The sequence below is a fragment of the Microtus pennsylvanicus genome, chromosome 1 (assembly GCF_037038515.1).
Source record: "Microtus pennsylvanicus isolate mMicPen1 chromosome 1, mMicPen1.hap1, whole genome shotgun sequence".
Taxonomy (NCBI): domain Eukaryota; kingdom Metazoa; phylum Chordata; class Mammalia; order Rodentia; family Cricetidae; genus Microtus; species Microtus pennsylvanicus.
In genome coordinates, this window is record NC_134579.1 from 188,202,269 (window position 1) to 188,324,164 (window position 121,896).

Consider the following 121,896-nt stretch of genomic DNA (forward strand, 5'->3'; position numbering starts at 1 on the left):
TGTGTGTGTGTGTGTGTGCATGTGCATGGTGCATGTGTATGCATGTGTGTGTGTGTGTGTATGATGTACATATGGGTATCCACATAAGCCAGAAGATGATGTCAGATCCTATGGAACCTGAGTTATAGGCAGTTGTATGGTATCCTATAGGTGCTGAGATTTGAACTTGGGTCCTCTGGAAGAGGGAGAAGTACTGCAGATCCATTTCTCCAACTCCAATATGTAAAGTTTTAAGATTGTATAAGATCACCAGAAAGTGTAGATATAATAGAGTCCCCGTGGCCATGGTATCATTCAATCACCATTAGTTTCTGTGTGTCTGTGGTGAAGAAATGATAAGTATACCTTGTAAAAAAAACTTTGTAGTTACTGTTTTTTAGTAGAGTAACAAGTATGGTTGGTAAAATATTTCTTTCGGAGTTGAAAAGAGTTAAGGATCTGAGCTGCTTCATGAAATGAACCAGAGCAGAAGTGAAGAACTTGAAGTCAGATTTCCAGATTGCACACTGCAGCAGTATCACTGTTTGCTGCTTCCATCCATCTCACAGGGTTCATCTGACCCAAAAGTTACACTCTTCCCCAGCAGTAAAGGGCTACACTCTTCCCCAGCAGTAAAGGGCTACACTCTTCCCCAGAGGTCAGGCTTCGGGTGTTTTGGTCAAGGAAAAAGGGCTGCCAGTGCTCCCAAAATGTAAAAAGTTCACAGAAGACTGTAGGAAGGAAGTTCATGCTACTGAAGGTCCTCGCATTCTGAAAATGATTGTATCCAGCCCTGGAATAAGACTGACATCATAGGTGGCACAGGAGAGACCTAGATCTTGTTTGGTATCCCTGAGACGTGGCATTAACCAACACAGAAAACCATCCTTCTGTTGTGGGAGCTAAATAAACATCCTTGTTCTAGTCTTGATTCGTGCACTCAGTGGGTGCATCATGAGTGTGGTGCCCAGTGGGCTGTCCTTGGCCCTTTGTTTCTTTGTTTTATGAGGTGCAGTTTCTCTGTGTAGCCCTGGCTATCCTAGAACTTTCTCTGTAGACCAGGTTTGGCCTTGAACTCACAGATCTCTGCCTGCCTCTGCCTTCCGAGGGTTAAGATTAAAGGCATTTGCCTCCACTGCCTGGAAGTCCTTGGCCTTTTAAAGACAATAGGAGGAATGTTGAATCTAAGTTTGACCCAATTACAATATTAGCAAGAGACTGGGACATCCTGCTCAAAAGATGACTAGCTTTTGCTTGACTTCGAAACACATTTATAAACCTTCAAATACGGGTAAACTCAAAGTGGAAAAAACTGTTTAAGAATTTTCCAGCAATTCAAACTCTCACCCATAATGAATAACAAAGGACAAAAATTAAAAGAAGGTGCTTCCAAAATAAAACAGATAAATGCTTGGGAGTAGCTAAGTCAAAGTACATGGCTATAACATCTCACCACGACCCTATCAGACTCCTATTGTCCCTGACTGATTGCTCATGGTTGCCTTTCATTCATCTGGTTTTGTACATTTGAGAATTCATGAATCCACATGTGCTTGTGAATTCTTACCATGTGTTCCTTCTTACCATGTGTCCTCTTGTAGGTATAATTGATGGAGGAAGGTCATTGGCTAATAAAAAAAACTGCCTTGGCCCATCTGATAGGGCAGAATTTAGATAAGTGGAGTAAACAGAACAGAATGCTGGGAGGAAGAGGAAGTGAGCTCAGAAATCATGCAGCTCCTCTCAGAGCCAGACGCGATGAAGTAAGCCGCCAGGTCAGACATGCTGAATCTTTCCTGGTAAGACTGGTGCTACACAGATTATTAGAGATGGGTTGATTGGGATATGAGAATTAGCCAGTAAGGGCTAGAGCTAATGGGCCAAGCAGTGTTTAAAAGAATACAGTTTGTATGTTGTTATTTCGGGGCATAAGCTAGCTGGCAGCCGGGGTGCCGGGGACGCAGCCCCGCTGCTCCTATTACAACAGAATGGTGCCACTCTGTAGTAATAGGAGCAGCGGGCTGCTTCCCGCCACCCGCTCCTGCGCGGCAAGCTTTACCCCAAAATAATCACACGGAAATTGTATTCTTTTAAACACTGCCTGGCCCATTAGTTCCAGCCTCTTATTGGCTAGCTCTTACATATTGATCTAACCCATTTCTAATAATCTGCGTAGCTCACGAAGTAGTTTACCAGGGAGGATCATAACCTGTGTCTGTGTCTGGCAGGAGATTCATGGCAACTCTCTGACTCAGCTTCTTTCTCCCAGCATTCTGTTCTGTCTACTCCACCTACATAATTTTCTGTTCTATTAAAGGGCCAAGGCAGTCTCTTTATTTAACCAATGAAATTAACACAAAACAGAAGACTCTCCCCCATCATATAATTATATGACAGATGAGGAGAGCAGGGGTCAAAGAAGCCAGATAGCATTGCAATGTTAACTCAGCCTACAAGGAAGGAACTTCATATTTGGTAGCATATCCTAGTTATTCAGTGCCAACTTTATACAGTACTTAGCTTGAATGGACATTCATCACTTACTTATTGAGGGGTAGCTGAGTCTTCCTCAGTTCTACTATAGAGTCACATCGTACAGACCCATATTTAAATCCTACACCAGTTCCACACATTGTCATCCTGAGAGGATGGCTATTAGAACCAAAGGGAGAGGAACAGGATGTTTGCACAAATAATCTCTAATACACTGTCATCGGCTTTGCGCATAATAACCCTGGATATTGTCACCATGACAACACACTGTCCTTAGTCCTATTCAGACCATTAGGCATATGTTATAAATAGAATATTCAGTCTCGTTCTAGCCATTTGTGTCTTTACTTTTATTATAATAAGAGAAATAATAGATGACATATTAGCTTTTTGCTCTGAAACCTGTGAATTTCATGAAGTTCTTATTTAATAAGTAATGTAGCCACAAGAGGCACACATAATTATTTCATATTTTTTCTTTAACAATTTTTTTAATTAATTTATTTTTTAAAAAATAATTTTTTCTCATTTTACATACAAATTCCAGTTTCCATTCCCTCCCCTCCTCCCATTTCCTCCACCTTTTCCCACACCCCATCCACACCTCAGAGAGAGTAAGGCTTCCCATGGGAAGACAACAAAGTCTATCACATCACTTTGAGGCTGGACCAAGGCCCTCCTCACTATATCTAGACTGAACAAGGTATCCCTCCAAAGAGAATAGGCTCCAAAAAGCCAGTTCAATCATTAGGAATAAATTCTGGTACTACTGCCAGTAGCCCCACAGACTGTCCCAACTATGCACCTGTCACCCATATGCAGAGAGCATAGTTTGGGCCTCTGCTGGTTCCCCAGCTGTCAGTCCAGTCAGTGAGCTCCTGTTACCTCACGCAAGTTGTTTCAGTGGGTGTCCCCATCATGGTCTTGACCCCTTTGCTCATATTATTGTTCCTCTCTCTCTTCAACTGGACTCTGGGAGCTCAGTCCAGTGCTTCACTGTGGATCTGTGCATCTGCTCCCATCAGTTGCTGGATGAAGGAACTATGATGACAGTTAAGGTAGTCATCAATCTGATTACAGGGGAAGGCCAGTTCAGCCACCCGCTACACTATTGCTTAGGGTCATAGCTGGGGTCATCCTTGTGGATTCCTGGGAATTTCCCTAGTGCCAGGTTTCTTGCTAGCCTCATAATGGTTCCCTCAATCAAGATATCTTTTTTCTTGCTCTCTATCTCTGTCCTTCCCCCATCTTGTCCATCCTATTTCATCTTGTTCTCCTCACTCCTCCCTTTTTCCCCTCTTACTCCCCTTTCACACTCCCTTCTCCCTCTACCCACACATTGTCAATTTTGTCAGGAGATCTTGTCTATCTCCCCCTCCCAGGGGGATCAATGTATGTTTCTCTTATGGTTCTCCTTGTTACCTAGATTCTCTAGGGTCATGGACTATAGGCTGGCTATCCTTTGCTTTACATCTAATATACATTTATAAATAAGTACATACTGTATTTATCTTTCTGGGTTGCCTCACTTGGGATGGTCTTTTTCTAGTTCCAGCTACTTGCAAGCAAATTGTGGTCCAAGGGTAGTGTTTCCCAGCACCTTTCTCCTTTGGAAGCTACATGGCATCTCCTTGCCTCTGCCTACTCTTTCCCTGTATCTCTGTTCAGAATTCTTGACTGGGTTTACTAAGACATTCGCTGAAATAATTTCTTTAATAACCAATGGTAATAAAACATATTCACAGTATACAGAGGGGTATCCCACATCACCTCACCTTTTCAGGCCAAAGGAAGGTTTAAACTTTAACATAGTAAAATTACATACAACAAAACAGATATCAAGCAAGAATTACAGTTACAATATTTAGTCTATTTGTATCTGACAAAATTAAAAAAAATATACTAACATCTATTTTATCTTTCTGAGTCTAAAGTTTCATATTTAATTTATCTTTTATCATAACTAAGGAAATCTATATCTGTCTTCAACTCTTCAAAGACCCCAGAAGGACATAACATTACCTAAGTAAACAGAAAATACATTGTAAGCAATTTCCAAAGTTCTAGAATTGACAGAGACATCTCGCTGCCTGGACAATAACTCAAAGTTCTTCTGTAACATTGGGGCATCCAGCTTCAGCCTACTAGCCCATAGTACCCAGCAGACTTTTCCATAAAGCAGGAAACTTGACAATCTCTTCTGTCTTTTAATGGCAAAGTTCATCAGTTGCTTTCTTCTGTTTCCGCCAAATGCCTGGCAGACTCTTTCATAAAGCAGGAAACCTGAAGGACTGTCTAACCTTTAGGCAAATTCAGCAATTATATCTGTGGGTACTGCATGTCCAGTTCATACAGCATACCATCAAGCAGTCCAGGCAAGAGCAGTTTCTTGCCCAAATGGCTAGCAAACTCCATAAGGAAACTCTTCAATGCCCATCTCCCTCTTGAAGTAATTTGTACTGCCAGAAGCAGATATGTCTCACTGTCAAGAAAAGTCTAAGTTTTTAAAACATTTTAAATGCCATATTCCATAGGTCTTTGGAGTGTTGAAGATTATTTATCTAACTGAAATATATCTCTGTACATCGAGAAAACCTAACTAACATGACTACAAGTTTGACTACTATAAAAGACTACCTATTAATCTGTAATTTTTAATTATATATTTTAAATGAGTTGTCTACATATAATACCTTAAACAAAACAGAAATATATATAACAAAATGACCTTAAATTATATCAATAGACCAACATCCACACCAGTGCAAAATAATCTTCTCTATATCATATCTCCCTTATGTTTTTTTAAAGTTATTGACTATGATCATTAATGATTTATATCCAAACCCTTTTAAATGAAAACATTTATAAATAATCATTTTGGAAATTTGGGTTTTGTTTTCTCCAAACTGTTTCCTATTTTTTGTTGGGCAAAGTATTTTTAGGGTTCACGGAGATCTTTTGTGGGATCTTGTTCCATCAAAGCACATTAGCCTGGAAGAAATTCACAGGTTCTTGTCTTCTTTAGAACCAAAAGCAGAACTTCTTTTCCAAAGTAATATATCCTTAGACTCAAATTTTGAAGTCAAGATACCTTTAAAATATGTATGTTGGTTTAGCTTAACAGCCTGTATAATGAAATTTTTCTCTGCAGTTATTAATTTAAAAAACACAATAATATGCAAATACAGACTCTGTGTATTTTCCATCTTTTGTGGCTTATTTTTCTTTATTCCTTTAATCTATGACTATTTACTATCTCTTTAAAACTATTTACTTTTTTGTAATGTCTATATTCTTTTTCCTCTCTCTCCCAAGCCTATACATTTTTTCAACACACTGTGACTCATTCAGAAGTTTATTTCTGTCTGAATATGCCTGTATTGCATATCTGTAATGATTTTCTGACCAGGAGACTTTGTTTTTAATGTTAAGCAAGCATGGCTAGGACCAACTCTATGACTCTGCCTGTTCCACCCAGTCCAATATGGCGGAGGCATGTTCACTGCCTCTGTGAGTCATGCTTACTGCCCCAGCTCTAGAGACACAGTGGGTCTACGTTGTCATTAAGCAATTTGTAACATGATGTTCACAGATCCCATTTAAGTGCAGGAACTAATGAGAAAGCCAAAGGTTGTTCTGCTAGCATGAACCATAAAGCCATTTTTTAAAGAAGTTTTTGTCACTAAAACTGAGTCAGGAAACCTCTTAAAGGAGCTGCACCTCTGCTTGCCACCAGCAAACAAACCCTATCTGAAAATAAGCTGCCACCAAGAATCCGTGTTTAACTCTGTTCTTTTATGTCTAGAAGTCCAAGGTCTCTCAGTTTTTATGTGGATGTAGTTGCCCAATTTCCCTGATCCAAATAATCACACAGAAACTTCATTATTTACAATACTGCTTTGCCAATAGCTTAAGTGTATTTCTAGTTAGCTCTTATATTATTCAATTGCATCTTATTTTATCTTATATTAATTCATTTTTATTAATCTGTGTATCACCATGAGGCTGTGGCCTACTGGTAAGGTTCCAGCTGGTGTGTCCTTCTCCTTTGACAGATACATGGTGTCTCCTTGATTCTGCCTATTCTCTATATATCTCTTCCAGCCTGTCTATATTTTGTGGTGCTGTAGGCCAAAACAACTTCATTCCTTAGCCAATAAAAAGAGCACAAACAGAATGACATCCCACATCATTGCTCTAGTTAGAACTTCAAGTACTATGTTGAATAGATATGGAGAGAGTGAACAGCTTTGTTTTGTTCCTGATTGTAGTGGAATTGCTTTGATTTTTTCTCCATTTAATTTGATGTTGACTACAAGCTTGCTGTATATTGCTGTTATTATGTTTAGATTCATTCCTTGAATTCCTGATCTCTCCAAGACCTTTATCATGAAGCAGTGTTGGATATTGTTGGATGCTTTTTAGTATCTAATGAAATAATCATGTGGTTTATTTCCTTCAGTTTATTTATGTGGTAGATTACATTGATAGATTTTCATGTGTTGAACCATCCCTGAATCTCTTTGCTAAAGTCAACTTGATAATGGTGGATGATTTTTTTAAAATGTGATCTTGGATTCAGTTTGCCAGTATTTTATTGAGTATTTTTTGCATCAACTTACATAAGGGGGATTGTTCTGTAATTCTCTTTCTTAGTTGATTTTTGTGAGATTTGGCTATTAGGGTAACTGTAGTCTCATTAAAAAAAGAGTTTGGCAATGTGCCTTCTGTTTCTATTGTGTGAATCACTTTGAGGAGTATAGATATTAGCTCTGATTTGAAGTTCTTATAGAATTCTGTGCTGAAGCCGGGTGGTGGTGGCGCACGCCTTTAATCCCAGCACTCGGGAGGCAGAGGCAGGCGGATCTCTGTGAGTTCGAGACCAGCCTGGTCTACAGAGCTAGTTCCAGGACAGGCTCCAAAGCCACAGAGAAACCCTGTCTCGAAAAAAACCAAAAAAAAAAAAAAACAAATTGTAGAATTCTGTGCTGAAACCATTGGGTTCTATGCTTTTTTATTGATTGGTAGACTTTTGATGACTGCTTCTTTTTCTTTGGGGGTTATAGGTCTATTTCATTTGTTCATCTAGTTTTGATTCAACTTTGGTATGTGGTACCTATCCCTTAAAATTGTCCATTTCTTTTAGATTTTCCAGTTTTGTGGAGTACAAGTTTTTGAAGTATGATCTAATGATTTTCTGGATTTCTTCAGTGTCTATTGTTATACCCCCTATTCATTTCTGTTAATTTGGATTTGCCTTTTGATTAGCTTGGATAAGAGATTGTCTATCTTGGTGATTTTCTCAAAGAACCAGCTCTTTGTTTCATTAATTATTTTTTGTTTTTATTTATATTTTATTCATTTCAGTCTTCAATTTGAATATTTTCTGTAATCTGCTTCTCCTGGGTGAGTCTGCTTCTTTTTGTTCTAGATTGTTCAGGTGTGCTGTTAAGCTGCTAGTGTGAGATTTCTCCACTTTCTATATGTAGACGCTTATTTTTTTTCCTCTTTTTAAAATTACTTTATAAATAATACCAATCAAAATTCCCACTTTCTCCCCTTCTCCCACATCCCTCCTACCCCCCCATATTCTCCCTTCTTCACTTATTATTATGAACATTCCTCTTAGCATTGCTTTCATAGTGTCCCATAGGTTTGGGTACATTGTGCCTTCATTTTTTTTTAATTCTATGAAGTCATTAATTTCCTTATTTATTGCTTTCTTGACCCAGCAGTGATTCAATTTAGCACTGTTCAATTTCCATGAGTTTGCAGGTTTTCTGCAATTAGTAAGGTTGTTGAATTTTAATTTTAAGCTATGGCGATCCAATAAGACTGAGGGGTTCATTTCAGTTTTTTTTTAATTTGTTGATATTTCCTTTGTTACTGAGTATGTGACCAATTTTAAAGAAGGTTCCATGAGGTTCTGAGAAGAAGGTATATTCTTTTGTGTTTGACTGAAATTTTCTATAGCTGTCCATTTGATTCATGACATCTGTTTATTCTCTTCTTTCTCTGTTAAGTTTTTGTCTGGCTTACCTGTCCATTGGTGGGAGTGGGGTGGTGAAGTCACCTACAATTAGTACTATTGATGTACAATTCAAGCTTTATTAATTTTTCTTATACATATGCAGATGCACTTGTATTTGGGGCATAGATGTTCAAGATTGAGACTTTATCTTAATGAATTTTTCCTGTGGTAAGTATGAAGTATCCTTCTCCATATCTTTTGATTGATTTTAGTTTGAAGTCTGATTTGTTAGATATTATGATAGTTACATCTGCATGTTTCTTAGGTCATTTGGATTGGTAAATCTTTTCCCAACCCTTCACACTGAGGTAATGTTTGTCTTTGAAGTTAAGGTGTATTTCTTATATTCAGAAGAAGGATAGATTCTGTTTTCATATCCATTCTGTTGGCCTGTGTCTTTTTATAGAATGAGTCCATTGATATTAATGAACAGTGATTGTTAATTCCTGTTATTTTTTGGTGGTAGTGTTTGTGTGTTTCCCTTCTTTGGGGCTTTCTGGTGTGACATGATCTGCTCCCTATGTTTTTGTTGGTGCAGCATGCTTCCTTGGGTTGGAGTTTTCCTTCTGGTACTTTCTGTCAGGCTGGGTTTGTGGATAGGTTTTGTTTAAATCTGGTTTTATTATGGAATATCTTGTTTTCTCCATCTAGAGTGATTGAAATCTTTGCTGGGTATAACAGTCTGTGCTTGCATCCATAGTTCTTAGTGTCTGCAGTACATATGTCCAGGTCCTTCTGGCTTTCAGGGTTTCCATTGAGAAATTGGGTGTAATTCTCATAGGTCTGCCTTTATATGTTACTAGGTCTTTTTCCTTTGAAGCTCTTAATATTCTTTCTTTATTCTGTATGCTTAGTGTTTTGATTATTATATGGCAAGGGGACTTTATTTTTGGTTTAGTCTATTTAGGCTTCTGTAAGCTTCGTGTACCTTGATAGGCATATCTTTCTTTAGGTTGGAAAAGTTTTCTTCTATAATTTTGTTGAATATATTTTTTGTGCCTTTGAGCTAGAGTTATTCTGCTACTTCTATCCCTATATTCTTAGGTTTGGTCTTTTCATGGTGTCCCAGATTTCCTGGATATTTGTGTTAAAAATTTATTGGATTTAACATTTCTTTGACCAATGAATCTATTTATTTCCTCTATTGTATAGTCAATGCCTGAGATTTGTTCTTCCATCTATTGTATTCTGTTGGTTGTGTTTGCATCTGTAGTTCCTGTTCATTTGCCCAGATTTTCCATTTTCAGAATTCCCTCAGTTTGTGTTTTCCTTATTGCCTCTATTTCAGTGTTCAAGTCTTGAATTGTTTGAACTGTGTGCTTCATTTGCATGATTGTTTTTTTTCTTGTTTATTTTTTTTTTTTTGGCTTTCTTTAAGAGGTTTATTGATTTCTTCCAACTTTTTGCCTTTTCCTTTATTTCTGTAATTTTTCATTTCCTCTTTAAGGGTCTCTACCACCTTCATAAAGTTATATTTATTGGTTGTTTTCTTCTGCTTCTTCTGGATTAGGATGTTTAGGCCTTCCTGTTGTATGACCACTGGATTCTGGTACTGTCATTTTGTTTATTAGGTTATTAAATGTATTCTTGCATTGGTGCCTACCTGTCTCTTTATCCAATTGGTGCAGGCAGTGTCTTTGCCTCTTGGTCCAATCCCTATAGTTGGTGTCTATGTCTCAGGGATCCTCTCTTGGACTGATTATTGCCATTGCTGTCTGTGTCTCAGGGAGCCACTGAGGTAGCAGGGGGGATAGGTAGGTTTGGAAGTGGAGAGGGACTTGTAGATTACAGGGTCCAATAGATGGGGGTGTTGAGCAGCCCACTTGCAGGTGGCTTGCCTGTTGGCCAGCTAGTACAAATGAAGTAGGTGAGAGAGGGGCCTAGAGTTTTTGCCCCATTTCTTAGGCCTTAGATACTGGACTATCCAGCTGGGGAGTTGGTCACTCACTTCTTCATCTTCTCTGTGTGTTGACTAAAGTTTTTCTGTTCCACCTGGTCCTGCAGCCACTAAGTCCCAAAGAATTACACAGAGGACTACATTAGTTATAAACTGATTGGCCCATTATCTCAGGCTTCTTATTAACTATTAACTTATATAAGTTATAATATAACAATGTATAATAATATAACTTATTAACTTATATTAGCCCATAATTTTTTGTCTGAGTTAGCCACATGGCTTGGTACCTTTTTCAGCAAGGCAGTCACATCTTTCTTCCTCTGAGGCTGAGACACCACTGCAGACTATGATTCTCTCTTCCCAATGTGCTCATTGCCCCACTTCTACTTCCTGCCAGGTTACCCTGCCTGTACTTCCTGCCTGGCTACTGGCCAATCCACATTTTATAAAAATAATACAAGCGACAGGATAAAAGACCATTGTCCCACAGCACTCCCCCTTTAAAAAAAAACAAGAACTCTGAATCCAATATACTTTGTTTAGCTTTTCTCCTGACCATTATCCATAACAACTTGTAACCAACATTCTAAACAAAGAAAAATATTTATATTTCATTTTGGGGGAATGTGGGCATAGTTTTCTAAGTTACTTCCTGCTATTGGGGGCACTGATAATCTTATAGGGACCTAAAGAAAATATAGAATTATGACCAAGTACTGACTGGAAAATTTTGTGAGGCTTGAACATCTCAGGCAGCAGTCTTTAATCTGTTCTTGGTGTAGAACTCAGACATCTGGGCCATCTGTTCCTATAAGAGATTTCTCAGGGGGTCTTCCTTGATAAAACCTGATTTTTATTAACCTGGAATGAATCCACAGCCTCTCATTTCCTGTGGAAACAAAAGCAAAACCTCTTCTTCAATGTAACATATCTTTTGTCTTCAATTTTGAAGTCAAGGTATTTTCAAAATACTTATCTTGGAATAATTCAGCAGCATTTATAAATAAATATCTTTCAGCAGCTGTTGCTTGTTCTCAGCATTCAAACAATTCACAGAGAACATAATAACATACAGTATCTATATTCTCTTGTTTTCCATCTTTATGTGACTTTATTTTAAACTCTATTTCTTTCCTTTTCTTTTTAATTATTTGAGACTAAGCTTCTCTGTGTATTATTGACTGTCCTGGAACTCACTCTATAAACCAGGCTGTCCTTGAACTCACAGATATCTGCCTGCTTTTGCCTCCCAAGTGCTGGGATTAAAGTTGTGTGCCACCACAACTTGAACCACCAAGATCTGTCTACCTTTACCTCCCAAGTGTTGGGATTAAAAGTGTGTGCTGCCACACCCAACTATTCTCTTTTTTCTATTTTCTTTAAAGGACTTTAACCTTTTTCTCTTCTCTCCCAAGCCTTCATATATTTTTAAACACACTGTAAAACATTTAGAGATTGTCTTTGTCTTTGAATCTGTCTTTACTGTATATCTTTCTTTTTCTGACCACATGAGTCTTTAATTTGCTAAAAAATATGGCTAGGATTAAAGCCATAACTTTGAGGCTGAATCCAGCCCATTCTTTAGCTTTCTGAGAGTCTAGCCTAATGGCAGAGGTACTGGCTGGAGCGATGTTTATTGCCACAAGCCTATGGCATTTCAAGGTCCCTGCCACCACTGAAAAGTGTGCAGTCAGCTTTTCATCAACACCATTTAAATGTTTCGTGGCAGGACCTTTTAAAAGAGCTGCAGGATTTTGCAGCTAAAGCTGAGTCAGAAAGACTCTCTTAAATAAGAGTGCTTGCCTCTAGCAAGCACAGCCCACTCAAGAAAGTGTTGCTATCAATAAGCCATGCTTGACTCTATTATTTTATGTGTAGAATTATTTCCCAAGCTCTCTCAGGTTTTCTGTGGATGCAGTTACCCCATGTTGGGCACCATTCTGTTGACCGAGGTTTTTTGTCCTGCCTGGTCTGTTTAGTCCCAAAGAATCACACAGAGGTCTACATTAGTTATATACTGACTGGCCCATTAGCTCAGAGTTCTTAACTAACCAATTCTTATAACTTATATTAGCCCACAATTCTTGTCTGAGTTATCCATGTGGCTTGGTACTTTTTTCAGCAAGGCAGTCACATCTTGCTTCCTCTGAGGCTGGGTCATGACTGAAGACTGTGATTCCCTCTTTTCAGCATTCTCATTGTCCCACCTCTACTTCCTGCCTGGTCGCCCCGCCTATACTTCCTGCCTGGCTACTGGCCAATCAGTGTTTATTAAAAATAATACAAGTGACAGGGTAAAAGACCATTGTCCCACAGATCTGTGCAGTCACAGACTGCTGCAGAGAGTTTTCTTTAACAATTTCAAACATCTATACAATGTGTTTTGATTGTTTTTACTATTCATTACTTTCTTTTATCTTTCCCTCCTGCTAATCCCTTCTCAGTAAGTCCCCTCTTCCTTCCATCAATTTCTTTTGGTGTTCCACTTGCATGGTTGTGAGTGGAAGTTTATTTACTGAAACATAGGTAACTTGCCAGTGGCTACACTACTGAAGAAAATGACTCCCAGCATCCATTAACTGCTTCTGGGAGGTGTATGGACTCCTAATCCCCTTCCTGTTTCATTGTGGAATGCTGCTAGTCTCAGCCTTGGACAAATCTCCTGCAGGTAACCACGGCTTCTGTGAATTTGCATGTACACTTGCCATTTCATGTCCTGATATTTCACAGCTTCCCTCCCCATGTTCTGGTTCATACATTTTTTGTGTCCACTTTTATACAGTGTTCCTAAGTCTTGGAGGAAGATCATTTCACATTTAAAACATTTCTTGGCCCCTTAATGAATAATAAATAACTCATCACCTTTTAAGTAAAAAATCACATGCCAAAAACACAAAGGTAAGCCATAAATGGCGTGTAGTGCCAGGACATTGACAACACATAAGCCTATGTTCCTATGCAAGGACTGTGAATCTGCAGACTTTAAATTAGAGATCATGTCACATAGCATTACAGTCATTCTCTGTAATGCTGACACAACCAATTATCGACATCTCTTTACATTTTTGGTTTGTTTTAGATCTCATTCAGAGAATCTCATCCTGTCACAGCAGTGAAGAGCTTGTAATGTACCAAATGGCCAGCTGGCCAAATTAGGGAGCTAGGGTTTTTATCACTGTGAAGAGACACCATGACCACGACAACTCTTATAAAGGAAAAACATTTAATTGAGGTGGCTTACATTTTCAGAGTTTTAGCCATTATCATCACGGTGGGAGCATGACGGCATGGAGGCAGACATGGCGCTGGCTGTATCTTGATACAGAAGCAACAGAAAGTAGATTGTGACTTCTGGGAGGAGCTTGAACATAGGAGACCTTAAAGCTCACCCCCATAGTGACACACTTCCTCCAACAAGGCCACACCTCCTAATAGTACCACCCTTCGGGGGCCATTCTCTTTCAAACTACCACAAACACATTAATTCTAACCAGCAGATTGTCTTTCAAAATGAATTTCAAAAATTCAAAAACAAATTTGATAAGGAAGCATCTTTATGTATTTAATGAGATGTGCTCCAGGAGAGTGTTTGTGAGTTTTATTTTGAATTTTAATTATGTGGATGGGTGTGTGTCTGTGTTGGGTTTGTGCACATGAGTAGAGAAGGCATCAGATACCCTGGAACCAGAGTGCTTGTCAATCATGCAGAAAGGATGCTGGGAACCGGACCGCAGTCTTCTGCAAAAAGCAATGTGTTTTCTTAACTTTGAGCCATCTCTCCAGTTCCTAGGAAAGTCTTAAGAAAACAAAAAAAAAAATCTGCATTACTTAATTATATCTCCTAGTCAGCATTGATAATTGTCTTTCTGATTTTTCTACGAATAGTGAAGGTGAGAGCTGGGTAGAAGTGGTAAATGAATAAACTGCTATGCGTTAGGCATGATTTTGTCTGTCTGTTTGTACTCATTAATCCTTGTAATACTCTACTGAGGAATGCATCGCCACCCAACTCATCTTGACAGCGAGGCACTCAAAGTTAAAAAAAAAACACTCAGCCACTTGGCAGGTTCCTAGTGAAGAGGCACAACAGGAAATTCTGGACTTTACTTGTATTCATCTTCATTGATTTAAAAGTCCACTTTTATTCAATTTCAAGATACAGACCATTTCTAGAAGAATGTCTGCAGGTGACCATCAAACAAAGACATTTATTTTGAATCCTTTGTTGGATGACTTGGATTATTTGCTTGTATCATGGCATGAGTAAAACCTGCTTCCTCTCATTCTACAGAACCGAATGTCTGTGCCAGCCTCTGCATGGGAACCAGGGGTCATTGCTGTTTTAGTTCAGGTTCCCAGATCCCTGCACATGTCACGGTCCATGCTAATGGCTCCAGGTGGCAGTGGTGCAATTGGCTTTGCTTAATGAGACCATTAGCTGTCAGCGCCGCCACTGCTGTGGTGGATGCAAAAACAACTCTCAGTTTGGAATTAAATCAAGATGCTTTCTGGACGCGAAGGCAATGGAAAGAATCAAAAATATAACTCTAAAAGGGACCATTAATATTCCCTTAGAGATTCCCTAACACAGAAAGGTCATTAAAATACTTAATTCTTGACTTTCCATGACTGTGACACACTTCTTGTGTTAAAATCCTAATCAAACAACCCCAAATCTGACCTGACATCAAATGGAAAGAGTCACTCAGAGTCTTGCAGATAGGGAAAGAAGAAAAACCAGTTAAAGATTTTTTTTTAAAAAAATTAAAAAGCAGAGGTCTTTAGGATTTCAAAGTGAATGGTGACCAGCGAGGGTCCTGATCACTGGAGAATAACTAGGGTGGCCACTGGGACGTCCAGCGCTGGTCTAGAAGGAAGGCCAAGTATTCTGATCTGTGATGATGCTGGGAGGGGCAGTGAACAGGCTGTACACAGCAGTCTTGTCTTCCATAGTGATTAAAATTGGTGGTCACTCCAACACATAGCTCTACAGCCTAAACAGGATTCTCAACCATGACCCAATGATATTTTAGCGAAATAACTTTTAGTGTGTGTGTGTGTGTTCCTGTTTTTATATTAGAATATTCATTTCCCCGATGTCTTACATACTTTTCTTTTTTTTAAAAGATTCATTTATTTATTATGTATACAGTGTTCTGCCTCCATGTATGCTTGCAGGCCAGAAGAGGACACCAGTTCTCATTACAGATGGCTGCGAGTCATCATGTGGTTGCTGGGAATTGAACTCAGGACCTCTGGAAGAGCCGTCAGTGCTCTTAACTTCTGAGCCATCTCTCCAGCTCTTACATACTTTTCTCAATGCATGGACAAGCATACTTCCCAAGGGAAGTAGAAAAAGACAAGATCTCCTGAGTAAACTGGGAGCATGGGGACCTTGGGAGAGGATTGAAGGAGGGGGAGGTAGGGAAGGGAGCAAAGAAAAATGTAGAGCTCAATAAAAATCATTTTTTTTAAAAAAAAAGCATACCTCACAGTAAGTAATCATTTTTTATGACCATCATGGTAAAGTATCAGGGATGGAAGATGGGATGGCCACATTGCATACACAGTCAGATAGCAGAGAGGGATGGGTGCTTAGCTCTTCCCTTTTTATTCAGTGTAGGGTACCAGTTTATAGTACAGCATCACCCCTACTTAGGGTGGGCCTTCCCTCCTCAGTAAAACCTCTCCACAATGCCCATCTGAGATGTGCCCTGATGTGAGTGTCATAGTTGATTCTAAATATAGCAAGCTAACTGTAAATATTACCCCCTCCACACACACAACCCATCATTGTCTTTCCAGACCACAGCAGATGGCCTTCATCCTTGCCATAGACGTCACCTCCAATCCTACACCCCTCCCTCCCTAGCTGCCTGAGGGAACTCTGTTGAGCATGATCACACTGCTTGTCCTGAGCAGGTGACAGCTCTCTCTTCCCAGACACAGTTACCAGTTTTGACTGCTGTTCTATGTTGTATTGATTCTTGACTCCCATTCCACACCTCTGTGAAACATCCCTTTAGTTCACTGTCCTTAAATCATTAATTTGTGCTTTTACTTTGTCTGGGAACCTGACCAAGGCAGAAGTATATAAATTATATGTGTCATTCAGCCACAGCCTGGAAATGGATGGGAATAGCTCAGTGGAACATCCAGTCACAGTGCTAAGTGATTGAACTAATTGGACTAATAATTACCATCTCTGATGGTATCGGAACTGTTTGTTCTGTTTTGATTTTTGGATTGCTTGCAGGGTTCAAGTGCACACTAAATATGCAACATACATAAGAACCTCACGCAATGCTTGGGGTGCGATAAAGGTTCTATATTATTTGTTTTGATTAAGAGGGAAAACAAAAGGGTCAGGAAAGGGTTTCTGAAGTAAAGAGGTTTTTTTTGCTTTTTTTTTTTTTTTGCTATTGCAATAATTCTCAAGCCCGCAGTGCTCTGCAAACCCAATATTACCTCCAATCTGTTATATTGTAATGGAAATTACACCACAGAAAGCCTGATCTGGACAGCAAAGATATGGGAAATTATTTAATGGATCGATAGGGGCCCCTCTCCACTGTAATGTTCCTCTTGGTTGTGTCAGCAATCTCTCATCAGAAATGCCTTCCCAGCGCTTTGTGAAACATCACAGAATGAACTAAGGAAGAAGCTTAGCAGTCTCCTGTTTGCCTGGCATGCACAAGGTCTGGGCTGGATCCCAGAGAGTATCATGGTGTCCCAAGGGAGGGTTAATAGGAACTGGGGACTTTCTCATTGGCCCAGTGAGGAAACAAATGGAATCATTTATTTGATGATGCTCCTGTTTTGGGTACCTCATAGAAAAGAAAGAATTCTCTGCAGATTTTAAAGTCCAAAGTACCAGACACTGGTCTATCAACTCTATTTCAGGAGCCAAAGCTCTCTGGGAAAGGAGCTAGATAAAGATAAGGACTGTGAAATGGTCCCTTACTGTTCAAAATTCTGCTTTATTTTTTTAAATTTTTTTTGTTGAAACAATTTCCGCCTCCTCCCCGCCTCCCACTTCCCTCCTCCTCCTCCCACTCCTCTCCCCCTACCCCTACTCCATTCCCCCTCTCTCTTGAGTCTGAAGAGTAGTCCGGATTCCCTGCCAAAATTCTGCTTTTAATTGGCAAAAAGTACATTATAGAATCCAATTCAGAGAAATAATAGCATATTATTGAATTTGATCATTTGAAGAAGTATTCAAGATATATAGTTTCAAAATGGACATGCAATAGTTTCGCAATAGTCAAATTCATAGTTTGAAAACAGCCATAATAGCTAGTTTCAAATAGACCTTAAATACGGGGTCACTCTATTAGATCGCCGTGTGGTCCTCCTTCCTGACCAGTATTGTCAGCTAAGTATAGGGAACTTCTGATGAGCATATCAAAATTAAGCAAACAGGAAAGGGGTAGAGATTATCTGGATGACTTATTAAAAGTTACTTCAGGGTGCTGGGGAGATGGCTCAGTAATTAATAAGCACTGACTGCTCTTCCAGAAGAACCAGGTTCCATTCCCAGCACCCTCTTGGACACTCACAACTATCTGTACCTTCAGTTCCAAGGGATCCAATGCTCTCTTCTGGCCTCCAAAGACACCGGGCATCCAAGTAGTGCACAGACATACACATAGCAAAGCACCTACACACAGATGCATACATGTAACAGACTACTCTGCCTAAAACAACAGATTACAGCATAACAATATTGCACCCTCAGCAGGGCTGTACAATAGACTATAGTATAACATCACACCCTCAGCAGGGCTGTACAACAGATTACAGTATAACATCGCACCCTCAGCAGGGCTGTACAACAGATTACAGTATAACATCGCACCCTCAGCAGGGCTGTACAACAGATTACAGTATAACACTGCACCCTCAGCAGGGCTGTACAACAGATTACAGTATAACATCACACCCTCAGCAGGGCTGTACAACAGATTACAGTATAACATCACACCCTCAGCAGGGCTGTACAACAGACTATAGTATAACATCACACCCTCAGCAGGGCTGTACAACCAATAGCAGTATAACAAACATGGCACCCTCGGCAGGGCTGTACAACAGATAGTGGTTTAACAAGTAACCTTCTGTGGAACTGAAATGAACATGTGTTTGAAAGAGACCCCTTGGCACGGCAGTGGACCTGCTGTGCACCAGGCACCGTGTTCCATGCTCCACAGGCTGCTGTCATCGAGAAGCTCACAAGGGTTGATAAAAATAAGTGGGTGGTCAAGGGAGATACCCAGAGGAGTTGACAGAGTAAAATCAGCTGGATATTAAGCAGAACCAGAAAACCAATTGAAGAGAAAGGGCAGAGACGGAGAAAAACTTACAAAAGAAGAAAGACTAAAAAGCAGACAATATTTAATACTTGTAAATATTTGATCTGTGTAAAGTACAAGCATTGTCTCATCACATAGGAATAGTGACCCTGCTGTGGAAGTGAGAAAACTGGATCTCAAGGTTGGGAATTTAGATCCAACTCCACCTCCTCCATAATCCACACAACGTAAGGAATAAGGACCAGTAGTAAAAGTCCTGGTTACTGGGATGGTAAGATGGCTCCTTCGTGAGAAGCACTAGGTGCTAAGTAAGCCTAACGACCTGAGTTCAATCCCCAGGAACCACATGGTGGGAGGAGAAAGCTGTGTGCTATGGCGTGGCACACACATGTCACGCCACATACACACACACACAGAACACACACCACCACCACCGCACACACACAGACACCACACACACCGCTTACACCATACACACATGTCATGTCACACTATAAACACACAGAACACACATCACCACACCATACATACACACCCATACTACACACACTGCTTACACCACACACACATGTCACACCACAACATACACAGACACAGAGAAGACACACCATCACACCATATACACACACATACCACACACACTGCTTACACCACACACACATCACACCACACCATACACACAGAGAGAACACACACCACCACACCACACACACAGAACACACACATGCCATACTATACACACACAGAGACCACACACCACCACACCATATACACACACATACCACACACACCGCTTACACCACACACACATGTCACACCACACCATACACAGACACAGAGAAGACACCATCACACCATATACACACACATACCACACACACTGCTTACACCACACACACATCACACCACACCATACACACAGAGAGAACACACACCACCACACCACACCACACACACACACACAGAACACACACATGCCATACTATACACACACAGAGACCACACACCACCACACCATATACACACACACCACACACACCGCTTACACCACACACACATGTCACACCACACCATACACAGACACAGAGAAGACACACCATCACACCATATACACACACACACCACACCGCTTACACCACACACACGTCATGCCACACTGTATGCACAGAGACCACACACCACCACACCATACACACACACACACCACACCACTTACACCACACACACATGCACCCCCACACACATCTAATTTTAAAGAAAACAAAAAATAAATTCTGTGTTACTTATCTTTGAAAAGTTGTTCATTCATTACCCATGGGAGACTTGACCACAGTAATGGGATTTACCACTGTGACCATGTTTTCCTCTTAGGCTTTATCTGCAGTTTATGATATTTTTTCTCTTAAATGCAAATCTTTATATTCTGAGTGATTAAACTAGGCAAATTTGAAATGATGCCATGAATGTTTCCATACATTTGTTCCTATTCCTAATTTTTTTGCTGATTTCTTTTGCCTCAAAGTCCCTATAAATATCCTGGCAGGATGAGGTGTGAGGATGAGACTTGCAGGAGGCAGTGTGTACTACCCACTATTCCCGTCCAGATTTAAACCGAGCCACCATGGAAATGAATAACCTTTTTAAGGGCATGCTTCAGCACCAGTAAGGTTTACTTAATTTATTTTGACAACTGCCTCTAATTGCTTAACAGCACATATTACATGGGTAATAAAAAGCTTAATAACTTGAGACCTTAATGCTATTTCAGATGAAGTCATAGGAGTGTGTTTGCCAGGCATTTATGTATGGTGCTGTGTGTGTGTGTGTGTGTGTGTGTGTGTGTGTGTGTGTGTGTGGTGTGTGTAATGATTTCTGGCCTTTACTTGCATGTATACACACATGCACAGCCATCCATATAAACATGAAAAATCCCATACAAAGTCAATTCAATGGGTTTCAATAAACTATAGCTCTCTCTCTCTCTCTCTCTCTCTCTCTCTCTCTCTCTCTCTCTCTCTCTCTCTCTCTCTTTCTCTCTCTCTCTCTCACACACACACACACTCTCACACACACAATCAGTTGTTTCTCTAGAGGACCCTGACTGATACCAGGGGCATCTGTGAAGATGAAGGCAGGACTGGTCCAATGGATGCTTCTCTAAACTAAGGTACCCAAAGTCACCAGCACACCCCAGAAGCTGGAGAGAAGCAACCTTTGAAGAGAGCATCCCTGCCGATGTATTTCCAAACCGTGTATGTGTGGGGATTTATTCAAAGACACTGGGGTTTGCAGATGTGAAGAGGTTATGTGAGGAATGTGTGAAAGATTCTGCAGCAAGCAAATATTTCCAGTTCTCAGCTGTGAAACAATGACTAAAATGTATGTTGGTCTAATCTTAATTAGTACATTGGTCTTTGTATGTTAAACTAGCGCCCTCTTGTGCAATAGGTTTTAATAACAAAGTTTGAAAAGTTACTACCTTTCCATATCCAGTTACTAAAGGAACATAATTATTAGATAATATTGTTTTGTCTTTTTTGTTTTCAAATTGTCATAACAACAATATCAAAGTGAATAAGACCAAAGTTTACCAAGTCAGCTTCCATGAAAACAGCAAAAGCCACTTTTCAGAATCAAGACATTGCTCTCTTTTTTAAAGTTACCTCTTTTTTGATATTATAATATAATTACATCAGTTTTCCCTTCTGTTTCTGCTCTCCAACCCATCCCATATGCCATACTTCATCCTTCAAGGAAAGTCTCTTTTTCAACAGGCAGAGACAATTACATGAGACCACAGCTAATCAAAATGCAGAGTTGTGGAGCTAAGTCAGGAGGGATGCATCAAGACATTTCTTAATAATAACTAACTCACTCTCAAGAGAAAGGGGGAGAATATATTTTGTAGTAAAATGTAATTAGTTTTGGCGGATTCTTGAAATTTTAGGGCAAAATGAAAATGCGTTGCTTCAGCGAGAGGCAAGAAGTCAACGGCAATTGTCTCTCCTGTGTGCAGTCACTGGGTGGGGCCCGCACCAGTTTTATGACGTTAGTGCTTCCTGCCTCCTGTAGTGTAGCGCCCAACCAGTGCACCAGTTTCAGGAAATGTGATAGATAAGAAACAGGAGGAGTGACATGGCTCTAGTCACAGACAGGGTGAGCCCCTGTGTGCAGCACCCTCCTCTGGGTAGTGACGGAGGACTGTGACGATCATGAACCCTGTGGCTTCTTTAGATGTCACAACTTTAAGTTTCCTTTCCCGGAACCATCATGAGTTGAATACGTTGAAGTCTTAACCCTAATGGAATGTGATCCTCCTTTTGGTTTTTTGTTTTTGTTTTGTTTTGTTTTGAGACAAGGTCATACTATCTAACACAAGCTACTTCAAACTCTTTGTCATCCTGCCTTAACTTCATATAATTGCAGGCAGTAGCCATTACAGCCCAATTTGGAGAAAGGGTCTTTATGGAAATAGTTAAGTTAAAATGAGGTCGTTTAGATGGGCTTCATTCCAACACAGTTTATAAATAGGGGAACTCTGACCTGGGTGTGGCCAAGCAAACCTGTAATCCCAGCACCTGGGGTGAGGTAGAAAGATCAATCGTTCAAAGTCATCCTTCAAGGTGAGTTTGCATTTATAAGAGACCCCATGTTGTGGGGTATTCACCAGAGAAGACTGCTTGGGCATGGGTTTGAGCCAAGAGTAAGTATTTATTAGTTGGCCAGCAACTACATTGGGTGTTTGGGAGCCCAGTGTAACCCGGAGTCTTTCACAGGCTGAACTTTCAAGCATAAAAACCATGTCCTGGGCTGACATATTTCAGTTAACAAAAACAGTTAGCCAGAAGTGGAACTACAGAAGCCAAAAACAAAGTAGTACATTCAGAGACTTTCCCGGAACTATGGACTTTGATGGATTAGATTTGTGTTTTAAGTTTTGGCAGGTGGTGCTGTCTACGTGCTGAGTTTTGCAGCCTGAATCGTACTTCCATCGTGGAGTCAGTTGTGCTAAGGCCCGGAAGCCCTCTAAGGTCCAGGTTCCTGTTATACCTGCCCCACTGGGATATGTGATCGTTCTCGGCTGTCAACTTGACTACATCTGGAATTAACAAAAGCCCAAGTGACTGGGCAGATTTGTGAAGGATATTTCTTGATTGGATCATTTGCAGGTAGAAGATCCACCTCAAATCTGGGCCACACCTTCTGCCGGCAGCCTATACAAGGGACATGGATGAAGAAAACTTTTTGCTATTTGCCTGCTTGCTTTTCCTTTCACTGGCAAGTTCATTTCTTCACTGGTGTTAGAGCCTACTTCTTTGGAATTTTGGCATATGTTGAAGACCAGATGAGACATCCAGTCACGTGAACTAAATAACTCCTGGATTCTTGAACTTTCCGTTGAGAGACAGCGATTATTAGACTAGCTGAACCATAGCCTGTAAGCCACTCTAATAAATCTCTCTCTCTTTCCCTTCTTCTTTTCCCCTTCCCCTCCTCTCCCTCTTCCCTCAGTTATTTCTCTAGAGAACCCAGACTAATATAGAGGCATCTGTGAAGATGAAGGCAGGACTCGTGTGATCAATGCTTCTATAAACTAAGGCACCCCAAAGTCACCAGCACACCCCAGAAGCTGGAGAGAGGCATCGAACCGTCTCTACCACCTGCCGAAGGAAGCCACTCTGCCAACATTTGCTCTTGAATTCTAGCCTGAAAAACTTTGAGAGGCATCTCTTCTATTCCAGGTCTCCAGGATGTCACACTGAAGGGGGAGACAGAGTCATGAAGCAATGTTACGAAGCATTCACCAATAAACACACTTGAAAATATGAAGTTACACAAAAATAAAATTTAGCTAAAGGAGCATTGTCTCTGTTGGTTTAGAGAAGTCAACGCTGCCTGATGGCCACTGATTAAACCCACAGCCTCTTATCAGGGAGAGCATAGTTCTTCCAGATGGGCAGGGTGAACCTGCCTAATAGCTGCCCTGGGAAAAAACATCCCTGGTCTGTCTCAGAGATAACTATGGCAGTATTTTTACATCGTAAATCTCCCCATTTGTCCAAACAACCAAGCTATGGAATTACTGTCTCTCTAAAACATGTTTGATTGCTCACAGTATGACTGGGGGATGCTAACCCACATACATTGACAGGGATTTCTGTACTAAGTGGGTTCCTTTCTGTGCATTAGCCTGAGTCAGTGGTGCACTGTTGTTAAAGAGATTTTCCTTTTTATTAATCTCTGAGTTCTTGTAGTGATCCACTGGGATGGTACAATAAAACCCTAACAGCTCTTAGTTAAACAAATATATCACTTTGCCATTAATGGCACAGGGTTTCCTCGCTGCTACGAGGACTAACACAACCAACTCAGAGTTAGCGTTAGGGCGAGCGATCAAAAGTCCCCATAGATATGAATGTGGGAATTCTGGGCTGTCTTTGAGACTGACAGAGACTTTCTTGGCTCTTGGTGTGCTTTTCTTGGGGTACTAGCATCCCAGAAATCTCGAAAGTGTCAAAAGCCACTCCATGTTTGTGGATTCTTAACTCTTGAATTTGAAAAAATTCAAACTTGTGGAGCACAGAGCTCCAGAGAGAGAGCAGACAGTGAGTAGCCCCCCGGCCCCCAGTATGGGGGGAGAGAGAGCAGACAGTGAGTAGCCCCCTGGCCCCCAGTATGGGGGGAGAGAGAGCAGACAGTGAGTAGCCCCCCACCAGTCCCCAGCACAGAGGGAGAGAGAGCAGACAGTGAGTAGCCCCCCAAGCCCCCAGCATAATGGCCTGGGAAATCTGATACCACTGAGCAGCTGGTCTGGGGGCTTTCTAAAAAAACTTACGGGAGAAACTGGGCAGAGGCCCAGGAAAGGATATGAGCTGGCCGGTCCAGTTGGCCCAACCATGAGGTGTCTGGGTGCCTTGCTCAATTTCAGTCACGTCTGTCTCACACAGCCTCCAGGCAGAGGTGCTCATATGGGACGTGACAGAGAAACTGGAATCAAAACGATGTAGGGCATTCCTGGCTTTCACCAAGGGTGTTCTCAGTCAGAACTCTTGCTCTGGGATCCCTGCCCTACCTGACCAGTTCCTGTCTCAGTTTCTCATCAGCAAGAAAGCTTCCAATACCGTGCAAAGACGACAATGTTCTGTTATAAAAATAGCTCACTGAGAAAATATTTCCTTCTAACTGCCTACTAGGTTTCTAAAACTTTCATAGTTTTAAAGGAACTTCTAGCCATTAATGCATTTCACTATTAATATTTTGGTTACTTCTTTTTAAAATGGAAGTGTTTTTCCTATGCATAGGTGAAGCAATATTTTCTTCTAATTTTAATACTGATAATAATCAGTCCATCATTAAAAAATTCTCTCAGTGTCTTCTTGATCCTGTATACTTGGCTTGTTCAAAGGGTGATCTGTTTTGAGACTATACGTTGCTTCTGTTCTTTGACCTGGCCGGCACTGCCTTACACAGTGAAGAAAATATCACCACTCAGATTTTGAGTCCAACTATTTCATTCCAGTATTGTTCAGCTTATTTCTATAAATGAGACAGAAAGTCTGTGTTCTGCTTAAATGTTTGAGGCTAGTATTCACCCTGCCTCATGTGCTACCTCTTTAATGTCAAATGCTGTCTTCCAACCTGGAGATGCCGAGAGAAGCCACTGGGGTGAGCAACATGCTGTTCTTCACTGTAACCAGAAACCAGTCTCTGGGGTGACTGTGGCCCCAAATGATGCCTAGTTCCCCAGTAGTCATTTATTTAAGAGTCACCATGAGTTCATAGGTGGTCTATAATTTAGGCAAGTATGGTCCTGTCTGGGGGCCAAGCCTCAATAACTGGCCCTTTGGGTTGGCCCAAGGTACAGCCTTTCTCAAAAGTGATTTAAGGTTTATCTTTTGTCCTTGCTCCAAGGCTAGGTGTTAGTTTCCAATAGCGAACAGTGAGGTCTTCCCCCACCCTACCACAGTCCTTCTCATTACTATAATTATGAATTCATGAGATCTTAGCACACATTCTATACATTTCAGAAGCAAGGGAAATAGGCCTGCACAAGCACAAGTCACTGAATTCTATTCTCCACACTCCTGTGCGGAAAAATGAAATGGCCAGTTATAGCTCTGGGGAGAGGAGAACTGGTCGGTCAGACAGCCTAGCCTAATCCATGATACATTAGCCCCAAACCAGTGACAGACAAATCCGATGGCTCCAAAGGCCTTCACTTGCCTGAATACACACACACACACACACACACACACGCACACACACACACACACAAACTTGCACAAACCCATACAAAGTAAATTCAGTGGGTTTCAAGAAACTACAGACAATGGGACTTCTTAAACTGGTGCCTTCCTAAACCCTTATATAGAATTCCATTCATTTTTGAAGAGTCTCTTTGGTGCACAAACTCTAGATGTTTTTCACAGAGAATACTACAAAAAGCTAAAATCCAAATGCTAAGAGAGGCAATTGTTAATGTAGTGACATTATATCTTAGACGTTTGATGCACAAAATTAGAAAAATACATATGTCATAAAAATATGAGTTCATATCGATATAACTTCCAACTAACATTTATCATTCCAGCATTGTTTTTGAGACAATGTTTCATTATACAACCTTGGGTAGCTTGGAGCTTACTATTCAGATCAAGTTGACCTTGAATTCACAGACATCCTCTTGCCTCTGCCTCTTGAGTGCCAGGACTACCAGTGTGTAGCATCACATCTGATAGTTTCAATTTCTTAATTTTATACATTTATCACTTACTTATATTTATTTGCCTAAAACATAAAGACTCATTTTTAAAAGACTTTATCAAGGACTAGGTAAACTGCATATTAGTGAAAAAGCTCACTGTGTATTCCTAAAACTTACATAAAAGATAGATGTAATAAACACATATCTGCAATGCCAGTGTTTCTACACAGACATGAGAGTTAGGGATGGAAAATTTTCCAGAGACTTGTGGGTCAGGTAGTCACAGCAGTGAAAAACAAGAAACCCAGTCTCCCCAAACAAAGTGGAAAGCAGGACTGAAATTCAAGGGTGTCCTCATTCCTATTTAACCACATTATTCCAGGATTTGCTGTGGGACAATGATCTTATACCCTTTAAAGATTTGTCAGTTGTATTGTTTAATATAACTTAATTTAATAAAACACTTATTGGCCATTAGCCAGGCAGGAAGTATAGGCAGGGAGACAAGACAGAAAGTAGAGGCAGGGCAATGAGAACAGGAGAATTCTGGGAAGAGGAAAAAGTCAGTCTGGAGTCATCACCCAGACACAGAGGAAGCAAGATGAGAATTCCTCACTGATGAAAGGTACTGAGTCACATGGCTAACACAGACAAGAATTATGGGCTAATACAAGTTATAAGAGTTATAAGAAGCATGAGCTAATAGGCTAACCAGTTTATACTTAATGTGGACCTCTGTGTGTTTCTATGGGACTGAATGGCTGTGGGACCATGGGGGACAGAAGCTTTGGTCAACAAATGCTGCCCAGTGTGGACAGATAAATCCACTTAAAACCTGAGAATTTTGGGGAACTAATTTAGACACAAAAAAAGAGAGTTAAGCATGGCTTCTTGGTAGCAGCATTTTTCTGTTTGCTAGAGACAATCACATCTCATTTAAGAGAGGCTTACTAATTAAGCTGTAGCTACAAAAACCTTGCAGTTCTTTTAAGAGGTCCCACTACCAAACACCTAAGTAATGTTGTTGAATAGCCAATAGCATGCTTCTTGTTTGTGGCAGGGACCTTGAAATGGCATAGAGTTGTGACAATAAACATGGCTCTGACCAGTAACTCCACCATGAGGCTAGACTCTCAGAAAGCTAAGGAATGGGGTGGATCCAGCTGTCAAAGCCATGGCTTTAATCCTAGCCACATCGCTTAGTAAATTAAAGACTCATGTGATCAGAAAAGGAGAAATATATGGTAAAGATAGATTCAGATGAAAAAATCTTCTAAACAGTTGTATGTGTGTGTAGGCTTAGGAGAGAAAAGAAGAGGCAGATGGATCTCTGTGAGTTCAAGGTGTAGTGGCACACACCTTTAATCCCAACACTTGGAGGCAGAGACAGGTAGATCTCTGTGAGTTAAAGGACAACCTGGTCTACAGAGTGAGTGCCAGGACAGCCAAAGATACACAAAGAAGCCTAGTCTCAAAATAAAATTTAAAAAGAGGCCTGGGTCTGAAAAAGCATGGGATAAAATCAGACTCACTGAACATAACGGACAATGAGGACTACTGAGAACTCAAGAACAATGGCAATGGGTTTTTTATCCTACTGCACTTACTGGCTTTGTGGGAGCCTAGGCAGTTTGGATGCTCACCTTACTAGACCTGGATGGAGGTGGATGGTCCTTGGGCTTCCCACATGTCAGGGAACCTTGATTGCTCTTTGGGCTGATGAGGGAGGGGGACTTGATTGGGGGACGGGGACTTGATAGGGGGAGGGCGAGGGAAATGGGAGGCGGTGGCGGGGAGGAGGCAGAAATCTTTAATAAATAAATAAATAAATAAAAATTTTAAAAAATTTTAAAAGAAAAAGAAAAGAAATAGAGTTTAAATCAAGCCACATAAAGATGGAAAATACACAGAGAGTCTGGATATTGTATGCTATTGTGTTGTCTTTGAATTAATTGAATACTGAGGAAGAAGCAACAGCTGCTAAAAGACATTTGTTTATAAATGCTGCTGGATTAATCCAACATATGTATTTTGAAAATGCTTTGACTTCAAAATTTAAGTCAAAAGATATGTTACTTTGGAGAAGATGTTTTGATTTTGTTTTCATAGGTAAGGAGAGGCTGTGGATTCATTCTGGGCTAAGAAAAATCAGGCTTGATCAAGGAAGACCCTCTGAGAATTTATGATAGGAGCAGATGGCCCAGATGTCTGAGTTCTACATCCAGAACAGATTTAAGACTGCTGTCTGAGATGATCAAGCCTCACAGGATACTCTAGTCAGGACTTCATGATAATTCTAAATTTTCTTTTGGTCCCCATAAGATTATCAGTGCCCCTAATCAGCAGGAAGTAGCCTAGAAAACTACATACACATTCCCAAAAAAATGGACTATGGATATTTTGCTTTGTTTAGAGTGTTGGTTACAAGTTGTTATGGATAATGATCAGGAAGAAAGCTAATCAAAGGAGATTAGATTCCAAATTCTTGTTTTGAAAAAAAATGTGAAAATGTTGTGGGACAATGATCTTATACCCTTTAAAGGTTTGTCAGTTGTATTGTTATAATTTAATAAAATGCTGGTTAGTCGGTAGTCAGGCAGGAAGTATAGGAGGGGCAACCAGGCAGAAAGTAGAGGTGGGACTACAAGAGCAGGAGAATTCTGGAAAGAGGAAAGAGTCACTCTTTAGTTATCACCCAGACACAGAGGAAGCAAGATGAGAATGCCTCTCTGATGAAAGGTACCGAGTCCCATGGCTAACACAGGCAAGAATTATGGGCTAATATGAGTTATAAGTTATAAAAGTTATAAGAAGCCTGAGCTAATAGGCCAATCAGTTTATACTTAGTGTGGACCTCTTTGTGTTTCTATGGGACTGAATGGCTGTGGGACCAGGGGGGACAGAAACCTCTGTCAACATGAATTCATACAGGAGTATGCGTGCACGAGGTGCATGTGCAAGCACACACACACACATGCACTCGTACATGCACACAGGCAGGCATAGAATAGAAATTTTTTTCCCTTAGAATTCATGTTGTTGACCAATCATACTAAAGATACTTGATTTTAAAGTTATTTAAAGTTCCCCCAGATTTCCCTTAACAATTTATTATTATAACCAGGCTCATTTGCTTTGCTTGGCTTTAATTTAGAAACTGGAATTTTAGTTAAATTGTACTAGTTTAGTAGGCAATGATATATCAACAGAATCCAAACTGAAAGACTTTCTTACTTCTCACTCTTCTGTGTCACGGCACCCTAACAAAGAGACACACGTCTACCACTTCCCTTCTTCTTTACCGGGCTAATGTTTTTTTTTCTTTTTTTTTTTTTGTAGTTTCCTTTTTTTTTCCTTCACAAAGGGCAGTATATTATATATTTAATTGTTCTTATTTATTGTTGGATTCCCTTGCTTACATCCTGGCCTCCTCTCCTTGACAGTTTACCATCTCATCTGCTCTTTTATACCAGCAAAGTAACTTGGTACTAAGTTGCCTCACACAACCGCTTCTCAATACTCTTGCTGTGCTTAGGGAGAACACGATTCGGAAAGAGAATCCAGAAAACTGGATTCTCATGCTGCCCCTGGCAACAGTGGCATACATCAGTCCCTTACTACAGAAGAGGTGGGTTCCTAGACCCCCCCACGTATATGAAAACTACTGATGCTCAAGTCTTTCCTATCAGATGGCATGGTATTTACATATGAGTTGGACATATTATCATGTACGCTGTAGATCACCTCTTGATTACTTGAAGTCCCTAACACAGTGGGATGTCAGTTGTTGGTACACTGTGTTGTTTGGGCAACAGTGACGACAGCAAAGGTCTGTAGATGCAGATTTTTCCCAATTATTTTTCCTCTACAGCAGGCTGCGTATGAAGACAGAACCTGTGGGTGCTCTAGGCAGATGCAGATTTGTTTCTTTGACCCATCCAAACATAAACGCTCTGATCCAGAGATAAGTACTTGGGTCAGAAGGCTCGGCCTGATTCTGCTTTGTCTGCTGTTGGTGGCAGCTGGATGTTTGGCTTTTGATCTGATCAGGTCTACTTCCTGGCAACAAAGTAAACAGCAGCATCTGGTCCTCTGTGGGCAGTAATTGCAAAGAGAACCTCCTACTCAAACTCCAGGAGTGACGTTTGGGCTCCAGAACTTGATTTTCTAGTCCACCTATTATTTCTCCCTGTGATCCTTCTAATAAATTCCTTTTCCTGCTTGGTTATGCATAGAACTCTGACCTAAATACTCTTTATGAAAAAGTAATGGCTCAACAATCCTAAAACGAGAGAGAGAGAGAGAGAGAGAGAGAGAGAGAGAGAGAGAGAGAGAGAGAGAAAGGGAGCGGAGCACCTGTCCCTACTTTCTTGATAATAAATGAACTTTGACCCACCCTTGGTCTTTCCTTGACATTTTTTTTCTTTTCCCTTTTCCTGATTCTTCTGTTTAAAAACAGAGAAACAAGATCCCCAAACACTAAGAGTTTGATTCCCATGATTCTCTTCTGTGCATGAAGATGGCCCCTGCCGTTGTAAGAGGAGCTTTAGGCCTCTGCCAGAGTGTGTGGGCATTGGTCAGGTCCCATGTGTCTTCCCTTAATGAGCTTCGGAGATGGCTTTGCCTGGCACTGCTCTCAAGAGAGGACCTGTGTGGAGAAGAGCTGCATTCTTGAGTTAGCGTTCCTAAGGAAGTCTAATAAATCTTCAGTAACTGACAATCCAGTCTGTAAAACAAGACTTTTGTGCCCTAAGCTAGATAATTGAGGGTTTCAAGAAATTTGGTTGGCTAATTTTATAATTAAAAGTTCGAAGCAAAGCTAGAACTTCCAGACTCACTGATGCTCAGCTAAGATGTTGTGAGACTAGAGGACATCAGAAGAAGCGGCTGGGTGCTCCTCTCACTTCTAAAGAAGACATAATTTGTGTGCTGGTGGGCTGGCTGTCTTTAGGTGTGTGGAAGGACAGAGGTGAACTTAGTACACCTGGATGCCCAAGACCAGAACAGAATCAATCATCAAGAGATTTAAAAAAAAGCATAGCTGCTCCTGCTCCACTGTGTTTGTCATGGTTGACTTGGCCCCTTCCTGAATTGACAGAGCCTTGTGACACTTTCCTTCTTTGCTATGTTACCAACATTATTATGAAAAGTTAGGACCAAGCCTTGACCAGCACTGAAATGAAGTACATGTCTAATTAGACTTCTGGAAAGACCATTCACTAACTTCCCAGATAGCATCAGTGCAAAGTAGTGTCTTGGACGAATTCAGATGTTTTGGGAGGGGCAGAGTTTGAAATGAAGTAGAACTTGGATTCTGGGGACCCAGAACTCCATATCCTACTAGTGACTAGTCCCTGGGGCTGAAGGAGCTTTGGCTAGCCTGGATATGGTCAAGAAGAGAGAACAATAAAAAGTCCCATGAGGCTTGTGGTACAGAGAGCTCAGACATTTCTGAACCCCAGGGTCAGACCTGGATAAAGCCTGTTGTAACCTCAACAAGGATAATCACCAGGGTCTTAATTTTTTTCCAGACCCTTTGTTCCTGTCCTGTATCATATGGGTGATCTAGGATGCATTCTAATGGCTCCACTCTCTACATACTAACTCTTCTCTTGGGGCTAGGAACCTCCAATATGGGGATCCTCTGATTAGCACCTTAAGCTTCAACTCTTTGAGTTTTCATCTCTTGATTCTTATCATTAATCTGTAGATATTGGAATCAACACACATACTTATAAATAACAATGGCTGGGAACTTGTACTCCTCATGAAGAATTATAGGTCCCATGAGATGGGGAGTCCACCACCTATGATACACATTACACAAATGGATACTCTTTAAATGTTAACTGTCTGACGTCTATGCCACTCAGTTCTGATACTCTGTTCTCAGCGTCAAAGGTGGAAAAGTCAAATAGCACTAGATGTTCCGAATCTGTTTGTTTTGCTTTCCCAAGAGAATCACCTTGCACTTCCCTGGGCAGTTTCACGGGGTGGTTCAGCAAATCATAACCTGATCCAACCAAGTTTTCTGGCAAGTGACATTCTAGAGCTGAAGTTAATAACCGTTAGGACAAACCAGGGTCTCTGACTTTATCTATTAGGTCAAAGATTCTAGAATGCCTGTTCTTGTTCGCTTGTCTTTTTCCCACACTTTATTTCATGACAGACTTTGCATTGATGAAGTGGTAAGGCTTATACGATATACATATACAATAACAAAGAGAGCTTTGACACCAAACAGGAACTCTCTGTGTGAACAAGTCTTACTGTCTGATCTTGGGAGAGGACATGCTATTCACTGTTCCTTGATGTAATCCTATCCCACTCTGTTGGAGAAAATAGAAATTGTTGCATATGCCATGATTAGAATTTTTGATATGCTCCCCTTTTCCCTGCCGCACTTATATTCTAACACAATTGAAAATATTACCTCAGTAAGACTCATATGAGAAGTAGGTGCAGTCTCTATGCATTATTCAAGGCCTCCATCACCCAGGAAGCGCTGGCCTAGTTTCTCTCCTCCATAGGGACAGTCTGCACAGCTCGTGTGCAGTTTGACTCTTAGCAGCCATGGCAGGTAGGATTTTTCAGCCAAACCCACACAACCGTAATTTAATGAGAAAGTTGAAGGCTCTTGGGAACTGATCTGTAAGAAATGAAGCATCTGTTCTGTTCGGGAAGCCTGACATCCAGAGACGACTCCCTAAGGAGCCTGTGATGTGTTTCCAATCAGGAAAGTGTGCGGGACACACTGCCTGGTGTCACACTGGCTTGTCCTTTAGTCAACCAGGAAGTGGTACCCTTTCTCACTAAAGAGCTCGGACTGAGGATGGACCATGTAATGGCAGCCCAGTCCAGTGATTCTCCACTTCATCTGCACCAAACCATTGGTGAAGTTTGAGAAATCACACAATCAAGTCTTTCTTGGGTAAAGAAGATGCATTGCATAGGGGAGATGGAGGTCCTAGGCATCTGCCTTTTAAACTAGCACATCAGGTGATTTGTCCACAAGATCAACTGTGAGACACACTGGTGAGCTATAGTCACAATGCTCCATTCAGTGTGAATCACAGAGTGCCCAGGAGAAAATTCCTGCATGAGGAACAAACAGTGTAAGCCCGGCAATAGACAAGAATACTAAACGCTAGCAGTGATCCTTTCGGCTTGGCTCATCATGGGGTAGCTTTCAGAGCACCTTCTCAGGTGATGTCTCTGTATCAACTGTGTGAGAGAGGGAAGGTGGTGACTGACATTCCATTTCACACATAAAGAGAAAAGGAGGGGGAGAGAGAGGGGGACAAGGGAGGGAGGGAGGGAAGGAGGAAGGGAGAGAGTGCTTAACTTCCCCAAAGTTCCTAAGTCTGATACGTGAAAAACATAAATTATACACAAGACTTTTGAAATCTTCTGCTTAAAGGAGGGAAACTATAATAAATACACAAAAGCCCTGAGAAACAGGGGCCCAAAGCTCTACTTGGGGGACATTTATTGTTGTCTTTATCATACTGAAAACTGGGGGACACTCTATATGCTCATCCATAGGGTCCTAATCAAAGAAGAAACAAAGTGACTGTCATGCAGTTGGAAGTTCTGAAAGGTCATTGTGTGGGGTTTTTGGGGGGCACCAAGAGAGAGAAAAAGACTAGAATAAGATACAAGGGAGGGGAGGAGAAACAAATGCAGGAAGGAAGGAGAAAGTTGGCTACTGCTCTTTGCTATTTCCTTTGGTACTATTGTGAATAATCACCTTTAATTTAACATCCACCAGCAGAACCTTCAGAGGATCCTAAATAGAACATAAAATCTAGGAGATGATGTCTCTAAAACAAATTTTATATGAATTTGAGACATAGCTGATATAGAAAAAGAAAGAAAATCCCTTAATGTTTTTGTGAACATCTTAGTTCTGTATTACCTATAATTATACTGCTTACTTTATCTTATTTCATGTACATATATACACACAAAATAATAGTATAGAAAAGGTATTGGATTATATAAACTTTATATTATATAATAAATATGTAAATATAAGAAAAACATGAGTTTTATGTTATAGAGTTTATATTATGAAAATAAAATATAATTTAAAATGAAAATTATTCTGCATTTTTGAGATATAACACATTCAGAGAAAAGATTTTTGTCTCATAGAAGTTGAATCTTTAAGTCTTGAAACAGGGTTTAGAGTAGAAGGAAGGAAATACATAACAACACATATTTCACTGGTGACCAGTCGAGAAAACATTTCTGACTGATCACTACCATGCACCATGATATTGAATCTTATTAATATTGACTGTATGATTTGTCAGAATTGAGTAACGTTCAAATTTCAACAAAGCATTGTGTACCCTGTTCTGGGAAAGCCATAGAGGTTCCAAGACAAGAAAGTGAGGTCTCAAACTCACTGGGTAGCTGATCTTGAGTCGTAACTGTGCACCACCACCCTTGAACTACTTGTTTTTGGCAAAAATAAAATTGAGGGTGGTATATGCCTATCAACCCAGCGCTTTGGAAGTAGATTCAGAGGAATCAGGAGTTCAAAGCCAAGGCTAGCCTCAACCACATAAATGAGTCAGAAAACACAGACAAGACCAAACCAAAACACAAAATAAAATGTTCTTTGTGAGTAATTGTCATTACCAATTTTTTTTGAGAGGGGATTGATAGTAAAACAAAATAAGTACTATCTCCTTTTCGTGTATTTAATGTGGGTGACACCAGGAGGAAAATGGTAATCTAATTCCACATAGGTGACCGTTTCTTAGTCAAACCTTCTGTTCAGGGAGCTGATGAAGCTGAGGAAAGTCCTCTGGGAGAACCGGCCAGCGGAGTGGTTGTTTCAGGAGCTCCTGGACCACCAACAGCATCAGTGGCCATCAGTAAATTAACCTTGTTCTAGAAGTTTGTTCTTGTCAAATGCAGATGTGGCAATATTTACTCAGCAAATATTTTTAGAGCACCTACCCTGCCCAAAAGCTCTGTGTTAGAACACACTTGCGTGTTTCAGTCAACCCTCCAGGCGATTCTAATGCGTGCATGGGTTTAACAGCACACCGGCTTCAATACAAAATGGGCTACACCCAGTCTCTGTCCCCAGAAGGTCTGATGGATTTCATCAGATGTGGAAGTTCAAACATGAGCGCATGGCAAGCTTCTCTTGGAAGTTCTTACCAATAGGCATAGCAGGGACCCTGCTGTTTGAAGACAGGAGGTGTATGGTGTGTGGATTTGAATAAACGTTTCCAGTTTTAGAAAAGGGGAAATTCTTTTATTCTCCCGGCGTGCCTAATACACTAGAATAGGGGCATTAATGTGCAGTCCTCCCATCACTATGGGACTTTGGAAATAGGTTCCAGGCCATTTCCTCCAATTAATTTACTGAATAACTGAAGGACTTTCAAATTTGTTTTGCTGTTGTTGTTAATGTCTTCTTTATAGTTGTGGGATTTTTAATGGAAAAAAATTCAAACCCAATCTCTGAATGCTTCTTATGAAACTAGAGGATGGAGAATTCATGTTTGGGGTGGCGTCTTCTAACTTCCAATTGCTGCCCTGAGTGGAGATAGATCAATTTTTGTTACTAATCAGCCACTCTGCTAACAGTTTCTTTGAGACACATTTATTTCACAACTAGTAGAGAAATCTTTGCTCTGAAGGGGCTCTAGGCTTTGGAGTCACACGAGAAGCAGTTTTTGCAAGTCACTGCTGTCTGAAATATCTACCTGCATGGGGCCACTAAGTCAGCCACACTGCCTTGCCTTACACACACACACACACACACACACACACACACACACACACACACACACACACAATGTAAAATAGCCGTCATCATTTTATGGAGCATCCAGCATAGATGAATACTGGATTGTGCATATTAATCAGTATATTCTTCATAAGAATTAAGCTATTGCTTTTATAGGTAACTGTTTCATTACATATCTCACATTCGAATCATGACCTTTCACTATGTTATAAATCCCTCTATCCTATGATGGTGCGTGGGGTCCTGAGGATTGCTTTGTGTGAAGACTCATGTGGCAGAACTTCATACTCTTGCAAATGAGCAAAAATTTCACTTTCTTTGTCTCTGGAGCCTGTGAAGACAGCCACTGCTTTAAGCTGGCAATTTACTCTCACTGAACAGCCATTTCACGAGACCCTGTAGAGTGGATTGATGCATGGACCTATGATGTATTACCGGATTAAGGAACATAATTCTTGTTTAAGGGTTCCATGCTTCCCTTGGCAAGCTGAAGAGAAGCTAATCATATTAATAAAGAAGCTACGCATTATAGACGGTGATATTATACCTGTCTTCACATTATATCTGCAAAGCACTTTTAATTCCTAATGATTTAGGAATTAGGAATTTAGTGGATTTAGCTCATGAATGAGTAATTTGCAAACTTTATAGTGTTTAATTATACAGGTCCCTTTTGTCATTACAGGAAAAATAGAGGAAGTAATTAACTAACCAATTTTTGGGGTAAGAAAAGTATCAAGCAAAAATGACAGCATAATTTTGATCCAAAATCCTTCCTTCTTTCTTTCCCTTCCTCTTCCCTATAAATGGCAGCTTCTGTATTAAGCACTGGGGATCTCACATCACTTCCCTTCCCTCTTCCTTCTCCCTTCCCTTCTCTCCTGAGACAATGTCTTACAGTGGAGCCCTGGCTGGCCTAGAACTTGCTATGCAGATCAGGCTGGCCTCAGACTCAAAGAGAGCCTCCCGCTTCTGCTCCCCAAGTGCTGGGATTAGAGGCATGCAGCACCACACCTTGCCTGTGATCCTTTTAACTTATACCTCAAACTGGCTTAGAATTGCCAAGTGCTTGGGAAAGGGGTAATGTTATCATTGTTGGGAATGTTGCTTTTCGTCCACAAATAAAAATCTATTTCTTACCTCAAAGTATCCTTCCAGAAAATTAGAACTTTAACCCATCCAGTATGGCTTAAGCTACTAAACATTTTTTATTGAAATCGCAAATATGTAGTCATAATTTTCTCCAAGAATTCTCTCAGAAGGCAGCCCCCATATGCTTAAGACCACAATATGAATCAATGGTTATCAAAAATTAATAATGGTCTTGACTTGCTTTTTTTTCAGTCAATAGAAATAATTACATCTTGAGCTTGCACACAATTGTTTGAAAACATAAAAGCAGAATCTCTTCTCCAAACACAAGTTTTCCCTGCTAATTATTTGTCATAGTTTGGCAGTCAAATTCATGGACATTACATAAATAATACTGAGAATTGTGCTTCCAATTGTCTTCTTGGCAAAAGGTTTGAAACTCTTGGAGTCCCATGCTCAGAAGCTAGATCTCGGTGGAATATTAAGCAATGGACTCTTAGGTATAGAACAAGAAAGGTGACTAAGTCCACTCATTTGGAAAACCACTTCTCTGTCCTTCACAATATACACAGTTTCACCCATTTGACTCATACCTGGGGTGTTAACTGTTTTCCCTAAATCTCTCTCTCTGTGGAAAGTCCATCCTTTTCAGCAGATGCAAGCTAGTTAGTTTATGGTATCTCAAGATAAAGAGTATCCCCGAAACACTTAAAATGTATTATTTGTTTATTTTTTCAAATGCTTTTAGGCTAAGAAGAATTTGAGGCTAATTTTGGGCAAAATGTGAATATAATAAATAAAATCAGAACCAGTTTAAAATCCAAAGTAAAATGTACACATATAAACACACACACCTAGCACCCTTTACACACATAAACACCTACATACAAACACACACATAGACACAAGCCAATCCAACAAATAAACAAGCAATGCCGTCTATTAATACAAACTTTGAGTTTCCTGGGAAATATTGCCAAAAGAATGGTTGGTTCTGTTGTATTCACTGTCCCCAAAACATGCAAATAGTCCCCAAAGCCTGCACCCCTGGCTGAAATCACTCAGTGGAGCCCAGCCGGGAGTACTGCTGATGGGTATGTATAACCTCAGTAATACTAAACAGAAGATGCAGATAGAGTTTACACAAGGCTGATTCTTGAATCCTTCCAAATGTCAATGTTATGATACTGAAAGATAATCCAGGGATATCAGTCTTCATTGAATCAACAGTCCAAGGGTGTAAGTGTTTAGATTTTGTCTTAAACCATGACTGCATTAAATAATAGAGAGATGGAGTGTTTCGTTGTTGCTTGTCCATCTAACAATAGACACAGAAATGAATTTTTTAATGAAAGGAGATTCCAGATAAATACCCTAAAATCAGTCAATCAGTGGATTTAACATTTTCTACTTAGCCAATCATACATAAAACTAGGTTTTGCTCAAGAAAAGTGTGGAACTACTGCTTTTGGCTTGCTTTTGCTGAATTTCTCTAAAAGTTAACTTGTATATTTCATCGTACAACTGACTGGGACAAATTTTTTGAAAATATTGAGTAAAATAACATTTGAACTAAAAATAACTCTATTCAAACTGCACTTCATCAGTTAAAATCAGGCATGGAAGAGTTAACCAGTGTCGTTGAGCTTAGGAAAACGATATGTGTTTGAATATCAAATGACATCCATAACTCGAAGGGCATTTTAATACCACAAAATACTAAACGAGCACCAGAGATTGTGATGACATTTGTTAACGTTTTTCTTTTTCTTTTCTTTTTTTTTTTTTTGAGACAGGGTTTCTCTGTGGCTTTGAAGCCTGTCCTGGAACTAGCTCTGTAGACCAGGCTGGTTTCGAACTCACAGAGATCTGCCTGTCTCTGCCTCTCGAGTGCTGGGATTAAAGGCGTGTGCCACCACCGCCCGGCCTTGTTAATGTTTTTCAAGATGAGCAGGTTTTGTTTACCTATAGTGATGGGTAATTCATGTGTCAGCTTGATTGGCAGAGCCAGTACAGTGCTGAGGAGGAGATGGGCCTTAAAGTGGGTGAAGAGAGACCGCCCCAGTGCGGGTGGACATCAGTGTGTCCCTTGTGGGCAAGAGAAGAACTGAAAAAGATGGAGAGAGGTCAAGTTTCTTCCCAGTCCAACTTCTCTGCCCTTGGGCTTTGGTGTTTCTGAGTCTTGGGTCTTTAGGCTTGGACTGGGTCTTAAATGGTCACTTCCATCATCCTCAGATTCCGAGTTTGCCTGGGAACCATGCTGTTTCCCCAGCGTGCAGGTAAAGCGCTTGTCTTCTGAGTATCTGACCTCCTCATCCATAATAAAAATTTTTCATATATATATATATATGTATATATATATATGATCCTGTTTTGCTGGAAAATTCTGATTACTGGACAAACTATCAAATACTTTCAGGAAGTCAAAAGAAAGGAAAAACTGGCCCTTCAAATGAGCAGGTAGGATACAACCTATAGAACAATAGTTCTCAAACTGTGGGTCATGACTCCTTTGGGGGGGTCTAATGACCCTTCCACAGAGATTGCTTAAAATGATCAGAAAACACAGATATTTACATTAAGATTCATTATAGTAGCAAAATTACAGTTATGAAGTAGCAGTGAAAATAATTTTGTGGTTGGGGTCACCACAACATGAGGAACTGTGTTAAAGGTCACAGCATTGGGAAAGTTGAGAACCTCTGGTTTAGAGAGTTTACCCCTGGAATCAGGACAGATAACAAATGTAAACAATTTTAAGTTATTTATTTACTTCTTTCTTTATTTGGTTTTTCAAGACAGAGTTTCTTTATGTAGCTCTGGCTGTCTTGGGACTAGCTCTGTAAAACAGGCTGGCCTCAAACTCACAGAGATCCGACTGTCTCTGCCTCCCTCCCAAGTGCTGGGATTAAAGGTATGCACCACCACTGTCTGGCAAACTCTTATATTTATATAAAATATGTTATGGTCTAAGAAATGCCAAAAAACAGAGATACTAAAAAGAAAAATAAACATAATTGCTTGAGTAGACATTTTAAAATTCAATTAGAAAATACTATTAACTTCAAAATAAGAGTCACTGAAAGGTTTTGTTTAAGACTTATTTATCTTAATTATGTGTATGGGGGTTTGGCCTGCATGCATGCTTGTGCACCATGTATGTGCCTAATGTCTTCAGAGGCCAGAAAAGGCAACTGGATTCCCTGGAATTGGAGCTACGGGTGGTTGTGAACAAGCGTGTTGGTTCTGGGACTCGAATCAGAGTCCGCTGGAAGAGTACTCTGAGCCATCCATCTCTTCAGGCCCCCTGGAAGAGTTTTTAAATTTTGTTTAGATTCAAATATAATTCAAGACACTCTTTCTGAATTCCAAAAGATAATTTATAAGAGAAAAAGACAGAATCTTCAGTAAAACCTAAGGCTATGCCTTAGGTTTAACAGAGACTCTTATATAAAACATTCATATATGTATATACGTATATGCATAAATATACACATTTGTGTCTGTCTGTCTGTGTGTGTGTGCACATGTGCAAGCGCTTATGTGGAGACCAGAGGCGGTTGCTTGGCAACCCTATTACTTTCCACCGTATGCCTTTGAGGCAGAATTTCTCCCTGAACCTGGAGCATACCCTTCTGACTAGGCTGGCTGGTCAGCAAGTTTCCATGAATGAGCGTAACTGGCCTTGTGGTCATACCTAGCTTTTAGGTAGGTTTCTAAGTCAGGTCCTCCTGCTTGCCTAGCAATAGCTTTTACTCACTGAGCTATCTCCACAGCCCCACAAAAAAAAAAAAAAAGAGTCTTAAAGCCCCTCCTATGGGACACCTACTTAGTTTTGTTTGTATAGTTTACTCCTGGCTATGAAGTTGGTTCAGTCAGTAATGGGTTTGCCTCACAAACAAATTTCAGAATTCTAATTCCCAGAAAGCATATTCAAAGCTGGGTGTGGTGATGCACACTTGTAACTGCAGGTAATGGGCATGCCTCACAAACAGAATTTCCAGAGTTCTAATTCCCAGAAAACATATTCAAAGCTGGGTGTGGCGTTGTACACTTGTATCCCCAGGTAGGGATGGTTAAATGGAAGGTGAGAGAGAAGTGCGGGGAGGCAGTTCATTGGAAGCTGGTGAGCTAGCTAATTTGACTGGCACAGTAGAGTTCCAGGCCACCCAGAGACTCTGCCTCAAAAGACGGAAGGCTCCTGATGAGTAATAGCAGAGGTAATCTCCTGACCTCCACATGTACCACACACACACATCGCACCCACATATGCAATCCTTCACACAATAGCACATCCTCCACCCTCCTTGTGGCCTTTCCTGACAGTATTTCCTTGTTACCTATCCTAAATTACAGCTCTGATTTTGAGAGACACAACACCTAAGAGCTTCCGTAGCTGCCTGGTCAATCTTCAAAGCTTGGTGGAATTCCTCCAGAATAGTAATGGTGACTCTATTCCTTGTTAGCTCTGATTGTGCTTTTGTAAAATCAAGGCGTTTTAGAAAATAGTTTTATTGTTTAAAACACAAATAAATGCCATCGTCAGTATTACAGTTCCTCTATCAAGATTATAAAAATAGAATTTATTTTATTAAAACCTCCTAAAATTCTATGTCACAACCCTTTACCTGCCAGCCAAGAAAGATTTTCAATCATTTAGGGAGTTTCCAACTGTTGCCAACCTGTGCTGGAAAGAAATTTTTCTGCCATCATCTGTGCCAAAACACCTATCCCTGCCTAGTCTCTGGGACTTTGTCAGAAGCTAGGAAGAGAAAAGAACCATTGTCCAAGACACAAGACCTCACCATCTCCATCCCACATTGCAGAGAGCCCTAGTCTCCTGGTCTCCATGTCTCAGAGAAATTTCTAGTTTGGGTTGTTTTTTTTTCCTTGAAAAAATTATTTTCATTTCCCATTTCTGGGCCTAAGCTCTTTGTCTTGACTCAAATCCTTATTTCAATCACTTAGTCCTTAAAATCACTCCAGGGTTTCAGGAACTGAACACTACGGAGGTGTTAAAACATGTCATGTTCTCTGAGAGAATCTCCCTTTGATTCTCACTGTGTGTGGAAATAAAATGAGAAAATGATAGTATCTTAAAATGTGACTCTTCCTAACCTGTGCTTAATTTTACAGAGGATTCCTGGTTTGTTCCATCAAAAGAGCTGAGAGTGGTGAGCCTGAGTCCAAATGTTTCATGCTGTTCAAGGGTGATCTTTTCAAAGGTCGTAGGTTATTTTAAGCATCCCTTGGTCTTTCCCCATCTCCCCTGTAGAACATTGATGTCTTCATCATGCTAATGTACAGGGCTACTTGAACCAGTAGTTTATGATATGAATTATAAATAACTTGACGTTAATTAATTGTAAGTTGCTTAATGTTGATTTAACTGTAAGTTGCTTAATGTTGATTTAACTGTAAGTTGCTTAATGTTGATTTATTTGTATCACAATCAGCCATTAATGATGAGCATTAGTTAAGATGTGAGAATTATACTGAAGCAATGTTTTACACTCCCATTTTTCCAAGAAGCTTTCCCCGGACAACATTGAGAAACTAAAGCTCTTAACTAACAAGGACTAGATGATAACTACAGTAACTTTTTTTTATAAAAAGTCTCACTTGTGATAGGCTATGTATAACTAAAATAAAACTGGTCAGTAAGCTGCTTTGAATATTCTAAGCAGTAATACTAAATACACTGATCAAGAATAGGTACATATAATCAACAAATACTTATTAAATATATTTCTTATATAACATACTTTTTGTGTTTATTAACAATTGAACAGTTGGTAGTGAAAAAAATCTCACAAGTTGTGGGAAAAGTGATCTATACTGGATATCATCCTACTGGGTCAGAAGTTGTCAGTACCATCAACAAGCCATCCTGGCCCATAGCCAAGACAAGAATATGAATAAAATTGTACATGAAATTGATGAATAATGGACACTAAGACTTACACTTCCTCTGGGACACAAGACCGTGCTCTCTATAGACAAGGGCCTTCATGGAGAGATGTTAATCTTTAGTTAGTCTCTGCTTGCTCGATGCCCCTTTCTTACCTCCTGCCAATAGAAAAAAAAATATACAATCCAGGAATGATGAGACTCAGGCAGAACCTCTGCCCAGTGTCACCTACCACTCTTCTAGAAACCCTGACTAAAATCCACTCAAGGAGCAAGCTGAAGTTGATGGAGTCATTCTCTGGGCTGGTAGGCCATGCTCATTTATAAGAAAGTCCTTGGAAAAACCACACTTCTGAAATAATCACCCTTAAATAGGGACTTTATCTTAGGACCCATGTGCACCCCAACATCAGCATCTCAGCACATACTTGGAACAACTGATTATACCCTAAGTCAGAAGTCAAACCTATAAACAAACATGTAGGCTGTATACACCACTGTTTGGGACAGATTAGCTTAAAGGCTTAAACTTAGACATTTATAGGACTACACCCTCACTTGTGCCTATACAGGCAAAATGAGGCATCACTCCTCACAGGTATATGGGGGTGGCTGCCCCTGAGAGCTACAACTGAGTGTTACACACATGGAGAAATGTACAGGCAAACAAAAATATTTCTTCTTCATACAGGGTTTTCCATGTCTATACATGGCAGATGGATCATATAGAACTCATTGTGCCCTTGCTGTCTATAAGACCGCACTAGAAGATGCACCCTTGGCTGCCTTTTCAGTCAGCTCAGTTTTTCCACACTACCAGCCAAACCCTTATCTTCCATCATCTGAGAACCATTTCCAAGCCTATCTTGGGAGGAATGTACATTTATTTTATTCCATTCCCAAGTGAGAACTCTAGACACACCAACACAAACAGAAGCCCTGGTGATTTTATTGACAGCTCTCTAAACCAGACACATACAAGCATATTTCCGATGAGCCAAAAGACTATACTGATGCTTTTTAAAAAGGTGGTACTGTAAGATGCAATTGTTCCAGATCTGCTCACACTCTGCTTGTGGATATGTAACACTCAGTGTTGTTTGCTGCTCAGTGTGTATATAGCCAACAAGACAAATACAACAAATGCTAACCATTTAGATGTGTGTGGTCTGCCAGCTCGAGTCACTGCCCACAACTAGTGCCAAACTTCTCAAATCTATCCTTTGTGTCATTTTAGAAATAGCTAGTTGTTGCTGTAGTCTATACTTTTATGACAACTCAATGCATGGCTCTCAACACACAAAAACAGCCATAAAGTCTTCGTAGAAGACCCCATAAAGTTCTCATACAGGGGCAAAAATATGTGCACACAAACTCCAAAGATTGTAAGAGCTATGTGATAGGGTGGATGTAGGAACCTGGCCTTGAGGGTTTGACATGTTTTTCACCATTTGGATACAAAAACCATCGTCATGACCTACGAGAGACAGTGGCCCATATATAGGCAAGGTCAGAACATAAACAAAACAATACATGTGCAAGTGACAAGTTCTGGATACTGAGCTTATACCTGTTGCTCTAAAGGGGTGTGGCTACTTAGAAACAAATGATTCTGGAGATTATAAACCACCTCTCCCTGTTGCCTACTGCTGTGTAATAAACTGAAACCATCAACGGATGGTGGATCCTTGCTGAAGTGGTGTCCTGATGTCTCCCGGCTCTGAAAGGAACCTACTTAAAACTCACTCACAGGGCAGCCTGGATTTTCTGGGGTCATTCTGTTGGCACCCTTCCCTTCAGAAGGGAAACCTTCTCACTGGGAACCGAAATTTACACGGCCGAAATCTAGCTAGCATGATGCTTATGAAGATTATGTAGTTCAGTTAAGGTGATGCAAGCTGGGTACTGCTGCAGCATCATTTTTTCTATATTTGATATGATGGAGTCTATTATTTGCAAAATGTGTGCCCGTCAGATGCTACTTCATATGAAGAACAAAGAGCAGCTTTTTCTTTTTTTTTAAATATTTATTTATTTATTATGTATACAATATTCTATCTGTGTGTATGCCTGCAGGCCAGAAGAGGGCACTAGACTTTATTACAGATGGTTGTGAGCCACCATGTGGTTGCTGGGAATTGAACTCAGGACCTTTGGAAGATCAGGCAATGCTCTTAACCACTGAGCCATCTCTCCAGCCCAAGCAGCTTTTTCTTGAATGACTTCATGATTCAGACATCTCATTCAGACTATCCATCTTTTAAATTAGGGTCAGTTAGTGATCTTTCTCTTAGGAAACTTTTTCCAGTTATGAGAGGGCTCTTCCAGGTAATTGAAGAAAGATACTGCGCTCACAGGGACAGTAGAATGCAGTCAATTTTCAATAAAGTCAATGAAAATCCCAGGTTGAGAGACAGGTACAACTTGTCAGTGTGCTTGAACACCCCTTTCCACGGTTTACACTTATTTTAAGGAATTCAATACTCTGAAAACATTGATGAGTTCAATTTTATAGGCAAAATTAAGAAAATGAAAGTGAACCAGGTGGTAGTGACGCACTTAATCCAAGCATTCAGGAGGCAGAGGCAGATGGATCTCTGTGAGTTTAAGGCCAGCCTGGTCTACAGGAACTAGTTCCAGGACAGGACTCAAAGCTACAAAAAAAAAAAAAAAAACCCTGGAAGTTTGTTAATATGGTATGATACATAAAATGCACATATTTAACATATACATTTAGATGAATTTAATCATATACTTGGAACCATATTGTCACCACAATCAGGAGAGCAAAGAAGACTTGGGATATAGCTCAGTGATAGAGCATCTGCTTAGCGTGTACAGGAACCTGACTTGGGTCCCCAGCACCATGCACACACAATTTTTAAAGGCAGTAAACATAATCAAAAGACAAAATGTTTACAACACATTCAAGCTATGAAGTGTGTATAGCTTTAATGTGCAAGGAATTTTTATTTAAATATTAGTATTATTTTCCTAAGTGTATGTATGTTTACATACATGTGAAATGGTGGTTATTACTATTATATTCCTATGTGTATGTGTGTGCTCATACATGTGGAAGAGAGGGCACATACCATTTCATGAGTTAGGAAGTCAAAATGCATCCTTGAGTATCAATCCTCACTTTCCACCTTGTTTGGGGGTAGTTTCTCCCTTGTTCAGTGCTTCATAAACCAGATTAGCTGGCTCACAAATTCTGGAACTCTTTTGTGCATATACCATGTATACACAATTTTTTTAAAGGTAGTAAGCGTATAGTAAGCGTATATCTATAACTCCTACAGAGAGAAGACTTTTTTACCATCTCCTAGAGGGAGGGGTACTCTGCACTCACAGACACGTGCATGACTGCATTTGGCTTCCAGATGAGTTCTAGGAATGTAAACAGCAGTCTTGTGTTACAATGCTTGCCCACTGGGTCCCACAAGGAATGTTTAAATAGTTACTTAAAAATGCAGAGAAACAAAAGATGAACAAAAGGCTAGATAAAAGCTTTGAAGAAGAAATAGTTAATAAATTATTAATAATAAAAGTCAAATGATATAGAGATTTGCATTGGTATGGATCTTGGTTTATTGATACAAACTTAAGGTCAGTTTTGTTATATGCATATTTCTGTTCTTGATTGATGAATTGTGTTTGTGCAGCTCATTTAAAAAATGTAATGTATTGATGGGCGTAGTCAACTGGTAAGCTAGAATTAACCAGACAAGCTCAATACAACAGATCTAGTTTAATAATTGGAAAACGGGAGACTCATACGATTGGGGTCCAGCGAACATCACATGCAGCCAAGAGAGGAGAGGGAGCGCACCTGGATTCCCAAGTCTTTCTTCCCTGGCTCCAGGCAGCCACACCCTAGCCAAATGTGATTGGCTGAGCTTCCCCATCATCTCCCCCTTTTGTCTAAACAAGATCAAACCAAACCCAATACAACTATTATACAATAGGAACAGATACCAAATATAAAATTACAAGCAACAAACAATATTAAGCAAGAAACATATAACAAAAGTTTTTTTTCACAGAAAAACATCCAAGGCTTTAATAAGTATCTACATATAGGAAAAACACTGTGCCCCTGAAAATAGATCCAGTCACATTTTTTTTTAAAAAATTTTTTATTGAGAAAAAGAAAAAAAGTTTCTGCCTTCTCCCAGCCTCCCATTTCCCTCCCCCTCCTCCCACCCTTCTTCCCCTCCCCCCACTCTTCTCCCCCTCCCTCTCCAGTCCAAAGAGCAGTCAGGGTTTCCTGCCCAGTGGAAAGTCCAAGGTCCTCCCCGCTCCGTCCATGTCTAGGAAGGTGAACATCCAAACTGGCTAGGCTCCCACAAAGCCAGAACATGAAGTAGGATCAAAACCCCGTGCCATTGTCCTTGGCTTCTCATCAGCCCTCATTGTTCGCCATGTTCAGAGAGTCCAGTTTTATCCCATGCTTTTTCAGTCACAGTCCAGCTGGCCTTGGTGAGCTCCCAATAGATCAGCTCCACTGTCTCAGTGGGTGGGTGCACCCCTCGTGGTCCTGACTTTCTTGCTCATGTTCTCCCTCCTTCTGCTCCTCATTGGGACCTTGGGAGCTCAGTCCAGTGCTTCAGTGTGGGTCTCTATCTCCATCCATCACCAGATGAAGGTTCTATGGTGATATGCAAGATATTCCTCAGGAGATGCAACAGACACTAGCGCGCAGACGCAGTGGATGCAGGACAGACAAATCATGAAACAGTGAAGCCCACACTGAGAGCAGATCGCCACACTACAACTAAATCAAGTAGGTTTTGGGGGGCCTAGCCTGCAAAGTGGTAGACCTTTTATTGGCGAGGTCCATGGGCTAACGGGGAGCCTGGTCCTGTCCCTGAAGACCACCCTGAGTGGAGAGAGTATTCTTGGCCTGTGGCAGGACACAGGAAACGGAGCGGGGGCATTCCCTGGCCCCCTTGACCCCCCCCTTAGCCTGCTAGGGCTGGTACCCTCTGCTGGGGCTGCTCTTCCTCTGCTGCAACCTCTCTTTCCCTGGCATATCCCAGCTTGCACCCAGGGGCCTCCTTCACTCCCCCTCCCTTATGTGGGGCCGCAGGATCACCCAGTTTAGCCTGTTTGGGCGCTGGATAGGGAGCTCGGGGCAGAGGGCAGCAGGAGTTCCTCTGTTTTGGTGGCTGGTCTGCAGAGGGGTAGGCCTTTTGTTGGCGAGGTCCTTGGTGAACGGGGAGCCTGGTCCTGGTCATGAAGACCCTTCTGAGTGGTGAAAGAGATCTTGGCCAGTGGCGGGACCCAGGAAATGGAGAGAAGGCATTTTGTAAGCTGGGACCCTGGCCAGCAGGAAAACCTGTTCCTGTTCTAAAAGACCCATTAGATAGCATCAATAGGAGGAGATGGGCAGGCGCCAAGGCAAGAATTCACCCAACAATCAGAAAAACAACATGAAAACACCAGAACCCAATGATCTTACAACAGAAGGACTTGAACACCCTAACACAGAAGAAGTGGAAAAAATTGACTTTATGAAAGAAATAGAGTCCCTTAACCAACATGTAAAAAGCGCCCTTATAGAAATGGATGAGAAGTATAACAAAAAGTTTGAAGAAATGAGTAAATGCTTAAATGATACCCTGGGAAACCAAGAAAAAACGATCAAACAGGTAATGGAAACAGTTCAAGAATCGAAAACTGAAATGGAAGCAAGGAAGAAAACATAAACTGAGGACCAGCTAGATATGGAAAATCTAGGTCAACGAGCAGAGACTACAGAAACAAGCATAATCAATAGGATACAAGAGATAGAAGAAAGAATCTCAGATTCTGAAGACAGCATAGAGAAAATAAACGCACTGATCAAAGAAAACAGCAAAGTCAAGAAATTCTCATTACAAAACATTCAGGTAATATAGGACACAATAAAAAAGACCAAACCTAAGAATAATAGGGATAGAAGAAGGAGAAGAGTCACAGCTCAAAGGCCCAGAAAAATTTTTAACAAAATTATGGAAGAAAACTTTCCCAACATAAAGAAAGATATGCCTTTGAATATTCAAGAAGCATACGGAACACCAAACAGACTGGATCAAAGAAAAACATCCCCTCGCCATATAATAATCAAAACACAAAATATACAGATTAAAGAAAGAATATTAAGAGCTGCAAAGGAAAAAGGGCAAGTAACTTATAAAGGTAAACCAATCAGACTTACACCTCACTTCTCTATGGAAACCATGAAAGCCAGGAAGTCCTGGATAGAGGTACTGTAGAACCTAAGAGTCCAATGCAAACCCAAACTACTATACCTAGCCAAGCTATTGTTCACTATCAATGGAGAAAACAAAACATTTCAGGATAAGAACAAATTTAAACAATACGTAGCCACAAATCCAGCACTACAGAAAGTAATAGAAGGAAAATCACAACCCAAGGAATTCAACATAGCCAACACTGCCTACAATAACGCAGGCATCTAGCGCCCCTTCACCAGCACAACTCAAAGAAGGGAGACACACAAACTCTACTATCAAAAACCATAAGAATAACCGGAGTAAACAACCACTGGTCATTAATATCACTTAATATTAATGGTCTCAATTCACCTATAAAAAGGCACAGGCTAAGATATTGGATACGAAAACAGGACCCAACATTCTGCTGTTTGCAAGAAACACATCTCAACCACAAAGACAGGCATCTACTCAGAGTAAAGGGTTGGGAAAAGGTTTTTCAAGCAAATGGTCCTAAGAAAAAAGCAGGTGTGCCCATACTAATTTCTAACAAAACTGACTTCAAACTAAAATCAATCAGAAGAGATCGAGATGGACACTTTATACTCATAACAGGAACATTTCATCAGGATGAAATCTCAATCCTAAATATCTACGCCCCTAATACAAAAGCACCCACTTATGTAAAAGAAATCTTACTAAAACTCAAGGCAGACATCAAACCACACACACTAGTAGTAGGAGACTTCAACACACCTCTCTCACCAATGGACAGGTCAATCAGACAGAAACCTAATAGAGAATTAAAAAATTTGTTGGTAGTGGTAATGAAGCAAATGGACTTAACAGACATCTATAGAACACTCTACCCAAATAGGAAAGAATATACCTTCTTCTCTGCAGCTCACGGAACCTTCTCAAAAATTGACCACATACTCAGAAACAAAGGAAAACTCCACAGATACAAAAAAATATCAGCATCCACCTGTGTCTTATCACATCACCATGGACTAAACTTAGAAGGCAACAACAATGTTAACCCAAGAAAGCCGACAAACTCATGGAAACTGAACAGTCAGTTGAACCACACCTGGGTCAAGGAAGAAATCAGGAAAGAAATTAAAGTCTTCCTTGAATTTAATTAAAATAAAGAGACAACATACTCAAACCTATGGGACACGATGAAAGCAGTGCTAAGAGGAAAGTTCATAGCACTAAGTGCCCACTTAAAGAAAATGGAGAAAGCACACATTGGGGACTTAACAGCACACCTGAAAGCTCTAGAAAAAAAAGAAGCAGACACACCCAGGAGGAGTAGAAGACTGGAAATAATCGAACTGAGGGCTGAAATCAACAAAATAGAAACACAGAAAACAGTCCAAAGAATCAATGAAACAAAAAGTTGGTTCTTGGAAAAAATCAACAAGATCGACAAACCCCTATCCAAACTAATTAAATGACACAGAGAGAACACGCAAATAAATAAGATCAGAAATGAAAAGGGGGACGTAACCACAGACATAGAGGAAATTCAGAGAATCATTAGATCTTACTACAAAAGCCTGTATGCCACAAAACTGGAAAATGCAAAAGAAATGGACATTTTTTTAGATAAGTACCATATACCAAAGCTAAACCAAGACCAGGTGAACGATCTAAATAGACCTGTTAGTCGCCAAGTACTAGAAACTGTTATCAAAAATCTCCCTTCCAAAAGAAGCCCAGGACCAGATGGTTTTAATGCAGAATTCTACCAAAACTTTCAAGAAGACGTAATGCCTATATTCCTTAATGTATTTCACAATATAGAAACAGAAGAGTCATTGCCAAATTCCTTTTATGAAGCTACAGTTACCCTGATACCAAAACCTCACAAAGAACCAACCAAGAAAGAGAATTACAGGCCTATCTCACTCATGAATATCGACGCAAAAATTCTCAATAAAATACTAGCAAACCGAATCCAAGAACACATTAGAAAAATTATCCATTATGATCAAGTAGGCTTCATCCCAGAGATGGAGGGCTGGTTCAACATATGCAAATCTATCGATGTAATCCACCATATAAATAAACTGAAAGAAAAAAAAACATATGATCATTTCATTAGATGCTGAAAAAGCATTTGACAAAATTCAACACCCCTTTATGATAAAGGTCTTGGAGAGATTAGGGACACAAGGGTCATACCTAAATATAATAAAAGCTATTTATAGCAAGCCGACAGCTCCCATTAAATTAAATGGAGAAAAACTCAAAGCCATCCCACTAAAATCAGGAACACGACAAGGATGTCCACTCTCTCCATACCTCTTCAATATAGTGCTTGAAGTTCTAGCAATAGCAATAAGACAACATAAGGGGATCAAGGGGATTCATATTGGAAAGGAAGAAGTTAAGCTTTCGTTATTTGCAGATGATATGATAGTATACATAAGCGACCCCAAAAACTCCACCAAAGAACTTTTACAGCTGATAAACACCTTTAGTAATGTGGCAGGATACAAGATCAACTCCAAAAACTCAGATACCTTTCTATACACTAAGAATAAGGAAGCAGAGAGGGAAATCAGAGAAGCTTCACATTTCACGATAGCCACAAATAGCACAAAATATCTGGGGGTAACTCTGACCAAGGAAGTGAAAGATCTATTTGACAAGAACTTTAAGTCTTTGAAGAAATAAATTGAAGAGGACATCAGAAAATGGAAGGATCTCCCTTGCTCTTGGATTGGGAGGATCAACATAGTAAAAATGGCAATTCTACCAAAAACAATCTATAGATTCAATGCAATCCCCATCAAAATCCCATCAAAATTCTTCACAGATCTGGAGAAGACAATAATCAACTTTATATGGAAAAACAAAAAAAAATCCAGGATAGGCAAAACAATCTTATACAGTAAAGGATCGTCTGGAGGCATTACCATCCCTGACTTCAAACTCTATTACAGAGCTACAGTGTTGAAAACAGCTTGGTATTGGCATAAAAACAGAGAAGTCGACCAATGGAATCGAATAGAAGACCCTGACTTTAATCCACAAACCTATGAACACTTAATTTTCAATAAAGGAGCTAAAAGTATACAATGGAAAAAAGAGAGCATCTTCAACAAATTGTGCTGGCAAAACTGGATGTCAATCTGTAGAAAAATGAAAATAGACCTATATCTATCACCATGCACAAAACTGAAGTCCAAGTGGATTAAAGACCTCAATATCAGTCTGAACACACTGAACCTGATAGAAGAGAAAGTGGGAAATACTCTACAACACATGGGCACAGGAGACCACTTCCTACGTATAACCCCAGCAGCACAGATATTAAGGGCCCTCATTGAATAAATGGAACCTCCTGAGACTGAGACTGAGAAGCTTCTGTAAAGCTAAGGACACTGTCACTAAGACAAAAAGGTAGCCCACTGACTGGGAGAAGATCTTCACCAACCCTGCAGCTGACAAATGTCTGATCTCCAAAATATATAAAGAACTCAAAAAACTAGACCGTAAAATGCTAATCAACCTAATTATAAAATGGGGCACTGAGCTGAACAGATAATTCTCAACAGAAGAAGTTCAAATGGACAAAAGACACTTAAGGTCATGTTCAACCTCCTTAGCAATCAGGGAAATGCAAATCAAGACAACTTTAAGATACCATCTTACACCTGTCAGAATGGCTAAAATCATAAACACCAATGATAGCTTTTGCTGGAGAGGTTGTGGAGGAAAAGGTACCCTCATCCATTGCTGGTGGGAATGCAAACTTGTGCAACCACTCTGGAAATCAGTGTGGCGGTTTCTCAGGAAATTCGGGATCAACCTACTCCTGGACCCAACAATACCATTCTTGGGAATATACCCGAGAGGCCCTATCATACAACAAAAGTATATGCTCTACGATGTTCATAGCAGCATTGTTTGTGATAGTCAGAACCTGGAAACAACCTCGATGTCCTTCAATGGAAGAATGGATGAAGAAAGTATGGAATATATACATATTAGAGTACTACTCAGCAGTAAAAAACAAGGACTTCTTGAAGTTTGCATACAAATGGATGGAAATAGAAAACACTATCCTGAGTGAGGTAAGCCAGACCCAAAAAAGAGGAATATGAGAATAAAGGACATTGAGCCTATAATTCGCGATCCTTGAGAAGCTAAATAATAAGGTGAACCAAAAGAAAAACATAAAGGCATCCTTCTGAATATTAACCTTCATCAGGCGATGAAAGGAGACAGAGACCCACATTGGAGCACCGGACTGAAATCTCAAGGTCCAAATCAGGAGCAGAAGAAGAGAGAGCACAAGCAAGGAACTCAGGACCGCGAGAGGTGCACCCACACACTGAGACAATGTGGATGTTCTATCGGGAACTCACCAAGGCCATCTGGCCTGATTCTGAAAAAGCATGGGATAAAACTGGACTTGCTGAACATAGTGGACAATGGGGACGAGAAGTCATTGTTTTTTACCACAACCTCCACCAGGATTGGCAAGTTTGAAGCCAGGTTCTTCCATCTGTCTTCTGAAGAGGAGTTTGGGTGAGTCAAGGTCCACTTTGAACCTATCAACAGTGCTGCCTTCCATCCTGATGGCAAGAGCAACAGCAGTGGTGGCGAAGACGGCTATGTCCGCATCCGTTACTTTGACCCACAGTGTAACAAATAAGAATTTGGGTCTCAGTGTACATCAGGGAAGCTGCTCAGGACGGTTTTAGACTCTGAGAAATAAATTAATTTGTTAAAAATAAAAAAAAATAAGTTAGAACTTTTCATGACAATGAGACACATCTGCTCCTCTGGCAGCACCAGTCTACTTCAAGAGAAAGATGGGCATCAAAGAGTCTCCTTATGCAGTTGGTTAGCAATTTGGGCAAGAAATTGTTCTTGCCTGGACTGCTTGATGAACTGGACATTCAGGACCTGCAGAGAAATGACTGCTGAACTTGCCTAAAGGTGAGATGATCCTTTGGGATTCCTGCTTCATGAAAGAATCTGCTAGACATTCTGCAGGACATAGAAGAAAGTGACTGACAAACTGCCAATATAGGTGGAACTGTCTTTGAAATTTCCTGCTTCATGGAAAAGTCTGCTGGATACTATGGGCCTGTACACTGAAGATGGATGCCCCAACAGTATAGAAGAACTTTGGGTGACTGTCTAGGCAGTGGGATGTCCTTGTCAATTCTAGAGTTTTGGAAGTTGCTTACAATGCACGTCCTGTTAACTTAGGTATTATGTTCTTCTGGAGTCTTTGATGGAGTTAAAGAATTTATACTTATAGTTTTCCTTAGTTATGATAAAAGATAAAGTAGATATAAATATTGTAACTGTAATTCTTGCTTGATACCTGTTTTGTTGTATGTAATTTTACTATGTTAAAGTTAAAACCTTCCTTTTTATTTAAACAGAAAAAGGGAGGTGATATGGGATTCCCTCTGTATGGTGTGAATATGATTGATTAATGAAGAAAACTGGCTTGAGTCTATGGCAGAGCAGAGTAGAGCAGAGCAGAGGTAGGCAGGGAAGACAGAATTGAATTCTGGGAGAAAGAAGGGCAGAGTAGGGAGACGCCATGGAGCGGTCTCTGAAGACAGACATGCTAAAACTTTGCTGCAAGGTCACAACCTCATGGTGATGCAAAGATGAATGGAAATGGATTAAATTAATATGTAAGGGTTAGCCAATAAAAAGCTAGAGCTAATGGGCCAAGCAATGATTTAATTAATACAGTTTCTGTGTGATTATTTTGGGGCTAAGTGGTGTGGAACCAACAAGCGACTCTTTCCTCCTACAGTCAGACTTCTGATGACCAGAAAAGAAGTTAAAATGAAGAAAAGTAAAATTCTGTGATGTGAGCCGTAAGACCAGGATGAATTCACAGATTTAATATACTTGTAAATGAACAGATACAGAGATAGGAATGGGACATGTGTATGTGCACACCCATGGGAGTGTACACACATATATTTCTTAGCCTTGTCTGTTGAAAGAGCCCAGAAACAATAATTCCCGGGGCATTCTGGCACAAAGGTCTGACTTCTGCACATCTTTTTCAAGTAAAAGACTGGAGTCAGCCTTCCTTGTACAAATGTCTGGAGTTGGGATGCAGTAGATATATGTGGACTACCTCGTGGTACTGGAAAACAAGAAATTACCAAATATATGTAAATCATGTAAGAAGAGAGTCTGTTCAAAATAGTGATGATGATACTGGAGAGATTATTCAGCCCTTAAGAGCCAACTCTGCTCTTACAAGGGACCCGGGTTCAGTTCTCAGTACCCAGAGCACAATGAATTCTACCACCATAGCTCCAGCTTCAGAGGGGAAGGGACATCTCCAACCTCTGAGGGTATTCATGTACACTCGCCCCACTCCCAACACACCAAACATACACAAGTAAACATAATTAAAAATAATCAACACTTTGAAAGTTGATAAAAATCTGGGAGAATAGGAAAAGCCAGAGTAACAGAATAATTATTACTCATGCGGTAAAGCAAGCAGGCACAATTCCATAGTGATATAAATCATTGACTAGGTAAACACACGGGAGAAAAATCAGAATGCTTCTTAGCATAGAATTCCAAGCAATCTATGTAAAAAATGATTGAGACAGACAGCCAGCATTTGGCAAACCTAGAAACAATCATTAGAGTTGAGAACTGTCAACAGATGCGGAGCCCAGGAGGTCAAACAGCAATGAGAACCAGAATAATCACACATATTAAATCACCAGGCTGACACATATTAATCACTAAGATAAATATAGTAAATGTGAAGAAAAAAAAAGACTTGTCAGGTCCTACTTTAATCAAGCAATGAAGCTGAAGTCAACAGCAGCTGGCCTAATCAACATTTCACACTCAGTGTGCTACACTGAGGTCACCATGTTGCTTTCCTCGTGTCCTTTAAAACATGGCAAAAGATACATTTAATTAGAGGAAACATCCGTGGCATTTATTTTGTTGGGAGATTCCTGAAAAGTCTGAAATACATATAAGACAGAAAACACAAAGCAAGGCAAAACGGAGAAAAGAAAATGAACGAACAATGCCAGGTTAAAAGGGACTAAACGAACACAACATTTTGGTTTGGTACAAAGCTAGTTAAGGGTGTTGAATGTATGTCAAAGATCATAGAGGCAAGCCCTAAGGAAACAGTTTACTGTATAGTGATGTTCTATTACATTTAAAGAAATAAAAGAAGGCTAGGAAGATGACCTCAATGGGTAAGATGCTTGCTGTGAAGGCAAGAGGAACTGAATTCAAATCCTGGCACCCACATAAAGGTTGATCATAATGGTGAGTGCCTGTACCTCAGCATTGTGTGTGTGTGTATGTAGAGACAAGTGGATCCCAGGAGTTCACCTATCATCTAACCTACCTAGAACAGAGAGCACTAGGTTCAGTGAGAGACCCTGTCGCAAATAATAATAATAATAATAATAATAATAATAATAATAATAAATGTGAAACAAAAGGGGCCGAAATGTGATGGCTTCCTCTGGCTTCTGTATGCTTAAGGATGAGTGTATGCACCCTTGTCACCCCCACATACCTGTGCATACATCACACACACACACACACACACACACACACACACACACACACACACAAACTGGGGAAAGAAAGAGAAATGTAATAACTATTGGGAGAAGGAAACATACAAAGGTTTAAACAGTAACCAAAATAAAGAATTTATCAAACAGACTTAGCTGAAGAAAATTTAATGAACCAGGAAACAAGTTATGAAATGTTATTCAGGATATGGCATGAAATGCCAAAGGGATTTTTAAAAAGTAAACAACATACAAGGATACATATAGAGGATATAACTAAAGCTAAATACATATTTATATATTTATTTATATCAATTTTCAATATATATTTTTATATTATTTTAAACATATATTTTATTTCTATTGTTTTAAATATACTTTTATTTAAATTATTTAAAATGACTTATTTAAAATATATATATATCTAAATATATATAAACAGAACAAATAGAATGTACTTTTAGCTTCCAAAACAAACCTCAACAGATACACAAAAAAATTGAAATAACCCCATCTATCAGATCACATGACTTAAAATTAGAATTCAACAGTAACACTAATTCCAGAAAGCCCACAAACACATAGAAATTAAACAATGCTCTCCTGAATCACCAATAGGTCAACGAAGAAATTACAGATTTCCTAAAAGTCAACCAAAATGACCACACAATATACCCAAATTTATGGGACACAATGAAAGCAGTGTTAAGAGGAAAGTTCATAGCACTAAATGTCTACATAAAGAAGTTGGAAACGTCCCACACTGGTGAGTTAACAGAACACCTGAAAACTAGGACAAAACGAAGCAAACTCACCCAAGAGGAGTAGATGGCGGAAAATGATTAAATTGAGAGCTGAAATCAACACAATAGAACAAAGAAAACAATCATAGAATCAATGAGAAAAGAGTTGGTATTTTGAGAAAATCAACAAAATACACAAATCTTTATTCAAACTAACCAGAGGCAGAGAGAGAATTGGTGTAGGAGGGTCTTCTTTCTATGTGTTGCTTTCATTGGATGAATAAATAAAACTGCCTTGGCCTTTTGATAGGGCAGCCCTTAGGTGGGCGGAGTAGACAGAACAGAAGTGAAGTGTGGCAGATGCCATGATTCTCCTGCCTGAGATGGACAGACACTCTTTAGACTCATGTCAGTAAGCCACAATCAAGTGGTGATACACATTAATAAAAATGGGTTAATCAAGATGTGAGAGTTAGCCAATAAGAGGCTAAAACTAATGGTCCAGGCAGTAATTAAATTAATACAATTTCTGTGTGGTTATTTCTGGGGTTAAGCTAGCCAGGTGGTGGGACGCAGCCCACCACCATTCCTCTACTACAGAGAATATCCAAATTAACAAAATCAGAAATGAAAAGGGGGACATAACAACATATACGGAGGAAATTCAGACAATAATCAGGTCATATTAAAAAACCTGTCCTCCAAAAAATTGGAAATGGACAATTTTCTGGATAAATATCACTTACCAAGGTTAAATCAAGACCAGATAAGCAAATTAAATAGACCTATAACTTCTTAAGAAATAGAAATAGTCATCAAAAGTCTCCCAACCAAAAAAAGGCCAGGTCCAGATGGTTTCAGCTCAGAATTTTACAAGGTTTTCAAGGAACTAATACCAATACTCCTCAAATTGTTCCACACAATAGAAACAAAAGAAACATTGCCAATCTCTTTTTGTGAGGTTACAGTTACCTTGATACCCAAAACACACAAAGACATTGCTAAGAATTACAGACCAATCTCACTCATGTACATTGATGGAATAATACTCAATAAAATACTGGCAAACTGAATCCAAGAACACATCAGAAAAATCATCTACCCTGATCAAGTCAGCTACATTCCAGAGATGCAGGGATGATTCAACATAAAAAAATCTGTCAATGTAATGCACTATATAAACAAACTGGAAAAAACCCCACATCATCTCATGCTGAAAAGGTCTTTTTGACAAAATACAACATTCCTTCATGATAAAGGTCTTGGAGAAAGCAGGGGATACAAGGAACATACCTAAACATAATAAAGGCAATATACAGCAAGCCAACAGCCAACATCAAAATAAATGGAGAGAAACCCAAAACAATCCCACTGAAATCAGGAACAAGACAAGATTGTTCACTCTCTCCATATCTATTCAATATAGTTCTTGAGGTCCTAGCTAGAGCAATAAAACACCAAAGGGAGATCAAGGGGATACAAATCAAAAAAGAAAAAGCCAAACTCTCACTATTTGCTGATGATATGATAGTTTACATAAGTGACCTCAAAAATTCTACCAAGGAACTTCTACAACTCATAAGCACCTTCAGTAATGTAGCAGGATACAAGATTAACTTGAAGCCCTCCTTTACACAGATGATAAATGGGCTGAGAAAGAAATCAGAGAAACGTCTCCCTTCACAATAGACACAAATAACATAAAATATCTTGGAGTAACTCTAACCAAACAAGTGGAAGGCCTGTATGCAAGGAACCAAGTACTCATATCTTTTGGGAACACCTTGAGACAACTCTCCATATGCTCATGAGTCTCTTGCTTTTAGTCACCTTTCTCCATCTTCCTTCTGCTGATTCCTACTGAGAATCTGCATCTGAAACCTCCAAAATGAGAAAAATATTGTATCCTGACACCAAGGTTGTGTTTCAAGGTCTTGCTGGCCATGAGTTGTCATGTAGGTAGATCCCTGTCACCTGGTCCCAAGTGGCTTTTTTGTGACCGTTTGGTTCACAGAGATACCATGTTGATCTTCCATGTCCTGTTTCTTGCAGCCTCTACCCTTCTGTGAACTTTGCTCCACATTTGGGTGAGTCCGGAAAGAAGGGGAAGAGGCTGTGCAGTCAAATAATTATGAAACCACCATGAGTCAGACGTCCAGAGCAAGCTTTGTTGTCCCACTCACTCTGTTCTGGCTGCTGCTGTGCCACAGGGTTCAGAGAGTTTCTACCAGAGACAAGACAAGATTTGAACATTTCCACAAAGTCCTGTTTCAGGGACTACTTATCCTTGCTGTGTTGGGTTTCAGGAGTCTACACACCAAGTAGAACGCATCCCTGAAACCTTCCCATTGGTGTATTTTCCAGCTCTTGGGGCTTTATATTTCAAAGGTCTCATCTGTCAGCTGGCTGATAAGAATACAATGAAGATTATGGGCCATGGTTTGGAGCATCAAAAAGAGGTGTATAAACTGCAAGAAACATTTCTTTTTTAGGCACTCTAATGGCGAAACTTTTAAAATCTGTTTTCTTTGTTATTTGAAAATGCATTCTGACTGATGTCCTTATGAGATGAAAAGGTGAAAAGACAGAAATAGATGCAGGAAGACTGAGAGTGAACGTAGAGGCTTAGAATGGTGTACCTATAAGCCAAACAGCACTGAAGATTGCCAGCAAAACACCAGAAACTGGGACTAGGTGCAGGACTCCTCTGTGAGTGTAGAGGAAGCTCAGCTCTGCCTCAAATGTCAACAATTTTTAAATACCCATTTGTGGTAGAGGGTGGGTGGGTGATGTCTGCATTCCTAGGAAATGATTCTTTAAAGCCCAGTGCACATTGTCTACAGTGAAGAAAGACTTGGACTGCGGAGAGTGGGCTTTGATGGGAGGATATAAACAGATGGCCCTGTCTTCTTCCTTACAGTGATTCTAACCTTCCTAATGCTGCCACCCGTTAAACAGTTCCTCAAGTGGTGCTGACCCCAAGCATAAAATTCTTTTCCTTGCTACTTTGTAACTCCAATTTCGTGACTGTTATGAATCATATTGTAAATATCTGTGCTTTCTGATGGTCTTAGGTGACCCCTGTGAAATGGTCATTCAACTCTAAAGGGGTTGCGACCCACAGGTTGAGAACCACTGCTTTGGATGGTCTGTGAACACAGCTTTGGAAATTGAAAAGATAGTCTGTCCTTTATGGAGGTTAGAGGATCTTAGATAAAGGTGCTTGTTGCTAAGCCTGACAACCTGAGTCTGATTCCCTGAACCCATACGGTGGGACAGAACCTCCACAGGGCACCATGACATGTGTTTAAGGCACATACACACACACACACACACACACACACACACACACACACACACACACAGAATAAATGAATATAAAAAGTTTCAAATTAAACAAACAAACAAAAAAAACACAGCTTGTGTTTATGACAGGAAGGAGGTGATAATCATTGCATGTCTACATGAGGCCACCGAGGGCAGGACCTGTCATCCTGGGTAGGGAAGTCAGAGGACAGGAAGTAGCCGACAAAGCACAGCAAGACTGTATTGTCAGGAAATGAGACAACTTCCAGACTTCTTTATGCTGCTGTATGAACATGCCGTATTGGCCAACAAGCCTGCCTATAGGTGGATGACTGGTTCAGGAGCTGTGTCACTTTGGACTGGGGTTCCCTGTGGAGTGACAGAGCTCTTATTGAAGTGCTTCCTTCTCGTTTGATTCCTCAGTGACCTAGAAAAGGCAAGCAATAGCAAATTCTGTTCGATGGACTAGAGACTCCATCTACACCTCGACCTAAGCACTGAATTCTGGAGGGTCAACTTAAGGAGAACAGATGTTTGAAAGGGAGCGGCCATGATGGCAAACCATGCAATACATGAAACCAGTAAGGTTAGATATCCTAAACAACAAAGACCAAAGGAAAACAGATAGCCAAGAAATTATGAGCTTCTCTTTACCAGAGAGTTAGCGTTTATCAATGAGTCAGCTGATAAAAAGGTACCCACAATCTACCTGAAGAAAGACTTCCAAGAAAAGCCCTGGTGATGAGGTTTGACAGTAAATCTCTATGAATGAATATATAAAGTTAGCAAAACCATACTCACCAACTCCTTCTATACAAACCAGATACCAACCAACATAAACCCAGCCAATTTCATAAAGGAAGAGTACCTGTTCATCTTGTCCAACCATAACATCCAGCATGAAGCCATGCTGACAAGGCATTATGGATTGGTGTAGCCCTGGATGAGCAAGCCAGTGGCACAGAGGAAACTGGTTGGAGCAGGGCCGACTTTTTAGTCCATCTGTACAAATCTTGTCTGCTGAACCTAAAAGAATGGCGTAGACCTACAGCCTCATGCTAGAGACAACCCTTATTTCAGTTTCAACATACGTTTACATACAAATGAAACAGAGAAAGCCATGCTCTGAGGAAGGCTGTCTGAGTTCAGAAAAGCATGTAAATAAACATCAGTAAGCACATACTAAATATTAAGAGGGCAACCCTTTCCCAGAACATTTTCAGGATAGACCAAGTGAAGCACCACTGTCTGGCACGTATTATAGATTCTAGCTGAGAGAGCATGAAAGCAAGGCAGAAGGTCGTATCCAGATTCAGGGCACACTGACCAGATTGGGTCCTATAACTATATTTTGATGCTCAACAAAAATAAACATATCTTATAAATGGAAACCCAATGTTTAACACATGAAATCACATCCAAGAGCAATCCAGGGGATAAAATGCACCTGTGGTCAAAAGGCCCTCTGCCTTTCTTTCCTGGAGCCTCTCCCATGGTCCCCCAAGGCATTGCGCGCCATGCGTCAGTTCTTTTGACAGCGCTCTGACAGGGGACTTGGCTCATGATGGATACAGCTTAGTGGTAGCAGGGGGAGACTGCCCATTGGGTGCTGTTGAGGAAGCTGGTGGAGCTAAAGTTAGAAGATTTAAACAATATAAAAAAATGGAGCTGGATTAAAAAGAAGCCAGTTCACACCCTGAGCTCTTGGTGCTTCTAAGGCTTAGACCTAGCATCTTTCTGGTAGGCACACAATCCATCCCCGAACAGCCTTTTTCTCCTTTCCTTTTAACTCTGAAGAAAGTTCTAACTTGGTCATGCTGGCTTCGAGTTACCTCTATCGTGCAGTCAGGCTTTGGCCCGGTAGTTCTCCTGCCTCAGCCTCCCAAAGAGCTGAAACTACAGGCCCGCACCAAGAGGCCCCAGGAAAGATACAATTTAAATCAAATAGAAGAAAACAGAATCACGCTTGCGATCTGGGGGAGCAGGTGAAACTTGAACTTCCAAAGTTTATGATGAAGATTACCCAGCTGCCCATTTGTAAAGTAAGGATTTTGAATGATAGCATACACAAAGCTATCCGATTCTCAACAGGTTAAGGGAAGTGGCTGGGCAGTGATGGTGCACGCCTTTAATCCCAGACAGAGTCCTGTGAATTCTAGGACAGCCAGAGCTGTTACACAGAGAAACCTTGTCTTGAAAAACCAAAGAAAAACAAAAAGAAAGAAAAGTGATTTACACTGCCAGTGTCATTAGAGGTCATTACTTAGTCCACACAGAGAGCGCCACGTCCAGGTGTGGCGCCAGCACCAGGATTTAAGAGGCTGAGACAGGAGGAAGACCAAGAGCTCAAAGCCAGGTTGGAGTATATACAGAGATTCTGTCTCAAATAAACCAAGTGAAAACAAAAATCAAACCTGTAACTATATATTTAGATTATATCAGCAAAACATAACAAATGTAGAAAATAGGTTTGGAAAGGAGGCATCAAAATGGTGGTGGGAGACTTTGGCTTCTTGATTTATTCATTCAGAGAGTATAACCCATTTACCCAATCAATCAAGTCGGTGTTTATCCCATATTGGACTATTCTCAGTATTGAAGGTAGAGGGGGAAAGAATCTCTGCCTTGAGGTATCAAAAGTTCTCCTTGGTGCTTTTGTCTTCAGAAGGATAAAAACGTGAACTTCTGATATGTGGGTTTTCTTTTTAAAATTATAATCATGTGATTTTTACAGCTGGGAGAATACTTGGTTGTATTTCTTCTGGATTCACACTTTTCAAAATATTTATTCGGCATTGGGGGTGGGTTCTGCATGTACTACATCACTCACGTGGAGGTCAGAGGTCAGCCTGGAGGCATCGATTTTTCTCCTTCCACCATATGGGTTCTGGGGGTCAAACTCAGGTCACCAGGCTTGGTGTCAGTGCTTCAGCAGCTGGCTATCTTGTCTGGCCTACATCTCTACTTCTACACCTTGATGGACAATGTCTCAGGGGGACCCGCTGGCTCGGCTGGTGCTTAGATTAGAAGCCCAGCCCTCAGGTGGATCCAGAAGGCCCAGCGCTGGATCTCCTCTATTCTGCATCCTGCACATGAATGACCACCTCCCCCACTGCAGTTTCCCCCTCAGTAAAGCCGCAAGAAGAATCATATTCAGCCTACGGTTGGTTTAAAGATTAAATAAAATAACGTTATCTAGACCAGCCCTTGGCCCAAGACAAAAACCCAAGCTAGCTGGTTTTGCTTTCTCACGATTGCAAAAATGAGATTTTCCTGAACACTATTTCAAAACTGGTATTGCTTTGGGTTATTGGGGAAATAACAGATGCCTTCCTGTAAATTAGCAAAAAAAAAAAAAGAAGAAGAAGAAGAAGAAGAAGAAGAAGAAGAAGAAGAAGAAGAAGAAGAAGAAGAAGAAGAAGAAGAAGAAGATAAACAAATAAACCACATGTTTTCCCAGACAGTGTAACCTGGTACACGTAAAATGTGTCTCACAGATCAGCTGTTTCCCCCAGCGCGTGAAGCCTTGACTCAGGATGCTCAGTGGGAGGCTACTATTGCACTTCTAGCCTCAACTTGCAATTTCCTCAGTGGACTTAAATCCTGGAAAAGGTGAGTGCACCGCCCCGAAGTTGCACAGGCTAGGGACCTAGCACTTCACATGCAGTTATGAAACCACACATAATTGTCAATTGTCTGAGGAAAGATTAATGTCATCCAGCTGGCTTTTTCAAAAGGGCGTGAACTGGACGGATGAATAATGTTCTCTAAACTGGAGACCTGAGAGGCTCGGAGGGACGGGGCAATTCTACTGATGGGGAGTTTCTGTTGACTCTGTCATTCTTCGACTCAGTAGGCGGGGCCGGCTGCTGGATAAACAGATCCAACCCTATTATAAGGAGGGGGGGGAAAAGATGTGCTGCATTTTAGAGTTACAGCTGGCGGAAAGCAGCTGGACAGCACCGGGGCAGCGAGGAGGAATTCTGCCGAGAGCATGAGCTCCAAGCAGAAGCCCATAGGGATCATTGGAGCGCCTTTCTCCAAGGGACAGGTGAGTGCGAGCCGCCTTCGAATGACTGGAACTTACTGGTGGGAAATGTTTCATTTTAACCCTCGTCAGGCTTTGCCATCTGGCTGTGAGTTTCCCCGGCACCATCTGGCCTCCAGGTGCGTGCACTCAAGTCTTCTCACCACTGTGTGGCACAGCATTCCTGGGGACTTAAACCCACTTCCTTTTTCGGCTCCTGCCAAAATCCATTTCATTTAAATCTTAGTCATGACAATGTTTGAACAAATTCCTCTGGGCGGAGATCACCTGTGTCTGCATTGTGGCTCCTGATGCTTGCTTTTTTTTTTTTTTTATGTTTTCGGAGTACGAAGTGAGAGATTATAAGAAAACACATTGGTCTGGCGACATAATTCATGCCTAGAAATGTAATGGATTGGTGACAACCTTCAGACTTGTTTTAATTTGGGTAACTTAAATAACAGAGCTTTTGCAAGTTTGTGAAGAAGTCATGCTATTTTGAGCTTTAATGATCTTATGACTGTTAGCTGATAGGCTAGGGGAACACCTTATATCTATCTCTCTTTGAGGAGAGAGAACAAGTACAAAACACTTCAAGTTGGCGCTCCTGTCAGAACGAATGCATTCATAAAGCTCCAGTTGCTTAGACCACCTAAGGGTGAAGCACACATGTCATCGAAGTCTAGATAGGCCACTGCTGCCCTCCTTGCCCCCCTGGGCTTGGAAACACTCATTCTGCTAAAGGCAATGAGATATCAGAATGCCTTAGACTCAACATGGTCTGTTTAAAAAGCAAGGGGGAAAAACAGTCCAAGTCAAACAAGAGAGCCAGTGGATTGTAATTCCTGCTGTTCTTTTGCTTTTAAATGCGGTCTTCCTCTTGGCCTTTAGAATCTAGAGAGCTTGCAGTCTTTTTATTTGTGAAGCCTCAAGGTGCATGCTGCCTCCCCCAAACCCCCACCCAATAATAATTTTTGGAGGACAGAGGTTGGAGACCCAGATTGTATTTGGTGTCAGTAAACAGCACTCCACTGCTGAAGAGCTCACCCAGAACTCCAGAACATGGGGGCGTTTTGTTGACATGGGTTTCCCTGAAGATGCACAATACGGTCTGGGGCAACTGCTCAGTGGTTAAGAGCTTTTGCTACTCTTTGGGAAGACCAGGGTTCAGCAGCACCCACATCAGGTGGCTAACAGTTGCCTATAACTCAAACTCCAGGGTATCCAGTACCCTCTCCTGGCCTTTGTGAGAGCCCTCACATCCCCAGCCCCCCCACAAATAATGAGGAAAATATTAAAACATCCATAGCAGGCTCATCGGTTCTTTTATTTTTAAGGATTTTCCTTTCTTTGTAGTTGGGTATATATTAGTTTACCTCTGCAAGAGCAGTATGCATTCTTGTCAACCGAGTCATTCTCAGCCCCCCATCCACTGTTGGAATGGGTTATGAAACAGACTTGAAAATGAAGGAAGGAAAAGCTACCTTGTTTGGCCTCTGGGCTTAGGTAGAGAGCTGACCATCACAGTCAAGGCCCTTCTAGGGGACAATATGTTAAAACGCTATCTGCTGCACTGTGCATTCTTAGTAGCTCTCCCGTGTCAGAGATTCTTCTGTGTGAGTCTGCAGCTCACTGTCTCATGAGTGGAAGAGCAGAGACAAATTTTTCCTGTCGTAAGCTATGTACCAGAGGGTGAAACTGCTAGCTTATATACACAGTTGGCCTAAGTGTGATGCACTGGCAAACAAGAGGTTAGAAGTTTGAGTCTGAGAAAGAACCCCATTCTCTGCCTCACCTCATTCCAAGACAGTGAACAAAGACTGAGCTAGGTAGGTATTGTCTTCATCGGATGAGAGTTAATTAAGGGTTGTAGTGGTTCTCAGCCTTCCTAATGCTCCTCATGTTGTGGTGACCGCCGCCCCCCAACCACAAAACTATTTCATTGCTACTTCATAACTTTAATTTTGTTACTGTTATGAATTGTGATGTACATATCTGATATGCGACCCCAAAGGGGTTCATCGGTTAACATCCTCTGGCTTAGAGCATTCTGCTAGTTTACTAAAAGTCACGGAATCTTCACTGTGTACTTTCAGACAGGGTTGTCTGATATCAAAGCTTGTACCCCTGGTCTATGAAGCTGATTTAAAAGACTCGGCTCTATAGCAAATCATCGCCTTGAGGCTAGTTAGGGGCTAGACATGACATTTGAAATAGTCAGGGTTGCTGACAGAGCAGTGTCCAAAGTGGGCAGAGAAACCAACATGGGCATGCAGTCAACATGACAAGTAGTTTTAATCAGAGAAAGAATGGAATGCTAGAAAATGTCATAGTGAGGGGCTAGGGAAGTGGTTGGGAGAGGGTTTGCAAGCTCAATGAGACAAAAGCCCTAGGTTAGACACCCCAGCTCCCCATAAACTGCGTATGGAGACATGCTCTTGTCACCCCCAAACCCAGAAGGTAGAGGCAGGAGGATCTGAAGTTCAAGGTCCTCCTTAGCTATGCAGTGAGTTTGAGGCTACCCTGGGCTACATGAGAACATGCATTAACAGTACAAAACAAACCCCAAACATTCCACAGAAAGACCTACTGACAGTCATAGCAAACACAGTGTCACCTGAGAAGTCTTCACAGGGTTTGTCTGATGCCTAAAAAGGAGAAGGGCAAAGACCGGTGAGTCATATTGAATTGGAGTTTGGGTGTCAACTATATGTCAGTCCTCCATTGCAACACCCAGAACTCCACGGGTAAACATTTAGGTTGAAATCTGGCAATAAGACCAAAGGACATAAAACTGTAAGTCAGAAGAGGCCATGATGAGTAGTTAAGAAGAATCTACCAGAGCCGGGAAGACAGCTAAGCTGGTGAGGAACTTGCGGTACACGCATGAGAACTTGAATCTGAGTCCCCAGATCTGTCTTAAAAACAAAAAAACCAATAAAACACCTGGATGTGGTGGTATATATCCATAATTCCAGAGCTGGGAGGTAGAGAGAGCTGAAACTTTGGCTCACAAGCTAGCCAGTCCAGCCTACTTGTGTGTTCTAGGCTAGTGAGAGACAACCCCCCCACACACACATAAGGAGTATTTATTAAAAAGCTAGACAGAGTCTGACCAATGAGAAAAACTGTTTTAAGATGGGGGCATTGGCTAGCATGGAGCTCTCTCTCTCTCTCTCTCTCTCTCTCTCTCTCTCTCTCTCTCTCTCTCTCTCTCGTGTGTGTGTGTGTGTGTGTGTGTGTGTGTGTGTACACATACACTATGGAGCTAAAATCAGGGTGATTTATATCACCTGTCTCACTCTTCCAAGTGGTGAGATTAAAGGTGTGCATCTTGACAAACATTTCTTGAATTTGTCTTCTGGTCTGCACACACACAACACAAACATGCTTGGTGCATGTGTGCATTCATGTGTGCGTGTACACACACACATACACATAAAGGATATTGCACTATGCAGCCTAAAAACAGAGATTTTTTTTTTTTGGTTTTTCGAGACAATGTTTCTCTGTGGCTTTGGAGCCTGTCCTGGAACTAGCTCTGTAGACCAGGCTGGTCTCGAACACACAGAGATCCGCCTGCCTCTGCCTCCCGAGTGCTGGGATTAAAGGCGTGTGCCACCACCGCCCGGCCAAAACAGAGATTTTAAATACCCTTATTACAGAGAAATGATAAATGTTTAAGGTGCTGGATATGTTAACCTAAGTTGATGTTACCAGTACCTACATGGATCCAGACATCATGTTAAACCTCATGAATATATATTGAAGTATATATAAAGTGAGTTTTAAAACAATTTATGAGATGTAAAGGGACAGAACTGTGTTAGGCAGAGTATTCAAGGTCCCTGGTGGCTATGGGTAGAAATTTGACACCAGGATTTGCCTAGCACCTGGGGAAGATCATCTGTCACTTGACTAGAGAGGAAGTATTTGCTTAGTTTAGGGTTACAGTTTCAATCCTTAGAATAAACACATGTGACTTTTGACACCAATCTCCTGGCCAACTTTCTGTGTGCCTTTAAATTAAAAAAGAAAACTATTTATTTATTTTTGTATCCTAAAGGGTTTGAAAAAAATATCAGAAAGATACAGAAAGGCATTATTTACTTAGACTTCTATCAGCCACAAAGCCGGGGAGAAATTTTTCCATGGAAAAAGATGGTTAGCTTTCTGGCTGTTAACTCAGCAAGACAGGATTTCCCAAGTCAGGTTTCAACACATCAGAATTTAAAATTACTATGCTGGTCTTTGTGGTTTCAAGTATTGGGTGACCATTTTTGCCTGGTTTCTCCCCAAGAGTCATAAATTAACTTCCATTTACCAGTTGGGGTACTTTGTTGTTTTTTTATTGTTATTATTATTATTATTTTATAAATACCGCTGTTCTCCATTCAGGTACAGGTCTTGTATGTTGACTTGCATGTAGGTCTTTCCAGGTCATACGTTTCCCCTGCTGATGTCTTTGCCCTAGATTTTCCCTAGGTAGCAAAGTTTTTCCATCACCCATCACCTTCCCTGACCATCTGCCGATGTTGCAAGCCTAAGCCCAAAGATCACCTGTTATAGCCAGCATGCATGGCACACCCTGTTCCGGACTTAATTAGAAGCATCCTGTTTTCGTATCAGTATTGAAACAACCATCCATGTACAAAAGTTGTGACTGAATGTCCAAAGTTAGTGGTTTTACATGCTGGGAAGGGGAGAGTGTGTTTTGGTATTCCAGGACCAGCTTACAAGGCTAGTTCTTGTATTACAAGGATGAAAATGCTTTGTGGTTCTAGTACCTTCTGTCTGGCATAGGTGCAATTCATTCCACATCGCTGTGAAAATTAGTGAGAAAATGTAAGGACCTGGATGCATGGGAGCTCAGAAACTAATGGCTAATGATTCCATTGATTGACCACAGGGAGAGTTTTTCTTGTGGGCATTGGATAGTCACAATCATGACTGAAAACTGTACTTTTTGTATTGCTCAGCCTCGAGGAGGGGTAGAGAAGGGTCCTGCGGCATTGAGGAGCGCTGGTCTGGTGGAGAAACTTAAAGAGAAAGGTAATTTTAAAGTTGAAAGATGATCAGGTAACGTCACCATCACTCTGAAGGAAGGAAGGACAGGCTTCTAAAGGGGAGGGTGCTTCCACAGTGATACTTACACCACTGAACCGAGGGCTATTTATTTATTTATTTATTGTTTTAATCACGAGAACCATGTCCTACAAAAGAAGCAGGGCCTGGGAAGGATGCCCAGTAGACATTGCTGGTGGAATATTCTCATTTTCCTTACGTGGTTGGCTCTTTCTGGCTAAACTATCGTACAAAAGAATGTATGATACAAGAGGTTTGGGTGGATGACAGGGGAGTTGGGGGGAATTGAAAATAAAAAATAAAAGCTGAAAGAAACACACATTACTATTGCAAGAGGATTCCCTACCTCGTGAAAATGAAACAAAACAGCAATAAGCTGAAAGAAACACACATTACTATTGCAAGAGGATTCCCTACCTCGTGAAAATGAAACAAAACAGCAATAATAACAGCAAGAAGAACAGCATCTAGTGTGCACGTGTGCGGGCATACACGTGGCCAAGCGCTGGGGAGGTGGAGCAATTGGAGTCTGTATGTATTTCCAGTGAGAAGTTAAAAGAGGCAATCGATTTAGAAAGCAGTCTGGCTCTTCGGTCAACACACAAGACCTGTACTGCATGGGTGACAGCAGCATTTTAATACACACGTGAAAGATAAAGAACCCCAACTGGTTAGTGGGTAAAGTAAAGTGTGTATATGTGATGAGACAGTACTGAGCAATGAAAAGGATCAGACAGAACACAGACAAGGCCACTGATGGGTCTCCGCGACAGCATGCTAAGTGAGAGAGCTTGGACACAAGCGACCATGTGACTCGGTTGGTATAAGGTCCTAGGAAGGCAGAAACATAGCTAAGGAAAGCAATTGATGTGGTTGGGGCAGGCACTGCCCACAGAGGAACAGAATGGTTAACATGGTGGTGGCTACAAGATTGTAGGGATTTTCCAAACTTGATGGCCTTCACATTTAGGATGACTGAGTGTTAATGCTGGAAACTGAGGATGTGAATGGAGCCAGGGCATGAGGGAGTATGGGAGGAGGAAGGAAGAAGATAGGGAGGAAAAAAGGGAGGGAGGGGGAGAGGCCACTCAACTGGAGAATGAAAAGCCCAAGTATGCTGCCTTCTCCTTAGGTAACTAGAAGAAACCGAGTACTGTATCAGGGGAAGTTTCTTGAATCTATTGCTCAATTTTAAGCACACACAGATATAACAAATACTTTGGCAAAAGGCTAGTTCAGAACACTGAAGAGATCCCACAGTGTTACGGGATGGTCTCCAGTTTAGAAACTCATGTCAGAAAGCACAGCCAGGTTCTTAGAAACGCTGGATTCCCTGCTGTTTTTTTTTTTTAATATGAAAAAGTGTAAGCACAAAGTATGCATTTCCTGGACTCTCTGACCTGGGAGGTTTGATGCTAAACATACACAGCATTGACATTTTCAGCACACAAGGCAGGTGAGATGGGGGAAGAAGCTGGAGGTTTCGGTGGGTGACGGCCTGAGTAGAAAACGAGGATCCTTGAAGCAGGGTCAGAAACTTAGAAAGCGCTACTGTATTTCACTACTACATGCTAACTACTTCTGAGGTATTTCATTTGGGACATATAAAACACTTACTTAAAACTAAACATGCTTATCACAGAAAGAGAGAAAGCATTTAACACATGTGTACGCACACATGCAGGTGGTGGGGCACGGAACAGGATGCTGTTCCCTATTGGATCAAGACCACCAAGTTATTGTCATTTTTTGGCATCCAGTCTCCATGGATTGACTCGGGAAATAGGGAGACCCTGGTATGCGCGAGCATCTTTGGTGACTGGAGGGCCGATTTGCTGTCTGTTTCCATTTAGTAACGTCAAACTTTTCATTGCAGAGTATGATGTGAAAGACTATGGCGACCTGGCCTTTGGTGATGTCCCTAGCGACAGCTCCTTTCAAATTGTGAAGAACCCAAGATCTGTGGGGAAAGCCAATGAACAGCTGGCCGGTGTGGTGGCAGAGGCCCAGAAGAATGGAAGAGTCAGTGTGGTGTTGGGTGGAGACCACAGGTCTTGTGAACTGGTTATATTCCCGGGGTTGGGCACAAATGCCATAAGGGGACCTAAGAATGAAAAAGCAGACAAGAAAACACTGAAGGATATTTTGTACTTTTTTGCCTTTAGGGACCATTGTACAGTCTAATTTATGATGGAAACATAGGCTGAGCTCTATTTGAAGTCTTAAAATATCTTTACCCATTACAACAGGAAATATGCCAACTGTGTATTTCAGCATACATTAAATTTTATAGTGATTAGCCACTGGGAGAAGTCACAGGCTATTCAGCTTGATTACTGATGACAGAATTCATTTAGGTGAACTTAGAAATACACGTTTCCATTATAAAAGCACTATAAAAGTTGTGAAAGAACACACACACAAATACATGACCAGCTGGCAATTATTTTTCTGTCATTTCTCATGTTCTGTTCTAAATCAATAGTCTGGGTTTCCTTCTATTTCTATTTAGCATGCACACAAAAGTATCGCTTTGGCTGAGTAACTTTTCATCATGGAATGACACTATTCTGGGTGTACACACACACTCATACATACATGCACGCATAAACTCACACACACACACACACTTTTATACATATCCATATTGCCAAATATTTAGTTTTACATTTTCACCAAAGCAAAGACAGCCAGTTTACTGTTTTCACTCCGGGATGGCGTCCTGGGGAGGCCCAGGGAGTTGAAGAGTGAGGACAGTCGGGCTGCTCTTGTAGCCAGAGACCTGCTTCCTTTCATGCCCAGCTCCTCGGCGGCTCCCGGGAGCATGGCTGCTATGGCACGGCTGCAGTTTAGACTGGATTTGCTTTTTTCCTTTCTTTTCTAAGTGGAAACATTGAAAGTGGAAATGGTAAGGCTACAGATGGCCCAAAGGCGTGAGATGTAGAATAACAGCAGACATCACGCCAAATGCACACACAATACCTGGACATGAAGGCACGGATGTTTCTGCTTTGAGAATCCTGACGTTCATGACTCTGAGTCATATTTACATGCTTACAAGTGTGATAACGTGGGCATCCTACATCTGGCCTATCGGTAACTTCTGTGCAAGATACCACTTAGTTCCCCCATTCTGGCTTAAGGTGGAGTCAGGATTTTGGGACGGGCTTTATGTCTCCGGACCTGATGAGAAGGGGGCCTTGCAAGGAGAGAGTAGGGGGCTAACGTGAAGCTGAGCACTGACTGGACAGACAGACACTGGTTGTAGGGGACGAAGGCACACCCTAGTGATTCTCCCTGATTATAAAGTGCTGATTTTTGAAGAGAAAAATGAAAGAATGTTCTATAATTGAACTCAGAGAATCAAGTACTTAACAAGAAAGAGGAGAGTCCAGAAAAGGAGCTAGGTTGACCCTAAGAACTAAAGAGCATCCATCCATATCCTTCTTAGTGATGTCATCAAGGTAAACTAACTGGTGATCGCTCCCCCTTCTCTATTGTTATAGTGGTTTAACTAGCACCCTTAAGGTCTATGCACAAGCTAAATGGACTTAAAGGCTATCAAATCGGCACAGTATTTGGGCTAACAATATGATATATGTGATGATATTGTAAACCTGATGTTCACACAAACTCTCCCCCACTCCCTGCCCACAGTATGGCAATTGGAAGCATCTCTGGCCATGCCAGGGTCCATCCTGACTTATGTGTCATTTGGGTGGATGCTCACACCGATATCAACACTCCACTGACAACGGACACTGGGAATTTGCATGGACAACCTGTGTCTTTTCTCCTGAAGGAACTGAAAGGAAAGGTAAGAGGCTCCTTAGCTGATATGAAAGAACTCTGTAGTAGTTCAGGAGGAATCCTTGCTATAACCTCAAGCTATCTTCTCTGTAGTAAATAAGCAAAAGGTGAGTTGTAAAGGCAGCAAGGCTTCTACTGGACAGTTTGTAAACTAATTCCACCCGGAGCTGTCCCTCTGTATCCATGAGCGATTGGTTCCATGTCCTCACAGATACCAAAACTATGGGTGCTCAAGTCTCTCAAACAGTACGACACATATTGCATATAACCTATGTGCATCCTCCTACATACTTTAGGTTAATACCAGATGCAGTATAAATACTACGAAGAGAGCTTCAACTGTATTGTCTGGGGAGAGCCTGTATAGGTTCAATGAGGACCAATAAGCCCTAGTACTGGCTTAACTATATCCTCAACCTGTGACTGCTGGAAATAGGGATGCAGAGGGTTGACTGCTTTCTCTTTGGATTTTCTTTTTTGGGGGGTGGTGGAGAGGTGGGGTATTCCGAGACAGGGTTTCTCTGTATAACGACAGCTGTCCTTGAACTCACTTTGTAGATAAGGCTGGCCTTGATCTCAGAGATTTACCTGCCTCTGCCTCTCCAGTACTGGGATTAAAGGAGTGTGCCACCACACCTGATCTTTTGGGATTCTTAAACTACCCTTTCGAGTAGACGGACAGACTAACCCTTTCTAAACAGATTCGGAGGGTAAACGACTTTTCCAGAAACAGGCTGAGTTATTATGACGCAAGGGCAAGCAGGTCTCCTGTCTCCCACATCTTCTAACTACATGTCACAGGCTTTTCCTTTTTCACCAAGTGCACTCTTTACATCAGACCCTAGTCAAAAGAGCCCCGTGCAGATATTGCAAGAGTCTTGCTAGATGTTTGAGGCTGGCCTAGAACTTTCCACCTGTCTTTTGGGTGCCAAGACAGGAGTGCCACCCTGCCTGGCTTTCAATGGCTTCAGATCTCTACTCTGAGAAGCACTTACCTGAACCACACGAGGAAGAACCCATCCCTATTCCAGAGAAACTTCTTTAGAATACTGGATTAAGCCCTTTTGAGAAAGGGAAGTGAAGATGGAAGCCATTAAAGAAGTAAAAGCACACATTTCTTGGTATAGTGTCCTGAGGACAAATCTGAGCATTGCAGAAATGGGGCATGGAGCATGAAACTACTGACAAGCCCAGGGTAGGTTGGGCCCCAGGGCAAAGCTGTTGTGGTCAAAGCAATCAAGAGCACACAAGGGGAGACAAGTATCCCTTCCTAATCTCATATTATTTAAAAATCTCTTCTAAACTTACACTCTAAATGTCAGGTATGTGCAGTCAAGGGGGATCAATATAAAATGCAGATCTGCTCAAGAGAAACATGCCGGTCTAAATGGAAATGCTGTCGTTTCTAGTTCCCAGACATACCAGGATTCTCCTGGGTGACTCCCTGCATATCTGCCAAGGATATTGTGTACATCGGCTTGCGAGACGTAGACCCTGGGGAGCAGTAAGTTTAGTCCATGTTCTTTTATATGCTAAGTACACTTTACTGGTTAAATCTTAAGAGGAGGTTCTTTTAAGTAGACATTATGTATACAATTGTACATGTATTTATATTCACTTAGATACAGGCATTATTCAGGAAGTTTATAATGATTTACTCTTAAAATACAACTATGTGTATATATAACACAGTTCACAGGAGTTATTTTATGTATCTTATGTAAATTCTAAATATTATGTAAATATGTAATATGTAAATTAAATAAATATTTTATATATTTTATGTAAATCTGCCATAGGGAATATAAGAAAAATCGTATTAACTGTAAATTAACTTAAATCTGTTCTTTTATAGCTATATTATAAAAACTCTAGGAATTAAATACTTCTCAATGTCTGAAGTGGATAGACTGGGAATTGGCAAGGTGATGGAAGAGACATTCAGCTATCTACTAGGAAGGTATGATGCTCTTGTGTGCATGTGTGTAACCAATGCTTGCTACTGACAATTCTTATCAATATAGGTTGTTAATAAAGGTTAGGTAAAACCACGGGATTTCCATGGGTTGTTTTATAAAGCAGGAGAAGACCCATATTTGATTATTGATTCCACAACTGCCACTCTAACAGAAAGCCTTTCCTATTTCTTAAAAGAAAGAAAAGGCCCATTCATCTGAGTTTTGATGTTGATGGACTGGACCCAGCATTCACAGCAGCTACTGGCACACCTGTTTTGGGAGGCCTATCTTACAGAGAAGGTCTCTACATCACAGAAGAAATTTACAAGACAGGTAGGTAAAAAAAGGCAATGAAGAAACAGCTGCACCCTTGGCCAGTGTGTTAGTGGGCCTCTCTGACCTAACCCAAGCCCTTTGGTACATCCAGGTTGCCCACCATGTGATGTGATACATGTTTTCCATTGGTTCCCCTCTTCTCCACGAGATACACTTTAGAATCAGTTGTCACAGATTTTAAAATGTCAGTTACTCTTATCAACCATATCATTACCATTTTTTTTGTTGTAGGGCTACTCTCAGGACTAGATATAATGGAAGTAAACCCAGCTCTGGGGAAGACACCGGAAGAGGTGACTCGGACAGTGAACACGGCAGTAGCATTGACCTTGTCTTGCTTTGGGACTGCTCGGGAGGGTAGTCATAAGCCAGGGATTGACTACCTGAACCCACCTAAGTAAATGTGGATGAGACACATGAAAAAAGCTGACTCGTGAGAGCAAATTGAACAGACCTAAGCAACAGTTCTCTCAAGAGTTCATTCTTGCACGTTATTTCCCCCCCAGTATTTCACAAGTTCCTTTATGGTAGGAAACTCAGGGTGTGGACATTTGAACAGCTATGAAATTAGAACATGTGTATTCCTAATTTAAGCAGAAGTTATCCTTAAAAAGCAGTATAAATTAATCTCCAATTAAAAATGCTCCAGCATTTAAAATACACATCAGTGGGAGTGCTGGCTCACTAGACTGGGCCATCAGGTAGTTGGAGACAAAGGTGTCCAAAGGGAGGCAGCTGTGTCCACATTGTTCAAAAGATGTGAATTTTATAATAAACTCATGACAAAATCCTGTTGTCTACCTCTTTACAAACACATGCAACATACTTATCCACGTACATACCAAACCACACATGTGCGTACCATATCCCCCCACTCACCCTTCTTAAAATCACTGTGACGATTCCTACAATGCATAGAAATAATCATCCCTAAAACAATGTAAGACTTTGAAGCCATTAAAAGTTGGTTTCTGTCTTACCTGTAAAATAGGTAATCACAGGCTTAGACAATCTCCAAGTTCATTGATATCAGGTGACCCTTTCTTTTTCTAGGCAAACACAACATAGGTATTTTAAGCTGGATTGTTGTACAGGTATTGGCAAAGAAGGGACTCACAAACATCTGTGCAGCAACCAGAGAAATCACTGGTTTTTGTTCTTCCAAAGGTATTAACACAATAGGAGTCCAGATAATGTCCCGTAGGCTTTGAGATCTCATCACTGCATCTGCAGCACGCCTGGTTAGCTAACACTCTTAAGGTTCTAAAAACTCACCTCGGTTCTGAAGTAAGCTGAGGAAAGAGGAAATACAAAAAAATAAGGTGTCATTTGTCAGAACAAGTGCGTCACATTTGCCCTCACCTAAACTTACGCAGCAACGCAGGGAACTCTGGAATGACTCCATGAAGGGATTTTTATTGCTGTTTTAGCAGCTGCATGTGAGCGAGGCTTAACCACCTGAGTTTTCCCGAGTACGCCTACAGACTAAGCCTAATTACCACCTGTACGGCCTTTGAAGTAAAGTTTATTGAATGAATTTAGGCAGTTACGGGGTACCTTTAGAGTACTGTACAATATAGTAGTCACATGCAGCTATTTACATTAAAGCTTCAGAAAAATTTGAGCTGGGCAGTGGTGGCGCACGCCTTTAAACCCGGCACTCAGAAGGCAGAGGCAGGTGGATCTCTGTGAGTTTGAGGCCAGCATGGTCTACAAGAGCTAGTTCCAGGACAGGTTCCATAGCTACAGAGAAACCCTGTCTCAAAAAACCAAAACAACAACAACAAAACCACTTAAGAAAAATTTAAAATTTAGTTCCAAAATTTCAATGTTTACCAGCCCATGCAGACGTTAACACTGCCACACAGCAGAGGCAGTGCTCCCATCACTGCAATCCAGCTGGGCTGAGCCAGTTACTCATTGAAAACAAATGCCCAAACCCTTATTTTAAGATACGATAATGCAGAAATTTTCTTCCCCTAATTATAAACCCGAAGTTTCTGGGTTCTATCAATGTCCCTAATTAACAACTTTAAAACTCTATTCAGAGAAAAGGTCATATTTCTCTTTTTTAAGCTAGATAAGGAAATTTGAATTTCTAACAAATTTACTAGCATAAATATGACCTTGAGAAAGTGGTAAGACCGCATTTCATTCTTCTGTTCAATATCAAATGTATATAATAATATAATATAAATGCCAGGGTCAAATGTTGTCATCCTAGGATCTCAAAGCAGTGATCTAGTCCCTGAGGTACAGAGAATATAACTGAGACTCTGTTAAGAATAACATCTGGAATCATTCCTAGTATAAAAGTTCTGGAGAAGAGTAAGAATATTTATCAGCCTAGAAACATTAATGATGCACTGTATGTTTTCAGATAGTCATGCACGGCAGATAAAGATTTAGTGATTGCAATGACATGAACTACAAAAATAAAGGTCTAGGAGGATCATACTTCATAGTAGGAACCTGAAATGTAGCTGGCTAAATTCACTGTCATAATTTTTTTGACAAAGAGTATCTCGAGATTCCCAGTGTTAACATCTGTAGAGCAGACAGAGGGCAGACTAGCTCTCCAAGGAGCAGCGCTCACATTAGGTCATTAGAGAAACTTTACAGGTATCCGAGGGCTTCAAATGCCATCTCCCCTTAAATTAGCACCTCAAAAATTAAACAAACCTTACAGAATGAAAATGTGTACTACATTTAAAACTCGGGAGGTTATAAAAACTCAGAGAATTTGAAGACTCTTATCTGCCAGGTGAGTATGAATCTGGAAAGGCAGCTAGTGTATTTCAAAGACAGATGAGGAAATCCAACAATTGAGCATGGCTTTATTGAAATTTATCCATCTCAGATGTTATTTCTTACATGGTTCCTGACTCATTTTATATACAAAGTTCAGAGCAAATGCAAAACTTTCCTCATCCACTTTGGTAGAAACTTTACATAATTTATTTGGAAATATTTGCAAATTTTAAATTTACAATAAAATTTTACAGCCAGTTAAAAAAGAATATGAAACCCCATTTGTTCCTGTAAACACAAGGCCTTTTCCATTAATAAAAAAGCTCTATTCTAAAGACAGACCAAAAGACATTTACATATAAAAGAATTTGCAATGTCCACTTTACATGTGTTGTATCTTTAAGATAATATATATGAAATGTGAAGATGTCATAATAATTTAAAAAAATGGCTGAAACAAGAAATCTGAATGCCTGGTAAAAGCCACTTAATTATAGAAACCCCCATGTTCCTAGGGACGCAAATAAATTGTTATGAAGATGAACATGTAGCTTACTTAATCTCCTAGAGACAAAAATATAGACAGTGTGGAGGAAATTATAAGGTGTCAAGAGATCCAGTATTTGAATCAGAATAAATCAATCTGAACATGATGGCTGCTCCTGTCCTGTCAGCACAGGGCACTGTGTTCAGATTTAGGAGGCGTGAGTCACTTTCGCAGGCGTCTCTGGCTTCACTGAGTTACTGGTAGAGGTGCTGGCACCTGACTAGGCTGAGGGGCTGGAGACCCGCTATTCAGGGCTTGGGGAGGCACTGCTGGCTCCATCTTGCTAATGTGTGTGATGAATCGAAGCCGAAGTTTTAAAGCAGGCTTTAAATTACAGATAATCTTCTCTACCTAAGAAACGAGAATACAATTAAGAAAAAAACATACAAATAGATTCACATTTTCAGAAGTGACTTTCAGTTTTCAACAGTATATTTGTGTGTGGGGGGGTGGCAGATGGGGAAATAAGGGAATATATTGGCTCAGGACCACCAAAACCAAGTTCTCAGCACAAAGGAGATTTATTTGCCTCAGGGAAGAAGGACAGGGAATAAGAGAAAAAGATAGGAGAGAGAGGATGAGGGAGAAGGGGAAGGAACAAGGGAAAGGGGACAGGGATATTTTTGCTGGAGGGACCTGTGGATAGAGGGGAGTCAGACATGGCACATAGGAAAATGGCAGTTTATAAAGATACAAGGGGAAACCCTGTGTTAGGATGTGGTGTTTAATTTTATTTGGGCAAGTTAATTAGGTGAGCCAAAGGGGGCTTCTAAGTGCTGTACTCCAATACTTTGATAGCTGGACCTTGGAAGTCAGCCTCAGGAGGAGGGAGTGGACAAATGAGGAAACAGACCTTAGTGGCTATAGCTTTAGGGATGTAATCTAGGGGGTTTAGCAAGGAAGAAGGAATGGGGAGAAGGGCAAGGATTGTCAGATCCATGTTTGCCACGCCTGAGCGGGCCAGAGTCTCTTCAAAAAGCTTTAAGAAAACAGATACAATATTTTTTGTCCACAAGCAAGCATATGTATTCTCCTTCCCCCACACAATGTATACGTATATGTCTATCTCTGTCTAAGCACGTACTTCAAGAACTTGCCATCCATCTACCCGCCAGTTATCCTGCTGCCTACAACTAGAATTGTTCCCATTAGAAGTTGTACACATCTGAGAACTTGGTTATCCTTCCCAAATGCTATGCGAGCAGAAGCAAAAAGAATACTCAAGAGTTTTTGGACACACAACATTTGCAACATTTATCTCCAAAGCGATTTCCTTAACTTTATACTTGGATTCATCATACACAGTGGACGCACTCAGAAAATATTTTAAGAGACGAATGTTCTTAGCTTTACTGTTCTCTGACCTCAGGAGGAAAGGTCAGGATGACAGCAATGTTTCTTTTTGCTTTACTCCCTTGTCAAAGTTTAAGTCCAAATACAAAGACTATATTTTGGTTTTAAGAAGCACTAATCGGTTCTCCCATTTTTTTTGTGTGTTAACAGAAGCAAACACTAAAAGAAATCCCTCCCTCCCTCTTTTCCTCCCTCCCTTCCGAGGGATTAACTACATTGCTGTGAGGGCATGAGGAGTCCATGCCGTCTTGATTTCAGCTCCAGGAAGTGGGCACTGTAGACCAGCATGCAAAAGCTGACACAGCAGTTACCTTCCTCCCTGATAGAGAGGGTGAATATGCTAAAAGATCAACATATGCAAACCTGGGAATGTTACAATGAACCCATTTCTCTGTACTGTTCATAGAACCAATTACGAGAAAAATCCAACAAAACTACATTTGAAAACAGCATCCCACCACCACTGAAAGGGAAGGGAACAGCACTCAAGTGTTGACAAGAAGGGGATATACTTCACCTATGTGCCACACCGTCAACCCCCAAACTGCAGGATGTCCTTCACCTATGTGCCACACTGCCACCACCAACACTGCTCAGATGGTTTCTTACACACGGGAAACACATGCATGACCAAAGAAGTTGTTCCCACTTTCAGCCAGCGCTAGTAGAAGAGCCTCTTCATATGTTGAATTTATGTGTATCCCTTCCAGTTCACCATAGATCTTATGCTGTGTCATGTGACACTGAGGTAATCGAACCCCCTGGGGTAAGAACATGGTGGGATAACGCATCTTCCTGGGACCAGTTCTTCAGGCGAGAACCTTTATAATCTTCAGAAACTCTCCACACACCAATCTCTTGACCAGCCTGGCTTGACTTCTGGGTGTGCCACTGTGAGTTCAATGTCCCACAATACACCCTAATCAGTGGGTAAAATAAGCCTCCTTCACTAAGAACACACCCTCTCGGGTCTTCTAGCCATACTACACTGCTTTCCCCATGTGAGAAGACTGTTCAGTGACACTACTACTCACTTATGCTGTAGGTGTTTTCCAGATGTTTTGTCAAAGAGACCATTTTTTTATTGTTGTATCTAGAATAATGTTCTCTGATAACAGATACCTCACAAAAAATAAACCCAAACTACTCACTGAAACAAAAATGTTTATCACCATATATTCAAATTTGATAAGTCAAACCTAATTAAACAGTATAAAAATTAACTTACTTGCTCTTTTACACTGTCACCGGTAAACATATACTTCATATGATAGAGGAAGTCACAGATAGGGTCCATGTAATTTAAGTGTGTGCTGCACTGGTCTACATTCAACAGCATGTCATAAAACGCCACGCCAATCTATGCAAAAAAAGAACGCAGTTTATTGAATTGACTACAATGATCACGTAACTCAACAAAACCCATCTGGTCCCCACAGTGGCACACAGGATGGCACATGTACAGAGGAACAGTCACGGGGCATGCATCTTAGAAGCTACCACAATGCTACACTCAGAGTGGAATCACAGTGCTACAAAATGGCTTGACAATTAGTATCTCTCTTAGAATTAAGAAATATAATTTCGCTGGGCAGTGGTGGCGCACGCCTTTAATCCCAGCATTTGGGAGGCAGAGGCAGATGGATCTCTGTGAATTCGAGGCCAGCCTGGTCTACAAGAGCTAGTTCCAGGACAGGCTCCAAAGCTATAGAGAAACCCAGTTTCAAAAAACAGAAACCAAAAACCAAACCAAACCAAACCAAAAAGAAGAAAGAAAAGAATATGATCTCCTTTTGAGATACCATCTTTGAAATAAATGCACTCCAGGGATACTTAGGCTTTGAGGCTTCTAGTCTATCTTCCTGTTCCATCTGATGGCTAATTAAAAAAATAATTGCCTATTTTTGTGTATGTATATGCACCATGTGCATACCTGGTACCCAAGATGCCAGATGAGGAAGTCGGATTCTCTGAAACTGGAATTACGAGCTGCCATGTTAGGTCTTCAGCAAGAGGAGTAAGTGCCATGTAGGTTTGGGTATTGAATCCAGGTCCTCAGCAAGAGCAGGAAGTGCTCTTAAGCACTGAGCTCATCTCTCCAGTTCCCATGACAGCTAGTGATTTCAAAATTCTCTTCTTGCTCATTTTCCTAGAAATGCTTGATTTCATCCAGTCTCATGATTTTAAATGACGACACTGTAAATTCTCAAACGCACTTTTGTGCCTTTTGACTTCCTCCTTGGTGACAGCTAATGACAGCTAACTGCCCCTGCCATCTCCAGTTCAATGCACTGAACACCAAACTTCCAATAGGTACATTAAATACCATAAAGTGGCTCCCAGGGCATATGAAACTAATTTCACTACTCATAGCTGACCTCTACTGTGAAAAAACACTTGTCCAGAAACACATCTTTCAGATTTACACTAAGCCAGATGAAACTTTACCTCGATCATGCACCGGGTTCTCTCCTGTTGGAATCTTTGTAAAAATGGCCCTACAAGATGATACACATACAGCAACTGGAATTCCGTCTTCACTACAGGAAGAAGCACCTCAGTGAGAAACCTAAAGGGTGAAGATAAAAATAAAAATATGTTATGAAGTTAAATCAATTAAATTCTTTGAATTATGTTAATATACTATTTATAAAAGTATTTAAGAAGATTGAAAAGAGTATCTTTATTATATTTCTTAAAAGTTCCATTTAAACCGGGCAGTGGTGGCGCACGCCTTTAATTCCAGTACTAGAGAGGCAGAGGCAGGCGGATCTCTGTGTGTTAGAGGCCAACCTGGTCTACAGTGTGAGTTTCAGGACAGGCTCCATAGCTACTGAGAAACCCTGTCTCGAAAAACCAAACCAAACCAAAAGAAGTTCTGTTTAATTTTGGTACCAATATTGTTTCTTTTTTTGTACATGTATGAGGGTGTGGTATGTGTATATCTGTGGGTACACATGCTTGTGTGTGCAGAGGCCAGAGGAGGATGTCAGGTATCTGCTCTGTCACGCTCCTTATTCCCTTAGATGGGTCTGTCACTGAAGCTGGTGCTGGGCTGCCTTCCAGAAATCCTGTTTCCACTACTCCCCAGCACTGGGTTGCAGGCATATACACAGTCATGTCTGGCTGTGTGTGTGTGTGTGTGTGTGTGTGTGTGTGTGTGTGCTCTGGGGATGAGTGTGAACTCAGATCTTCCGTGTCTGCACAGCACACACTCTAACAGTCCGAACCATCTCCTAACCTGGGAAAATAATACTTCTAGTTAATCTTTCATATCTCACTGAAAGAAATTTCTTCAGATTTAAAAGTAATTCTTAAAGTACAGGCATTAAATGACAGGTGAATTATCTAAAAGGTAAAGAGAATTTATGAAGACACCATTCCCATGAAATTTAGATCTAGTTGACAGCATTTTACAGTCATAAAGAAATCTGAAAATGGACTGAGGTCAGTTTTTCAGTTCCCAGGGCGACTTTTGTGATGCACTCTAGGAAAGGCATAGATCTGACTAAGCTTCTTGAAACCACTGTGGAAGATGAGAAAGCAGATGTTCCTGCTCACACACAGAAGAAATTCAAACAAGTAATTCTGAAACTGATTGGCCAGGGCCTCCCTATCTGAAACACTCTTACTCTGCAATACTCAGGAATGAGAAACACACTCCACATGTAAATCAGACTTAAGAAGACGAAGTTGACACATTGCTTTAAGAAACTCCAGCTCTTACTTTGGGATGAGTGAGAGCTGCCCAATGCTGGAATGGTGCCACACGGCGTGTGCGAGCGCTAAGGTGTAGCTGCAGCTCATCTCCGAGTAGGACTGGTGGCAAGCGGTGAAGTCGAAGAGGCGGAACGGATAGCCAACCCACTCTGTCTCTGACGTCAGGCTAGGGCTGCTGATGACGCTCACAATTCGGTCATGAAGGACAATCCAGTACGGCTCCTTTAAAGGCAGAGGGAAATCTGGTTTAAAAATAAAAAAAAAAAAATAAAAAGAAACAACAAACCACATATCCAGAATTTGACCTCGAAGCTCACATGCTACTATGCTTTCACACCCACTGAAGTTCCTCTGGCTTGTCTGTGAATGGATATTTTGAAACAGAACCGAGCATTTCTGCACTCATTAGCTTGACCTGAGAACAAGGTTGATTTGCACCTTCCCAGCATATTACTTAGTGCTTGCTATTTACCATGCAGTAAAATGACTTCACCAATATTTACTATACAGACAAGTCTGTTATATATGTACAGAAAAGAAACAAACACCGGTATTATATTTTGAAATACGTAAACAAAACAGGGATTCACAGACCTAGCATTGTGAATCTACCAAAAGTAGAGAGCATGGTGCTGATCAACATTATTTAGAGCTCAAGAGACAATGAAAAGGTCGAGAAGGGAGACTTCGCATGCCTAGCGAGCAGATAGTGGAAGGGGAAGAACTCTGGCACAATGTCCTATTTACTACCATACTAGACTTAAAACATTTCTCAGTGAGCAAAGAGTGCAGGAGGAATGACTGGATGCATAACACAATATTTGGCAAAGAGTAGATCAGAGTCTGAGCTAGAAATGAAGGCTGGGTAGGTGAGTTGGTACTGGCAGAGATCGCTAAGTCTAGTAGATACATATAGAACTGAAGTAGAACGACAGAAGAATAGCAATAGTGATTGTAACTGTGTTCATGTACTGAGACAGGGTCTCAGGTAGCCCAGGCTAGCCTCAAAAATGATGCTGTAGCTAAGGACAACTTGCAAACTTCAATCTCCCTGCCTCCACCTCCCAGGTGCTAGGATTATGGGTGTGTGCCACCACACCAAGTTTATGTGCTGCTGGTTCTCAGACCCAGGGCTTCATGCATGTGAGGCAGGCTCTCTACCAGCTGGTTACAAATCCAGCTCACTGATGGTATGAAAGAATGGAGAATTAAACTTTATTAACTCGCATGACATCTCAGTGCAGGCTCACTCTGTACATATCTGTTTGTCCGGGGCAACAGAGAAGAGGGAGTTACACTGCATCACTGGTTACAAACCGCAGCTAGGAACTCACTGGGAGGGCAGTGATGATCAAACCAATTGCGTTCATCCATGCTGTGATGTTCTCTCTTGGCACCAAGGGCTGACTGCAAGCAGACAGAAAAAAATGTAAAAGTATTAAAACATTTATATGATTGATGAAAACAAATGATTAAGAAGATTCACAACTGATCAACTCCAAACAACAATGGACATTTCACTGAAAAAAAATTTAATACATACAAAATAAGTCCTTTTTGTGTGTGCGTGTCCTTTAACACTAGTTGTGGGGTTGAAAGACTATCTGAACTTATTTCTACTTTCTCCCAATCATTATTCCCTATTTTTTCTAACTTTTCAAGACCTTTTTTGGGGGGTTGGGGTGGGGGCTGGGGATGTAGCTGGAGACTGAATCCACTGTCTAGCACTTGCTAGCACTTGCTCTAACACCTACACCCCTGCTCCTGGTGATCTGTAGAGACCTTAGGCACAAGTTAACATCAGCCCTAAATGGATTATCAAGGAGGTGATAAGAGGCATCAATGCGAACCAACCTGCTCTTCTGAATCTGAGCAGTATTCATTCTCTTACATCTACACCACAGAGATGAGACTGGGAACCAAAAGATGTGCTCAATTTGGGGCACAGGTTTGTTTGGCAGTAACAGTTTCAGAAATAAACAGACTCTTACTACATGAAAAAGGACACAGACCTTTTCAGGACGACATTGAGAAGGGCATTCCCAACATCTCTGCCTGGAACGGCCAAGGCCATGAGCTCCACACAAGTGACGTGCAGAGCATGGGCAGCTGGATTGGGGAACTCATTGAATCTCCAGTCACAGTTGGGGAAGGGTCCAGGAGACTTGCCAGCCATGGGTGCAGTGATTAAGGCAAAAACAATTTGACTATTCTGAGATTAATGACACATTTATATAATGTTTACGGATCTCATGTTTTAAATGCAAGCATCTCATTTGATTATCAATTATCTGATTATGAGCTGTCAAGAAGTGACTTAACTGCAATTAACACATACAGGGGTAAACAACACAAAGTAAACAGGTAAGTATGACAGGACCGGAGCACACTGAGCAGTACCCACGAAATACAGGGGGTTCCTCATACAGGTGACCCCTAACATAGACACCACACCAGCAAGAGACAGGATCAGGGGGTCCCCAGGCTTCTAAAGCCTATTTACTTTACAGCTATAGGTTATTTTCACATGAAAATTACTTTTAAATGCATAATTCTTTTACCTTAGGAAATATATTCCCCTGTTTAAGAAAACAACACTGATAAGGCACACAGACATGTTATGTAGACTTGCTGATAACTGGACACAAGATATCAAACTGAAGACATAAAAACATCAACACACCAGCTCTTTAGTTCATAATACTTTCTATTATATAGCACTATGCTTTGAAAGTACTCAAGGATATAATTGTACTTAATTCATTAATTAAAGTAGGGTCTTGCTACGTAGCCCAGGCTAGTCTTGAACTTTTAGAAATCTTCCTGCCTCTGCCTCTCAAGTGCCAGGATTAGGGGTATGTGCCACTGCACCTGGTTCTAAAGGATTCTTTTAAAGCAACCAGACTAATGCTCTCCAGGAGCACACAGACACCTGTGCTGTGGAATAATCTTTTTGTAAAATATGAATATGTATTATTCCCATTGGTTAATAGAAAGCTAACATGCCAATAGCTAGGCAGGATTTTGGGGGCAGAGTCTCCAGAGTTGTAAACCAGATGCGGAAGAAGCTACACGGGGAGTTTATAGACGAGGTAAAGGAGCTTCAAGGTGGCACACAGAATTATAGAAATGGGTTAATTTAAGTTGTAATGGCTGCTGGAGACAAGTCTACGCTATCAACCGAGCATTTATGATTAATAAGTTTGTGTGGCTATCTGGGAGTGACTGTTGATACAGAAAAACTCTAGCTACACACCTACACTGTAAGACATAGAATACTAATATAGAAGTAGGACTTCTTACTTCAAAACAACTGTCTGTAAAGTCTGTTCTTAAGTTTGAGTAGCAACAGAGAAAATTACCACCTATCTAGTAAGATGATGCAATTTAAGACTTCAAAATGTTTTACAGAGATAACATAATCACCCAGGCCACTTTTAATTCCAGCATGTGGGAGGCAGATTTCTGAGTCCAAGGCCAGCCTAGCCCACGCAGCAAGTTCCAGGCCAGTGGTGACTACATAGTTAGACTCTGTCTCAAAACAAACAAACACACATACACCGACCAGAAGAACTAAAGAAGTGCAGTTGTGTGCATTGAAGTCTTAGTTCCTGGAGGAGCTGAGGCAGGAAGACTGCTTGAGGCAAGGAGTTTGAGGTTGGCCTAAACAACACAGAGGCTCTATTTCAAAGAAGAAAAAAAAACTAAAATGAGGTTTTGAGATACATAAAAACATTACAGTTCTCACAGCTAAAACACTGTGATTTCTAAAGAGCCTGAAAAAACACAACAGAAGAAAGGATATTGTCTACCAGTCGGCCAATCAGCTTGCAATAGTAGGAGTCCTCTGGAACCCAAGGATTGTCCTCCCGTGCATTCATAGCATGCTTCAGGTAAGTATCACTGAGACACCAGCCCTGTGGCCGGTTATCTTTGAGGGAGCCAATGATTGCATGGACAAGTTTTCGCTTGAGATGGTCACGGTTTCTCAGGCACATTTCATAATAGTGCAAAGTATTATACAGATAAGTCACTGGTCGGTCTGCCAAGAAGAAAACAGGTCACCATGCTTATCAGATTATTGACAAGTGTAAAAAGTAAACTGTGTGCTTTTAAGACTACAGAAAAACAACTGAGAAGATTGTGACATTACTTCACATGCTGGACAAATGCATACAATGAGAACTTTAATTCCAAGTCAGTCAGAAGATTCCTAATAATATACACAGTATTTAAGGATGGTCATTATTCTGAGTGAACAATTTCACCTCTGTAAATTTATTGTACAAAAATAACAGAAAGCAAATGTCAGCTGTGGTTGTGCTCCCACTTGCAAAAGGTTAGCAACTGTGAAAACGGTCAGAATCAAGGGACTGGGAAATGATCACAGCAAGAGGCAGGCCTATAGGTACTGACATTTTTAGGAGTCAACTTTAATGTAGGAACTGGGAGAAAGACCCTGGTACAGAGTACTACACTGTATTTGTAACAAAACAAAAAAGACAAAGAGCAAGAAACCAGAACAGCTTCTAAGGAAGGCTGCCTAAGCAATTGCAACTGCTGCTCAGAGACTAGAGCCAGCTACGGAGCCACAGGATTTCCATATCCAAAGAGAGCTGTTTTTTAAAAGTGAATACCATTAAATTTCTTTGAACCCGACAGTTATTCTGCAGTTATACATGCGTGCTTTCAGGGAGGACATGGAGATCTAGGAATAACAGCTGCCGCTGGGCACCTTCTTTCTACAGTGGTCAGCTTTTCCATTTGTGTCACGGACCACATCATGCTCCAGTTGCCAGTCTTAAGGCCAGAGCAACGTCTCCTCAGCAAGCGCCAGCCACGTCAATTGTGTTCCCGGCTCTTCTGCTGTCATTCACAGCCCATGGCTTTCTGAAAGGCTAATATACACCAGCACCTTGAGGTGGCTTTGAAAGCGTATCCTCCTTCTGAGACACGCTGGGCATCACACCTGACCTCAGCTTTCGAAAACACTGGTTCCCATGCTCCCATCTTACTCAGTGACTTCTACTTGACCACCATCTTCAGGTTATTAAACTCAAAATGGCATTTAATGTGATCACACAGCCAGGTATATTTTCTTTTTCCACCTTATTTTGAAATTCCAAAATAAACATTCTTAATTCAGTTCAATGAAGCAATTTTTCTCCAAATATGCCCTTTTGTTCTATCACTAGGGTCCCCCCTCCAAAAAAATCCCTTATGATTCATGTATTCTTTTCATCTCTCCTGCTCATACAAATCATTCACATCAAAAGTTCAAACTGTCACTCAAAAGCCTACGAGACACATTTCGTTTACAGTAAGCCACCCTGCTCCGAGCTCGCACTCTTCTGCTGTGCATCCACGACATCTTATGACATCATCGCGCAGCACTTCAGAACCCGCAGACCCACTGTTACCAGGAGGCAGTGCCCAGCCTATCTGCTCATAAAGGTATAGATGAAATTAACACATGAATGAACTCACCATGGAACTTATATAAGCCCCCGAGGTGATCCAGGAGGGTCTCCAGTGATTTGGACACTGGAAGCAACTCTAAAAATCTGTGGATTACTATATCAAATACCGGAAGGAACCGGAGGCACACATTTCCAAAGTAGATGGGCAGATAGGGGGACTGGATTGGTACAGGAGGGTCAACCTGTTCTGCCAGGCCTTCGAAATACAGCTTCTCTGGGTATTTCTGTGGGTGAGGAAACAGACATTTATAGTATCTTGGAAAAGATTGCTTAAAGAGACACAGAAAAACTAAAAATATTTATCTTTTTTATTTTCTTTTTCAAGACAGAATTTCTCTGTGTAGCTTTGGAGCCTGACCTGGATCTTGCTCTGTAGACCAGGCTGGTCTCGAACTCAGAGATCCTCCTGCCTCTGACTCCCAAGGGATTAACGGTGTGTGTTTCTACCATCTCGCTATAATTATTAATTTTTTAAAAAAAATACAGCAATCTTTGATTTTGGGGGGGGGATGCTGGGAACTGCATGTGCTAAGAACATGCTCCTCAAATCAGTGATAGCCCAGCTTCCCCAAGACATTATATTAATTTTACTATAGCTTTCTTCATTTCATACGGAACCTTACCTGTTAAAAGCTCAGTTATAATTTGTTCCTATTCATTAATGTAACTTTACAACTAATTTGTTTCCATACTGACCATAAAGAAAGAAGGAACTCCAAGAACTCTGCCAACCCTCCCCAGCTGCTTTGCGGAGCCACAGTGCTGGAGCCAGTACCTTGTGGTAGCTCATGTGCTTGGTGTGCCAGTCATTCTGGAGCCAGTGCTCGGGGGAGTTTTCCTTCACAAAATCACTTACTCGATTTCGGAAGTCATTTGGTTTGAGCAGCAGCAACTGAATTATGAAATAACAAACCTGGGCTTCATTTCCTTCATGACTACGCATGGCCTTTGGAAATAAAGAGAAAAATGAAGTAAAATTGTCCTATCTATCCAAAGGTATGGTCCTGCCATCTAGTTGGCTAAATTTTAAGACATCCCAATTCAAGTCTTCAGTAATCCTAAAGATGACCTGACCCTTTCTGTCTGTTTGTGGTTCACTCTGCCTTTGGCTAGGAATATGCACCTGAAAGTAAATCTTCCCTTGACAATGTGTCATTGAGGGCAATGTGATGCCATTGTTTTCAGACAGTATTTTCCCTCTGCCACACCTTAGTCCCCCTACTACACAACAACTACCTATGATTTATGATCCATAGGAAGAAGTCAAAGCTAGTGAACTAAGCCACTGCATATATTACCACCATGCCCTGGCTGGCCTTGCGATCTCACTGTGGACCAGCCTGGCCATGAACTTGTAACAATCCCCCTGCATCTGTTGGTATTATAGGCATGTGCTAATGTGCCCAGCCACTACTATATTTTTTAAAAGTGTATAATTTTCCAGTCTAATTCAGTCTTTTCTTAAAATTTTGCTCGAAGGGTTAAAGAGATGGCTCAGAGTTCTGGAGCACTCACTGGCTGCTCTTCTAGAGGATGTGGGTTCAATTCCCAGCACATACATGGCTCTTAGAACTTTCTGTAACTCAAGCTCCGAGGATCTGATACCCTCTGCTGGCCTCTATGGGCATTGCATACATGTGGTTCCCAAGCACAAAGGCAGGCAAAACACTCATACACATAAAAAATAAAAATAAACCTTAAAAGAAAAGAAAAACTTTGCTTGAAATACACTAACAGACAGAAGTAAAAGGAGCATTTGGAGGGTGCTGGGTATAAAGGGGAAACAGTCAGAATTCTGGCTACTGAAGTTACATTAGCTGGCATGCTACAAAGAAATACAATAGCTCTTTACTATTTCCTGACCCCAGAAGGAGCCTCTGAGAATCAACCATCTATATTTCAAGGCACCACAAGGCTAGAAAAATCTATTTTATTCACTTCTGTACCTTTGTGAATATAATACTAAATACTGAATATATACTGAGTGAAAAAAATTCAGTAGTTTCTTTTTCTTTAAGGAAGCTTGAATGTAGCATTAATCCAAATATTTGATGCCAAATAGAGGAAATCAGCACGAAGTCTTCGACTCACACAGTTTGATCAAAGAATGATAAGAAGGCTTAGAAACTCATGTATTCTTACCAGGCAGAGAATTAATCTGTCCAATGTAACAATGTTATACTTCCACACCATGTCATTAAGAATTTCAATGCACTTATTGAGCTGCTGACCTCCTGCTGATGTAGAGAACTCATACACCAAGAAATCTGCAAACGTTCTCACGTGGGCTACCAGGGCCCTGGCCCCAATTCTCTCTAACACTCTACAAGACAAAGAATGAGGATTAAACTCTCCTTACATGGAGAACGCTGTTTAAATGCAGCCTAGGCTTGCAGCTTACCGATAGCCAATCTGGCTTATGTGATCTGTTTCCAGCAGCATCTTCCAGAGCAGGCAGAGGAACAGAGGAGGAAAGCCCTGCACAGAGAACTGGGTAATAATTTCATTTTCATCAGTCATTGACTTCCACTTCCTATATTCTTCTTCCACATTTTTTTTCAGATTAAAACGACTTTCCTGGGGTACATTATTTTGCTTGAAGAATGCCTAAAAGGAAGAGCAGAAGTTTATGTCACTGGATATAGTAAAAGGAACAGTGGCTATTTGGAGGTGAGAAGCTTGCTCTGCATTTGGTCCTGGCATTATAAACTGAATTATACCTGAGTAAGTCAGTAATGACGGCCTGGATGTCTACACCAGGAAATGTGCAGGCTAGCCTACTGGCAACTCAAATTTCTTTTTCTGTACTTTCTAAACAGAAATTCCAAGCAAGCTTGAATTCAAAGTCTCTTCAATCATATTTTGCTAATCTTTAAGAGAAGGGTGAGAGGGAAGAAAAAGGAATGTGTCTCTTTCTCGGGCTGTCCATTTCAGTGTCTCTATAGGGAAGACCAATTACAATCGCCCAGTGGTTCTGATTATGGTCTCCAGATCAGCAGTCCCTTGCCTGATCTACTCAGCCAGAAGCTCTAAGGCTGGGACCCAGAAATCTGCGGCGTAGGAAGCTTTGCAGAGCGATCTGATATGTGAGAACCACCACATAGCTTCACTAGAAGTCATGGAAAATCCACGGTCCACTATGCCATAAACTTTCTCTGAGACGCACAAGGTACATGAGGTTTGCCTTTCTCTTTTATTATGAAGCTACAGCTATAATTTTGTTGTATGGTTAAAAAAAAGAACCCAACAGAGTCAATTTTACTATCTATCTATACACTTTATGAAGTTTCATTAAAGTATATTTTTCTCTATTTTAGTGATAGGAAAGAATTTTTCAGGTCATATGTTAACTCTTGTGACATTCTAAAACTGTTCATTTTTAAAAATGAAACCATAATAGTTACATTTTCAGAAACACATTTAGTCTTCAGTAGGATTAGAAACAACTCAAGAGATTTTGGAAGAAAAAGCAATTACTTTCAAAAAGGAAATAAAAGTCAAATATCTTTAGCTGTTACAAAGACTAAACTCCCTAGAAGAAGCCACTGTGACTGAAGAAAGAGTCAGTGTGTATTTACTATATAATTCAGAACCAAATTACCTGCAGAGGGGCCGGGAAACAGCTGAGAGTGTGTGAAGCCCAGTTATGAGGAGTAAAATTCATGATGGTCTGAAGGATATCTTTACACCAAGTTCCCTGGATTGAATCTGATCCTGTAAAAAAATCTAAACAAACAGATGTGAGTCAGATCTCTATGACCACAAATACAAACTGCCAAAGAAAGAAAAAGCAACTGTGTATACTGAGGGGCTTTCAGTGCAGCACAGTCATTATTATTTACCTGTATTTAACTCAGGACCTAAAGTTTCTTACTCTGAAAATGACTAGGAGTGACTTAGATTGTTTTATTAAAAAATATGAGCACAGCATATAATGAAGAGACAACAAGAGACATCTGGTATGGGAGGTCCTTCTGTTTATGTGTTGCTTTTTTATTGGTTAATGAATAAAGAAACTGCTTTGGGCCTATAGCAGAGCTCTAGGGGAACAGAGCTTGGTGGAGAAAACTAAACAGAATGCTGGGAGGAAGAAGGCAGAGTCAGAGAGAAGCCATGGAGCCGTGGCCAGAGTCAGACATGCTGAAACTTTACCAGTAAGCCACTACCATGTGACGATACATAGATTAATGGAGATAGGTTAAATTAATATGTAAGAGTTAGCCAGTAAGAAGCTAGAGCTAATGGGACAAACAGAGATTTAAATAATAGTTTGTGTGTGATTATTTCGGGTCTAAGCTAGCCAGCCAGGTGGCCGAAAACCAACAAGTGGCCCCTGCCTTTTCTCCAACAGACATCTGGTGCTTCTGTACTTTTAATAAGGTCTTTCTTGGTGACTGAAAACAACTAAATGCAGCTTGCAACAAGTATAAATCTCTAAATTAGAGATGTTTACTTCACAATATAACAATTTAGAAAAGGGTAGCTGAAAATGATGAATTTTGTGTCTCTTTTTTTTAAAAAATAGCTCTCAAAGTGGTCTGCTGATCAGCAGTTGCCAGTATCTGTCCTTCCTTCCATCCTTCCTTTGTTGAGACAGGCCTATGCTACTATACCTGGCCCTGTTGTCCTGTCAAGGACTGGAGGTATTTGGAGCTACTGAAATAACAATACTGAGGTATCCTTAGCATTTTCTAAGAGGTGTGGTGGTGAGATGCCTGGCTCACCGAACAACTCAAAGGCACCAGACTGTGTTTGTAGACTCCTGATTTCAACAAGGACAAAGGTGCCGGTCTCGGTTAAGAATGACTTCTTAATGCACTATAAGTTACAAATATTAAAGTTATCAGAAAGGATTCTGAATGTTTTTATCACAAAGAACAAGCATTCCAAAGTGCAGGGAGTCTGAAGGGAAAGCGCTCACAGGACTGACTCCTGGGGTACAATAGTGCCTTCTTCAATGGAATTTCGACTTTAGGTAAAAGAGCTTCTCAAATGCTCATAATTATGGAGAGATAAACATTTAGCAGATACGTCCTTGAAAATTATCAGTCAGCCTATTGCTTTAAGAGAAACAAGTGATGATCTTTCAGGAATGATAAAGCTGCTGTTTCAGGTGAAAATTATAAACTGGAAAAACTCATCTCCAACACAAGTCTGACTGTTTTCAAAGATGTTAAGATTTTCTTATAAAATTTATATGATACCAACAAATACAATTTTATGAAACTATAATGAGATGTGCTGACATTTGCTAGAACTATTTAACTCAGGGAATAGTTTCCAAAAGACCAACTCATAAAGGTTCACTGCACACGTACATTAAAAGTGTATTCAATGTGAGAAAGAGGTTGGAGGATCATGGTGCAGTGAAGTACACAAAGCCCACTGACAGGGTTGGGGTTTCACACTGTGCTTCATCTTTAGATAAGTTCCCAATTCTAAACAAAGAGTACACACGATTATCTGAAAAGTCAGCTAAGAAATCCCTTTTCTCCCTAATCTCATGTCAGTGAGAAGCCATACTGTCTTCATTTAACCAATGCAGCATTACCATACTGCAGCAGACAAATACTACAAGAAGCAAACTGGAGAAGACACCTATGCTCCTTTACACCAGGTACTGAATGGCAATGAAAAAGAAAACAAAAGCACCTCTTTTCATTAAAGTTTTGTTGTATAAAATACTTTCTCTCATAAATGTTATTTGTGCTAATATCACATTACATTATTTTTAAATGAATTATTACTTTAAAATTTTTCCCATTTTAATTACTAATATACTTTATCTATATATAGACAGAAATCCATAAAAAGAGAATCTTTGGGAATTTCAAATGTTTTTAAAGCAGTTATCAAACAAAAACCCTTAGTCAGAATGATGGTGCCATGAGCTCCCATTAGTAACTGGCCTTATGAAGATCACTGGCGCCTCCTGAGTACACTCTCCCACTGTGGTCTGAGAGGAGCAGTGTTTCTTCTGTTAATGGGGCTCACGCGGTCTCTACCTGTGACGTGGGTTGCTCTGGCTAAGGTCAGGATCAGGGCTCGGTTCAGTTCTTCAGATTCTGCCGACAGCACCGTTTTGGGATCACTGAGGAATCGCGTGAACTGTGGCTGGACCTCCGAGCTTCCTAGTGCCGTGATGAGCCTCAGCGCCGTGCTCTCGACACTGGAAGCGGGATGAATGCACAGCTCAGACTGATGCAGTTAGGGCCAACTGCAGCATTATTAAAATGCACAGCTCAGATTGATGCAGTTAGGTCCAACCGCAGCATTATTAAACTCTAAGAACAGAGATCAGACATTTCCTTTCTTTGATAGGAAAAAAAAATCACCCTTTTTGGTGCTAATTTTACAATGAGACGCAGCTGACCTCTTTACACATTTGATGAAAGAGAGCTTATAGGCTAGATGAAAACCCTCTTAGACAAACAGCATGTCAGTAACTACATTTTTTACTAGGACACACAAGCAAGGTCAGCATTTAGGAGGCAGAGGCAGGAGGATCAGGAATTTAAACTTTGCCTTGGCTACAAAATGAATTCAAGGTAAGCTTACACTACATAAGACTCTGTGTCACCTCCATCAAATTACAGATTTCCACCTGAAATACATTTTCATTTAAATCAAAATTAAAATGACACTTTAACTGTGACTTGAAGATTATTTAAATCCAATTTCTATTAAAAACTCAGATTCCACTACTGTGCTAGAACTATAGTATCTTAGAAATAGAATTTTAATTTTATGGCAGATAAGAAAAAAAGGTGAAGGATTAAGTCCCCCACTTCAAAGCTCAGCAGTACTAACTCCACAGAAGGGCGGTCTGCAGTACTCACCACAGATGGAGCTGGTTCTGGTTGGTTTGGGCAACCGCAGCCAGCGTGTGAAGATGGCTCAGGAGCTGAACTCTGTAATGTGGCTGGATGTGGTGCATGCGGTAGCTGAACATCTCCAGAAGTGTGTGCAGAATGCCCCAGGCGTGGGACTTGAAGACAGTAGGTAAGAGCTGACCTAGAAGAACAAGAATTCCAGGCACCAGTTACTAAAAGGGACATACCTGAATATATCTAAAGAATGTCACACTCAGGCTATATGCAAAAATATGATTACAAAAACATATATACACAAGTAATACATAGTTCTACTTGAAGGGGTAAAAAATTCAGAGCCTAAATACAAATCAGTAGCTATAAAATTCTCCATTTCACTGGTTCCCCTAGATTGATTTCTCTCCACCCACCGGGTCCCGCTCACTAGCTCCTGCAGCCACTTATGAAATAACCATCCTGAGGCTTAATATTAATGACATACTCTTTGACTTATTAGCTCAGGCTTCTTATTAACTAACTTCACATCTTAAATGAACCTATTTCTATTATTTTATATTTTAACACACGGCTTGTGGTTTGCTATCTCTTGCTCCTTGGGCAGCCACATGGCTTCTGCCTGACTCTGCTGCCTTTGTCCCTGCATTTAGTTTAGTTTTCCCGCTTGCCCTGCCATAGGCCAAAGCAGCTTCTTTATTAACCAATGGTAACTAAATATATTCATAGCATACAGAGGGGAATCCCACATCACACATTAACTTTATCTTTCCTTTCCAGAGTTTGACAAGTCAGCCTCAAGTTAATATGGAAAAATAAAATGAAAGCAACCACACACACACAAAAACAAAACCAACTAACCAAACAAAAACATTAAAGTCTATCAAATTTCTAACTTGCCTCACTTCTCAGTTATCTTTTACAATATTTTTATAGAGTTAAGATTTCCAACCTTTTGAGTGTGAGATTCATTCCTTTCTCTTTTTATAGTGCTGGCAATTAAACCCAAGGGAGCTCCACGACCCAGGCTAGCAATGAACTCTTACACTCATGTAATTTTCCTGCTCACCCTCCTCACCTGAGATTACAGGTGTAGACCACTGCAACTATCACAACAAAAACAGTCACTGTTTTTTCTTTTTGAGACAGTTTCTCTGTGTACCTCTGGCTGTTCTAGAACTCACTATGTAGACCAGGCTGACCTTGAACCCAGAAATTAGCCTGCTTCTGCCTACCAAGGGCTAGAATTAAAGGTGTGTGCATCACAACTACTAAGCCCGATTTAATTTTTAATTAAAAAAAGAAAGGTCAGGCATGGTGGCACTCACCTGCAATTCCCACACTTGGGAGGTAGAGGCTAGAATCAAGAGCCAGAGCCAGGCTCACCTACATAAAAAGTGAGAGGCTAGCCTCAGCTGTACTATGTACGAGACACTGTCTCAAAAAGGCCAAAAACTAGACCAAAACAAAAAAGGTAACATCTTTCCTTGTTAATTCTTTCTTCCATCCAAAAAAATTGGATTCACTTCTGAGGAAAGAGTTAGTACGATTAGAATCCAAACTTCTGGGGACGAACCACAAAAATGTGCAGTTAGGAAGCACCTGTCATTCACAACTGCTTATACTAACACTGTCCTCCGTCCCTACTGCAAAAATGTGCAGTTAGGAAGCACCTGTCATTCACAACCGCTCATACTAACACTGTCCTCCGTCCCTACTGCAAAAATGTGCAGTTAGGAAGCACCTGTCATTCACAACCGCTCATACTAACACTGTCCTCCGTCCCTACTGCAAAAATGTGCAGTTAGGAAGCACCTGTCATTCACAACCGCTCATACTAACACTGTCCTCCGTCCCTACTGCCAGACTCGGCACTCATCTCACTCACTCAGCACCGCGGCCTTCGCGGCCTCTGCAATTCATTTACATGGCAGAGGCCCCTGTCCTCTCAGGGCATCTAAGCACCTAGCACATCACCATTTTCCTGCCATGCTACTTCCAAACAAGCTTCCATCCCGACAGATATACAGGAGCTGGCCGGCTGGCCCTCATCATCCGCCACAGAGCCTCTCCCGTTTGCTTGCTTTACTCCCTGTCCCCTGCCTCAGCAAGCTGGCCTCATGTCAATGAGCTGCTCACTGCTGTATCCTCAGCACTTGGAAGAGTACTCCTTGAATTAACGAATGTTTATTAATTGATTAATGAATAATCATTAGAAACAGCAGTGAAGTTTGTCTTACTGATAAATCCTTTGATGCCCAATGACTCTATTTCCATGTAGACCAGTAAACGACTGTAAGTTTCCACCAGAGCTGGAGCTAATGCGACACTGGATTTTGCATGAGCAAGTTTTATCACTCTAGTTGCAATGCTGTGTATAAGGCTTAGGAGAAAAAAAGAGCAAAATGAAAAATCATGTCTATATAAACACAGGAGATATTCTACTAAGCAGCAACTTAAAAGTAAACTTATCAACTTATAAATCTGAAGTGAAATGGTTCCAATGGACTCGGCTCACTGGATATGTTTAAGCTGTACAACACTCGGTAACGACGGCCTCAACTCCATGGTAGTAATGTAATGGTGGAAATGAACGGTGGCTTCTAGGATGCTGCAGGGCCGGGGGTGCAGCAGTTCCAATACACACAGGGACCCTTCTGCTCAGTGAAGAGCAGCCTCCCTGAACAAAACATAAGAGCACGCTTGAGTGCTGCTAGCTGGTTTCTCCTCTCAAATAGGTAACTAGATGTCGTGAGGAATAAGAAAACCTTAATCACAAAATGACTTAATAAATTATTGCTAAGATCCAAGTGCTTGGTTTGGACAGGGCTTTGCTCAAATTTGTCACATATGCAAGTAAAGTAACATGGTCTAAAATGTTTATCATTTGAGAGAAAAAAGCATGGCTTTTGTAGAGCCCACATGCAGACATGTTTCTTTGGACTATATATAGTGTTGTCTTAGGTTTGCACCAATACTTAAAAATGGAGAGAACAGAAATTTCTGGATTGCTTAGTCCTTCTCAAAAAAAAAGAAAGAAAGAAAGAAAGAAAGAAAGAAAGAAAGAAGACATTTTGAAACATTAGGCAGTGTTCTAGTACCCATGCTAGCTAAACTGTCAGCTCTAATGAAACCCCACAGCTGTCTTGCTTGCCTCCACACACTCCTGCGTCTACATGCACTAAAACCTGCTTCTCACCATGCTGTGCCAGGCTTCACTACAGTCCCAGACTGGCAGCTCTGGGCACTTGCGTTCTAGTGCCAACAGAACTTTGTTTCTAGGAAACAAACACAGCTCTCAAAGTGTCCCTGTGTATAAGAACTCAGTAAGGTAAAAGCCTAACATTTTAAATTCCAGGACTCAGCAAGTCTCCTTTCAGAAAACTGTTATATTAAAAAAAAAAAAAGTAAGAAAAACCGAAAGCAAATGTACCTACAGATGGTACAATGACTGTTATGAAAGCGATCTCCATCAACTTTTCCTTGATATGAAGATACTACCAAAACCTCAATGTCCAGCAACATAGAGTGGCTGCTTACAGCCTCCTAAGAAATTTGGATATAGTAATCCAAGTGTTTTGGGGAAGAATCACGTGAAAAAGTGTTTATTATAGGAAAAAAAAAAACAAGATAAAAGCACATTTTTGAGAACAACACATATAATAAATTTACAAATGTATTTATTGAAAAAAAGATTGGAAAAAAGTTTTCCATGCTCATCTATTAGGAGAAGGATAGGGTCATCTACTTCATGCTCCTCCATATAGTCTATAATTTCTGTAGTTAACAGCATTCATTTTTGTGAAGAAATGATTTCTTAAATGCATTGGCCATTCACATATATGTACGCATATACACTTATAAGTATATATATAAAAAAGTTAATACCAACCAGATTTTTATCAATTCCCAGATATGGAACCAAATAAATAAAATGGACACACCTCATCTTGGCATGAACTGTCAGAGAGTCCAGTAGATTCATTGGTAAGGGGGTTATAGATGCGGAAGCCAAGCAGCTTGTTCCCGGGAGAGGTACTCTCATAATTCCATTTCCATAGATAGTTTCTACTAGTGCTCCCATGGGTAGTGTAAAACACTCGGAATTTGTGGAATACGCATTACACAACAGGGCAATCTTATAGTCATTCATCTGTAAACTTTTATTTCTCAGACTCTGCTGAAGGAACCTAAAATATCACATTTATTGAATAAAAAAAACACAAATAACATCCATGAAGCTAACTTGCATGTTAAATTTCAATCATATGCAGTTACTAATATTGCCTTTATTCTTACAGATACTACAGTTTCTGGTGTGATACAGAGTGATTTTGCATATTAAAGACTGGATTAATATTGCAGATTAAACTTCATCCTAATTTAACAATTAATTTGTCAAGACATTGTGCATAATGAACTATATTAGGCTAAGTTTCAGAGAATAAAGAAATAACTCACAAATTAATGAAAAATATTTCTATTCTATTTTCTTATCTGCTGAAATATAACAAGTACCTTTATTTACTATTGGCATTTTATAAAATAGAAGCCAGATGGACCATGGATCTGAGCATGGTACAGGCTCCTATGCAGAGATCTGGCAGTTCTGGAAGGGAGAAAGTTCAGCCATCCCTAACATCCCTTGACTGAAGCTCAATTCTACCCAAGCAGGGCATTTCCTCTGAGTCATCATGGCTTTGGAACACACATGAGGGAACACGGCAGCCATATCGGGCCACTCACCTTGCCCATCCCAGGGAGAAAGATGCCTAAATCAGATCATGTTCAAATCACGAGCCCTTGGGAAATCATGAAATATTTTCATGTTGATAAAAGAAACGTTAAGTTACTATTTTAAAGTGTAAAAACAAAAGTCAGTCTTGAAGATCAGAAAAATACCTAGTAACATAATCAGACTCAATCAGGTTGTTTTCTGATGCTGCCTTAGCCAATTTCCGCCTTCTGGGTGGTATGGGGCGATATCAACACCACAGGAATAGTAAAGTCAATGATGGTCTACAAGCCATTGTTAATGAACACTGCAATCAATCTGGTCTGCAAGCCACTACTAACGAAATAAAGCTCCAAGTAAGAAACAACTTACTCATGGTGAAGCTTCAGGGAATGTGGAATTGGGATCTGGAGCTTGGAATTGTCATTTTGAGCTTTTCTATTAAGATGAATCCAAATACACGTCATTGCAAAGGCATGCGTTGACTGGGGCTTGTTAATATCAGGAACTGGAATACACTGGAAAATAGTAATTAGTTTCCAGATGAATGAGAACCAAATAGTCACATGTATACAAATCCTTCACAGAGTAACTCTTCAAAGTTCCTATCTTAGTTTGGCCCCAATAGCTCTTTGACTATTTATCATTACAATGAAACCTTACAAGTGTAACATTTTTGAAAAAATGATCGAGTTGGTATGTTTCTACTTATCAAAAAAAAAAAAAGATGCTTAGCCAAGCTTTCCCTATCACAGAACTATTGAACAAAAGTCATTTAATTTTAAAAAATTAAACAAATCCCCAAATTGTAACAAGTTGAGATAATATATAAAAAAATAAAATTTCACAAATGCTTACAGCGATCCAATCCTTATTCTGCTAAATGCACATAAACTGGTTAAGTTTAATAACTCTGGTGAGTAATCAGTAAAACTTACTTCCTTTTCTGGATACAGTAGATCAAAGAGCTTCATGACAGGAAGAAAATCAGCAAGTGCATTTTTCTGGATACTTCCAGAAATGAACTGGAGCAGAACCCACATCAGATGATCTCTGCCTTTGATCAGTCCTCGCCCTGCTAACTGTAAAAAACGTTAAAGTGCAAATGCAGACACAGCCACTGAAGATGCGGAGGTAGAGCCCTGTGGCTTGTTCTTAACAGAGCACCTTGATGCCACAATCTAGATCTAGTCTATGACCCCGACAGCACACATACTCTAAAGGCCCTGAAACCAGTGGAGTGCTTAGAAGGCAGGGGCTAGTGGACGGAGGTTATGTCTGGGGAGCACACCAGAAGGGGCTATCTGGACGGACAAAATGCCTATAGGGAACTCTGGGATACTGTCCTGACTAATGACTGATACGGGATGTCCTAGCCTACGAGGGGCAGCACGCTGGGCAAAGGGTCTTAAAATTTGTGTAAGAAAACAGGTTGAAAAACCATGGGAAGCAAACCTGTAATTGCATACATCCATGACCTTAGCAACAGTTTCTAGGTCCAGTTTCCTTCGTGGCAGACTATAAACTGTAAGATGAAATAAACCCTTTCCTTTCCAAGTGGGTTTTGGCCATGGTGTTTTATCATGGCAACAGGCACCTAACCTAACTAGGACACAAGGCACAACTACTATAATAAAGTTGCTCATATGTATATATATGTACACACACATAAACATACATACATATATATTTGTACGTGCATATACATTCCCCTCTATCGTAGGACTCCTTGGTGGTACTACACTCTTTTCATTTTGCGTCATGTCGTCCTGGCATTTTGACTATGTAGAATGAACGACAAATCAGTTTTTATAGTTAGAAAGAAACCATAAAAGTTCCAAAAGGAAACCAGGCAAGCCTTTTATCCCAGCACTTGGGAGTCAGACGCAGGTGGATTTCTTTGAGTTTCAGGCCAATCTGGTCTACATAGTGAGTTCCAGACCAGTCAGGCAACATGTGAGGCGAAAGAGAGAGAGAGAGAGAGAGAGAGAGAGAGAGAGAGAGAGAGAGAGAGAGAGAGATTGATTGATTGATTCTCAGGCCCCGACTGCTGTCCCCTCTGAAGCCAGTATCACTGGCAGCACTGAAAGCAGTCTAAGCCATACCAATCAGCAGGTAAAGTGGCTCTGAGCCAAGTGCGCTGTGGTACATACCTTCTGATGGAGAGAAAGGACCATATGTGGAAAACTGGCAAACTGGAAAAGCACAAAGAAAATGAGCTGACTGGAGAGATGCTGCCACAGGAGCTGGCTTGTTCCCCCATCGTCAAACTTCTCCTCGGTCTCAGACCTCTCCATGGCATACACCACCAGGTCCACCAACTGGTCCTCCAGCACAGGGCAGCGCTGCTTGTGCTGTAGGGCAGAGATTAAATACAGTATTCCAAAAGCCTCCTGGTGAGAAGTCACCAGTTAATGGGCATTAATTGTAACAAGAGGGCAGAGAAGCATGGAATGGAGTTGAAGTTAAGGTTAGATCTAGTCAATTAAAGCTGCATCGTGTCATATTACCATACAGGATGAGTTTCATGAAACCTATTTTTCATTTCTCCTGCTTCTAATTAATTTTGATTTTGAATGCAGAATTATTTCTATCTGACAAAAGGCAATCAAAGCAATTTACTACTTTGTAAAGATAACAGATTAAAGCGGACATGATAGGGAGACACTATCATTTTTGCAATCTAAATCGAAAAACGAATTTCCAGAGATTAACTATTTAGAAAAAACAAAGTAACAAGTAACTTTGTTAAAGTAACAAGTCCAAGCTTACAGTTCCATCACTAACAGGGGTAAATCAGTTACCAGAATGTCTGTTCTTCAATGTGTAGCAAAAATCCTGATACTGAAATGAAAACCTCTTCCATAACCAAAAAGAAACTGATCTCTGAGCTAACCTCTGTTCTTCCCTTCTCTGAAGGCCAAACACAATGCAGCTTTAATTTTAAATTAGATCATTTTAATGTCTAAAACAAGAAAAAGAGCTGATTTAAACACTAACAATGAAAATGCAACTTCCCTTTCTAGAGGCAAAAAGATTTGTGTTTTAAAAGTGATTTAAAATGTACTTTTAACAGAAGAATTAAGCTATATTTTAAAAGCAACTTCATTTTTTTCTTTATAAATGTTGTATTATGTAGTAGCAGGCAGTTGGAAGCCTTTCTAATGAACACAATTACTAAAATATAGACGATTCTTCCTATACTTTAGATGTAATTATCGATGTCTTTTGCCATGAAAAAGGGATATTTCTTGAATTTATAGAAAAATGCAAAATGGGGACAAATCTGGAAAGAAACCAAACAATGCACTGCATCCCCTCCTTGCATGCTTTGCCAGCTCCACATTGTAAAGCTCCAATATGGCTGCACTTTCTCAATGCATGCAAATAAAACAAACATCTACCCAAAACGGTAAGCATCAATGGTTGGTTCGTATTCTATTTCCCCCAAACACAAGGCCATGATCACAGGTCAACCACGTTACAGGTTACGAAGAGCAATAGTAACACCACCAGTTGAGACTCCGGGACTTCTCCTCCAGATGTAGTCATCAGTATGAAGCAGAGCAGAGTGCAACAGACAACACTACAGACTAGTTCTCAAGTCAGCATGCAACTACTGTGTACAGGGCTTGAAATTCACTAGTTCTGCCAACCACCAACAACCTAAGAATGGCTCCGACAACACGAATTTAGAGCGAGATCATCCAAAGTAAACAAGAGTCAGAAAAAATTGTGGAAAGAAGGAAAGCCAGGATTTCCAGTAGGAATTTTTTCTTTTTTTTTACTAGTGATGAGAATTTGCTCCTACTTTGGAGACTAGCCAATTTGTCAACTACTCCTCCATCCATGGTGGTCTTCCATCAGTCTACTTCAGGAAAAAAGAACAGACTAAATAAAATTGGTGTTTAGCACCTGAGCCACTTTGGAGTTTCCCTTTCTTGTATTAGATATTTTTTTTTTTTAAAGATTGGATGTTTAGATATTTGTTTTTTTAAAGACTGGATGTTTACCTACAAATTTTCAGGCAAGTTTTGATGGCCACAAAGTTAAGGGTTTAAAGAATACCAAAAATATTAGCATTTTAACAAAATCAAAGCAACTGGGAAATTCACAGTTCAAGCTGATGTTCTTTCAGCACATGCCACGTCTCTTGTTTTCACCCCAATTTCTCAGTTAAGAATCAATCAGAATCTCTCTGCCACCTCAGACCTTGGTATCTCATGGGAGTAGAATATGTACTGGATGGATTATTCTGGATAAAGTCAGGTACTTTTTTTAAACTAAACTTAAAGGTGGGATTAAGAACATTGTTTTATTTGCCAATTGACAGAATCAAAAGAAGAAAGGCCTGAGATATATAGAGTGACCTATACGTCTACTTTTAAGTAACCTTTGTGTCAGGAGGCAGGCTGGTAGAGCTGACAAGTGCGGGGCCGTGTGGATGCTGACAAGACAGCCTGTGGTATGCAATGTTCCAGGTCAGCCTAGGGTACCTACGCAAGATCCTATGTGAAAAAAACAAAGTATAAATAAATAGGTTTAGTTTTATGTTTTGTTTTGTTTTCTCATGTGTGTGTGTATGTTTTAAACTCAAGATTTTGCTATATAGCTCTGGCTGACCTGGTACTCACTATGAAGACCAGGCTGAACTCAAACTTGAGGAAATCTTCCTGCCTCAACCTCCTGAGCACTGGGATTACAGGTATGACACCACAATTACTTTGCTTTAGTTTTCAACTACTATAAAATAGTTATATTAAAACAAAAAGTCTTCATCATACTTCAGATTGTCTCATAAAGTGGACTAAGTGAACATTTTAAAGGTACTTTAATATTTTATTTATGTTACTAGACTGGCATAAATGTTGAACTTTTAGTTTATAGTGTATCTATATGCATAGATATTTTAAACCTGCTTTTAACAATGAGAATATCTAATTTTGTATTTTAAAATTATTTCTCCACATAATAGTTCAAACTATACTAGACCTTAGTTTACCCCTCATCCGCAGCATGCCCTGCTTCCTTCCCACCACTTGGACGGCTGGTAAACCAAGCTGCTTTCTGCATTCACTCAGACTTGCTACTGAGTGGTATGGGAAGCTTTTTACGGAACACCTCCCTTTTGCATTATACACTTCAGAAATTTTACTTACAAGGGTTCACGTTAATGCTAAATAGTAATTTACATCAATTTTAAAGCTGTCTATTTAGGACAAGTCGGGAGGTGTAAGTCTCAAGCCTATTAATCCCCTACTTTTACCAAGGAAGCTGCCAATCAGAACCAGATCCCTATGTTAGTAAACAGCTCCCAGAGGCATTTCAGAGAGATGGTAGCCAGAGCCTACACACAGCATACAAATGCGTAAGAGGTGTAAATGATTCATGCTTTTAGTTGTAAGAAAAAAGATAGAAACTCTGACGTGAACATAGAACAAACATTTTTTCTTTTTTCCACATTCTACCTTGCTGTGGCTGTGGAACAAGGTTATTTATGACCTGTCTGAGATCAATTTTAGGATTAACCATGACCTAATTCCTACTGGAAAATACAATATGGACAGGTCATAAAGTCTTCAAGCTTTAATTATTGCACTGTTAGAGAAAGGAAAGAAAGTACAGCAAAGGGTACATAGTTCTGTAATGATAAGAGATGCACTAAGATGATTTGATCCTTTTATTCATACGTTTTTATCCTCCATGGTCTCCTTTAATACTCTGCTCTCCATATGTAAAATAATATAGCAAGGCATGTCGGCATATTATCTTACATCGGTAGATCCACTCACTATAGAGGTGCCTATGGCAACCATTACCCATGAATTGTGAATTTTTGACAATGTTTACTCTACGGAGGGGCCAAAACTAATAATGTTCTGTCAGCATTTCCATTATAAACTTTATTTTTAATGGATCTATGTCTTAGTCATAAACTTTTTATAGGTTGAAACTTATTAAAATGATCAGATCACAAATACCCTTCTTGGAATTATTTTGTCAATTTCTATCTTGAGGATAGCTGCATCCTTCCCCCAAAGGAGGGGAGAAAGCCACAGATAGCTAAAGATATAGGGCGGATGTACTTGCAGCCCAAATGACATTTAGCCACCAAATTAAAAAAGAATGAGTCAAGTATGATTTAACTTTCACTGCAAACTTATTTTTAAGACAAAGTGTGAAGCATTCTTGCAAAGTCAGCTAATACTTACCTCTAGCTCAAGTGAAAGTGGATCAGTTAATGACTGTATTTAAAATGTCACGGTGACAGATTATAGGAGGTAACTGTCAGGTACTGCAATGGTCAAGGAGTTCCAGTTTCACATGTACAAAGGATCTTCCAAACAAGGAAGCTTGGTAAATTTTTTTAGAAGAAAAAAAAACTGAAAATAATAAAGGAGGTACTACTACTGGCGTGAGTTTGGCATGCAGTTTCAACACTGAGCAAGTTTTATGGCCAAGCCGTATGTCCGTAAAAATAGGGCTTTATCAATGGAAGCACTGGTACAACCTTCACTATAGTATTGCAAACAGCAACGCTACTTAACAGAGCCTAGACAAGAGCGTCTTTTTAAAATCAAAAATCTGGTCTATTTTAATATGCTGGGCTCAAAAATTGTTAACAAAAATAATTGGAACCACTATTTTGCTTAAAATCTCAAAGGTGCAAAGTCCTGGAACAGACTTGGGACTGCATAAAAGTTTGGCTTGTCAAATGTAGCCAGTGGTTTTCTCCTGCCACAGGTGAGCTTCAACTGAGGAGCCCACTCTACGAGAAGGACTGACAGAGAAGGGTGTTTGTCAAGAGGCGTGGGGTCACCTAAGAGTGTGGCATTTCTTAGTCAATCCCCATACTTCCAAAAACGCCTTCCCTGTTTAAAGCTCACCACTCCAACTTTTAAAAGCAACATATTTCTATGAAAACGTTTTTTTCCTTTCTTTTTTAAAATTGTTTTGGTTTTTAGGCAAATCATCAGAGTATTTTTGTTGCTGCTATTTGTTTTTCTTAATAGTCTGGAAAGACAAGAGTCTACCACCAATCTTTCCAACTCTGAAAATCCCATCAGGCTAACTTTAGCCTGAAAATGAAAAGAGTAAAATGGAGTGGGGGAGAATGCCATCAAAAAGTGACAGGCTTTACTGAGTGCCAAGTGTTGTCTCTTTCTTAAAAAACAAGAAACCAAAAAATATATGTCAAAAAAGAAAACACCAAAAATAAAAACAAAAACCATCCACCAAAAAGAACTCTCACATCCCAAGAAGGTTTTTCAGTGGCCTTGGTCTCAGCATGGTCCCGCCAATTTCAAGCCCCGACCATACACGTATTGTCTAAATGAATCAGTGGCTACAAAGCGGCCAGCGTATCGTTAGTCACAATACAACAGTAAGGTTGTGAACATACCTGAGCAATGTTCAAGGTCTAGAGCATTGGAGGATGGGCAGGACAAGACAGGACAGAACAAAAATAAAGGAAGAAAAAAAGAAAAGACAAAACAGTGACTATGAGGCCAGCCTCAAGAAACCCAAAGTCAGCACAAACCCGCCCACATGTCAAACCACTGAAACCAAACAAGCACACACCAAAAAAAGAAAAAAAGAAAGAAAAAGAAAAAGTCAGCAAGGCGGCCACTCTGAAGAAATCAAGGGTTATAAAAAGACACCCAAACAACAACAAGGTCAAAAAATATGGTTAAGTCATGTGTAGGTTTCTCTGGCAAAAGGTAACTTGAAACTGGCCTTATAGAAAAAAAGCAATGCAAAACAAACCAACTTTAAAAATACCTCCCTTTAAATTTAAACATTCTTAATGCAATATATAAATGATAGAAGACAACATTGTTGAATAAGTTTAATACTGAAAAGGTCATCGAAGAGTTCTTAACTGTTTTGTTTGGTTAACTATGGCAAAGAAAATAGAGAAGAACAGTGAAAATCTACAGATTTGATTGGCTTCCAGCATAGTACAGTACCTGCTTATTTAAACCTAGCATATTGCAGACCATATCCCTGGAATAGGGCTGCTCCAATACATATCTCAACAAAGCAGTCTGTGGTTCAAACAGATCCTTTAAAGGAAATAAAAAAGAAATTACTGCTTCAAGATTAACAAATGTGAATGCAAATTATTTGGAATTAAGAGTAAAATCTCCCAAGGAACTTGTTACCTTCCAAGTACGTGAAATCTAGTAGGGAAAAAAATTATATTTAGTGTTTACAGGTGATGTGTCCCCACCTTTCATTTGAAAACCAGGGTGAAAATCTTTTGCGAGGTCCTTTAAGGGTTAAAAGTCAAGATAACACTAGATAGAATCATCAGAACTTCTTATTTCCTGAAAACAAAACATTTACAGTTTCCCATTTCAAGAGTCTATTCTTAAAATAAAACATCAATTTCATGTGTCAGTTTAGATAGACTTTGTCCTTGGTGACAGATAGTCCTTAGACACAATGAAGGATTGGTAAGATTTCTGCCTCCCTTCTGTGCAAAACTGACAATTTTCCAGCAGTTTCTACATATCTAAGCATACAATTTCTTGTAACTAAATCCAGTTTATACAACTACTACTATGACAGTACATCCCAAACCAGAACCATTTTCTGAGTTTACAGCTATTTCCTAAATGATCATGTGGCAGCATCCCTCAATATAAGCTAGCATCTAGCATCCCTCAACATAAGCTGCTGGGCCCTGCTTCTCCAGTAAGACTGTCGAACAACCTTAGCACTTAAACACACACAGTTTTAGGGAAGGAGTGGGTTTACGCCTGTGCCACTTCAGAGAACCTGCACTTAACATACACTAGTTCTGAATCAGTACTTGTAAACACATACAGAGTCAGTTTTCTAGCACACGCGTCTTCATTTCTGTCTGTGCTGGCAGAACCCTCACTCTCAAAAGTCTCTACAAAATCTACTTCAAACAGTTTGCATAACAGTTGCTCGACTGTATTATTTTATAGATCTCAGATGGAATTCTGAAATGAATGGGGGCAATTTATGAACGAATTTTTAAGACATGCTTTAAAAATGTACTAGTGGAATTGTGACGAAAACTGAAGAACCGTTATTGCCTTAATACAACCTTTTTCCTTCTAAATGGATCCCGCCCCTCAGTTCACTCCAGCTCCACACTGACTTGCTGCTCCTTTCTTCACTAAATGCTGTATCTGCGGAAGTGATAAAAGACATCCACATCCTTTCAAGCAGTCATTTTAAAGGATTCCTTGTGAGGCTGGAGATGGCTTGGCTGGTAAGAGGGGTGGCTATTCTTCCAGGACCGGGATTCGACACCTAGAATGCAGCTCACAACCACCTACAACTCCAGCTTTGATGCCCTCTTATGACCTCCACAGCAATCCATTCATGTGGCACATGGACATCATGCAATGCATAACACTCGTATACATAAAACAAAAATACGATAAAAACCTCAAACACACACACACACACACACAGGACTCCCTGTGCCATTTTAAAACAGAATAACCAGTAAGTTTTACCGAGAAATTTTTATAATAAGGGCTGGTTTGTAGACACAGGTCACTTTTTGCTTGCTTGGTTTTGTTTTGTTTTGCTGAGAGAGGGTGTCACTCTGGTTTAGAACTTACGATGAAGACCTAGATGGACAGAACTCATAGTTTCCCCTTGCCTCAGCCTTATAGTTCTGGGCTTACAGACATGAGCAATGACAACTGGTTTTGTGGACACAGTTCTAAGGACAACTAGAATTTAGAGCCAGCGTGATCTGCAAGACTGCTTATTAATGCAGTCAGGGGGACTGCTCTTCCTTAACAGAAAATCCCCCAGTGATGACAACAACGCAGCCTCTTTACATCAGTATTAAACTTAGAAACATGACTTCAGACAGCCGCATTTGTCATAAACATCAGCACAAGGAAAAGATTCTTCTGCTTAGAAATCTAACCAAAGAGAATGGATGCAGTGCTCAAATGCTCTCTTCAAGCTAAGCATTAGTGCCTAAAGACCAATAGTGATGTGTGCAGGTCCTGAGTTCAAATCATGACTCTTTCATTTTTTTAAATATAGAGTCTTAGACAAGAACTGTACTTATGGAGAGTTTATCTAAGCACCACTAAGGCAAATCCAAAACCACAGAGTATATCTGGGTAAGAGAATGACATAAAACCCAAAGTCAGACGTGGCAGAACACAGCTGCCATCTCAGCATGAGCTAGAGGCCAGACTACTGTACAGAGCTCCAGGCCAGCCAAGGCTACATAGCAAGACCCTAGCAAAAGAAATGGAAACCAAAGACAAAACCAAAACACACACCATAAAATATAATAAGCCATAAGCTATCTTTCATTAAAATAGTTACTTTTCTAGACTATTAAGAGGCATCTGGCTTTGGACACATGACAATATAGGATGGTGACTCTTAGACAGCCAACACTGGATTAATACATACCTTATCATATGGCAAAAGGCCTTTCAGAGGAAAGCGAAGAGTTGCAGGGTCCAGTTTCCAAGAATTACAGATGGCTCCCGAGTTGTTCACAACTGGCAGAAGACTGCAACGGCCTGTACACATTACAAAAATCTTTCTATGTAAACCTGACCTCTTCAGTATTTAATCAACATGCATGCTCACGAGGACTGGCTTTAATGCCTTTCGGTGCCGTCAGGGCACTAAAGAATGACAATTTTTATTACCTGAATTTCTTTCTGATGACTGGACAATCAATTTGTACAAGGTTTCCAAATTCAAAACTGTTCCATTTTGTTTAAGTGTCTAAGACAGAGGTCAGCAAAGAACAGTCCACAAGCCAAATCTAGCTGGCTATCTGCTTTTGCCAAGTTGTAATGGCGCACAGCTGCCTCTGCAGTCTGGCAGCAGAGCTGCTACAGACTGCACAACACAAAGTTTCCAATGTTCACGACATGGACCCGCACAGATACATGGATGCACAGCACAGATCTCTTCTCTAGGGTTAACGCTTTCTTCTTTTCTTTTGCAGGGTATCCGCAGAAGACTTTGATATAGTGTATGCTGACTGCCTACACAAGAGCGTCACTTAGTTATCCCACAGACAATCCAAGCTCAACCTATCTGAAATGAACTCAGAATCGTATTTCTTAGGACCTAGTTCACTTCTGTAAGTCAGCTAATGATATTAATATCTAATCAGTTATAAAAACTAGAGATCAGGATTTTCTGTCTAGAATTTATGCAGTTTATCTTCATATTCCCAGTGCCTAAAATTGAACTGACTTGTGAGAAATGCTCAATATCTGATCATTTTTAAAAAAGGAGGTCGTATTCCTAGAGAGCTAAATGGCTATCATCATAACTTTTAGAAATAATTTGGAAATATATTTCAGCATTGAAAGATTATCAAATGAGAGAATCAAGCCAAATATAAGAAAGTAGATAGCTAAAATATCCAGTGAGGAGCTAAGGTGTGAATCACAATGGACTGGAAGAGTCTGGGATTCCCAATCCAATGGCCACAGCAGAACACGCTTGCTGACACTCCCAGTTGTCTAGAGTTTAAGAAGCATTTCCAGGGGCGAGAGATGGAGCTCAGCTGGGGACTGCTCAGCAGGCATGAAGCCCTGGGTCCCATCCCCAGACCACGTAAACTGAGTGTGGCAGCACAGCTTTGTAATCCTAGCACTGAGAGGTGGACACAGGAGAATCAGATGCTCAAGGTTACACAGTCTGAGGCCAGTTTGGGTTACACAGACCTTGTTTTAAAAACCCAAAAATAAAATACAATGAAAGTTATGCAAGCTAACTAAAATATACCAAATAAAAAGTGTTCCTAGTTAGAGGTAAGACTTGTAGAATGGTCTTATGTGAAAGTCACACCCATCTATGATTTCTGTCGTTACCGTATTCAAAGCACCTGAAAATCATCATTACTGGTTTCCTTGACATTACAAAGTGGCGAGCCACTCATAAGAGGCCATCTTTCGGCTTTGTCCATCAGACTCACAGTCACAAAAGATCAGGTACTGTGTAATATACTAAGCATACTTTTTTTTTTTTTTGAATTTTCAAGACAGGGTTTCTCCATAGCTTTTGGTTCCTGTCCTGGAACTAGTTCTTGTAGACCAGGCTGGCCTCGAACTCACAGAGATCCGCCTGCCTCTGCCTCCTGAGTGCTGGGATTAAAGGCGTGCACCACCACAGCCTGGCCCTAAGAATACTTTAAATTGTAATCTTACCACAAATGGAGTTTATCCTTGCTGTAGGCCTGAAGGTGTCCACAAAGTCTGATACTAAGTTTCCTAGTAACTAAAAGAAAACAAATAAAAAAAAAAATAAGACCAAGATTACCCAGCATAGAGTGATCATCCATTGGAATTTAAAAATTAAATAAAAATTGTACATTAAAAATTAGTACAAGCCTAGCACAGAATAATTACTCAAAGACTAGTGTGTTCTTCCAGATACTTGTCACTTCAAGTGTCCCTAAGTCATGAAGCTGTGTATATTATTAAGCACGTAACATAAGAACTGTCTTAATGAGTTAATAGAGATATAAAACAAATATATTATGCTAAAAATACACTTATTGGGCCAGTGATATGGCTCAACAAGTCACGATGCTTGACACCAAGGCTAATGGTATCAGTATAATCCCCGGGACACACACAAACAGAAAACTGACTTGTGCAGGTTGGCCTCTGGCCTCTAACCATATGCATGGCGTACACGGTCCATACACACAAAGTATTAAGTGTAAAAATATATACTCTCCAAGGATATCATAACCATTTGAAAATGTGCATATGGCACTATTCTTCCCCTGGAACCCCTCCCACTCTAAGGAGTCAGGCTTACTTTCCCTATGTGCACCTGCTACATAAATTATTATCTTTTAAAGCGGGCTGTGGGGTGAAATGGTTCAGCAGGTGAAATTAATTGCTGTGTAAACCTGATAACCTATGCTTGAATACTGGATCCCACGACAAAGGAGAAAATCAACTCCCAAAGCTCTCCTGACTCCACATTCATGGTACAGCATGCACAGACATACATATTTTACTGGCTAATCTTATGTCAACTTAACACAGGCTGGAGTCATGTGAGACAAGGGAACCCCAACTGAGACAATGCTTCCATAAGATTAGGTTATTGGCCTACACCCATGTACACACACACATAGTCAATTTTAAAATTTAATATTGACAGAGTAATTCCCTTAAAATATGTATAAAAATGAAGGGTAATTTACAACAGACTGTATTGTTGGTAGTAATACGTTAAGAATGCTTTAAATATTCATAGCTATTATAGAGGAACAGAAGAAAAATCTTAGAGTACAGTGGTGGGGTCATTCCTGGGCCAACAGTCCTGAGTTCTATGAGAAAGCAGGCTGAGTAAGCCATGGGCAAGCAAGCCAAAAAGCAGCACCCCTCCGTGACTTTTGCATCAGCTCTTGCTCCAGGTTCCTGCCCTGTTTTGAGTCCCTGTCCTGGCTTCCTTTAGTGATGAAGAGCAAAAAAGAAGTATAAGCCAAACAAATCCTTTCTTCCCAAGTTGCTTTGGTCACAGTGTTTTATCACAGCAACAGTAACCTTAACTAAGACAAACACACACACACATACACACGCAGAGTGTGTAACACACATACACGAGTACATATATGCATACAAGCAATACAATTAATATAGATTTGATAAAACTTTGATAAGAATTTAAAATTTTAGACAATGCAAAATTTACCCAATGTGGAAGTTTTCCCTCAGGATACAGTTTCCTGATCTCTGTGACTGCAAAATAGGCTGGCAACAGGCAGGCATTTCGTTCCAAGATATAAGCTATAACCTAAAAGAAATAAAAAGGTAACATTATTCTTGACTAGTCTCACACACTAAGACCTTTAAATACAACAACAGGAAGGATTTAAAAAGGAGTAAGTAAGGCTGGGAGATAACTCAGTTGGTAAAGTGCTCGCATCTGCACACACCTGCAAAATGCTGACACAAGGACACACTTCTGGTAAGTAAACTCAAGAGGTCTGTCATACATCATGGCTCCAGTTAGTCAGGATATATTACATACTTGAAATAGTTATGTGGATCTTAAATGTTTTATCAAGAAAAGAGAATATAAGGGAAGCATGTCTGAAATTCCAACACTTGGGAAGTAGAGACAGGAGAACCAAGAGTTCAAGCCTATCCTCACCTCAGCTGAAAATTAGTTACATAATACCCCACGTCAAAAAATAAGACAAAAGACTGTGAGGTAAACTATGCTAAACTGTTTGACTTAATCATTCCGTAGGTATATGTGTATTCACACGGAAATGTACACACACACACTCAAAAAGCAGAATTATTATTTTAAAATTTAATATTAACAGAGGATTCCATTAAAACATGTATAAAAATGAAGGGTAATTTACAATAGACTGTATTGTTGGTAGTAATACCTTAAAATGCTTTAAATATTCATAGATATTAAGACAGTAACAGAAGAAAAATTTTACAATATTATTAATAGTTTCAAAAAATAAAAGTGGCCACTGTCTATATTATAACGGTTTAAAATACTTTAGTATCTCTACTCCTATCACAACTAGCTAACAAAAATTAAAATTTTTAAATTTCCTTTTGAAAGACAGTAGCCATGAAACAATAGCTGAAATTGAAATGAATGAAATAATTAAAAAAAAATGACTTGGGTTAAGATGCAGCTCAGTGTGGCAGAGCACTTGATCAAAAACAGAATTGATTTTATTATCGCAGAGGGAACAGGATGCACGTTACTTGTGTGAGTTACATGCACACGTGCAGTTGTGCAGAGGCCAGAGATGAGTATAGGTGTCTTCTTGCTGTTTTCTGATAGGGTGGCTGACCAGCAAGCTCTTGGGATCTGCATACCTCTGTCCCACAACAACAGGGCTGTAGGCATGGGGGACAGGGCACATGCCTGGCTTTTTTACACAAGTCCTAGGTATCTGAACTCTATTTCTCTTGTTTAACATCAAGTGCTCCTTCCCACTGAGCACTCATGTAAAAACCTAGACATGGGAGGCGCCCCCATGAATTTCAGGCATGGGTGAACTTAAGTTACCTCTCGTGCTGCCAGGAGCTGCTGGACAACAGCAGAGCTTACTGTATTCGGGATTGTCAAGATTTTTTCCAAGATCACTTTCAGGAGATCTCGAACACCCTAATAAGACAAAAGACGACATGGGTTAAAACAAAAAGTATGTATAAAGTCTTCTATGTGAGGCGAAACAGCCAAGTTTCAGGAGTGTACACTGCTTCAAGGTCACACTTTAAAATTTTCAAATCAGAAGTAACAGACTTCTAACACTACCCTGAGAAAAAAATAATGTTCCACAATAGGAGAAAATTCTGCATAACATCTTGTAATGAAAATCCCTTAAAAAAACAAATGGAACTTTCTATACTCTGCCAATATTTTCTGGCCCTCAAAACAGTCGAAGGGTTCCTGCTGTTCCAAAGGTTAAAAAGCCCAGCTTCGCTGTGGTCAGAGATGCATGTGAAAACCCTCTGGGAACAGGGTAACAATACTCAGTTTGAGTAAAGAGAAAGATCATCTGAGACGTCTTCTGTGATTAATTTTAGAGTTGGCTATGATTTAACAGTAACTATCCCCCTGTTCATTATCAGGTAATTTCTGTTGTGGCAGTTCCTTAACAAAGGACAGCAACCAACAGGATTGAGTGAAGCTGAATGGCGGCTGCAGCTGTGGAGCTCCTGCACTGTACGGGGAACTTTAGCGAGAGACTGTGCTGTTGCTTTTGGTCAGGAGCAGAATCCTGAAGACAGGTAAGGAAGGACATGATTCTAGAGAGATCAAGGCAGAGTGCTTGGTCCACAGACCCCTGCTCCACATTCTTCATTTCACGAAGCAATGAAGACTGGTATCCAACATGGATTATGCCTTGTGACATCCCATTTCACTGTAACAACATATCAGTCCTGTGTATGTTTTCAAATGTTGGGAGAAAAAAACTGTAAACTGAGTCATTTTAAATCCTTTCAGCACAGATGCAAAAAAAGTCAAGTTATTAATACTCTCTACTTTGTTTCTCTCACATGAAATAAGATATACATCCTGTAAGAAAAAATCATGTCTTAAAGCAATCACTTTTTACAATGAGGAAATAAATGATACCTTGTAATCCACTCCTCCAATGATTTTCCGAACCAGCTTAAACGTTAAGGCCCAGAGCTGTGTTCTTTCCCATTCAAGATTGTCAGAGTTTATCAAAGATTCACAAACCATCCTAGGGGATAAAAAGGAGCATTCCAGGTATGAGAGAGAACCCTAAAAATTTTCTAACAGCTATGGTCTGTGGATGCTGGGTACTGTAAGCGCCAGGCCAAGCATGCTTTCTAAAACTACACTGTTAAAGTGTTCCAGGGATATGTAACACTTCCTGTCTTCTACTTGGAAGACAACTCAAACTTTAAGTGGAACTAAATGATATTCACTATGCTATATTTTCATTGGGAAAAAAATCTATCAAAAGGTTTTGGTTAAATATTTATCAATTACCAGGAGGTGACAAATTGTATTTTTTTCAAGGTGACTACATTACATATTCATTTGTATGTGTTTCTGTGAAATATGACACTGATCATACTCCTCGGAGAGCTAGAGGGATGGTCTGTGCTGCCTGGGCAGGTTTAACGCTATGGCAAGAATGCAAGGCTACATCTTGACTATATTCTTTTTGCATACTTTTGGTAGCCCCAATACATGTTTCAGGAGATAAATGAGTATAGTGGCATTTCATTTGTATTTTAATAAATAAAGCTTGCCTGAGGACCCAAAAAGTAAAACAGCCACACAGGCCAGACGTATAGACCAGGCAGCAATGACACACACCTTTAATCCCAGTAGCCACACTAGCTTGCCAGAGAAACCAGGCGGTAGTGCAAGTGGAGAGGATTATAAGACGGGAGGAGAGCTCTCAGGCTCAGTCTCATTCTGAGATTCTAAAGGCAGGATTGCCATTTCAGACTGAGGTGAAGGTAAGAGCCAGTGGCTGGTAGCTTTGCTTTTCTGACCTTCAGGTTGAACCCCAATATCTGTCTCTGAGTTTTTATTAGTCATGCTTCAAATGAGCATGAAAAGTTTCTTTCTAAAGGCTTTCAGCCCTCGCTACACCGGACTGTAATGATGAAGCATTATGAAAATTAAACAAAAATGGCTGTTGAGATGATTCAGCAACTCAGAGCTCAACCTCTTCTGGCCCCCTCATGCAAACACCTATATACACGACAACTACTAACACAGATGCATATACATCAAAAACAAAATAAATTTAAGACCAAAAATACCTACCTCTTAAGCTAACTTACTTAGGAGCTTCATGCCCCTTTCCGTACCCTTATCTCTGTACAACAACCTCAAATCAATTCTGCTTCTTTACAACAAAAGGTCTTTGCATTGCTCATCCTCACCAACCATACCTGGGTGGAAGGAGACCGGTCTCAACAGCCATTGCTAAGCAGTCATAGAGGAAAGAGATTCTTTTGGGGCTGTGCTGGCCATGAATGAACTTAACAATCCACTGGATGCACTGTTCATGAGAATCCTAAAAATTAGAAAATGCTTTTATTTTAGGCCTGAAGCTACATTTTCTAACTAACACAAATGGCTAATATCATACCTAGGAATATATCAGTACTGCAGATGAAATATTTCACTATGAACATCAGTAAATTAAAATAATTCCTAAAAGAGCAAGATTCAAGTCAGATTCAACTGTGGCCATGGGAGTATACACTTGTAAACCTAGTACTTGAGGGGATGAGGCATATTGTGGCCATCCTGGGCTACATAGAGTGTTCAAAGTCAGTCTGAGCAGTATCTAGCAAGATTTTGTACCCAAATAATAAATAAATAAAATTTAATATTTGTTGTATTAATTTTTAAATCTTTCAATTACATAAATCTATGTTAAATCTAACTCGTACCATGAGGCCTCCAAAAGTAGTTAAGATTATATTAACAAATTCACGGCCAATAGAAAACTCACTTAAGCTACTGTGAGCAGCATCTTTCAGGGGGATATAAATATTCCTTTATTTAGGAAAAACGTAATATGGGTGGGGCTTCAGCCTCATCAAAATGGAAATGAATCCAATCCCCATGAATGCCATGATTCCAATCATGAACTGAACATCTAGGTTTTTGTAATTTGACTGATACTGACAGTCACTGCCTTCCAGGACATCCCAGAAGGCTCTCTGCTATTCCACACTACCACTGAGCCTCGTGACTTAGAATTGCCCATTTTACTTTTAGCTTTCTCTCTTAATACATAAACTTCTTGAAGACACCTTAACTCACTAAATGCTTAAGGGATCATTTTAAAAACTACCTGGTAGACGGTGGTGGTGGCACACACCTTTAATCCCAACACTCGGGAAGCAGAGGCAGGTGAATCCCTGTGAGTTCAAGGCTAGCCTGGTCTACAAAAGCTAGTTCCAGGAGAGCTAGGACTGTTACACATGAGTTCAATGGCGACCTGAGCTATACAGTTGATCTCCAGGTTAGCCTAGACTATGCTAGACCCTGTCCTGAAAAGCAGAAGGAAAGGAGGAGAGAAGAGGAGGTGAGAGGAAAAACTCAAGGTTGTATAAATAAAGTGTGAGAGTGCTTCCTGGGTGTGGGACAGTGTGGCTAGGTAATTAGCTGCATAGGATGTGAGAAAAGTTCCAGGGGATGCAAAATGCTGTGTTTAATCTAACATGGGAGAAATTTTTAAAACACATCTCCCGCTGCGATCTTATTACACTGAACTTTCAATGCAGGTTCTCCAGTAAAGATATGAATGTAAAATAACGGCAATTTTATTTTTCCCTTTCCTAAACCACCTCAGGAAAAAGATCAATGCAGACGTAAAAAGCAAAAAAGGAACCAAAAGCCAGCAACCGGGTGTTACAAAAGAAATGTCTCACCTGAGAAAGCCCATTCCAAAACTGTCGGAAGGCTGCCAAACAGCTAATTAGTTTTGTTTTTTCATCCTCGGGGGTATCCATAAACATGCTGAAAAGCAAAAAAATCACATTACTTGCTACTGGTTTTAAAAGGGTAAACAGACAGCAAGGCAGTTCTTGTAACTCCCCCAAACAACGTAAGTAAAATCTTAGAAAGATAAATCTCCAAAACCCCTTCAAAACCCTGCCTGCCACATACTCACCCCGGGAAAGCCTCTTCTATAATTTCTGTTTTCTGCAAACAAACACAAGAAAAAGTAGTAAAGGATCGGAATAGTAAAAGAGGGAATGGGAGGTGTCCCCTGGAGAAATATTCTAGGGCAACACAGGACAAGTCACTTTTATGGGGAACGCGCGGGAACTAACGAGGCTTTCTTTGAATCTGACAGCCGCCAGGCGACCGCCAACCCCAGGAGAGATTCCAATGTCAAAACAAAGGGGGCGGGAAAGGAGCCTGGCCAGGCCCAGAACCGGGACCCGCAGACCCTGCCACTTCCCACGCTCACCCTGGGGTTAAGGACAGCTGCACTCACCACCACCTCCTCGAAAATGCTCTGCAGCTGCGTCTCCATCGGTACCATCGAGCCCCGGGCTCCCGGGGTGCCCGGCGAGGCTCGGGTAAGCCCCTAGCTCCTGGAAGAATGGAGCCGAGGGGTGGAACCACAGGCAGGAAGCCCGGCTCTCTCCGACGCTTCCTTCAGAGGTCCGCCACTAAACAGAGCCCGCCCGGAAGCTCGGAAAAGCCCGGTGCGTTCTCGTTACAACCTCCCCCTCCCACACACACACCGAATATCTGTAGCTCTGCTCGATGGTTCCGCGCGCTGAGGTGGACTTGGACTACAGGGCGCCACCTCCTGGCTGGAGCTGGAGCTGCGTCCCGTTTGGAGTTCACTTGCAGCCTAACCAAGTGGTCTCTGTGGAGGACTGATCTTCAGAAGCAGTTGATACCACTTTATTCTTTTTGCTTTGTTTTTTTTTTTTTTTCGAGACAGGGTTTCTCTGTAGCTTTGGAGCCTGTCTTGGCTCTTGTAGACCAGGTTGACCTCGAACTCACAGAGATTCATCTGCCTCTGCCTCCCGAGTGCTGAGATTAAAGGCGTGCACCACCACCGCCTGGCAATACCACTTTATTCTTGCCCACATGGACCGATCATATCTTCTCTATGATAGCCACAGCTGCTAGCACATGGGCATGCCACCATCTTTCAATGAATGTTGAAAAAACAAAGGAATAAACACATTATTCTTTTGCAAGAGAGTGGTGGTGTTA

At 40.6% G+C, this 121,896-nt stretch overlaps 2 protein-coding genes across 3 annotated transcripts; one reads left to right on the top strand and one right to left on the bottom strand.

Annotated features, from left to right (window-relative positions):
* The first annotated feature begins 64,950 nt into the window (after window positions 1–64,950).
* On the top strand, window positions 64,951–76,789 carry Arg1 (arginase 1). The gene is made up of 8 exons (XM_075947512.1): window positions 64,951–65,089; window positions 70,045–70,117; window positions 72,027–72,201; window positions 73,808–73,967; window positions 75,370–75,464; window positions 75,816–75,920; window positions 76,115–76,251; window positions 76,486–76,789. The coding sequence occupies exons 1-8, from the start codon at window positions 65,033–65,035 to the stop codon at window positions 76,653–76,655; spliced, it is 972 nt and encodes a 323-aa protein (XP_075803627.1). The 5' UTR covers window positions 64,951–65,032; the 3' UTR covers window positions 76,656–76,789.
* A 2,282-nt stretch (window positions 76,790–79,071) lies between these two features.
* On the bottom strand, window positions 79,072–121,330 carry Med23 (mediator complex subunit 23). 2 transcript variants are annotated; one of them, XM_075947490.1, is made up of 30 exons: window positions 121,160–121,313; window positions 120,830–120,861; window positions 120,588–120,675; window positions 119,094–119,218; window positions 117,790–117,901; window positions 116,716–116,814; window positions 115,363–115,464; window positions 113,859–113,928; window positions 112,096–112,208; window positions 109,638–109,733; window positions 109,070–109,087; window positions 103,821–104,021; window positions 102,606–102,749; window positions 102,040–102,185; window positions 100,877–101,122; window positions 99,173–99,315; window positions 96,945–97,119; window positions 96,111–96,274; window positions 93,707–93,831; window positions 92,507–92,712; window positions 92,248–92,428; window positions 90,881–91,051; window positions 90,113–90,329; window positions 88,431–88,667; window positions 86,638–86,803; window positions 85,960–86,032; window positions 84,633–84,847; window positions 83,354–83,474; window positions 82,134–82,265; window positions 79,072–79,903 (listed from the first exon to the last, which is right to left on the bottom strand). In XM_075947490.1, exons 1-30 carry the CDS (start codon window positions 121,205–121,207, stop codon window positions 79,739–79,741), a joined length of 4,131 nt encoding a protein of 1,376 aa, XP_075803605.1. In that variant the 5' UTR covers window positions 121,208–121,313; the 3' UTR covers window positions 79,072–79,738. The 2 variants fall into 2 exon arrangements, with proteins under 2 accessions (XP_075803605.1, XP_075803615.1); XM_075947500.1 differs by lacking the exon at window positions 109,070–109,087 and having other exon boundaries at window positions 121,160–121,330.
* Between the last annotated feature and the right edge of the window lie 566 nt (window positions 121,331–121,896).

Excerpts from the sequence above, each read along its gene's own strand:
- Arg1 (XM_075947512.1), top strand. The coding sequence starts at position 65,033 with ATGAGCTCCAAGCAGAAGCCCATAGGGATCATTGGAGCGCCTTTCTCC. Across the intron at positions 72,202-73,807 it reads GTGTTGGGTGGAGACCACAG|TATGGCAATTGGAAGCATCT; the intron begins GTCTTGTGAACT and ends CCCTGCCCACAG. Across the intron at positions 76,252-76,485 it reads AGAAGAAATTTACAAGACAG|GGCTACTCTCAGGACTAGAT; the intron begins GTAGGTAAAAAA and ends TTTTTGTTGTAG.
- Med23 (XM_075947490.1), bottom strand. The coding sequence starts at position 121,207 with ATGGTACCGATGGAGACGCAGCTGCAGAGCATTTTCGAGGAGGTGGTG. Across the intron at positions 115,465-116,715 it reads AGCTCCTGGCAGCACGAGAG|GTTATAGCTTATATCTTGGA; the intron begins GTAACTTAAGTT and ends TATTTCTTTTAG. Across the intron at positions 84,848-85,959 it reads TGATCATCACTGCCCTCCCA|GAGCCGTACTGGATTGTCCT; the intron begins GTGAGTTCCTAG and ends CTGCCTTTAAAG.